The following is a 144,179-nucleotide window of genomic DNA, read 5'->3' on the forward strand; positions in this document are numbered from 1 at the left end:
CACAGCCCTTCCCTGGCAGGTTTTCCTCTGCTGGTTCATGATTCCTCCTGCCCTTTTCTCAGATGCCTTAGCCCTAAAACTCTACTGGGGTGTGCATTCATTTTGGGAACAGAAAGACCTCTGCCTGAGATCCTGGGAGCCGCTGACATTCAAAGTGGAAAATGTTCCCCAACCTGGTGCCCTCCAGATGTCCAGTTCATTCATTTTGGGATGAGTGTGAAACTGAACCAAATGGGCCCAGTTTGGCTTAATTTCTGTTTGCCCCAAAAAGAATCATGATGGGGAATAACTGGGCATTAACATAAGTCCTGTTTGGAACTCTCATTTGTGTCCAGTCATGGGTGGAAGGCCCTTCTCTTGTCACCAGCAGTAGAAGCTGTTTAAAACAACAATAACAACTATGTTCTATTGACATTGGTGACAGCAGCAGTGGGGCCTGGCTTCTAAGGCCATTCCTGATGGCCACCATTTTGCTTATCCCAGAATCCCCTGGATATTTCATTGTTACAGGGCATTCTAGGGGGAGGGGAATGGCAGCTGCCATTTTGTTTTTCCCACACTGCCCGAGAATGATGCAACATCTGGGCATTGTAGGAAGAACAAAATGGTGGCCATCAGAACTGGCTACAGAGGTCAGCTCCTCCCACTGACATCACAGCCAGTAGAAGAACATAGTAAAGGAGGGAAGGAAGGAAGGAAGGAAGGAAGGAAAGAAGGAAGGAAGGAAAGAAAGAAGGGCCAAAATGACATAAAGGGCAACAAATGTGGCTGAAATGAAAGTGATTTTGCTAAATAGAATACAAGCTGAATGAGGCTTCCAAAAGCAAAACTGATCAGTATTTCAAAATGATTTTATTTCTTCCACACCTGTTCATTCGACCTGGGATGGAGCAATATGGGGCGGGGGGATTCCACATTTTAGAAATAAGTGATCTGTGTGGGCCTGCACTAGTGTTTGTTCTACGGCACTTCTCCATTCTGAAGCAAATCCCCAGAACCGCCAACATCTCAAACATGAAAATAGGGCCATGTTTGTACCACCTCTGTTTTCATACCAAGCTGGGCCAGAAAACCCCTGCCCATCACACATTGCTGAAATTTCCTCTGCTATAGTAATTTTCTCTGCATTCGCCTGTCCTGCACTGTTCTAAAATCCAAGAAGGTGGTATTATCCCCCCCCCCCCACACACACACACACCTTTTTAAAATTTTGCTTAGAGACTGTCCTACAGTCTGTTACCTACGAATAGTTCCAAATGTTACCTACGAATAGTTCTCACCACCTGCATGTGAAAAGCACGGTACCTTAATGTTCATTGTTACACATTTGTGTGCTGAAGCCTGACAAACCCAGCAAATCCCACCAATAACATTTGAATAAGGCATCTCCCAAAGGCAAAAACAGGGACAAAAGAAGCATGGGGATTTTCAAAGGATTTAGTTGACAGCTATGAAACCCACCTCCATTTGATCATGTGTAGCGTTGCCTTGCCGCCCTGAACTCTTTCAAAGAGGTGATGCTTGGCAAATGTAGAAACGTTTCCTCTCTCAGGATCAAGATGGATGAGGCCTTCTCTGAGTTTTCTTATTCTACATTTTTGCACTGTGTGTGTGTGTGTGTGTGTGTGTGTGTAAGGCCTGCTGGGAAGTGCAACCGCTTGGGAAAGGCAACACCTTGGAATAAGGCCCTTGGCATATGCAGGTTCAATCAAGCCCCACAAAATGGCAGCAGCGATACGGCCCAGCCATCAGTTTCAGCGATCGTATCTTTTCCTCTCCACCGATGGGGGGGAAAACACCTTCCTGAGACAGAGCCAGGTCTGGGCGGACTGGGAAGGAATTTGTGCAGGCCCAGACAAGGCTTCGTCATATGCATTCCACAGCAATTAGTGCAAACCGCTCGCTTCCTTCTCCGGAGGGGCTCAGGGCTGGAGCAGAACCAGGAGCCTTCTATTTGCTTATCTCGTCATTCAGCCAGCACTCTCCTCTGCAGCTTCCCTCTCTCCTCACCGGTGCCGCGGCCACTTGCTCCATGCAGCAGGCTGCACCCAAGTCCACGCCACCTAAACCGTTCCAGAGACAGACATCCCTTGCAGCTAGTGCTCTACCGCCACGGCCAGCCCTCGCATTTCCTAAAAGGAACATTTATTCCAGCCAATAGCTCTGCAGGAGATCCCAAGCAGTTTTCTGGGCACCCTCCTGCTACTTCCAGAACATCCATTTTGTCGAGTCCCACAAAGAAGGGAAGTTCCAAAAGAATGGCATGTTAGCCCTCTTCCCAGGGAGGCATTCTCTGCTGGCCTTATGAGGCCAAGGACAGCTGGTTCCAGAGCTGCTCAGGCAAGCTTTGGGAATCCCTGGCTGACCCACCTCCATGGCAAGTCTGCCTGGTTAAGATGATCTGCAGTTTAACCCATCTTATAGCCATGGTAGGTTTTCTCCTTGCTATACTATGATCAAACCTGCCCCCTCTCTCAATCTCTCTCTCTCTCTCTTTTTGCTTTGTGTTACTTTAATAGTCTGGGTGGGTGAGGGAAAGGAGTCTCTAGTACTTAATCTACATGGCAGGAAAAGCTTCACCTTGCTTAATTCCTGTGTATCACGCCCTTGTAAAGTCAGAGGGCCCTTGCCAGAAAAAAAAAGGTTGGCAACATTATTATGCTGTGTACTTTAGTGCTGCTGCGAGGGTGGCCAAGTGTCCTACTTTACAAAGGCCAATCCTCTATTTTGGAGAGCTAGTGGAGGACAGTCCTCTGTTTGATGGGCTGTCCGCTCCAAGTCCGGCTTAAACTCAAGGAGCCATGAAGAGGGAGAGCAGCAGGCCCTAACATTGCTCACCAACAATGAACACCCAGATTGCAGACTGAGCAGGCACATGGGTCATCGGGTCAGTCTTCTCGTCTGTGGTGAGATGTTTTTCTATCTAAATTACAGTTATTATTTCTAACTATGCACCTATACGTATAAATGTGCATATACAAATGTTGTGCAAATGGGTATCCTCTTTTGGGGTGATGCAATTCCTCTCTTGTGGTGACTTGTAAGTGGCTATGCTAGCTGCTGCCGCTGCTAAATAAATGCTTGATGGAATCGTTATTAATGAATAGGCAGCAGAGTCAGTGTCTAGCTCACGGTCACATCAGACACGATATTCCCTACAATTCTGCTCTATGCCCTACAATTCTGCTCTGGTGCCTCCTCCAATGGAGGCTCGGAAGGTCACAACGAGAGGGCCTTCTCGGTGGTGGGCCCCCTCATTATGGAGGTGCCCTGATGAGGCCTCCCGGTGCCAACATTGTTATCTTCTTGGCGCCAGGTTAAGACCTTCCTCTTCTCTCAGGCATTGGGCAATATAGGATGAGTTTCATCAGGTCCTGGATTTGTCTTATGGTTGATTGTTTAAAATGGTTTTAGATTTTATGTTTTTATGTAAATAATTTATTCTTTGTATAATGTATTTAATGGTTACTAATTTTTGTAAACTGCCCAGAGAGCTTCAGCTATGGGGCAGTATAGAAATCATCATCATCATCGTCTTGGAGTCAAAGTATATCCATGGTGAGTATATCCATGGAGGACCCCCAAGTGTGGCCTTCCCTCAGGCCCAAAATGGCGCTCACGGAGCAGCCGGCTGCCTTTAGCTGTCATCCTGTGCTCATGGTAGTTCCTCTCCTCTCCTCTCTCTATCCCATCTCAGTCCCATCACACTTCACCGTGCAAACAGGGTTAAAGCTCTGGTTAGCATCCTTGCCCAGGTCAGTGTCTACCAGGGCACATGCCTGATAACCTTTGCAGATAATGGCTCCTCTCCTGTCCCGAAGCAGCAAGTGGCCCATTCTGCTCTTAAGTGACGGCTACGGCGTGGTGAGTACTGAAATGGCCCTGTTATCTTTCCTCTGGCTCCTATTGACCTCAAGGCAAGGGTCATCTCTTCTCTTGCCACTGGCTCATTGACCCGAAGACAACGGAGCCGGGAGAGAGGGGTGGCCGGCAAAGTTGAACCCTCTGCATGCAACATTTGGTTGCTTGTTGTGAGTTTAGGAAAGTTATACGTTTTCCTGGGCTTTGTTATTTTGGGCCTCGTGCATTTATCTTCCATCATGCTCTGTAAGGCATGGAGTTAGGTTCAGGTTCAAGGTACCCTACAGACCTAATCTTAGTTAAATATTGTATGAGGGGGCTGTATTCCCCCCTAAAGGATCAGGTGCGCAGTTTGGGGGTGCTCCTGGATCCATCGTTGTCACTGGAGGCACAGGGTGAGGAGTGCCTTTTATCAGCTTAGGCTAGTATCTCAGCTGCGACCCTATCTGGACAGAGATAGCCAGGCGACAGTTAGCCCTGCTCCAATAACATCTCTGTTGGATTACTGCAGTGCATGGGGCTACCTTTGAAAATGGCTTGGAAGCATCTACTAGTTCAAAACTGACTATGCTAGAGCCTTTGATTGTGTGGATCACAACAAACTGTGGCAAATTCTGAAAGAGATGGGAGTACCAGACCACCTTACCTGTCTCCCAAGAAACCTGTACAAGGGTCAAGAAGCAACAGTAAGAACCAGACATGGAACAACCGATTGGTTCAAAATTGGGAAAACAGTACAACAAGGCTGCATATTGTCACCCTGCTTATTTAACTTATATGCAGAGTGTTGTTGTTGTTGTTGTTGTTCAGTCATTCAGTCGTGTCCGACTCTTCGTGACCCCATGGACCATAGCACGCCAGGCCTTCCTGTCCTGCGCTCTCTCCCGGAGTACATCATGAGAAACGCCAGGTTGGATGAATCACAGGTCGGAATTAAGATTGCTGGGAGAATTATCAACAACCTCAGATACGCAGATGATACCACCCTAATGGCAGAAAGCGAAGAAGATCTAAAGAGCCTCTTGTTGTGGGTGAAAGTGGAGAGTGCAAAAGCTGGTTTGAAACTCAACATTAAAAAAACGAAGATCATGGCATCTGGCCCCATCACTTCCTGGCATATAGAAGGGGAAGAAATGGAAGCAGTGACAGATTTTATTTTCTTGGGCTCCAAGATCACCGCAGACGGTGACTGTAGCAAGCATCTTTTAATGAAATTAAAAGACGCTTGCTCCTTGGGAGGAAAGCTATGGCAAGCCTAGACTGCATAGTAAGAAGCAGAGACATCACCTTGCCGACAAAGGTCCGTATAATCAAAGCTATGGTTTTCCCAGTAGCAACATATGGCTGTGAGAGCTGGACTGTAAGTTAGGCTGAGTGCAGAAGAATTGATGCTTTCGAACTGTGGTGCTGGAGAAGACTCTTATGAGTCCCCTGGACTGCAAGGAGGTCAAATCAGTCAATCCTAAAGGAAATCAACCCTGACTGCTCATTGGAAGGACAGATACTGAAGCTGCAGCTGAAATATTTTGGCCACCTAATGCGAAGAGAAAACTCCCTGGAAAAGACCCTGATGCTGGGAAAGTTTGAAGGCAAAAGGAGAAAGGGATGGCTGAGGATGAGATGGCTAGATAGCATCACCGATGCAATGAATATGAACTTGAGCACACTCCGGGAGAGAGCGGAGGACAGGAAGGCCTGGCGTGCTATGGTCCATGGGGTCACCAAGAGTCGGACACGACTTAATGACTGAACAACAAGAGCTGCTAGGCTGCTAACTGGGACTGGTCGATACGTTCCTGTGACGCCAGTGTTTTGTCAGCTGCACTGGCTTCCAGCCCATTCCCAGGTCCAGTTCAAAGCATTGGTGTTGCAATCATTGTTAAATGACAGACAGGCTCAGGCCCAAATTATATCCTTGGGCAGGGGTGACCCATATCTTCCCTCGTAATGCATGGCTTTAAATACACAGACAGGTAGACACATACACACACACATTTTGTTTATTATATTTTTATCCCATCCTTCCTCCAAAAACCTCAGGCTAGTATCCATAGCTCCCCCTTTTATCCCCAAAACATCCCTATGTGGTAGATTAGGTCAAAAGACAATGACTGGTCCGAGGTCACCTGGTAATTCTGTGGCCAAGTGGGGATTTGAACCCTGGTCTCCCCTGCGTAAGTCCAACATACTAGCCACTATATCATCCTGTCTCCTATAATGTGACATCATTGTGTTACAATTTCCACGCCTCCTCTTTGTTTCATTGGCTGCCACTTGCAGGGGGCGGGGAAACACTAATGTGATGGTGCAGCGGAGGCTGGTGGCTTTGAGCCTTGGACAGCTCCTTTAGCATTCTGATGGGTTCTGACTGAAACTCACAGCAGGTTCGCTGCCCCACTGACATCGGAGCCATCAGTGTCCACTGTGATGATGTCACATTATGCTTAATTTTTTTTTAAAAAAAGCTACATATTACTGCGGAGATATAGGTGAAGCAATGGTCCAGCAACACCCATACACTTTCTAACTCTTCCAGTCTGGGCCTCAATTCCCAAAGGGGTTGAGATTCTCTGATAACAAATTTACCTCTGCCTCTAGCAAACTCCCCCCGCCACTGCCTCAGAACTCCCTTCTCTCACCAAGCATCTTAACAACCTTTTCCTCCTTGCTACGATCATTAAGATTATTACAAATAATTGATATAATGTCTTCAGTATTCAGCAGTATGGATGCAACATTACACACTTGCCAAAGCATGATTATCAGTTCAAAAATTACAATAATTTATGAATCCTCAATTATTTATTCATTAACTCTGCATAAGGCACTTCCCACACCACTCAGGATATACAGCTCCGTGTTCAGAGGAGGGGCCCACAGTCTAAAGAGAGTATTAAGCAGTAAAATCCAGGCTCAAAAGGAAAATATCTTTTTCCTGGATTGCTGATATAGATATAGATACACACACACACTTACACACATGCAGAGAGAGAGAGAGAGAGGGGGGGGGGGAGGCCACTTACACATAATTAAAAAAGGATACCAAGGGTTGTATCCAATGTTAGTCCTAGTTAGAGTAGACCCATTGAAATGAACGAGACATACATTAGTTATGACTATTCATTTCAATGGGTCTAAGTAGGACTAAGATTGGGTGTAGCCCCAATTCACATAATATTTGCATATAAAAATGTATGTATAGGTGCAAATTTACAAATAATAATAATAATTTAAATAGAAATTTAAATTCATGTCACCCTCATGGGAAAGACAGTGACCAGGTGACCTGTGTGCCTGCTGAGTTGGCTGTTCAGGTGATAACTGTTGATGGGCAACTTCAAGGCCCTTTTGCTCTCGCTTCTGATGGGGTTTTTTTAATCTTTAAACTGGACTTGGACTGGACACAGCCTATCCAATAGAGGACACCTTCAAAAAGAGGACTGCCAGTTCTCCAGAACAGAGGACTGTCCTCTGTAAAGTAGGACACCTGGCCACCCTACAAGAGAAATGATCAGGAGACAAAGCTATGAACAGTTCTATGCACCCTTCTTTGTGAGTGGGATTTACTTTCAAGTCAACGCGCATCGCACCAAGCCATAAATCTCTCTTCTGTGTTTTGTATGGCAAATGATGGCACGTGCCGCATGTGATGAAAGATTGGCGGAATTTTTTTCCTTGGGAATTACATAGTAAAATACTACAGGCATTTGGGCACTCAAGGAAAGCAGTGAAGACAAAGCACACCTCCCCTAAGGCCCCTGCTCTCTCCCAGAAAGCAGGCTCCCAAAGAAAAACAAATGGTGTTCGTTTGGATAAAAGGTTAGAGGGTGATGTAATTAGGAGCAGCCCACCTTGTTTACCTTGGAGGCTTTTAAAGGTTTTTCATAAATACTGTAAAACAACCGACTCCATGTCTGCCTGCAGGGCGTCCCAGCGATGTTGCCCCAATCCACAGCTTCAGCACAAGCAGCCCAAGGTGAAGCAGCAGGTGACTCGTGGGCAATGCAGAGAGGTGGGCGATGTTTGAAGGCAAGCAGGATTGTGCTAGAGCTGCTAAGGGGGGCACTTATGCATCACCAAAAAAAGAGGAGCAAAGACGGCACTGATCGGCATAAAAATTTCTTGTGCTAATTTATATTTATAAACGCACATTTAGAAAGAAAAGAGCCGTGCAGTACATCTCGCCAATGCGGGGAAGACCGTGACCCCTGCCAGGTGACTGTGCGCCTGTTGAGTTTACTACCCAGGTGCTAAATGCTGATGGGCGACTACAAGGCCTCTCCCAGTTCTCCCTTCTGATGGTTCTTCGCCTATAAACTGCATCTGGACTGGACGGCCCTTCAAATGAAGGATGCCTTGAAACGGAGGACTGTCCTCTCACTGTAAAGTAGGCCTGAGGGCCAGCCTAAGGGTTGCCAACATTTCAATCACCCCCGGTAGCTATGTCTTTAATGGCAGCTTGATCTGAAGCCATTTGCGGGCAAAGATCATGTGTATCCCATGCTGTGAAAAAATTAAAGGCACAGCTACGGAGGCTGGCTGAACAGTTGGCAACCTGTAATCAAGTTTATTAAGGGGAAATTTGGGAATTCATGAACCCAATTGGTACAGAGCCCTCTTAAGCTCCCCATCTCCCTCTCATTCCAGGCTAATGTAGTGGTTCCTGTTGGACTAGGACAGCTTTCCTCAGCCTGGTGCCCTCCAGATGTTTGGGATTACAGCTCCCATCATCCCTGACCACTGGTCGTGCTTGTAATCCAACACTTCTGGATTGCTGGGGGGAAGGGAGGCTTTAACTCCCTCCCCCCAGGAATGTTGAGCAGGATTGCTGGGAAGGGGGCAATGTTAACCCCTCCCCCCATCTCAGAAGTCTTGATCCAGATTGCTGGGAGGAAGGAGAAGCTTCAACCTCGCCCTCCTCCCAGCAGTCCTGCTGGGAAGGAAGGTGCATGGGGTGACTCTCCCCACAGACCTTCTATCCCAGCAGGACTGGGCTCCCAATAGCCCCCTGGTGCTGGGAAAGAAGGCACAGGAGGAGAGTCATCCCTGTGTGCCCTCTTTTGCAGCGTGATTAGGCTCTCGACTGTTAATCTGGTACTAAAAGGGTTAAAAAAACCTTCCTGACTGTTAGAGTAATACGACAAGGGAACCAATTCCCTAGGGAGGTGGTGGGCTCTCCCACACTGGAAGCATTCAAGACGAGGCTGGACAGCCATCTGTCAGGGATGCTCCGACTTGGATTCCTGCATTGAGCAGGGGGTTGGACTCGATGGTCTTATAGGCCCCCTCCAACCCTACTCTTCTATGATTCTATGAAATAATTTTGCTCTGAAGAGGCTACTTCCAATGGAAGATGGCTAATTTGATCTGGAATGGCTGAATGACCTGAACGAGGGTTTGGGAGAACCTATAAGAAGACTCCCCCAAAGACCCCAGACTCCTATTTAAGAAGACCTCATACTTTTATTCTAGACCCTTGACTCATGGGCATGAAGACTTTGAAGTTGTAACTTTCCATGTCCACGTCATGTCTGTTTAGATTAGCTTGGTTACCCACCGGGGTGTTTCAGACCCATTTGAAATGCAGGTTCTGAGGTCAAACAGGACCAAATTTACATCAACAGCCCGCGAAACAGCCAGTTGCTGGGCTATCGGGGCTGGATAGCACTAGGGAAGAGGGCAGTTGGGAGAATTATCCCTGCGCACCCTCACACCTAGCACATGGGTGGGAGGGAAGTCAGGGAGGGGCAGCAACAGTGGCACTGGGCGGCACTGGCGGCACTGGGCACCCACGACGGGCTGCACAGGCAGCCCCTGTGGGTCACAGGTGGCTTGCAGGCTATGGGTTGCCCAGCTGTCTTGAGCTCACTGGAGGGAAACTGGTCTATAAATGTAATGCATCAAATCAATTAATCGTAATGCATCAAATCAATTAATGCATCAAATCAATTAACTAGCACCTCCACTGGGTTGCCACCTGGCTGGTTTTTGATCAAGGTGATCAGTTTTCGATTGTCCAGAGCAACAGCCAGTCCTGTCATTAATAAAGCTGGTCTTGAACACTGGAGGGTGTGAGGGCAGCTCTGCAGGATGGACTGCACTGCCTCTTGCAAACTGGCAATCCTAAAACTGACATTAAAAAAAAAAACCACTCTCCCTTGTTAGACTCTTGGCACTAGTGCCCCCGTTTGAAAGGTACACACTGTTACAGTGAGGTGAGCAGCAAGTACTTTAATCCAGACCTTGGACACACATTGGTCACCAGCTCTTCTCCCAGCGATGCTGCTTACAAATACCATAGGAGTTGCCCTGCTGAATCATTCTTCCCTGTTTATCAGCCGATACTTCAGAACATTTTAAAGTGGAGGTACTGACTCTGGGCTGGAACCTGGCAACCCTACAGAAACACACACACACACACCTTTGAAAACTGGAATCATATTCCGCTCTTTTCATCTCTCTCTTTTCAAGCCTAAACACGCCCGGTCCTCTCAGCCATTCCTCCCATCTTGCTTCCTGTACCTTTTCTTACAGTTCCCTCCTGGACCCCCTTTTGTTGTTGTTGCATAACCATCCTCCTCCCCCCAGCACGCACCTTCACCTGCCCCCCCTCCTGTAATTCAATCCTCTGAGTCCCTATGGTTGCAAGGGGTGGGGGTGGGGGTTATTGCTCACAGAAGTGGCTATTGACTGATAAGAACAATTTTCAGACTTTTGTGCGACGCCTGGAGGGAATTCTATTTCACGCACAAAATCAATTTTTGCACATAACACTTGATTGCTATTGCATCTGAAAGTGTTTGCTTCGTAAATACCAGAGAAGCTGCTTGTGGTGGCAGCTCATCGTCTCATCCTCCGCCTGACTTTTGCCATTCTGAAAAGGCCTGGATTTTGCACACTTTATTGCCTCCCCCTCCCTCTTCTCCCTTTCTTCCAGAATGCATCTGAAACATAGGGCCCATCTTTATTGCCACATGTGCTGCTATGTGACTTTCTTGAAAGTAAACAGACTCCTGGTGCAGACCTCTCCCCAGTTCCTAGGTCTTGGCAGAAACAACCTCTACGTCATTCCCTTTTGGAGAGCCCATTACGAAAGGGGAGTTCCTTCTCACGGAGGCTACACAGGGTGGAAAGCCATAGTCATGCACAGAGGTCATCCAGATGGTAGGGGGTTAGAAACATAGAAACACAGAGTTGTATGGGACTGTGGAGATCATCTAACCCAACTCCCTGTTCAATGCAGGGTGCAGCCACATCATCCCTTACAGATGGCCATTTAGGCTCTGCAAAATACCTCCAGCCAAGGAGGACCCAACACCTCTTGAGGCAGACTGTCCCACTGCTGAACAGACCTCACTGTTAGGAAGTTTCTCTTAATATTTAGACAAAATTTGCTTCCCTGAAACTTCCAAGTCTTGGTTCTAGTTCTGCCCCCTGGAGCAACAAAGAACAACTCTGCTCCTTTTTTGGCATAACAGTTTTTCAGATATTTGAGGACTGCTGTCATGTTTCCCCTCCATCTTCCCTTCTCCAGGCTAAACAGGCCCAGCTCTTTCGACCATTCCTCATAGGAGCTGGTTTCTCCAGAACCTTCACCACCCTGATCACTCTTCTCTGAACAAGCTCCAGTTAGTCAATGTCTTTCTTAAAATGTGGTGCCCAGAACTGTGCACAGAACTCCAAATGTGGCCTGACTAATGCAGAATAGAGCGGAACTATTACTTCCCAAGACCTGGATGTTAATGCTTCTGTTAATGTAGTCTAAGACTGCATTAGCAATTTTAGCAGCTGCAGCAAACTGCTAGCTCATATTCAGTTTGTGATCCACCAAGACATCTAGGACCTTTTCACATGTACTACTGCCAAGCCAGGTTTTCCCCACCCTATTGGTTTTTTGTATATAAATACATGGCATTACATTTATCTCTGTTGAATGTCATTGTTGGTTTCAGCCTGGCGTTCCAGTTTGTCAAGACCGTTATGAATCTTGATCCTGTCTGCTATGGTGTTGGCTATCCCTTTCATCAGCTTGGGCCCACAGATTTTGACTCATTTCCCTGTGAGCTGGCCCAACTCAATCTGCATCGTCAGGCCAGTTTGTGGATTTTCTGATTTTAAAAAAATTGCATAAATAGATGTGCACATTTGCATAAATGTGCACAAATTTCAGCTGTAATTTGCACAAATTACAGCCATAATTTCTGCACATTACACAAATTATAGGTGAAATTTGTGCAAATTAGCAGCTGAAATGTGTCCAAATTTCTGTTCACGGACATTTTTAAAAAATGTAAACATTCCCAGAATTGGGGGATGGGGGAAACGCAGCTCAGCTCACAAATGCAAGCTGAGTCAGGGCCCCCGTGGAAATCCAGCGAGCCCCCAAAGGGCCAGATTTCCCCTAATCCCTCCTAGCTTTGAGTCATCTGCAAATTTGAAAACCAACCCCTTTAGAGCCTAACTTAGGTTATTTATACAAATGTTGTGCAGCACAGGGTCAAGGTGTACATTGTGCAGATGACACAAAATTTAGCAGGATAGCTAATACCCTGGAAGACAGACACAAAATTCAAAGTGATCTTGATAGGCTGGAGTGCTGGGCAGAAAACAACAGAATGAAATTTAATAGGGATAAATGCCAAGTTCTGCACCTAAGAAAAAGAAACCAAATGCACAGTTACAAGATGGGGGATACTTGACTCAACAATACTACAAGCGAGAAGGATCTTGGAATTGTTGTCGATCACAAGCTGAATATGAGTCAACAGTGTGATGTGGCTGCAAAAAAGGCAAATGCTATTTTGGGCTGCATTAATAGAAGTATAGCTTCCAAATCCCGTGCAGAACTAGTTCCCCTCTCCTCAGCACTGGTTAGGACTCATCTGGAGTACTGTATCCAGTTCTGGGCACCACACTTTAAGAAGGATGCAGACAAACTGGAGAGGTTTCAGAGGAGGGCACCGAAGATGATCAGGGGACTGGAAACAAAGCCCTATGAGGAGAGACTAAAAGCACTGGGCATGTTTAGCCTTGAGAAGAGAAGACTGAGGGGAGATATGATAGCGCTCTTCAAGTACTTGAAAGGTTGTCACAGAGAGGAAGGCCAGGATCTCTTCTTGATCATCCCAGATTGCGGGACATGGAATAATGGGCTCAAGTTACAGGAAGCCACATTCTGGCTGAACATCGGGAAAAACGTCCTGACTGTTAGAGCAATACGACAATGGAACCAATTCCCAAGGGAGGTAGTGGGCTCTCCCACACTGGAGGCATTCAAGACGAGGCTGGACAGCCACCTGTCAGGGATGCTTTGACTAGGATTCCTGCATTGAGTGGGGTGGGCGGGGAGTTGATGGTCTTATAGGCCCCTTCCAACCCTACTATTCTATGATTCTAAGGACAGAAGGATGCAGAGCCATTAATGAGCACTCACTGAGTATGGTTGCTCAACCACCTGCTGATCCACCTAACAGCGGTAGCATCCAACCCACATTTTCCCATCTTGTCAAGAAGGATATCATGGGAAACCTTGTCAAATGCTTTGCTGAAATCAAGATATACTATGTCTATGCCATTCCGATAATCCAGTAAACTGTAACTCTCCCCAAAAAGAAGATAGGGTTGGTCTGATTTGACTTATTCCTGACAAACCTGTGTTGCTTCTTAGTAATCAGCGTATTATTTTCTAGATGCTCACAGACTGACCACTTAATAATCTGTTCTAGAATTCTGTCTGGTATTGATGGCAGGCTGACTTGTCTCTAATTTCCTGGATCCACCTCCTTCCCTTTTTTGAAGATGGGGACAACATTTGCCTGTCAATTTTAATTTCAAAAATATCTTGGGGCGTGTGCATGAGCTACAAGCAGCAAGAATGGGACTCCCCCTCCCCACCCCCAGCAACTAGCTAAAAGAACAACATTCTGGTTGGGCCAGTTAAATTTTATTTTTCGCATCTGTAGATACACTTCCTCTCAAAAGTATTTAGGTAAGCTTCAGGATCATCCTCATGAGTCATTCTGGAGATGCATACTGGCACCCCCAAGCATCCTGGCATAGCTGCTCCCCCTATGACTTCGGCTGTTGCTGGACAAAGAGAACCCAGCATCTGCTTTAAAAGTTCCCCCTGCAACGGCTGCTGAGCTGAAAACATTTGCTGCAAGCAGTTGGGTTTGCTGAGCTGCCAACCACTGTAAAAGTTGCTGCTGCTCCTGCACCTGGACTCTTCATTGATCAGATAGCCAGTGAAGCCAAGCAGTTGGAGAAGGGGGTGGGGTGCTTGCTGTACTGCTGCCCGCATTCTCCACTAGTGTACAAGGGTGCAGGGGTGGTAAAGGAACATCAAGCTCGTCTGCCTCCGTTGGTTCCTTTGTGAATGAAATGCAAGTAGACTTATTTCAACAAAAATGACACTTTATGTCAGCTTTAAGGGGAAAAAATGATATGGTATTTCCTAGATAATTCACCAGGTAAGCTGCATTATAATATTCTCTATATCCCAAGGCAGAGAAGATCTCATCCCAGCAGGTGAGACAGGGTCTCTGCTACAAGACTGATTTCTCTCTTGAGGCAAGCAAGTATAAGTGTGCTCAGGATTAGAGCCTTCTCCAATGGTAGACAGGTTCACCTTTACAGGAACAGGGTTCAAATCCTTTTGCAATTGCTCTTCTCTTGCCCGTTCTCCCAGCGAAGCCATGTTCTGCTCTCCTGCCTCCTAATCCTCTCCCCAAGGCAGAAAGGATTGAAATGGCTCTCTAGGGTATTTGGCAGTACCTGGTTTGCCTGAAAGTAGGTGAGGATTTTTGTCCATGTTCAGGGGGGCTTTCAGGTCTCCTCCTCCCTGTGGATGAGGTTCTGAACCTGAGGATGAGGTTCTGAAGGCCTCTCTTTCCTCCAGTCTCCACCTTAACTCAAGTTGTTTGAATACCTTGCAGTGCTTGAGGTCTGTGGCTTTCCCAGTTCTCTGTAGCAGTTCTCTGAAACTGCCCTCCTTTTCCTCTAATATGTTCACTTTGCATTTTTAAAGGCAGTGTTTGAGTTCTTATCCCCACCTTCCTACCATTACCATCCAGCTGAAGCAGATTCAGCCTACTCCCAGGCTGAGCTGCATCTTCCCCACAGGTGTCTGTTATACCTGAAGAGACCCCTAGGCAATGCTGCTGCTCTATGCTTGGTCCCTCATCAATTAGAAGGTGCTGTAGGGATGAGGTCAGACCGGTAGGGGGATGACACCTGGGTTGCAGGATCCTGCTATGGATCAGATCTTGAGCAGGGTTCAGGTTAGGTTAGGTTGCTCAGTAAGCAAGACAGAGAGAGATCAGCACCACGGAAAGCTCTGAGTGGTGCTGGGGCTAGGAGTCAGATGGGGTTGTCTGTATGATGCTCTAATAAGGAGCAGAGCAAGACTGAGAATTAAACAGGAGTGCAGCTACATTTTGGCTGGTTGGCCCCACTTACATACTCACTGATGGTTGGTGAGACCTGGCCTGTTTTAGCAAACTCAGGCTGCAGCAGTGTAGGAGCTGCTGAGGTATACCATTGTCCTCATGGCCCAAGTCCTCAGAGTCTGAGGATGGTAATGTGGCCTCCTCTGGATGCAGGGGAGCTGACCCCTGGGGTATTTCTGGTGAACTGGGTCCTGCGGAGGTAGAAGCCCCATGATGCCTTTCTGTGGCCAAGTCATCTCCCTGAACTAGTGATGGTGCAGGTGCCTGTCTCGGTCTAGGAGTCCAGCAGACCGCCCATGCCCCCAAGAAGCTCCCGCCAAGCCCTGCCCCCACTTGACCACACACACACACACACACACACACACACACTGGGCCACCTGCAGTTACCTGGACCCCATCCTCCTCCATTGCAATCACCATGTTTTGAAAAACATGGCAATCACAATATTGCACACGTAGACCTATACGCAAAATGGCACCATGAATCTTGCATATATGGGTGATTCACAGTGCCATTTTGCATATAAGTCGACCTGTGCATTTTTCGCACATAGACTTATACACAAAATGGTGCTGTGAATCACCCATATATGCAAGATTCACACCACCTTTTTGTGTATAAGTCTATGTGCGCAGTTTTGCAATTGCCATGTTTTTTCAAAACATGTCGATCGTGGCAGGGATGGAGCCTGGGTAAGTGTGGGTGGTTCAGCGAGCAGGCGTGGGGCTCAAGCACAGGTTTGGGGGTGCGTGACTGGGAGCAGGGGCTGGGTAGGTGCCCGGAGAACCCAGATGGGGGGTGCCCATCCATCCCTACCCTGGACCATTAACTCTGGAGCCTCCTCAGAGGACAAGGTGTCAGGATCCTCTGAGGATGAGGCTTCAAGGTCTTGGTCCATGACATTTCCTCAACTCCTTACCCAGAATACTTGAATCTATTGGAGGCAGTCTTAAATAAGCTGCAATGTAGGGGCAGGGAGAAATCCCAAGTTCCCAGATGTGCCACACATCATGATGAACCACATGGAAAGAGTCCTTTGGTTCCCACCCTTCGGTTCATGCCACAGGCTCACACCTCTGCCACAATTCTAGCCTTCTTCTTACTGCCTGCTGGGGAGAGGGGAAACAGCATCCATCAGGGTCCTCAGGTGCAGTAAACACACTTCCCCACAGACCCCTCTCCAATTCCATTTTGAAGAGACCCAACCTGATCTGCACCTCCTGTACAAATATGCAAATTAGAATTCAGTTACCCTTTGGATTTCGCACTTCTCCAAATTTTGCAATGCAATTATCGCTTCCAAAAATGTACCAAATGTATATAAAAATGTGTGTTTTAGGATACAATGCATTTAGAAATGAATACTTTGAGAGAAAATATGTTCAGCAATGTGTATTTTGTGAGCACATACTTTCTAAATGCACATTTTTGTTCAGCTCTTTTAAAATCGCAGATTAATGCAGATACAGGACAGGACAGGACGGACTTACGAATGAATATATGCAAAACTGACATAAACCAAAAATTGCTTGATCCTCCCATCCCAACTGATGCCTCAGCTGTGCCTAGTACATCCTTTGCACAGACCCAAATGTTGTGAGCAGAGAGAGGAAGGCTTTGCAAAGGGCTCTCTGTCCCCTCCATTGTTCCAAGGACTGAGGGTAGTCAATTTCAGGACCCAGCAACCACCTGCCATGGGGTCCTCTCTGTCTCCTTTAGAAATGCATCTCTGGCCAGGTGGTTTTGAGGAGGCCTGTCGAAGCTACAGTGGGATGGAGCCCATTAGCCATGGTGTTAGCCAGAAGGCCGCACAAGATAATTGAGGAATATTTAATGTCCCCCAGCTGCAGTTATGTCAGGTGCAATGTGGAGTTCATCAATCAGGGGGAAACAGCCCTGATCTTGTCACTAATCCTCTCCCTGCTGCATTGATTCATGTGACCCTCTTCTGACAAAAGTGGAGCCCATCCAGAGAAAGTAGCCCTCCCCACCTCCAGATCCCCACCTTGCTATGGAGGATGTCCTGCCCAGAGGGAAGGCGGAGGGGGCGCTTACAGGAAATGAGGGATCTCACATGAGTGCAGAGCAATCACATCTGCAGCAAAACTGCTGGCTGGGAGCAGAGCAGAGAGATGTGTGTGTGTGTGTGTGTGTGGGAGGTGATTAATGACGCCTTTCCATACGATAGGACAAAGCAAGATGCCCCCAAATGCATTGCAATCCTCCTTTGCATAGTATCCTGCAAGCGGATTCAATAGTAATAGTGAAATAGCCTATAGCAGCCTTTCCCAACCTGGTGGTAGGGTGACCACTTGCACATGGCCACCAAAAGGCAAAATGCAGCACCAATAAAGAGGACAAAAAGGGGCACCAATTTGCATAACATTTGCATATGCAAATTTATATGTATAGGTGCAAATTTAGAAATAATAACTATAATTTAAATAAAAACACAATCCATCCCACCACAGTGGGAGGAAAGCCTGTGAACAGGTGAGCTGTGTCCCTGCTCAGTCTTCTTCTGTCCAGGTGATAACTGTTCATGGACAACTTCAAGGCCTCCTTCATTCCCTCTTCTTATGATTCTTTATCCTTAAATCAGACTTAGACTGGACAGCCTATCAAACAGAGGACAGCTTCAAATAGAGGACTGTCCTCTGCCAATTGTCCAAAATAGAGGACTGCCCTCTCTAAAGTACGACACCTGGTGTCGCGCCTCCGTTTGGGATGGAAGAGGATGCAGAGTGCCAGAGCCTGAGCGTGTTTGGGGAGGGGCCCAGCACATGGGCAGGCGGAAGGCAGCTGCAGCTCCACCCGGCTGGCCTTACTTACCAATCAGCCTCTGCATAAAAGACAAGCCTCAAACCCAGTTCAGGTGCTAGGAGCAATTGCTGATGCTCATCCATAGCAGAAAATGTCCCTGCCAGCTCCTGGACCCGGCTGTGATTATTCTCAAACCCAGAATGACTCCAACTATTCTTCAGCGCATCCCTATGTCTAGTTTTGTTTTCCTTGGCTTCGGACAGATACTCTTGGTTTCCTGACCTTGGACTATTTAATGAGTAATGCCAGCTGCTGCTTACTGCTCAACTCGAATAATTTACGACATCTGGCTACTCTACCTGGTGCCCCCCCAGATGTGCTGGAATGCAATTCCTAACATTTCCAACAAGGTTGGGCAAGGCTGATCTTCACATAGAGAGATAAATTTTATTATGATCACTGATCAGCACCTTACCTGTACACAGAATCATAGAATGGTAGTGTTGGAAGGGGCCTATAAGACCATCAAGCCCAACCCCCTGATCAGTGCAGGAATCCAAGTCAAAGCATCCCTGACAAGTGGCTGTCCAGCCTCATCTTGAATGCCTCCAGCGTGGGAGAGCCCACCACCTCCCCAGGGAATTGGTTCCATTGTCGTATTGCTCTAACAGTCAGGGAGTCCAACCCCTTGCAGGAATCCGAGTCAAAGCATCCCTGATAGATGGCTGTCCAGCTTCATCGAATCAGAATAGTAGGGCTGGAAGGGGCCTACAAGACCATCGAGTCCAACCCCCTGCTCAATGCAGGAATTAGGGATGTCAGAGAATTCCGCCACAGATCTCAGTGGGGCCGAATTAGGGATGTCAGAGAATTTCTCCACGAATCTCGGGGAGGCCGAATGCCAGCGCTTTCAGCCCCCCGAAATCGGTGGCGAAATGGTCTGCCCCCCCCCGCCCCCCCCCCGAGACGGGACTTACCTTGGGCGAATGTCCCTGGCGGCAGCGGCTCCGGTGGCGGTTCGGCAGCAGCCAGGTAGAGGCTGCGGCTGCGGCAGCCGGTCTTCCGACCGGCTGCCGCCACCGCCATTTCCAGTAAAAAAAAAAAAAAAAAAACGTGATAGGCTATGTAAAGATGTACGTAGCCTATCACGGCTAGGTTTTAAAAAAATACCATGATAGGCTACACAAATGTTTACGTAGCCTATCACGGCTGAGTAAAAACAACAACAACAACCATGTGTACGCAAATGGCGGAGCCCATGGGCGCCGCCATTTGAGTTCCTTATTTTGGCACATGTAGTCTACGTAAACATTTACGTAGACTACAGCGAAAATAAGGGGAACGCAAACAGCGTAGATGCTACGCTATTTGCGTTCCCCTTATTTTCGCCGTAGTCTACGTAAATGTTTACGTAGACTACACGTGCCAAAATAAGCAACGCAAATGGCGGCACCCATGGGCACTGCCATTTGCATACGCGCGGGGTTGTTGTTGTTTTTTTAACTCAGCCGTGATAGGCTACGTAAACATTTACGTAGCCTATCACGGCTGACTGCGGGGACGCAAACGGCGGCGGCTACGGCCGCTGCCATTTGCATTCCCAGCCGGGCGGGATTCGCGGTGGGAGGGACAGGGCGCCTCCCGTCCGGCCAGAATTTCGGGAGGGAGGGACGGGGCGCCTCCCCCCTGGCCAGAATTTCGGGGGGGAGGGACGGGGCGCCTCCCCCCCAGCCAGAATTTCGGGAGGAGGGACGGGGCGCCTCCCCCCCACCTCGAATCAGCTTTTGGGAACAGGTAAGTGACTTTCGTACATCCCTAGGCCGAATGCCAGTGCATTCGCCCCCCCGAAATCCATGGCGGAACGAAGCCCCCACCCCCCCAACCCACAAAAGGCGCACGAAACGGAGCACTTACCTGCTGCCGTCCGCACTGATTTGCGAATGGTGGCCGCCCTGCGGCCGCCATTCACTTCTTCATCATAGCCGTGATAGGCTACGTAAGTATTTACTTATCACAGCAAGCCAAAAAACCCAAAACAGCGTACGCAAATGGCAGTGGCTATGGCGGCCGCCATTTGCGTTCCCTATTTTTTAGCCGTTTTAGCCTACGTAAATATTTACGAAAGCTAAAACGGGGGGGGAGGACCGCAAATGGCGCCCACTACGCTATTTGTGTTCCCCTTTTTTTCGCCGTAATAGCCTACGTAAATATTTGCGTAGGCTAAAACGGCTAAAAATAGGGAACACAAATGGCGGCTGCCATAGCCGCCGCCACTTGCGTACCCTGTTGTTGTTTTTTTGGCTTGCCGTGATAGGCTACGTAAATACTTATGTAGCTTATCATGGCAGCTACTCAGGACGCAAATGGCAGCCAATACGGCGGCCGCCATTTGCACCCGCAGCAGCCCGTCCGCGGCCGGAATTCCGGCTACAGAAAGCCCTGGCTGGCGACTCCGCGGAGCCGGCCCAGGGAGGATTCCGGGGGGAGGGATGGAGCGCCTCCCCCCCACCGTGAATCCAAGCTGCGAAAAGGTAAGTGACTTTCGTACATCCCTAGCAGGAATCCAAGTCAAAGCATCCCTGACAAGTGGCTGCCCAGCTTCATCTTGAATGCCTCCAGTGTGGGAGACTTACATGTACTTACACACAACATATATAATTATACAGAAACCCCAAAACAAAACATATGAATCTACATTAGATTGAGTGGGGCCTTTGGTCCTTCCAGCCCAGTATTCTCCTTGCTGGTTGGCAGTGACTCCCTGGAGTCACAGACAGGGATCTTTCCCACCCTCCTGCCTGAGACCTTTTTAACTGGAGATGCCACTTACTGAGTTCAGAGCAGTCTACCATGTCCTGGTACTGAGCGGTTCCCATGTCAGTTGATTCTCAAACATGACAGAGCAAGAGCCAGTTCTCCAGTTCTGCTGTACAGCATGAGGTTGGACTAGTTGACAAACTGGATTCTGGGGTGGAACCCAGGTTCCACAGAGAAAAATTGGTGGTGGCATTGCAGGGATTTGAGACCCTGGTAACAAAAGCCAGTGCAAAGGCCTGCAGACTCTCCCAGCAGGCCTTGCGCAGCCACATTCTGCTCGGAGTCGGCCTGGCCTTGGGTCAAAAGGTGAGCCGTGCCTTGCCAGCTTTGTAGTGGGCCCAACATTTCTAATGGCTTTTAGGGGCAATAAAGTGTCCAGATGCCGCTGGGATGGGCCCCCATGGCAAACTGCTTTCTATTTGCTTTGCAGCTTTGCTGGCATCAAGGGCTTAAGCAAAGAACTAGCTACTTATCTGCGCCTTTCGCTAATCCCCCAAGTCAATGGTGAATCTCCCAATTCAGGGAAGGTAGGATTGCCACATCAGGGGAGCGGTGGGGGGCGGCGGAGGGAGAGAAGAGACAGGCCAGGCCCTGAGCATTGTTCATTTGCCTGTGTCCATCCCTTTAAATCTGTCTGGGGCCATCACCACTATGCATTTTAGCAAACAGTTGCTGACTGGGCTTCAGTTGTGCCTTGGCTTAGTCCTGGAGCTTGATTTCAGTGCAATACGAAGAATATGTGATGGGGATGCGGGGCATGTGCGGAGTGGATTTTCCTCACCACTAGGTGACCAGTGTCAGGACCAAGATGCACACATGCAAATGGGAATATAGATACATGTCAGCCAGCCACCCAGTCATGTTGACTTTGACCAGCAACAACCTTCCAGCCAGAGATCTGTGCAGAGATCTGCCCAGCCCCTCTACCCAAGATTCTTTAACTCAGGCGTGGGCAACATATGGCCCATGGGCAGCAGGTAGCCCCCACCTGTGGCTCCTGCCGCCCCCAAATTTGGGGGAGAATTATTATTATATTTATTTCTAGCCCGCTTTTCCCTCAATACTGGGACTCAGAATGGCTCCTGTAGTGGCTTCAGAACATCAAAGGGGCAAATTTTGCTTGCAAACACACTAAATTTGACCCTTATGGTGCACCGTAGCCACTACGGATGCCATTTTAAATTTTTTTATGATATTAATTTTATATTTTTCGTGCCTGCAGGGGAGGTGGGGGCACAGGGTGAAGATGGCCCCTGGACCTCCCACAGATGTCCACCCCTGCTTTAACTAGAGATACCAAGGCCTGGACTGAGAGGTCCTTTCACTCGCAGAGCCTCTCCTCTACCACTAGCTACATTGGTGTGTGACACTGAGATTTCTGAGAGATTCCAAAGATCCACAGAATGAGTAGCAGCCCTCCACAAGAAAAGGGATCATATATGACATTATGCTCACTCTGCAGCTGCCCACATCCTGGATGTATTGCCACGGCAAGCAGCCAAAAGCAGAGGTAGTCTCTCCAATGAGAGAGGTACCTTTAACCCGGGCGTATGCACACGCACTCACAGTGGGCATGAGAAATCTCGTGTGCTGCTCATACAAAACATCCCGCGCTGGTCTCATAGCCATTCTTATGCCAGCTGTGTGAACAGCCAGGGGCACAGTGAAGGCTGGCTGACGCTACCCCGTCCCCGCGCCCCCAGACAGCCTGTGCTCTGGACGCACTGCACAAACTCATGTTCTGATCTTGGAATGGAGCGCCATCATGCAGCCAAGCCCTCTGGGTTCGTGCAATGGAAGAAACCGTTTCTGTGTCTCAGGCTGTCTCCCAGAACACACAGAAGCCCTGAGAGCGAGCCTCAGAAGGGCCCCAGACAATAAGCGAACAACCAAACGAGGTGACAACGACTTCCTTCTGCGTGCGTATGCCTCTTGGGTGTGAAAAGAGGTCCTGGGTGCCAGATTCTTTCTCTTTCACCCTCTTGCTCTCTCACACTCTCTCTACACACACAGACACCATCCTGTCTCGTGACTGGGGCCTCACACTTGCTTCTGGTATTTGTAACCTTGAACCAAGACTCATCCTCCCACCAGGGCTTGGGAGAAAGCCAGTTCCCTGCAGAATAACGACTCGTCTCGTCCTGGAAGCACGCGCACAGCACCGAGGCCGGCTTCCATGCCACAGCCCACTGTCCTTTCTACTGCAAAAACGGCTGGGCTGCTCTGGGAGAGAGGCAATCCCATCGCAAGGCAAGGCAAGGCGGTCTCTGCTTGACAGTGCTGCGTGTGGCCTGGCGCAGTTGAGCGAACATGGCGGGATATCCAGGCCAATGGAATAGCAGGTGAGTGCCCACTGCCCTCCAAGGCTGTTCTAATCCCTCTTGGTGCCAATGAGGAGAAAACGACAACATTGCCCTGGAGTGATTCTGGCATCAACATTTTACAGCAAGCAGTGATTAAAATTTGAACTGGGAAATCTCCAGTTCAAATCTCACCTCAGGCATGAACTCATCTAGTCTTCTCAGGCCACACCCACTGATGTCATCCGGCCTGTGGAGAGCTGGGGGGAGGCAATTCCGCCCCCAGCCCACCCTGGTTCTGCACCCCTGCTCTAAGGCATGCTTCAAGTCTGGGATGGGGAACCTGTGGCCCTTTGGATGTTGTTGGACCACAGATCAAGTCATGCTTGACCACTGGCCATGCTGGCTGGGGCTGATGGATGTTGGAGTCCAACTATCTGCAGGACCACACATTCCCCACCTGTGATTTAAGTGCTAAGTGTTCTTATTCTCCTGATTGCGTTTCATTGCTGTATTTGGGGCTCTCCAGCCAGAGGACACAGCCCGGTGTCCCTGAACAAGGCACTGCCTGCCCTAACCCCGAGAAAGTAGGCTGTGCCTTGTCCTCATCAGAACCCCCTGCTGCACTCTGGAAGGTCCAAGAGTTGGGGAACATGACATTGACTTGCCTGGTCAGTGGTTTCCTGTGTGTCAGGACAGGTGCTGTAGTGGGAAGAAAAACAGGAAGTGGCCCAGGGAAAGGCAGGATCCACTTCCTCCTGACACTCAGCTGTAAGTGCAGGAAGCCACCCAGCTCTGCACACTAGCCAACCCACTCTGGTCTGCCCCTGTCCCCGTCAGCTGCATGAGCCAGTCAGCATGGTTTGGCGTGAGCTGATGCCCAATGTACTGCTGGGATGCCAAGACTGGGAGCACTGAAATGGGTGTTACTGAAGCTTATCTGGCCGTGCCCATATATTCTTCCTTGACTAGCTGAAGCTGAAGTTTTGGAAAATGGGCAAACAGCGCTCCAGCAGGATGGCAGGAGAATCGCAGCCCCAAGGAGATGGGTGTGGACAGTAAACCAGGGAAAAGGCTGGCTCAGTCAGGAGGACAGGTCTTCTGTGGCAGCTTCAATAGCTGTGTAGATGGAAGAGGAAATTTTGGCAAGAAGCAACTTTGCTCACCTCTGAAGGACAAGCAGCACTTGCTGGAAGTCCATGTTCTACACAGCCAAGGCTGGGGCGCCAGGTTTGAGGGGTCCCTCTGCAAACTATCACTCAGCAAGCCCCCTCCGACGTCAGTTCCTGCCACCCCTTCAGCAGAGATAATCTGGTGGTGGCAAGGCTGGGCAGCAGCTGCACCACCAGGCAGCTGGGTGTCACCCACCATTTTAACGTCCTGCTACAGCTCCAAGTGTCATTTGGCGACCTCACAGGTGCTAGCCAAGTGGCCCTGACCACAGCTGCCTTTCCTTCTTCCAGTTGCAAATTTGCAAAACCAGTTTTTCAGAAGTGGGAAAGGCGGGAAATAAATAAATAAAATTCTTTGTTTATTCCATTTCTATACTGTCCAACAGCCAAAGCTCTCTGGGCAGTTCACAAAATGAAACGTAACGCCCTAAAGATACAAAAACATGGTAAAACATAATATTAAAAACCTTAAGTTAAAAAAGAAGAAGAAAATCAAAGTAAAAACCAGGGTAAAAGCCGGCAGCAGGGCAAAGATCTAAAAATGGCCTTAGGGCGCAATCCTATGCATGTTCAGACTGGGGAATGCTGGGAGTTGTAGAAGTTTGTTCTGTCTGAACATGCATAGGATTGCACCCTAAGGCAATTTTTAAAACTGAAAGACTAAAATGTCTGGGAAAAGAAAATGGCCTTCACCTGGCATCAAAAAGACCACAACATAGGCATCAAGTATATGTGGAAGTGGGGGCGGGGCCAGTGGGGAGTGCTCTGTCAGGGTCGGGGCCTCCCCCTCTAAACATTGGATGTATGCATTCAGTGGTGATATTATGGCAGAGATCGAGAGCCCCACGCAGCAGAATGAGTGGGGGTGGGGGCAAACGCAGAAGGGCTGGCTTACCACATTTTGAGGCAGGTAAAGTAATGCACACAACCCTCAAAGGAGGCAGGGGTGTAAGACCATTAGATCAAGTCCAGTCTCAAATTACCTAAATTGTACTACTGTGTGCCTGCTAAACAGAACATAAGAACACAAGAAGAGCCCTGCTGGATCAGACCAAGGGTCCATCTAGTCCAGCATTCTGTTCACACATGGCCAACTAGCTGCCCACAGGAAACTCACAAGCATGGCATGAGTGTAACAGCACCCTCCTGCCCATGTTCCCCAGCAACTGCTTTACATAGTCATACTGCCTCTGGTACTGGAGGTAGCATATAGCCATCAGGATTTATAGCCTTCTCCTCCAGGAATTTGTCTAACCCCCCTTTAAAGCCATCCAAAGTGGTGGCCATCACTACATCTTGTGGTAGCAAATTCCACAGTTTAACTATGCACTGTGTGAAGAAATACAGCTATTTCTTACCTTTTTAGAATTCTGTTTTTAATGTGTTTGTTTTACATTGCGTTTTAATTAAGATTCTGTTTTCAATCTGGATTTGATTGTGGCTGCCTTGAGTGCCATTTTTTGGACGGAAAGGTGGGGCATCAGTTAAACAAAGAAACAAAGAAACTGGAGAGGATGTTTGAACCTGCACATGCTTATCCAGCACCCAGCATGATCTAGTAGCACAGGGCTCCCCAACCATTTTAGACCCGGGGGGAACATTTGGAAATTTGAGAAGCTGCTGTGGGCACCACCACAAAATGGCTGCCATGGAGGCTTATGTGGCTAGTCACTTGATGGCTGCCATGGGGGCCTGGCTAGTCAAAAGTGAGCTAAAGAGGTGGGGGAGGTAGAGAGAAATAATGAAGCTAGAGGCTGGGAGGGAGGGGGAAATAGCAAGGCAAAGAGATAGAGGGGAAACAAATAGCCAGGCTAGAGGCTTTGGGAAGGAGAGAAACAGCAAGGGAAAGAGACATAGCAAAGCTAGAGGCTGGCAGGGAGCGGGAAACAGCAAGGCAAAGGGGTAGAGAAAGAGCAAGGCTAGAGCCTAAGTGGGAGAAACAGTGAGCTAATGAGGTTGGGGAGAAATAGCTAGGCTGGAGGCTGGGAGGGATGGGGAAATAGCATGGCAAAGAGGTAGAGGGGAGAGAAAGAGCAAGGCTAGAGGCTGGGAGGGGAGAAACAGTGAGCTAAAGTGGTTGGGTGAAATAGCAAGGCTGGAGGCTGGGAAGGAGGGGGAAATAGCCACACAAAGGGGTAGAGCAGAGAGAAAGAGCAAGGCTGGGAAGGGAGAGAAACAGCAAAGGAAAGAGATGGCAAGAGAAACAGCAAAGCCAGAGGCTGAGAGGGAGCGGGAAACAGCAAGGCAAAGGGGTAGAGAAAGAGCAAGGCTAGAGCCTAAGTGGGAGAAACAGTGAGCTAATGAGGTTGGGGAGAAATAGCAAGGCTAGAGGGAGGGAGGGGGAAATAGCATGGCAAAGAGGTAGAGGGGAGAGAAAGAGCAAGGCTAGAGGCTAGGAGGGGGAGAAACGGTGAGCTAAACAGGAGGGAGAAAGAGCAAGGCTAGAGGCTAGAAAGGGAGAGAAAGAAAACTGCGCTAACATTTTCCAAGCTTTCTATTAAAAAATTTTTTGAAGGAGGCAGGGAGTGGAGAGCTTTGTGGGTGCCAATGGAGGTCCCTGCAGGTGCTATGGCAACCACAGGCACTGTGTTGAAGACCCCCGTAGTAGTGGGTGCCCTAGCTAGAAAATGTCCCAGAAACCTTTGAAAATGCACAGGGGTTCCCCATGGCAGACGTGGAATGGGGTCCCCCAAGGTAAGTAGTCTAAAAATGACTGCCTTGCCTCATAGCTGTGCAAGATGGAGGCTGTAACAGGCCCCGAGTGTTAAAAACGATTCTCAGGCCAATTAAGGAATATGATATTGCCATATCCACACTTCTTACCAATTCCGGGCTTCCCATGTGAGAGTGGGCTTGGCTCTACCTCTCCACCTATCTTCTGCCCTGCCCCCCCATGCCAAAAACCTTCCTCTCCCCTCCTGTAATGCTCTGCTGCGAATTACTTCTGGCCATTTTGCTTCTCCTTGCAGGAGGATTAAGTTCTCGTAGCCCTGAAAATTAACAGAGCACGTCAGTCAGTCGGCTGCTTTGGCAGGGCTGGGCTTTGGAAAGTTTTTTTTAAATGAGAGAGCGGGGGAGGGAGAGAGAGAGAGAGAGAGAGAGTCTGGGGTGGGCAAAAGAGAGCCGTGTTTAGCAGGGGGGCGGTGAGGAGTCGTGGTTAATATGACGGGGATTAAAATTCCAGTCCGATTAATACACCCTAGGTGACAGATTTTTCGCAGCGCTGGGGGTTGAGAGAGATGCAAGCAGGATCAGAGCTGGGGGTGGCGGCTGGGGCGGAGGAGGGAAGGAGGGGCAAGGAGAGGAAGAAAGAAACCCATTTACACTGCTGGGGCCAGCCAGGCAGAAAGGTCAGGGTGAGCGAGGGAGCCAAACAGCTCCATTACGGCAGATGGATCCCCCTTTCACCCCCACCCTTGGCCCAACAGCTCTGGGGAGGGGCATGCGGTAGCCTGGGGAAAACAAGGGTGTCAGAGGAGGGTTGGCGTGGTTTATGGGCGCATGGGCAAGATGGGGAGAGGAATGGATCAAAGCCTGAAGCGCTCTCGGCATTTGGGACATGGGGGAACCCATTCACCAGGCCGGTCATTTGGCTTGCTGAAGTCATGCCTGCAACATGTAAACACAGGCACGGTATCTCTGTTTGATTCAGCATGAGCCTCTCTGTGCGCTTGTGCTCACATCCGTGAGGGCTTGCACGCATGGCACACAAGACTATTTGCATGCCACTTGTGGGGGCCATCACATCTGAGTGGGTGGAAGGTGCATGCACAGCTGTGTAGGTGATACAGCTTTGTACGTGGGCTTCAGAGGCAGATTGTGTGTACACGTTAGCAGGTCTGTGTGGACATGCACAGCCTGTTGTGACCCTGCCTGCAACAGCAATGTTCCATTAAAAGTTTGCATGCAGAAGAACAGAGTCTTTGCTATCGAAAACCATGGGTCTGTCACAGGGGGACAGACAGTCAAGGTACAAACTTTACGATCAGGAAAGTGGTGATGGGTGGTGCAACCCAGCAACACCATACCTGGAACTTCCACATGCCTGAACAGCAATTGCACCAGTATGCTGTGCAGATACTGCATTTCTTCTGTGTACCCATGAAGTCGATGTTTGACCAGCCCGCTGCAAGGCGCTGAGCATAAGAGTCAGTTGAGCATCAGTGCGCAGATGGAATTTAAGCCTAGGTCTTCATTCAAAGCAGGGCTCGGCTCCAGAACATGTGCTTAAAACTAGGGCTGAGCCCCGAAACATCTGAAATAAGAAGCAAAGTGCACCCTAGTATGTGCAGAATGAACTGCCCTTCCCCCGCCACTGAACAACCACATTCCACACATCTAAGACGGGGTGGGCAACTTGTGGCCCTCTAGATTGGCTATGCCAGCTAGGGCTGATGGGAGTTGTAGGCCAAAACATCTGGGGGGGCCACAGGTTGCCCAAACCTGATCTAAGAGGAGCCAGAGATGCAGCCAGATTAGAGGATGTGATTTCCAGAAAGACTGCCCTCTTTTTAACGTATAAAAAAAACCCAGCCACACATTAAACAAGGATCCATGAGCTGTCCGTTGCATTTAAGCTACAGATGTACAACAGCAACACGTGTTCAAACAGTTTGCTGCATCAAGGGGCATCTTGAATGTGCGAAAGAGCCAAGAGCCGTCAAACTGCAGATTAAGCACCACGGATGCCTTTCCATATTGCCTCGCCCCGAATGTGGAATGAGTTCATACAGCCTGCTGCACTCATCAAAAGTTGAGTCAAGCTCCACGATGAGTAAAGTGCAAGCAGTGTACCCAGCATGTGTGAACAGGCACATCGGAGTGAGTGCATGCCTGAGAGCTGCCTGTCTGGGCTTTGCTGTGTGTCCCGTGTGTAAGCCTCCTGCCCTTTGCTCCCAGGACTGCATGTGTTGGGCTTGTTTTCTGCTCTGTTACCCCCATCTGTGCCTGACCATAATGACATGTTAATTGTGGCTGTCAGGGAGCGAGCTCCAACCCCCTGTCCTGCCCACAGCTAAGCCCCGGAGTCTGGCACCCTTGCACTCACTGGGCTTCAGAGCCCCTGGTCTTGAGGGGATGGAGAGACCTGACCGCTGTGCACCAAACCAAGTTAACTCCTCTCAAGTGAGACAGGATCTCTCTGTGATGATCAGTGGGGCCTTGTGGGAGGCTGTACTGGGAGCAGACAGTGTGTGTCGAGGGATCCGTGGTGGGGTCCTGACAAGAAAGCAGTCCAGCTCCCATTTTGTTACCCAGTTTCAGCTGCTCACAAGACTTCTGCCTTGTGTTGGAGGGATGCAGAATTACAAGAGAAGAAAGAGAGAGAGAAAGAGAGAGAAAGGAATCCTGCGGAGGAGATGCCAGTGAAGGAAAAGACACTCTGTGTGATCCTGCAGCACAAAATAGCACCGCAGGGCTACTGAGACATGTTCCCTTTTCCTGGCTTTCAAAAAGGCTGCCTCTGAGCATGTGCAAAGTGCCTTTCCCTCTCTACTGAGCATCGATAATCCTTTTTTAGGATAAAAAAAGCCAGGCTTCTAGGACAGCCAGCATGAATTCCTGAAAAGTTTGATCCCCCACCTCGTGGACACTGAACCCTGCCACTCCATCCCTCTGGCAATCCAGGAGCTTCCTGTATTATCCCCCTTGGCCTGGAACCCTGTCTCTGCGTTAATGTTTACACGGGTAACCAGGGGCCTTCTGCCTTTGCACATTGCATTTTCTGCTTGGCCACGTCCATCTGTGTCCCCGCATAATGATTTTTTATGCTACATTAATTTAACACACTGACGCAAGCTGAGAGGGCCGGGACCCCGGGCTTTTTAATTGTGTCAAAGAAAATTTTGTACACTTGCCCTTTCATTACGAGCCAGGGCTTGGGATGGTTCGCACACAGGAGGGGAGAGGGGTGAAGGAAGAAAGAGGAAGGGAGCCAGCCTTCGAGAGGGCAGAGGAAAAGAAGAGTAGAGCCGGGGTGGGGGGAGGGATTTCATAAACAGGGATCTGGGAGGTAGGGGACAGATTCATATGCCATGAATAACGAAAGATCTTGTTCTCAGTGTGAATCAATCAATCCAGGAAAAGAAGAGAGTACTCCCTGGTTTAGCATTTCCCTAAGTTCTGATAGCTGGAGGCAGTCTTTTTGCCTACATGGGCTTCCTGTCTGCTCCCAGATCCAGTGCAAGGGACATATCTTCAAAGCCCTCCACGGTCATGCCCTCCTGGGGCTGTAGCTCAGTGGTTGAGCACATCCTTTGCGTGCAGGACTTCTCCAGAAAGAATCCTGCCTGGAATTCCGGAGAGCTGCTGCCAGTCAGTGATGACAATACTGGGCTAGATGGACCAAGGGTCTGGCTCAGTAGAAGGCAGCTTCAGAAATTCTCACGTTCCCTCTATCCCTCCACACTTATATCCCGAGACATCCTTGCCTGTGATGCTCGCTTCTCCAGCTCCACCGCCCGAAGATCTCTTGCTCCCTCAAACAACTTCACCCATTCTCCCTTGCTGCCCCTTATGAATAGTACTGCCTCCCAGAACACCTCTGTGACAACGCCTCTCTGCCTTCCTTCAAATCCCATGCAGGCTGGGGATGCTGGGAGCTGTAGTCCAACATACTCAGAGGGCACCAGGTCGGGGAAGGCTGGTTTACCCTCTAAAGTGTCAATCCTATGCAAGTTTAGACAGAAAAAAGTCCTACAACTCCCAGCATTCCCCAGCCAAGATGGGGAAAAACACTTGCCTCTGTTTTGAAGGCATCCTCTATTTGAAGGCTGTCCAGTCTTCATCCAGTTTAAAGATAAAGAACCATCAGAAGAAAGAAGATGCCCGCCCAGAGTTAGCACTGGGAGAGCAGATTGAACAGGCACACAGGTCACCTGGTCACAGTCATCCCCACTAGGGTTGGGGGGAATATACTGTATTTCTGTTTAAATTATAGTAATTATATCCAAATTGGCATCTATAAATGTAAATTAGCATATGCAACCTTTATGCACATCTGAGTCCTCTTTTCTTTTTTGATGATGCATTTCCTCTTTTTCTGGCAAGGAGTAAGTGGCCAACCTAGGGTTTGTTTTTTAATTGTCTGCAAAGAAAATTAGGATGTCAAGGAGATGTATTTTAGTTTAGCTGTCACCTTGACAAGTGTGTTTTCTATAAGCAAGTCCCCCCCCCCCCATGGAAGAGTTTTCTGAATAACAGAATTTTCCGAAGGCTACCTAGGGGGTGTCTCCAACAGTGACTTACTCCGAGCTGGCTGCGTTTGGAGATCGTTATGGATACATGACGTTGTGGCCATCCAGCAGCTGCCCCAGAGCTTAGCAGGGCCGCCCCAGAGCTTATCAGGGAAAACCCGGATTTCCTGAGACTGCTTAACGTCCGATTATTTTCCTTAAGTCAGGTTCGTCACGGTATAGTTGTAGTGTAAATGCAACCCCTGCATTTACCTTGGGTATGCTAGCCCTGCCCAGCGGTGTGCTTTTCACTGTGACCCCGGTCAAGGGGGGTTTCCTGTCCCTGTGTTTCCTGGCACAAACCAATTACGGTCTACTCAGAAGTAAGTCCCATTGTGGTCAATGAGGCTTGTTGTGGAGAAACCCCCCCCCCGGTGAATTTGTGGCTAAGACGAGATTTAAACCTGGATGTAAACTTTGGCTCACAGTTTGAACTCTTATGAAGCAATACTATACACCAGGAGTGGGGAACCTCTTTCAGCCGGCAGGCTGCATTCCATTTTGGATGAGCTTTCAGGGACTGCATTCCAGCGGTGGGCAGGGTTGAAGGCAAAAATGACAGGGCCAAATGCAAAAGTGATGGGGCCAAAAAGACAAAAGCTGTAGCTTAAAGCTCATACTGCCAGTGTCTTAAGCCTTAGGAGAGTCAGTTCAACCTTTTAGAATGGGGAAAAACACTGCAGAAACCCCACAAAACCACCAAATGATCGGCGGTGGGAGGAAAGGAGGTGGGGCCTTCTGGGAATACTGGAGGGCCAGACTGGAATTCCAGAAACAGTGCCGACATCACACTTTTCTTCAAGGTCTTTAAGGGCGCGAGCCCATCTAGATAGGTGGCCACCTCCAAACTCAGAGGTGACCACCTATCCAATGCAGGGCGGGAGAAGCACAGAGGGGCTCATTCACTCCACGCTTCTCCTGCCCTGCATTTTCGGCTAGACAGCTGATTGCAGCTGTCTAGCTGTGGGAGGATGGCACAGGGGAGGAGGCTGCTGTATGACACGTTGGATGTGTTGTACAGCCATTTCCGCCCCCCCCCCCGTGCCCCCAGGCATGCCCCTTTTCAGCCGCTCCACACTCCTCTTGCAAGCACGGAGGACGGGGCTGTTTGCATGGAAGTCGGGAGAGGTCGGTTCCTGGAAAACAAGATATCCTATGGCTGTCTAGCTGCTGTCTAGCGGCCATAGGATTGCTCCCTCCAGGACTCACAGTCACAGCACAGGCCTTGTACAGGGACAATTAACATATATCACTTTAATTTCTTAATTAAAAACAATAATAATGCACATGTAATAATTTCACATGCATAACAATACACTTATCACCAAAAACAATAAAAGAGAGCACAGCCCTCCCAAAGTTCTGTCTCTTTTTCAGCTTGAGTCCACAACAAACCTATAAATAAAACTTCTCCCTGAAGCTTGATTTTTCTGCTGGCCAAAGAAAAAAACAGTCTCTACTCAGTTCACTCCAGCTGCACAGCAATCTTCTCAAAATGGGCCAGGATCCAGCAACACAGGAACAACGTAAACAGCCCTTTATACTATATAGAAGAACATAAACAACAAGGAACTCATAGTGCTTGTAAAAAAAAAATCATGACTCTTAAAAAACCACACACACAACTTTTTCAAAAGGAACCCTCCCTACTAACCTGTTGCAAGGGTTCTGGGTCTTACAGGGAAGAGAAAGCAGTCTTCTTCCACATGGCATTTTGGTAACTGCCTAAAATGGTGGCCGCTCCCTATCTCGCTCCTTTACTGAGCATGTGCAGCAATATTCCCGCTCAGAATTCTTAAAGAAAAATACGCCAGTGAGTTACACCGGCTCCAGGTTTTTGAGGGCCCTTGGGCAAGACACCCTCCGTGGGCCCCTGCCTCAGCGAGCCTACCTTCTCACCACCGCTGTCACCAGCTGCTATGGCTCTTCATACTCTTTGTCATCATTGCCTCCACCTGCTTGCTTGACAGGCAGAGAGCCAGTGAGGAAGTTGGCCATGGCATCTCCTGCTCCTCCTCCTCCTCACCACCTCCGTTGTCTGGGCCAGAGCGAGAGGCAGGTGAACCAGCCAGTTGCCATGGTGAAAAGGAGGAGCAATTCCAGGGGGCCATTGTCAGTGGGCCCCTGCTCGAGTATGGCCTCTCAGTAGCTGCCGACCATGCCTACCCTTGATGCTGGCCCTGCCCAGGAGAGCTAGATTTGGCCTCCAGGCCTGCGGTTTCCCACCTCTGGTATACACACTTACCTGGGCATAGTGATGTATCAGATTGCAATGTTAGCCACTCACCAGCTTTTTATATTCTAGGTGGCTGTTTGGGTGGTAAGAATTTTGAGCCCTGATGTGGGCATTATAGTTGTTGCATGCCATGAGCCTTGCCAACATGGTGAGCAACAGATGCTCAGCCAGTCCATCTGTCACTTCTTCTGCCCGAGAAGAAAAGAGGAAGAGAGAAGGGCAAGCTTAGCATGGGTCCCTGAAGAAGAGCTGGGTAAAATCTCTGTCAGGAGGTGTTTGCATTTTCCCTCAGGGTTTCCAAACTGGCAAATTTTCACAGAAAATACACCCAACCATCTATCTGCAAGGATTTAAAATTCTCATTTTAAAAATAATTTATATTATTCTGTTATGACTTTACAAATAATTTCTACGAGTATTAAACCTGATTTAATATTATTAAAAATAAAAAAATAGATGCCATAAAAGGCGCTGTGTGTATATATATGTGTGGGATGTGGTTATTGTTTTTCCAGAAATCGCAGGCAAATGTCAAAAACAGTTTGTACATATATGGTTTTATATCGTCCGTTTTATAGGGAAGTGTATCCCGGTGATTTATGAAAATTACAAATAAAATGGGGGGCGGGGGGAGGAAATGAATGTGATATCGGAGATATTCTGTAGGGGGGAAAACATTCTTGCTGGAGTAGAAATAAAACATTCACTTCAACTTTTCCACCAGATCCTTTTTGAGGGAACTGCAGAGGACAACAGATTAGAGGACAACAGATTCTAGCACCGGCTAGAAAATGGTGGTAAGAACTGGCAGAGACGAGGGCAGTGAAGGAACTAGCAGCATAGAAAGTAGAGATACACTAGTGTTGTGCTGAAAAATTCCACATTTTTTCCACCATTCTCATTCAATCTGATAGAAGATAAATTGCTTCTGAAAAGAAATTCAAAGGAGAAATTTCAGAGCAATTCTCATGGGCTGGGTTTGGGATTCTTGGGCATACCTTACTTAGGAGGTGGCCAAGGAGTGAGCACACGTGTCCTGCTTTTCATTGTACAATCATCTCTCTGGCTTTCTGTAGCCTCCTCAGCTCCCTTCAGTTAAAGCCCAGTTTAAGGCACCATGAGGTAATTCCTTCCATAGGTCTTTTTCAGATCAGGACGTGCAGGCAGCCTGGGAGGCTAGCTGTGATTAGGTAAGCTCAAAAACACCACAAAAATAAATTATAAAACATCTTGAATGAGGCAGAGCAATGGAAGCCTCTTTCGGGGGGGGGGGAGAAAACTTTCAGGAAATGGGATGACAGATTTTGGCAGAGCACTAAGTCTGCCTCATCCCTGGAGCTGGACACGACGCTGCCCCCACCTGCACTGCGGCGGATGCAAACTGGGGGCCAGCCTGCCAAGACAGCTGATGCTGTTGCAGTGCAATGCCCCCCCCCAACCCTTACCAAAAAGAAAGAAGCTGTGCTACAAGCCCTGCCAATGGGGAGCCCTACCTGGGAGAAACTGTTGAGAATTTCTCCTCCCCCTGGAGAAATTGGGTGAAATGGTCTCCCAAATTTCTCTGCCCACAAGTAAGGTGGAGAATTTCAAGAGGCCATTTGCGCACAGCTCGCATATATACACTGGAGAAAGCGAGTGGGTACGCTCACAGCCAGACTGTACCAACTCCCTATTTGAGGGGGCCCAGGGCAAAGTGCCTTCTGGTGGGCCCCTCCTGCATCCGTGGTGGCAGCAACAGGGCTCCAAATATTGCAGGGAAGTTGGGTCGAGCTGCCATTTTAATTCCCCACAGTGTTCCTGTCATAGCATCACTCTGCAGCATTGTGGGAACTTTAAATGGCAGCTCGACGCAGACGCCAGTGGTGTTTGGAGCATCAGGCTGGATTTTAAACAAATGTTTTACAAGGACGACCAAGGTTATCGACACTGGGGCCTTGGCAGCTGCCAGCAGAATCCAGATGCTGACATCAGCCCTGGATCCAGAGTAACAGCATAGCGTTGAATTCTGGTATGGGAAAGCCAACATAAACGATACACTTTAAAAGTCTGTTCCCATTCCCTACCCCCATACCACAAACGTGCTATATTCTCAGGATATATATTCTGGAAAAGTTTAGGAGCATGAGATGAGCGCTCATGCGCTACTTAGGGGCAGGAGAATGTATCGCCCCCATCTACTATTCTGTAGGGGTGTGTGAGGAATTTGGTTTTTGCAAATTACGTCATGAAGTGACTTCAACTGCCCCTGCTGGATTAATGTGCAGATCAGAACTGCTTTCAACGTGCACTTTTTGGGAGAAAAAGTTTAGAAATGTATATTTGGAAGAAAATATCCACCTTTTAAGAGAAAATCAATTTCAAATATATATTTAAGTATGGATTTTAATATGGATTTTCATGCAGATTTCATGGGGAGTTTTGGGGGTGGGGAGAGAATTCGTAGATTAACGCAGAAAAGGGATGGGACAGACATATGAGTAAGCACATAGAAAAGTGACGCAGAACAGAAATAGACTGATTCCCACAGCCATACTATTTTAGTATGGTTTATACAGGGTATGGAATTTATTTTTCTTTCTTTTTGGGGGGACCACCAAATATAGAATGCCTTGGTTCATAAATCTAGGGTTTTTTTTCTTTAAGCACAGAGTATACACACAGCTCTGTCCTTACCTAGACAGTCTGCAGCCTGTCTAAAATTCACAGGTGCAGCAGTGGAGGCTGGTGGCTCTGATATCAGTGGGGTGGTGAATCCGCTCCAGGTTTCAGCCAGAGCCAGTCAGAACTCTAAAGAAGCGATCCAAGGTGCGGAGCCCCACGGGCATCGGAGCCACCAGCCTCCACTGGGTGCCGGAGCTGTGTTGAGTTGGAGAGCTCAAGTATCCTGATCAGCAGCATTGTTGGGGCAAACGCCGTGACGTTTCCTCACCTCCTTACACTTGAGGTTGACCCAACATCACCCACAGGCAGCACTGGTCCCACCTGACCAGCCGTTCATGTAGGGCTGGAGTGTATCAGCATTTGGCCCAAAATAGGGCAATACGAGTTAGCAAAACATTTTGGTATTGTGACAAAACATTCTGCCCCCATTCATCACTGGAGGGAGGGTTTTTTTAAAAAAATATAGTAATAGTAATAATAATAATAATAATAATAATAATAATAATAATAATGTTTTGACTGAAGGTGGTATAGCAAAATAGGAAATTATTTGTCTGACTCACCTGGCCTTCCTCCACCTGGTGCCTTCCAGATGTTTTGGACTTCAACTCCCATCAGCCCCAGCCTGGGACTGGATATCTGGAGGGTACCAGGCTGGGGAACTTTGTCTACTCTGAGTGTCGATGGCTCCCGGGATCTCAGGCAGAGGTCCTTCTCTTCCCCTGGTTCTTTTAAACTGGAGTCGCTGGGGAGTAAACCTGGGTCCTCCTGCAACACTTGTGGGTGAACTATGGCAGAGGTGATCTGGCCTCGTTTATAGGATGAGTGTGTAGGATGAGTGTGCCAAAAATGGCTTACACATGAGCCATTTTTGCCTCTGGTCAACAGGTTTTGCAGGGGTTTGTAGTGGTTTTTAAAAAACCTGCAAAGCCTGTTTGACCAGAGATAACAATGGGATGAAAGAAATGTGTGTGGTCGCCAATGGCTATGATGCCTCTGTGATGCCAGTTTTAAAGCACTCTTTAAAAAATGACCCAACCTGCTGCCTGATCCCTAGCTGCAGTCACATGCTATTTCTGCACATTTCAGTTGGTCTTTTGTGTCCTCAAAACAACAACTGATCTTCAGTCATGAGCAGGGGTGACTACTATTCACCACAGGTGCAGAAATGATTGTGGGCAGACCTGTCCTAAGGACTAGGAGCATGATGGTGCTTGAGCAGGCAAGATGAAATATGAGAAGGAGCCATGCATCCAGACTCTTGAGTTACCATGCAGTCAGGGTTCTGGATCCCTGTGGAGGGCCCTGATCTCAGGGCTGGCTCCAGGTTTTGGAGTGCCTTTGGGTAGCGCCCCCCCCCCATGGAACCCCTCCCTCAGTGAGTCTACCTTCCCACTGGCATTGCCACCAGCTGCTATTACTCCTCGTCCTCTTTCTCATCATTGCTACCACTTCCTTGCTTGACAGGCTGAGAGCCAATGCCTGGGCCAGAGCGAGAAGCAGGTGAAAAAGCAGGTTGCCATGGTGAAGAGGAGGAGCAATTCTGGGGGCTCTTGTCAGTGGGCTCCTGCTGGGGCGTGGGCCCTCGGCAGGTGCCCAGCCATGCCTACCCTGCCTGAGACACAGCCTCAGCACCCTCAATCAGGGGCAATGGGGCCAGCCTTGGCATCAGCCCCATCAATCGTGGTGGGCTGCCTGCCACAGGAGGAGGAGGAGCGGCCGAGGGTTGCTGAGGCTTTCCTTCACCCTTCTTTTCGGGAGCTTCTTCCCATGGGCACCTTCTGGGTTTGGGAGGGCTGGGGAAAAGGAGGAGGAGGAGGAGGAAGGAGGAAGGAAGGAAGGAAGGAAAAGAGGAGGGTGAGTCGTGGGTTGTGTATGTGAGCCGGGGGTTAAGTGGTTTGTTTGTGTTAGATGAATGGCGAGCGGAGCCTAACAAGGCAGATCGAATGCAGGGTGAAGGGCTGTCCAGACGGAAACTGACAGCTCGATTTCAAGCTTGTCACGCATGGATTTGGTGGGTATTGAGGAGGGGACATTCCTTCATGGAGCACCCAGCTCCCCTGGCTGCGGGCAGACAGGCCACCATCGGAAAGGGCCCGGAACTCCTCTTGGGAACAAAGCCCCTTTCCGAAGCCTGGCCAAGAAGTGGAGCAGCACCGGAGGCCACGTCCAGGCAGCGTCCCAGATCTCGGCTCCCCTCTACACACCCTCCCCCCGGCCCCCAATCTTCCAAATCCCAGCTGTGGCACGCATGAGCTGGGCATGGCCAGCTTTGCCCCCCCCCCCTTCATTAAAGATCGTGAAAAACAAGGGAACACAGTGCAGAAAAACAAGGGAACCAAGACCTGGAAACTGGGCGCAAGGGGAGAGGTGTGTTACCCTAGCAACCACCATCACAAAAGAGTAAGGCTGACTCAGTGGGTGCAATCCAGCCCAAATGAAGGACATAGTGGATCTCATTCATTTTAATGGGAGAAACAAAAGTATGTCCTTATGTCCCTACAGAGAAAAAATGGGGCCTACCAGGGCTTAACTGGCACTGGACTGGGCCTGTAGTCTTTATTCAGCACTTTCCCAAGCTGATAGCCCTTCATGTACATTAGTTCTCTAATTGTTTCTACACCCCTGTAAGGCTGGCCAGTGCTATTAACCGGACAATGAGAGACAAAGGCATGTCTTTGAAGCTTAGGCTCCCTTTACATTAAATAAAAAACCCGCAGTCCTCCCATTGTGGAGCCTTTCTGCCTTTACAGAGGCGGCCATGTGACTGCTGAGAGGGGAAGCTTTTAATTTTCAAGGTTCCATAGAACTCAATGAAACAGCGCCATCCAGTGGCTGTTTTAATAGTGCGACTTAAAGAGAGAGCTCATTATTTCCAGATCTTTTTGAGATGGAACAACCAGGAAATACGTCTGGATGTGCCCTGAAGGTTCATGACGTCATCTGAAAACTTCCGTGAGGGAGCGATCCCAATAGCAGGATAAAAGCTCAGCGTGAAGAAGCCCTTACAGGCAGCCATTTGCCTCAAGTCTCTTTGAACAAGATGGCGCTTGTTCATCTCCCATCGTCATCATCAACCGTGATGATGGCCATGCTGGCTGAGGATGGAGGGAGTTGTAGTCCAACACATCTGGAGGGCACCAGGCTGGAGAAGGCTGGGGTAATGGCAAGAGGTCTAAAGGAGTTCTCTCTTCTATGCAATGGTCAAAGGGAGAGACCTCTCCCCCTTCACAGCTCTCTGTCACCCTAATATGCCAGCCATAACAGCCATTTATGTTAACAGTGCAGATGCCTTGGTTGTCTTAGAGTCTGAGGAAACATCCGATACAAAGGTGTGAGCTGCGCACCTTTCTGGCTCCGCAAGGTTCGAAGTAGGGATGGCAGAGAATTCCACCACGGATCTTGGTGAGGCCGAATGCCAGTGCATTCGGCCCCCCGAACTCCGTGTCGGAACGGCCTGCCCCCCCCCCGCGGATCCCCCCTGGGACGAGACTTACCTGGGGCGGATCTTCCAGGCGGCGGTGGTTCCAGCAGTGGCGGCAGCTGCGGCAGCCGGTCTTCCGACCGGCTGCCGCTGCCGCCATTTCCAGTGTTAAAAAAAAAAAAAAGACGTGATAGGCTACGTAAATCTTTACGTAGCCTATCACGTCTGACTTAAAAAAAAAAACAACACGCGCATACGCAAATGGCGGCGGCTACGGCCGCCGCCATTTGCGTTCCTTATTTTGGCCCATCTTAGTCTACGTAAATATTTATGTAGACTAAGACGGCGAAAATAAGGGGGAACACAAATAGCGTCCGCTATGCTATTTGCGTTCCCCTTATTTTCGCCGTCTTAGTCTACGTAAATATTTACGTAGACTAAGAGGGGCCAAAATAAGGAACGCAAATGGCGGCGGCCGTAGCCGCCGCCATTTGCGTACGCGTGTGTTTTTGTTTTTGTTTAAGTCAGACGTGATAGGCTACATGAAGATTTACGTAGCCTATCACGGCTGACTACAGGGACGCAAACGGCGGTGGCTACGGCCGCCGCCGTTTGCGTCCCTGCTAGCCAGCGGCCGGATGTCTGGCTGCTGGCAGAGCCGGCTGGCGGCTCCGCGGAATCCCCGTGGAGCGGAGCTGGCCGGCGAGGATTCTGGGGGGAGGGACGGAGCACCTCCCCCCCCCAGCAGAATCCAGCGGAGACAGGTAAGGGCAATTTCGTACATCCCTAGTTCGAAGAAGCATGCCTGAGGAAGAGAGGAATGAAGGTGATCAGCAGTATGGAAAACAAGTCCTATCAGGAAAGGTTGGAGGAACTGGGTATGTTTAGCCAGGGGGAGTGAGGGCTGAAGAGGGACAAGATGACTATATTGCCTCCAGTAGCAGGGGCAGCAGGCCGCTGTTTTCCAGTGGCTGAGGAACACAAATGGGAGGGTGCCGTCAACCTCATGTCCTGCTTGCACACTTCCCATTGGGGCATCTGCTTGGCCTCTGTCGGAACAGAATCTAGTTCCTGTCCGTTTGAGACCCAGAGTTGCCCCATCCGCACCCCTGAATGCGAACATGACTGCATTTTGCAGGCAAAGCTCACACACTCCCAAGCTTGTGATGCTCCTTGTTTGCAAAATGTGTACTTTAGAAGAATGCATGTTTGGGGAAAATGCTCATATTCACACACGGGGGGAAAGTACACACCCAAAAAATGCACGCTGCCCACATGCTTACTTTTCCCATTCGGAGGGTGGAGGAGAGGGAAGCTCACAATCAGGAAATGGGAATAAGGCGGACTGAGCTTCGCGACAGAAGCAGAAGTCCCATGCCAACTAGATAGGCCCTTAGTCTGATCCAGTGGGGCACTTCATACGTTCTTATGACATGATCACACTCTTCAAATCCCTGCAGGGCTGCCACATACAGAAGGGAAAAACTAGTTCTCTGCTTCTGCAGAGGACAGGACTAAATCTAATGGGGGAAAGTTACAGGAGGGTGGATGTTGGAGGTGGAACATTATGAGAAATGCCTTGACAGTAAGAGCAGATTGACAATGGAACCAATTACCCAGCAGCATGGCGGGCTTTTCAAGCAGAGGCTGCACAGCCATCTGTTGGGGATGATCTAGGAATGGGTTTCTTGCATCAGATCTGGGGTGGGGTGGGGGTGACATGGGACTACAAACCTCCCTCCAAGTCTGTGCTTCTGTGATACTCAGTGAAGGCAGGTGTCTCTGATGTCAGTGGGGTGGTGAATCTGCTCTGGGTTTCAGTCAGAACCAATCAGAACTCTAAAGAAGCTATCCAAGGTGCTCCTTTAGAGTTGTGACTGGTTCTGACTGAAACCCAGAGTGGATTTACCACCCCACTGACATCAGAGACACCAGCCTCCACTGGTGATACTCTAGGGAAGAGAGTGCAAAAAGCAAACAGGCATTTATTTAACTCTGCAGGTAAACTTAGAAACAGAGACAGTGGGGGAAAATGAAAGGCACTTGAGAAGTTCATCCTAAATAGATGGCTTTAAAAGTGTGTGTGTGTGTGTGGGGGGGGTTAATTATTGCAAGAGCCCGGCTGGGGGAAAATGTGGAATTCTCTATCTGGTGATTGAAAGGTTCTGTGACAGATTGTCAGCTCCGATTTGCAGGCACAGAGCGCCTTTGGCTTTCTGATCTTAACTATGTTTGTGTTTCTTCTCTTGATGCGTTTTGGCATCATAGATAGATTGTATGTATGTATGTATGTATGTATTACATTTCTATACCGTCCAATAGCCCAATCTTCCTGGGTGGTTCATAACAATTAAAACCATGAAATACTACATGATAAAATACAATATAAAAGTTTAAAACTATAGCATGAAAGAAAGAAGAAACAAAATAAACCCTAGCAGCAGTGCAAAGATTTCAAATACAAAACAGAACAACAGAGTCTGATAGATATCAGCATGAGGCCAAATACGGAGCAATAATTTATGCTGGCTGGGGCGGGTGGGAGTTGTAGTTCAACATCTATGGGGGCACCAGACTGGTGAAGGCTGATGTAGTCTTTCCTTTAGTCCCCCGATCAGAATCATTCGCATTGTACTTAAGAATATGGCCAGGTGGATCAGACCAAAATGCCTATCTCATGCAGAACCCTAGTTAGGGTTGGCAGGTGTCCTACTTTACTGGAGGTCAGTCCTTTGCTTTGGAGAGCCGGCAGAGGACAGTCCACTGTTCAAAGGTGTCCAGTGGAGGCTGGTGGTGCTGATGTCAGTGAGGCAATAAATCCGCTCCAGGTTTCCATCAGAACCAGTCAGAACTCGAAAGGAGCTCTCCAAGGTGTGAAGCACCTTCATTCTAACTGCTTCTGACTGAAACCCAGAGTAGATTCATCGCTGCACTGACATTGGAGCCACCAGCCTCCATTGACAGGAGCTCTTCCTTTGCCTGACGGGCTGCAGCAAGCCAGCACAAGGCAACCAGGAGGATTCTGGGCAGTGGCCATCGTTCTCCCCAGCCTAGCCCGCCCTGGGATTGGCCCGACTTCTGTGCACCCTGCGTTCTGCCCCCCCCCCCCGCCCAGTGCAGTACGTGGCCTTCAATATTTGCAAACATGGAGAAAATGGCCCTTTGAGGCAGCCGGCCCAGCTGCGGGCTTTGTGCCTGTGCGTGCTCATTTGGGGCTAATTACCATTCACAGGGTGGGATTCTTTCCTGCTCCTTTATGAATCAGTGAGAAACGCCAAGAGAGCCCTTTCTGTCTCCTAACTCATGCATGCATTCATTCTTTCCCCCTCGACGCGCCGCTAATCATCTCTCAGGGAAAAGACAAAGATCTAGCCTGGGTCACCACAGAGAGAGGGTCTGAAAGGCGGGGGGGGGGGAGGGAAGGGAGGGGGCGCTCATGCTCACGCATAGCCCAGGTCTGCAGACACTCATGTACTCATGTGTCCATGTGCTTCAATTTTCCCCCATGGCTATTGGCACGTACATGCACTCCACTGGTTGTGGGGGCTGGCGATGATGGGAATTGCAGTCCAGCACATTTGGGGGGGCTCCAGGTTCGGGAAGGCTGTTTGTGTCTCTGTCCCTGGTAAATCACTCAGCCTCTATTGTCTTGCCCTTTGGGGATGCCTTCTTTAAAGTGGTTATTCTCCAGGGTTCAGCCTCCTCCCCAGGTCTCTAGAGCAGGGGAATGTGTGTCCCTCCAGATGTTGTTGGACTACAATCCCCATCAGTCCTAACTAGCATAGCCAATGGTGGGAGTTTAGGGATGCATGAGAATGTCAGTTCTGGTCAAAAAACATGTGAACATGTCCTGTTTGCAATCCCGAACACAAGCAGGAGTGTCTTGGCGGGGTGGGGGCGGCGGGAGAGAAATGTTCTAAATTCATGAATTTGCAATCACATTTGAAAAATGTGTATTTAAAAAAAATGTGCACTTTGAAATGTGCATTTTTCAAAAGATACGCATTTTCACACATTAGTCAATGGGGGGAGTACACACTTTTGAAAAATATGCACAGAAATGCGGACTTTTTGCACTTGAAATGTGCATTTTCCCCATTTGAACGAGTAAAAAAACTGATCAAAAACAAAAACGGGAGTGAGCTGAGCTTCGAAGCAATTTTCGGAAAGTTTAGGTGAGCTCAAAAATCACGAGTTCCCCCATCCCTATGGGAATTGCAGCCCAACAGCACCTGGAGGGCCACACATCCCCCGTTCTTGCTGTAGAAGGTGCATTTCTAAGTGAGGCGGTGGCCGCAGTCCACTGGTGGACATGCAAGTAAATGCACACACAGGCATGCTACGGTGTCCTGCAGTGCACAGCACCTGTCATATGTTGCACACTGACTGCTGAAGCATATTTTGAACGCCTCATAACATATGATAGGACCGTTATGTTTGCCTAGTATTTCTTTGACCCAAAGAATGAAATTCTCTTGGATTTTAAATCAGTGGAGGAGAGGCCCAATGCCAATTAAATGGATCTAGCATGAGAGAAACAGAGGAGAGGGCTCAGAAGCTTTGGACACTGAGCCTTGGTATAGAAAAGGAAAGTTTATTAATGTGCCCCTGTTTTCACCTGTATGGAATTTCAAAGGGTATGTGCAAACAGTTCTCGTCCATCATCAGAGCATTCGGCATTAACACACAGAGACACGCACACAGAGGTAAGGTGGAATTTGACAGTACAAGGGAAATACACACACACACACACACACATACAGTAATGCTAATCCTGGGGTGGTGGGGCAGGAGAGCATTGGCAGGAGAGAAGCAGCCTGTATCTTTCTCCTGCCCAAGCGTTCCCCCCAGCAAATGTCCCACCCAGCTGATTATAATTGTTCCCCCCCGCCCCGGATAAGAAACCAGAAAAAAATGGTCTGGTGGGGTATCTGCAGGGGCACACTGATGGGTGTATGGGGGGAGGGGATTAATCACCCCTCCTTCCCAATCAATGGAGGCTGGTGGCTCCGATGTCAGTGGGGCGGTGATCCCCTCCGGTTTCACTCAGAACTAGTCAGAATTTTAAGGGATCCATGTGTAGTTCTGCCCTTGAACATGCTCATTTGCATTTCCACCAAGTCACAAGCACATCTCCTCTCTCTCTCTTATTAAACATATTCATTCATTTATAATATTTCTTCTAGCCCTCTTTTCAGGGCATAGTCCTCCTAAAGCCCTCCTAAGTTCACAAAAGTGTCCATAAAATCACAGAAGCAGTTTACCAAGCAATCCCCCTAATTAATAAGCAGCAACAAGCATAACTCAACACATAAAACAGCACATCAACCAAATGTGGACTGATTCTTTTTAAGTCTTCAAGGTCCTCTTAAAAACTGGCACAGAGCAGGCCAGGCATATCTTCCTGGAGAAGTGAATTCCCAAGGTATGGGCCCCCCGCTGAAAAGGCCCCTTTTCTAGTATATCCCAGTCCAAGAGCCAGTAATGGTGGCCAGAGAACAGAGTCTCTGAAGTCAATATTAAACCTGGACAGACTCATACAGGTGCAGGTGCTCAGTGAGATACACACATGCTCAGTCACACAGATACATTCATGCCCAGCTCAAAGCTATATGGGTTGTCTGTCTCAGGGAAATCAAGCCTTTTGGGGGCCCGACGGATCGCCACAATGGGCTTGGCTCGGCCTGCATCAGTGGGTCAAACCATGGTAAAGTTCCCCAAACTCAGGAACTTTGCTGAGATTTTTTGCACAAAATGGCGGCAGGCAGCAGTGGCGGAAGTCCCCACCACCATTTTGGGCAAAAAACCTCTGCCATCATGCACAACTGGCTCCTTCTCCCCCTCCCAGGACCCAGTTGCTCACAGCAGGGCAGCGGCGGGGGGCTGTGCACAAGTCTTTCCTCCCCCTCCCAACCTTGGGAGGAGAACAAAAGACTTGCGCACACAGCAATCCTGCCACCATAGCATCCTTCTGCTCATAGAATACTACCTGTGATAATGCAGGTAGCATATAGACATCACGTCTAATAGCCATTGATCACCTTTCCTTTTCCTCCAGGAATTTTTCTAACCTCCTCTTAAAGCTATCCAAGTTGACACCCGTAACTTTACTGCACTATACTACACAGGGAGGAGGCCTTTGGTTTAACTCATCTATTCGTCTGATTGGCTTATTTGGGTTTTATTCGTTTCCAGCACCTTGAACACCAGCTTGACATCATTCGATATCAGAATGAATGCAACTTGAACACCAGCTTGACCATCCCACTCCCAACCCAATGCCAACAAGATGGCCATGTATTATCAGTCTTGAAGACTGAGGCCTGGCCTAAACCTGCAGCAGAACAGGGTGGCAGAGTTCAGAGGTGGTAGACTGGACCAAAGCATGTCAGGGGCTGCATAACATTTGTGTGTGAACTCCTTACATTAAAAAACAAACAAACCTCCCTATAAGTAGAAAACTAGCTCAGCAGGGAGAGAGGTGGACTCGAACCTCCCTCCTATGTGCTAATTTTCTACATGCAAGGAGGCGGGGGGGTTGCAGGAGGGATGACAGAAAACCTTTCAGAAATGAGATCTTCTACCTGTAGTCCAAAGTTCTGTTGTCCATTCTACAAAGTCAGCTTTATACTACCTCATTCTGCTGTGTGTGGAAACCAGGCCTGAGATATTATTGGTGTGAAAGCAAGTGTGCTTGTTCAGGACAGCATTCTAGATTTCAAGACTGAAGGCTTGCTCGACCCCCATGGTTCTTTTTAGAGCGGGACAGGAAAGATGTAAAACATACCATCAAGTGATACCTCCCTTGAGCGCTGACAGTTCACATTAAAACTTTGACCATACGTTTGCAGTATAACTCTGCTATCAGGGCTGGCACCAGAACCCAGCATCCTGGGGCAGCTGCCGGTGCCCCATGGGAGGCACTAGTTTAATTTCCCATGACGCCCCTAAACAACACTATGTCATGGACCATAGCGGAGAACTGAAATGGTGGGCAGTTCAATCCCAGCATCCTGGTGCAAAATTGCAGCACCGATGCTGCCCACCACCACTGGGGGCAGAGGCACCAAAGACAGAGAATGCCCACCAGAGGGCAGTTTGCCAAGCACACTTTGCTCAAACCTGGAACCAGCCCTGTCAGAAGTCTGACCCCCTACATGCACCCAGCGTCCATTGTCAAGGGAGGGATGAATAATGTAAAAAGGACGTGTTATTTGCCTTGAAGATTAAGATCAAGATCTTTGAATGAAAGTTGGTGTTCATGTCCAGGACACAATCTTCCGTTTGCCCTTTAAACACCAACCTGTCATCCTTTCCCCCTGTTATATATGGGGGAAGAAGGAGAGAATGATGCAAGATACATTGGAACTTGAGAACTGAAACGAGCTCTGCGGAACACTGTGTTTGACTAGTTTATTGCTGCAAAGAGTTCTTCAAAACATACACCAAAACTTTGGAGGAGAACTCATCTGCAACGTCTTCAGTCGCCTTCATCCTATAATGCCCGTCTTTTATGGTCTTGCATAAAACATCTGGCTCATGGCGCATCCCGGCCGTGACTTTTCAGTTACCTTGCAAACATGGAGCTAATCCAGTTGGGAGTCGGTTCTGAATTTTCAGTAGATTCCAGCTCTCCCTATAATATTAAAACCATTGTTCACTCCGTCTGGTGATGGGAAATAGATTTTTCTTAATGGAGATTTGCTGGAGTCCCATATTGCCATTCTCTGGCACTCTTATCTGTTGGAAGAGGACTAAAGAGCCCTTGTATATGCTGACAGGCAGGATTTGGGCAGCGGGGGAGAGGCACTTTTTCCCCTCCTTTTTACTAGCTTCACGTCTAAGCAGGGCGGCGTGTTTTTCATTTTTATTTTACTATCAAGGGGTTTCAACCGGATGGAGTATTCATCATGCTAAGAGATGCTTATTTTCAAATCAAGTGGAAATACTTGCTTGGCGTTATGCTGATGTAGTCTGTCTTGTGCTACAAGCAAGGGTGGCCATTTCCAGTTCTGGCTGGCATCCATAGCTCTTGTATTATACATCAAAGCAGATGATGCTTCCTCAAAGCTGCTAGCAAGCCTAAGCAGGGCATAGTCTGAAGGCACATGAGGCAGCCACTGTGCTGAAGCTAAGCAGGTTTGGGTCTGGTCAGTGTTTGGAGGGGAGACCACCTGGGAACCACATGTAGCCTCCTTGAGTTCCACAATGGAAGAAAGGTGGGATATAAATATAATAAATAAATAAAAGCAGTGCTCCTGGTTCTGTCCATTGTCTCCTGTTTTTGTGAGCTCCGAGGAAAGTGACCTACACTGGTCTCCCGGCCTCCCCAAATAGTCTTTGCAGGGGTGCAAAATCACAGGTCTGGGGGCCAAATCCAGCCCGCCGGGGGGCCAAATCCAGCTTTCCCAAGGGAGCCACGCCACCTTCCCTTGGCCCCAGGCCTTCCCCCAACCTTTCCCAGCCTTTGTGCAGTTTGTTCCCCATTCTAAAAGTTTGGAAAGCTTCACTGGTAGTAAGAGCTGTAAGCTAAAATAGGCTGGGATTTGGGGCCCTATTCCTTTTGCCCCACCCACCACTAGAATGCAGCCCCTAAGAGCTTCTCTAAAATGGAATTCAGCTCTCCAGCTAAAAGGGGCTCAACATCCCTGAAACAGAGGGTGTCCTCTGTGTTGTCCCAGCCACGGGTCCTAGGGATGGCGGAGAATTCCACCACGGACTCCAATGAGGCCAGATTGTAAAGAATCGGGCCCCCCAGAGTCTGTGGTGGAATGGAGCACTACTCTCCGCCTCCCCCCGAAATCTGTCTGGGTCAGATCCGTCTCGACATCGATCCTGCGGAGCCGCCCGCCTGCTCCGCATCACTGCCGAATGTCGATATGGCTGGCAGCCATTGCCATGCTGTATCACTGTAAGTAAGTCTCCGGACGCAAATGGTGTACTGGGCGCCATTTGCCCACAAAACAGGGATGCAAATGGCGTAGTGGACACCATTTGCGGCCATAAAGCTGGTAGATTAACCTAAATGCAGCCGTAAATGGCTGCATTTAGGCTAATCTACCAGCTTTACGGCTGCAAATGGCGCCCACTACGCCATTTGCGTCCAGAGACTTACTTACAGCAATACGGCACGGCAATGGCTGCTGGCCGTATCGACATTCAGGAGCAATGTGGAGCCGGCGGCCAGCTCCACAGGATCAACACAGAGTGGAGCCGGCCTGGACAGATTCCAAGGGGAGGGAGGGATCGCCTCCCCCCACAGAGTGACAGGTAGGGAATCCGCCCATCCCTAGCGGGCACTGAACTCCTAGGTTAGAGGTGACAAGATAGTGATAAATCAGATCCATAGGTTTACTTACAAGGAGTATTTTATTGAGTAACTTACAGCAGTGTACCCAATGGTTGGATCAGACAGCTTCTCTGAACCCAGAGCCATGGGGTACAATGGGTTTTATACCATACATGTTAGCAATGAGGCAGCATAACAGCAGCAAGCGCCCCCTAGCGTTCATTTCCAGCATGGACTAATAGTGTTTGGTTCTCAGCACAGCCACCTGCAGCTCAGCATAAACAAACTTTGCTTCTCAGGCACATCTTGATAAGGCCTTCTGGCTCATTAGTGTGGAATGTATCGGCCTTTGACTCGTCTTCACATGCTCAGAGGCTTAGTAGCAAGGGAATTGCACCAGTAATGAACTTAAGCAAGGGAATTGCACCAATAATGAACTTAAGCAAGCATTATGGATCTCTAGGCCCCTCTAACACTACAGTTGACTAGATTATGCTCCTGGGGCCAATACACCCTCAAATAGAAGACTGTCCCCTGACAACACTTCAAGTGGAGGGCTGTCCTTTGTCAAGTAGGCCCCAGGGCCACCCTACCAGTACTTTGCATGGGGAAGGCCCTCTAATGAAAAGGATCAGGGAATGGGAAAGACCGCCTGCCCAAGACCCACTGCCAATCAGAATAGATAATACTGGGCTCGATGGACAAATCATTTCACCTGGCACAAGGTAGCTGTTAGCTTCCTATGTTCCTGTGGAACTAGGGATGTTGGAGGAATCCATTCGGGGGGTGAACCTCAGTGAGCTTTCATCAGCTCGGCCCCATGGACTTCATTCTACCTTCTACTGACTGGCCCAACTTGGCTTGCAGCAAGTTGGGCCAGCTAGCGGATTTTTGGTGATTTTTAATTTGCACAATTTGCAGCCATAATTTGCGCAAATCTCTATTTGCGCAAATTATGGCTGGGGGGGAAAGCCCCTATCAAAAGTCCCCGGAATGCAGGGAAAATGTGCAGCTCAGCTCGTAAAGGCCAGCCAAGTTGGCTGCACCGTGGAAGTCCAGCGAGCCCAAGAAGGGCCGGATTTCCCAGTGATGGACATCCCTATGTAATGGAAGGCTTACGGGGGCAGTGAGACTCACTTTGCATTTTACTGTGTTAGAGATTGCTGACCTAATATTGTACTGCCTCTAGTTCAACCTGTGTACCTGCTTCTGCGCCCCTATAGCCCGTCTCCGATCACTACATCTGCAAATGAAGAACGCCACACATCTTTAATACTCGTTCAGCACAGCTTTTGGAGAGAAACGTCTCCACTGTGGGGTGGGGAGGGAATGGAGGGCAAAACAATACAGACCTTTCGTTTCAAGTGAGTGTTTGTTATTTTAAACCAAGCAGCCCTTTGAACATGGATTTCAAGTTTACCGCTGGAGGCCTGGCTCACCGAGATCTGAGCAACATCTCGGTTTGTGTTCTCAGCTCACTGGGCACCAGCCTGTCAGAGACTGGAGCTCCCACTTTGCGCTCCTATCCCTTGCTCTGCAGGCCAGCTCCTTTTTCCGTGCCGGGGTCACGGAAGCTCCACACTGCAATTTGCCGATTGCTCCGGCTCACAACAAAGGGGAAAAATCATCTTCCCGCAGCTGTTGCCCTTTGGCTCCTTTTTTCCCTCTGTATCAGCCTAATTGTTCGTGAGCAATTCACACCGATTACTGTGTTTGCCATCTATTCTGAAGCTCTGTGTCCTCCTGATCACTTGGAGAAGCAGCTCCTTCAAATTAGCCGAAGCCCCCACAATGAAGCCCTCCCTGTGAGCCGCAACTTAGCACCCCAAATATGGATTCCGTCACCTGTGCTAATGCAACACAGCAGTCCGGCCCAGCCTTGCCACCTGGAATACTCAGGCAGCTGCTAGGGTCCTCACGCCCCAGAAGGGGCTGAAGAGCCCACTGGTGCTGACACTTAACTTGCCTTCAGCAACTGCTGCCATCACCCCTGCCTGCGACATGCTTACCCGGCCTCTCAGATATCCCAAAATGCCATGCTCCATGTCGAGCATACCATTTTGTGGAATCTAAGATGGCAGCCGCACATCAGAGCTGGTTCGGGTCCCATCCAGGAGTGTCACTGCTTCCAGGTAGGCACATCTATGGGGAGGGGTGGAGTCACTGGCAGCAGCAGCTGTGCTAGGCAGAGGGCCCAAGGGCAGTGGGGGCAGTGGCGATGCTGTGCAGAAGCTGAGTTGGCCAGGGGGCCCTTTTGAGGGCACCATGCCGAGGGCCCACTAAAGCCTGGTACTGTCACTGACAGTTGTCCAGTGGGTAAAATGGGAAGCTCTGGATTCAAAGCTCTCCTCCACTATGAAGTCAACAGATGGCTTTAGGAATGCCGCTGTTTCTTCAACCCCCCATTTGTGCCATGTTAATTTTTATTTTTATAGCGACCACCTATACTATTTTCATTAATATCTGTCTTTATGATTAATGGTTATTTTTACACTACTTTGCAATCAAAGAGCTCCCAAAGCAGCATACGAAGAAAAGATTTAATACGTAATAAAAAGCAGAATGGACAATGAATGAATATGAACTTGAGCACGCTCCGGGAGAGAGCGGAGGACAGGAAGGCCTGGCGTGCTATGGTCCATAGGGTCACGAAGAGTAGGACACGACTTAACGACTGAACAACAAAAAAGTAGAAATTTCAAATAGTGCCCTTTAAAAAAATCACAATGAAATTGAACAGGTAACCGTTGAACAGGGCAGGGCTGTAGCACAGTGGACAGTGGTAGAGTGCCTGTTTTGTATGCAGAAGGTTGCAGGTTCAACCTCCGGCATCTCCACTCTCTCAAAATTCCATATGTGCCCATCAACCCCAAAAGGTTGGGTACCTCTGTCCTGTGCACTAATACTGAACTGCTTACAACATAAGAACGTAAGAAGAGCCCTGCTGGATCAGACCAAGGGTCCATCTAGTCCAGCATTCTGTTCACACTGTGGCCAACCAGCTGTCGACCAGGAACCCACTTCTCCAGTTCAGAGCCAAAATGACACCACCCACACACAAGAAGGAGGTTTCAGCAGTCTTGGGAGAACCCCACGGTTTGCAGAAGTACAAAAAAAAAACAACCCGTAGAAAAAAAAACCCTTGGCGAGTGGAACCCCAAAATTGCCCGAGAATTATGGAGCATTCTCAGTGGACACAGAACGCTGACTGACTACAATGGCATTTCCTAGAAGATGGTCTGGCTGGCTGGAAGCCTGAACACGCATACTCTGCACAGTGTTCTTTTGTTGTGGGGCAGAGTAGGTCTCACTTGCTTCTATTCAAACAGGAATGACGTGGCTCACGAAATCCCCATGTAGACACACTACTGACACCAGGGGAGGACGGTGGCTCTGATGTCAGCGGGGTGGTGAATCCACTCTTGCTTTCAGTCAGAATTCTAAAGCAGCTCTCCCAGGTGTTCTGCAGAAGATTCCAGGTTCTGACTGAAACCTGGAGTGGATTCACCACCCCACTGACATCGAAGCTACCAGCTTCCACTACCTGACATGGTGCCTACGCCCTGTCCAACTCTAACCGTAGTGCAGACAAAGGTGGAACGGGTGCACAGAGCAGCACAGATCTTACAGATCAGAGATGCTTTTATCCCACAGGATGCTGCCCATGCCTGACCATCCACTGTGTGGCATCAGTTTTGAATGGCCATCCTCTCACCTCCAAAATGGAGCGCTTTTGAGTTGGTGGACTTTTCTCCGTCACCTTTGCTTGGTTCAATGAACATGCAAGTGTTACACATTCATTGTGGGATGAGGAAGGATGTCTTTTTAAAAGGCATTCCAGGGATTCCCCCCCCCCCCCCGCTTCAGCTGCAACATTTGGTTGCTGGGGAAAATGCAAGTCCTCCCCTAGTAAGATCCTGTTCATAATTTGTAGTGATTGTTCATAATTCAGAGGCTCTGTCTGTAAAAATGAGGAAACTTCTGGTGGATGCCGCTTGCAGGGTTTTCTTGTGAATTATTTCCCAGAGGAAATGAAAGAGGATGGAAGCATTTGGTGAAAGCAGAATTGTCGGTCTGAATATTGAGTGAGTCCTGCCTTCAGCTTCAAAGGTGAAAACAGAGTGTTTGGAGAAACGGGCTTCCAGAGGCAGCCAAGTGCAATGGCCAGCGTGCTTTGAAGAAAAGAAAAACAACTAATAAGGCAAAGTTGCGTTATCGCAACCTTCCCCACCATAGCTCCCACCATTCCTACTCAGCATAGCCATTGGGTATGCTGAGTGAGGATAATGGGAGTAGTGGTCCAAGACAGTTGGAGGCTGTCGCCAGGTTTTACTGACAACACACATCCTGTTACTTATTTGCTTACATCTCATTCCCACTCCCCAAACTGGACATGCTGCATAGGGTCATGCCAGCCATGACCATTAAGCCTTCACTACCTCTGCTTCCATTCCGTATTTAAGCAATTGGGACAATGTGACTAGATAACCATCTTTATACTGTAATCCCCAAAATATGCCCTGCCAACATCTCGTACTTAAAACAGGGGGAGTCTTGGATCTCCCCTTATATTTTCACCCCTGCATTCTCACTCAGCCTGAAGCCACAGCTGTACATTACAGAAGGCCCTGCATGATTTTTAAAGCAAAGGATGTTGAGACATACAGGGGGCGGTGGGGGAGACAGTTGTCCTCTAATCCAGCGGTCCCCAACCTTTTGGGGCCCAGGGACCGGTCCCGTGGAAAACAATTTTTCTACGGAACGGGGGGGGGGGATGGGACCGGGCCGCAGCAGAGGTGTGGGAAGCCCCCTTACCTTGGTTCCCCCAGGGGGGAGGAGGTGGTCTGCAGGGGGGGAGGCGATCCGCCCCCCCCACCAAATCGGCCATTGGTGGTGGCAGGTGGTTCCTGGTTCTCCAGCTCTTCCTCCTCCGAGGAGTCTTCCAGCAGGGGTATGACAGGTGCCGTAAAGGGTGAGACTGTCCATACATTGCCAGTTTAGAAGATGGGAAGTGTAGCTGGGGAGTGAGCCAGTTATAGGGCGCTCAGGCATTAGTCTCCAGCCTGAGGAACAGGAGGCATAGAAACAGGAAGTCGTCCCCGTCCCCCCAGCTCTGCAGACAAGATTCCAGTCCAGGGGATTCAGTCCCAATACAACTTGATTAGTTCTTTCGGTACCCACAGCCATTTAGGTGAGGGCCACCCATGACTGGCTGGGGCATGCTGGGAGCTGAAGTCCTTTTTTCTGCCTAATCATGTGTAGGATTGAACGCTTAGTCTAGGAACGTCTCTCCATTCCTCTCACTGCTGAATTTTGGAACTCGCTGCTACAGGATATGGCTATGGCCAACAGCATGGGTTAGGCACTCGGGTTGGTGCAGGGAAACAAGGCTGAACAGCATGCACAATGGGAGGAAAGCCCAGGCTCTGAGGAGCTGCTGGAAGGAGGCACAGAGATGCTGAGAAGCAGCTTCCTTCTCTAGCAGCTGAATCCCATCTTTGTTTGAGCCCTAATCCCCCGTCTGTTGTTGCAAGGGTCGGCGGAGGGGTGGGGGGTATGTGGGGGGTATGTGGGGGGGTGGGGGGAACCTTGTTCGTTTAGGGCCAGGAGAGCGTGGGGTTGCTCTTTTCCTAGCACCTTTTCTGCTGAGTAAATCCCCTCTCAGGGGCCCTGGGGGTGACCTTCCCCTCAGCGTGGCCACTAAGCCTTTTGTAATGGGATTTCATGGCAGAACTGGCAAATTAGGGGAGAAATGAATGTACTAAGCCCCTGATTTCCTTTCTGGCTGGGTCCCTCTCTCAGGCCTGAGGAGGGCCAGGCGAGAGCTGTGCCGAACAAAGGAGGAACTCTCCTGCCTTTTCATCTCCGGGATGGGTGTTGGGAAACCCACAGCAGTAGCAGCAAGGACGACCTGTTAAGTGCTGGGAGAGGGGAGGGAAAAGGGAGACCTGGAACAGAGAAGGGGAAATGGCATGAGGCAAGGAGGACTCTGTGTTTCCACACAATTCAGCCGAGAAGAGCAATAATCATTAGGATTTTCAATGCTTGTCCTAAGGAGTGGGAGGCAGAGGTAGGGATGCTGGAGAAATTCGAGACGGATTAAAATGAGCTCCGATTTCTAAGAACCTGACCTGCGGAATCTACTGTGGCGCGACCCCCTCAGGCTGCGCAAAGTCCGTGGACTTTCGAATGATTTTTTTACCTTCCCGAAATTTATGCATATAAATCCGTGGAAAAATGTATAAGTTTCTGCTGAGGGAACGTTGAATGGAATGCGGGACAATACACTAAATATTACATTCTGAGGTAAATTATGTAAATACTTACGTAAATACTTACACAATTATTTCCATATTTTTCCTCATGATGAAAAAAAATATTCGCATCCGACTGTGTGGGGGGATGATGGAACAAAAGGCGCCTGACAATCCACGGAACACAGGCGGAGTGGATTGTATACAGTCCGTACCTCTCTAGACAGACGTGGTGTAGAAGCTTATGGTTGCTAACTCCATGGAAAAAGGAAACAAATCCAAAGGGTCAGAAATGGCAAAGAATCTTAATGCATCTTAGGGCGCAGTCCTATGCATGTTTGGACAGGAAAAAAAAGTCCTACAACTCCCAGCATGGATAATTTCAATGCTGGGCATTGTAGGACTTTTTTCTGTCTAAACATGCATAACCCTTAAAGATGAATCAATGTATTGTGGCAGGAGACTTCAGAGGTGAGAGTGCCTAGTACATCAGAAAAAAGAGTGAAGATGTACATACACATGGATCTCGGGGCAGGGAACTCCTTTGCAATATGATGTGAAAAATGCGCAAAAATAGCTGAATTATACATGAGTCGACCAATGGAAGCAAATTGGTAAGGCCTAGTTGCTTTAGGAAACATAAGCTTTCCAACCTGCTGCTCTTCAAATGTTTTGGACTACAATGCCCAGCATTCTTGACCATTGGCCATGCTAGCTGGGGCTAATGGGAGTTGAAGACAAAGTAGGGTGGCCACTTATGTGTTGCCAAGAAAGCAGAAATGCATCACCAAAAACGGGGACAAAAAGGACATCAGTTTGCATAACATTTGCATGTACACATTTATTTCTACAGGTCAAATTTAGAAATAATAACTGTTACTTTAATAGAAATACAAGACATCTCACCATACTGGAGAAGACTGAGGAGGTGACCTGTGTGCCTGCTCAGTCTGCTGTCCAGGTGCTATTGATAGGCAACTTTTCCAAGGACCTTATTTTCTCCTTCTTCTGATGGTTCTTTGAGCAAGGCAACACTGCTGTTTGCACTTGTGCTGAGGTGACTGGGATTACTGCATCCATGACAGGCGTGAGCTGATCAGATCTTAGGAACTGATATTTCTTCTAACTTAACCAATCAGTAATCCATTTGTTGGCAGAAGCTCATTCAAGGCCTAGAATGAATGAGCTTCTGCCACTCTTCGGGGCAGAGGTCTAGAGCCCTTCTCAGCAAAATGAGCCAGAGGGCCCCCACTGCAGCAGGCCTGGCTTACCACATTTTGAAATAAATTAACAGTGGAGGCTGGTGGCTCTGATGTCAATGGGGTGCAATAGCTCCTTTAGAGTTCCAGCTGGTTCCAACTGAAACCTGGAGCGGATTCACGACCTCACTGACATTGGAGCCACCAGCCCCCGCTGTAAATGAAGTAATACACATTACCATCTAGAGATGGTTGTGTATCCCCCACCCTGGTGAGAACACTGAATCCAGAGCCCCCCTCACCCTCTGACATAAAAACCATTACGTCAGAGTCCAAAATTCCTTAAGTGTATCACTGTTTGCCTGTGTGTTTGTAACACAATAACTCTGTTGAACATTGAGATATCAGAATGAAATTTGGTACTTATATTCAGGGCATAAATCTATGTTTCAGTACCAGCCCAGCCTCTGCACCCCTCTCACTGGGGAAGGGAAATGAGAAATACAATGTAATGCAATCTCTCCCTTGAAGATTGAAATATAAGGATGAAAGCCATCTAGCAAGTTCAAGGGAACCATCCTGTGTTACAGGTCCAAAGACCGACCAACTCAGCGGTTACCCGAAGGTCACAGGAAAGATGTAAACTAGGTTATCATGCAGCATCTGAAGCAAAGCTTCCCTCCTTACAATAAAAACCATAAATGCTTTGGGGCTTTTTAGTATAAGAAAATGATCACTAAAAGGGGATGACATAGAGCACAGGTGGGCAACTGGAGGCCCTCCAAATTTGGGGGCCTACAACTCCTGTCATCCCTCACCATTGGCTATGCTGGCTAACACTGATGGGAGTTGCAGGCCAAAATGTCTGGAGGGCTACAAGTTGCCCAGCTCTGACACAGAGCTTTAGGAAGTGGTACATGGTGTGGACAAAGTGTGTGTGTGGGAGAGAGAGAGGCGGTTCTCCCTCCATCATCAAACTAGAATTTGGTGGGTCATCCAATGAAATTGATGGCCAGTAGAGTCAGGGAGATCCCTTCATGGATCACTGCCTTGTTGTGGCGAAGGGGCTTGCGTAACTCAGTGAAGCCATAAGCTATGCCGTGCAGGTCCACCCAAGACGGACAGGTCATGGCAGAGAGTTCTGACAAAATGTGGTCCACTGGAGAAGGAAATGGCAACCCACTCCAGTATTCTTGCCAAGAAAACCCCATGGAACGTATCACAAGGCAAAAAGAGATGACGCCGGAAGATGAGCCCCTCAGGTCGGAAGGTGTCCAATATGCTACTGGGGAAGAGCAGAGGGTATTTCCAAGTAGCGCCAGAAAGAGTGAAGCGGCTGGGCCAAACCCGAAAGGACACTCAGCTGTGGATGTGTCTGGTGGTGAAAAGAAAATCCGATGCTGTAAAGAACAATATTGTTTAGGAACCTGGAATGTCAGATCAATGAATCAAGGTACGCTGGAGGTGGTCAAACATGAGATGGCAAGATTGAACATCGACATCTTGGGAATCAGCGAACTAAAATGGACAGGCATGGGCGAATTTAATTCAGGTGACCACCATATCTACTATTGTGGGCAAGAATCCCTTAGAAGAAATGGAGTAGCACTCATAGTCAACAAAAGGGTGGGAAAAGCAGTACTGGGGTACAATCTTAAAAATGATAGAATGATCTCAGTACGAATCCAAGGCAAACCATTCAACATCACAGTAATTCAAGTCTATGCCCCAACCACTGAGGCCGAAGAAGCTGAGGTTGATCGGTTCTATGAAGACCTACAACACCTTCTAGAACTAACACCAAAAAAAGATGTCCTCTTCAGCATAGGGGATTGGAATGCTAAAGGAGGAAGTCAAGAAATCACCGGGATAACAGGCAGGCATGGCCTTGGTGTACAAAATGAAGCAGGACAAAAGCTAATCGAGTTTTGCCAAGAGAACATGCTGATCATAGCAAACACTCTTTTCCAACAGCACAAGAGGCGACTCTACACATGGACGTCACCAGATGGTCAATATCGAAATCAGATTGATTATGTCCTTTGCAGCCAAAGATGGAGAAGCTCCATACAGTCAGTAAAAACAAGACCTGGAGCTGACTGTGGCTCAGATCATGAGCTGCTTCTTGCAAAATTTCGGCTTAAATTGAAGAACGTCGGGAAAACCACTAAACCGTTCAGGTATGACCTAAATCATATCCCTGATGAATATACAGTGGAGGTGAGGAATAGATTTCAGGGATTAGACCTGATAGAGTGCCTGAGGAACTATGGACGGAGGTCCGTAACATTGTTCAGGAGGCAGCAACGAAATCCATCCCAAAGAAAAAGAAATGCAAGAAGGCAAAGTGGCTGTCTGATGAGGCTTTACAAGTAGCTCACGAAAGAAGGAAAGCGAAAAGCAAGAGAGAAAGGGGAAGATATACCCAAATGAATGCAGAGTTCCAGAGAATAGCAAGGAGAGACAAGAAGGCCTTCTTAAATGAACAATGCAAAGAAATCGAGGAAAACAACAGAATGGGAAAGACTAGAGATCTCTTCAAGAAAATTGGAGATCTCAAGGGAACGTTTTGTGCAAAGACGGGCATGATAAAGGACAAAGAAGGCAGGGACCTAACAGAAGCAGATGAGATTAAGAAGAGGTGGCAAGAATACACAGAAGAACTATACAGGAAAGATCTGAATGTCCCTGATAGCCATGATAGTGCGGTCACTGAACTTGAGCCGGACATCCTCGAGAGTGAAGTCAAGTGGGCCTTAGGAAGCATTAGTAACAACAAAGCTAGCGGAGATGACAGTATTCCAGCCGAGCTATTTAAAATCCTAAAAGATGATGCTGTTAAAGTGCTGCATTCAATATGCCAACAAATCTGGAACACTCAACAGTGGCCACAAGACTGGAAAAGGTCAGTTTACATTCCAATTCCAAAGAAGGGCAACGCCAAAGAGTGTTCAAACTACCGCACAATTGCGCTCATTTCACATGCCAGCAAGGTGATGCTCAAAATCCTACAAGCTAGGCTTCAGCAGTATGCGAACCGAGAACTACCGGAAATACAAGCTGGGTTTCGAAGAGGCAGAGGAACTAGAGATCAAATCACCAACATTCGCTGCATCATGGAGAAAGCAAGAGAATTCCAGAAAAACGTCTATTTCTGCTTCATTGACTACGCTAAAGCCTTTGATTGTGTGGATCACAACAAACTGTGGCAAATTCTGAAAGTGATGGGAGTACCAGACCACCTTACCTGTCTCCTGAGAAACCTGTACGAGGGTCAAGAAGCAACAGTAAGAACCAGACATGGAACAACCGATTGGTTCAAAATTGGGAAAGGAGTACGACAAGGCTGCATATTGTCACCCTGCTTATTTAACTTATATGCAGAGTACATCATGAGAAATGCCGGGTTGGATGAATCAGAGGTCAGAATTAAGATTGCTGGGAGAATTATCAACAACCTCCGATATGCAGACGATACCACCCTAATGGCAGAAAGCGAAGAGGATCTAAAAAGCCTCTTGTTGAGGGTGAAAGAGGAGAGTGCAAAAGCTGGTTTGAAACTCAACATTAAAAAAACTAAGATCATGGCATCTGGCCCCATCACTTCCTGGCATATAGAAGGGGAAGAAATGGAAGCAGTGACAGATTTTACTTTCTTGGGCTCCAAGATCACCGCAGACGGTGACTGTAGCCATGAAATTAAAAGACGCTTGCTCCTTGGAAGGAAAGCTATGGCCAACCTAGACAGCATAGTAAGAAGCAGAGACATCACCTTGCCGACAAAGGTCCGTCTAATCAAAGCTATGGTTTTCCCAGTAGTAATGTATGGCTGTGAGAGCTGGACTATAAGGAAGACTGAGCACCGAAGAATTGATGCTTTCGAACTGTGGTGCTGGAGAAGACTCTTACGAGTCCCCTGGACTGCAAGGAGGTCCAATCAGTCCATCCTAAAGGAAATCAACCCTGAGTGCTCATTGGAAGGACAGATAATGAAGCTGAAGCTCCAATATTTTGGCCACCTAATGCGAAGAGAAAACTCCCTGGAAAAGACCCTGATGCTGGGAAAGACTGAAGGCAAAAGGAGAAGAGGATGGCAGAGGATGAGATGGCTAGATAGCATCACGGATGCAATGAATATGAACTTGAGCATGCTCCGGGAGAGAGCGCAGGACAGGAAGGCCTGGCGTGCTATGGTCCATGGGGTCACGAAGAGTCGGACACGACTGAACGACTGAACAACAACAACAACAACAAGAGTCAGGGAGCACAAAACAAAGTACTTCTTTGCACAAATTTGCACACTTATGGCAACCTTTCTCACCCTGGTGCCCTCCAGATGTGTTGAACGACAACTCCAAGCTTGCTCTTGCTCCAGCATGGCTAGCTGGGGCATGCTGGGAGTTGTAGTCCAAGACATCTGGAGGACACCAGGTTGGGGAGGGCTGATTTATGGCATTCACTGCAACAAGATGTGATGACGGCCACCAGCTTAGATGGCTTTAAAAGGGGATTCAGTCTGTGCTTTAGGGATTCGTCTATCAACAGCTCTCAGTCATGACAGTGAGCAGATCCATTTTGGGATGCTGGAAGATTTCGTTCAGTCCACATTTCAAAGTGAACCAACCAGCTCCCCACCTCCTGTACAAATGTGGGGATCTGTCAGATTTCACACTGAATGATATGTTGCTGTTTGCAGCTCAGAGCCCATACGAAAATGCCTATAAAATGCATATTTTAGGATAAAATACATTTACAAATGCATATCTTGAGAGAAAGTGTTTGAAAATAAGTATTTCCATACATATTTTAAAATGACTTTTCATGTAGCTTTGTTGTTGCTTTTAAATTGCAAATTAATTCATTCATTTCATTCTTTTATTAAGTTTCTGTGCCACCAAATAGCCAAAGCTTTCTGGGCGGTTTACAAAAACTAAAACTTAAAAATTCAATAGGATAGCGTAATATAAAACCATTTGCATATAAAAATATAAAACAATTTTTTGCACAATCAACAATAATAATTGCAGGACCCATTATCTTATCATATGCTGTCAAATGCCTGGGTATAGAAGAAAGCCTTAACCTGGAAAGATGACAACATCAGCGCCAGGCAGACCGCCTTGGGGAGAGCATTCCATAATAAGCCATAAAGATTCATGTGGAAACAGGAGGGGATAGAAATGGGCACGGAGCAGAAACAGGCTGATCCATTCATCTGCAGGGCCAACCAAAGATGTTTTGCTGCCCAGAGCAAAGCCCAAATGGTGCTCCCTGCCCCCCGCCATGGCCAACACTTTAAAATGTCTCATGGCACCCTTCAGACACCGATTCCTGTCTGCAGCTTAAGGCTGTGCGCAGCCCCCCCCCCCCCACTTAGGAGGCTGATTCCGAGGTCCCAAATCGGCCCTCACCCACCTTGGCCCGATTCAGAGCCAGGCCAACCTGCTTCAGGTTCCATATCCAAAGTTCCAGAGGCCTGAAGCTGGACCGCCCTGATGCCCCCCATTGACCCATGCCCCCCTGCCATGCCATGTGAGCCCCCCCCCACTGCTGCACAGCACGAGCTCCCTGACTCCTTACCTGGACTTGTCAGGAGCACCTGCAGTTGTCAGCCTCTACAAGGGAGTCGCCTTAAAAAAAGAAATAAAAGGTGATTCCTCTTACCGAAAGCAGAGTTGCCATTTTGAAAGAAAATGGCAACTCCCTCCAAGATGGTGATGACTATAGGCACTCCCCAGGAGTACAGGTGAGGAGCGGGGGGCTTGTGTGGCTGGATGGGGCAGCTGTCCGGGTTGGGCCAAAGTACAGAGCAATCTGACCTGCTTTGGAGTGCTTCAGCCCAACCTGACCCACTCGGGAACTGCACTGCTTTGGTCCAAAGCGCCCCGATCTACTTCGGGATTCAGGGTTCAGACACAAGCAGTGCACGGTACCACTTCAGCTACCACACTTCATGGCACCCCCAAGCAGTGGCTTCAGCTAACTGCATGGCAGATCCAGACCTGATCTCTATATAGAACTTTGATGTTTGGGCACGATATGCCACTGAACCCCACAGCTGGAGGGGAACAGCATGAACAGGCTCCTGCCTTCACACCAGGTATGTGGGCTTCTCAGAAGCATTTGCCCAGCCACTGTGGAAGCCAGGATCAGGGGTGTTGAACCTCAAGTCCACAGGTGAAATACGGCCCACCTTGTGTCTCAGTTTGGTGCTGGAGGGTTTCCCAGATGCCCCTTCCCTTGGTCCTACGCTTTTTCCCTGACCACTAATCCTGGTTTCCTGGCTTTTGTACAGTTGTTTCCCCATTCCAAAAGGTTGAGATGCCTCTCCTGGCCATATAAAAGCTTTAAAGCACAATGCAACTTAGACAGAAAAACATCCTATGACTCCCAGCATTCCCCAGCTGGGAATGCTGGGAGTTGTAGGACATTTTTTCTGTCTAAACATGCATAGGATGGTTCCCCTAAGCTAAAATATGCTTGCATTTCTGGCATTTTTGTCCTCTCCAACCACTGGAACGAGGCCCCCGAGAACCCCTCTAAAATGGATTTTGGCTTTCGAGCCAAAAGAGGCCCCTGGCCTCAATGGATCTTTGGTCTGGTCCTTCAGGGTTCTTCTCATGTGCTTTCATTAAGGGTGCAATCCTATGCATGTTTAGACAGAGAAAAGGCCTACAACGCCCAGCATGCCCCGCCCTGGGAGTTGTAGGCCTTTTCTCTGTCTAAACTTGCATAGGATTGCACCCTAAATGGAGTTCTCAGGGAGAAGTCATTCCCAGCCGGATCATCTGAAATCCTCTAATTGGCAAGATGAGGGACTGAGGCGGCCCATGTGCGGTCGCTGAATCTGTGCCCTGCCATTAAGCCGGAGTGTGCCCGAGCATGTCTAAGGAGGACAGTGGTGTTATCCCCTGGAAACATCAGGCCCTGATTAACGATGTTTGCACATATTCTCCCCTGCTTTGCCCCCGGAACGCACACAGCCCCCAGGAGCTCCCCCCACAGTGGTGATCACCAGGCCTTGCCCGACAAAGTGCGAGGATGAACAGCAGTGGCAGAAGCGGTGAGTCTCCTCGGCGCTGCCATGGAAACGTGAGGAGTGCTGGCCCAGTAGCGGAGAGCAAACACTTCTACCGAGGTGCGGCGAGGGGCCCAGCTCCTGGCAGTCATGTTTCTCCAGCGCAAGGACTTCATTAGCGCAAGCAAATAAAAGCCATAAATACTCATTAATTTGCTGGCTAATTGATGTCCTGCAAAACCCTGTTTACTCGGCAGCCCCATCGCTCCTGTTTAGGGCATGAATTGCCTCATTTCCTTTTATGACTCAGTTAATTAATCGACCATCATCCGCGGTTTGTGCATCGTATCTAGGTGACAGCAGGGCTCAATCTCCCCGGAGCTCGGAGGGAGGTTGGTTTGGGCGTGCCAAATCGAAGCCTACTGGACCGTTTCCCTCAGCTTCTCCCCACCCCAGCAATTCACCTCTGTCTCCTGCCAGAGAGAGGCAGGCTGAACCAGGACAGAGGTGCCTCGTCCATCCTTTGTGAGGCCCACTTCTTGAGATGGGCCAAAGTGGGCTGTTTGTGGCTTCCAGGTTCCACGCCAAGATTCCTCCTCCCAGCTTGGTGGAACCTTTCACTTCAGAGCATCAGCCAGCACTTACTCCCAGGGTGGCCATGACTCCTACTTTGCAGACAACAGACCCCTATTTGAAGGCAATGCACCCTCTCCTAGAAGGGGTATCCGTTCTAAGTCCCAGTTAAAGAGGAAGAATAACTCTTACAAGGGAAAGCAGCAGCCTTGACGTTGCCCACTTGATACCTGGACAACAAACTTAGCAGGCACAATCCAAGCCTTTCCCACTAGCATGATAAGTGCTGTGTTTCTATTTAAATTATAGTAACTAATGTCAGTGGAGGCTGGTGGCTCTGATGTCACTGGGGCAGTGAATCCACTCCGGGTTTCAGTCAGAACCAGCTCTAAAGGAGCTCTCCAAGGTGCAAAAAACCCCAGTCCTCATTTGGTTGATGTGCTGTTTTATGTGTTGAGTTATGCTTGTTGCTGCTTATCAATTAGGGGGATTGCTTGGTAAACTCCTTCTGTGGTTTTATGGACACTTTTGTGAACTGTCTTAGGAGGGCTATGCCCTGAAAAGAGGGCTAGAAGAAATATTAGAAATGAATGGATACGTTTAATAAGAGAGAAAGAGGAGATGTGCTTGTGATTTAGTGGAAATGCAAATGAGCATGTTCAAGGGCAGAACTATACACAATCTCTGCAGATGTGTTTCCAAATCTGTGTTTGCCAAGATAAGATGAATGCAGGTCAGAGGAATATTAGCCGTTGGGAGCAGTGGAGGCTGGTGGCTCTGATGTCAGCGGGGCGGTGAATCCGTTCCAAGTTTCAGTCAGAACCTGCCAGAACTATAAGGGAGTGATCCAAGGTGCAAAGCTCCTTTAGAGTTCTGACTGGTTCTGACTGAATCCCAGAGTGGATTTACCGCCCCACTGACATTAGAGCCCCCAGCCTTCTCTGATTAATGTCTAAATTGGCATCTCTACATATACATTAGTACAGGGGTGGTGAACCTCAGGCCTAGAAGGCCACACCCCATTCCCCTGGCCACACCCCATTCCCCTGGCCCCACCCTTTCCCCCAAACCACCAATTGTTTGGTGATTTTCTAGCTTTTGTGCAGTACCCTGTTCCAAAAGGTCAAAAAGCCTCTCCTTTGTTACTGGCAGTAACGGCTTTCAGCTACATCATGCTGATATATTTTTGTTTGGTTTTTTGGTCCCACCCCTCTCACTTTGGCCCTGCCCCCTTTGTCTTTGGCCCTGTCTGCCCCTGGAATGCAGCCCCTGAAAGCTTCTCCAAATTCTCCATGCTGGCTGGGGCATGCTGGGAGTTGTAGTCTAACACATCTGGAGGACACCAGGCTGGGGAAGGCTGCAGGATGAGATGCCCAGTTTCTACACAGGGTGTATCATCAGAGTGACCGAGTCCCTAACCCTCCATCCCCAATATGTCTCAATGCTCCTGCTACCTAAGCTACAGGCTTATCCATATTCAGTGGAGCAGTAATCATTTCTCCAAAAGTAGTTTCCCCATTCTGTAAAGGGCCTATGCACTGCAGCCGCAAACCCCTTGCGAACCCCTAAGAACGATTTTCACTAGTCTTTTGCCCCCTGAACTAATTATTTTAGCACCTCCCCTGCATGCAATTTATCTCTCTTATTTGAAAACGAGGCAGTTTAATTAAGATAAAAGCCTGGCCTTTTCCACTCTGGGAATTCACCTCCACTCTTCCAGGGCACATATCTGATGAATGGATATAACATCCAGCTGACCCAGACTGAGAGACGCTGGGCAAGCAGCATCAGATCCAGTCCAAAGCAGAGAAAATTTAGGGAAACAGGCTCTGTGGGTCTCCTGGCCCAAAAGCTGCTCTTGGGCAGATAAGCCAGTGGTGGCCCACCACAACTTTTCATTTGAAACTTTTAAAGAAACAGCTTATTTGAGGAGCGGGCTGGGACAGCCCTTATTGATACCCCACTACAGACCCAGGATGGTGATTTTCCAACCAGGGTCTGCTGTCAATTTCTGGGAGGAGCTGGAGCAGGGAACCTGAGCCAGAGGCCGAAGACCTTGCTGTGTAATGACCAGGCAAATGAAGAGGGTCAGACTTCCAGTATTTCGCTTATGCCTGGCACTGCAGTCCAGAAACCTGGCTGCAGAGAAGTGGTACTGTGGTGGAGACGGGGAAGCGCTGGTGGTAAGAGAGGCTCGGCACCTTCCCCCCCTTCCTACCATCTATGATGGACTTTAAATTGAGGCCCACATCTCCCCCCTTTGGAACGGAATTGATACAACCCTCATTGTAATACATGGAACGCCACTGCAATGTCTAGCTTAGCCCACCCCACCCCCCAACCCCCGCCTGCCCCTGCATTGCCCCATCCTGAATTCCATCTTGGTCAAAAATGTTGTAAGCATTTTATTTTATTTTATTTTATTTTATTTTATTGGAGAAGAGATTTATTTAAGACCAACATAATGCTGGATATTGGCATTTAGATATATATATATATATATATATATATATATATATAGAGAGAGAGAGAGAGAGAGAGAGAACACCCATCAATGCACATGGTGCTTACATGGTAACCTAAGTGAAAAGGCAGGTCTCTGCCCTGAGGAGTTTGCAATCTAAAATGTGACAGTGAGGAACGATGCAGACAAACTGGAGAGGGTTCAGAGGAGGGCAACAAAGATGATCAGTGGACTGGAAACAAAGCCCTATGAGGAGAGACTGAAAGAACTGGGCATGTTTAGCCTTGAGAAAAGAAGACTGAGGGGAGATAGGATAGCGCTCTTCAAGTCCTTGAAAGGTTGTCACAGAGAGGAAGGCCAGGATCTCTTCTCGATCATCCCAGAGTGCGGGACATGGAATAATGGGCTCAAGTTACAGGAAGCCAGATTCCAGCTGAACATCAGGAAAAACCTCCTGACTGTTAGAGCAATACGACAATGGAACCAATTACCTGGTGAGGTGGTGGGCTCTCCCACACTGGAGGCATTCAAGCTGAAGCTGGACAGCCACTTGCCAGGGATGCTTTGACTCCGATTCCTGCATTGAGCAGGGGGTTGGACTCGATGGTCTTATAGGCCCCTTCCAACCTTACTATTCTATGATTCTAAGAGAACGAAGTGGGAGTAGGGAGAGGAACACATTGTGACAGAGTGGAGGGACTTAAAAAGGGTTTTCCAAACTATGATGTACTTTATGGACAGACCCTTTGGCCCTTTCCTCCTGCTTTGCCTAGGCTCCTCTTCCCAGCAGAACCCTCCCAGGTGTATATTGCCAGCATCACACTGTGATGGTCCTCTTTTGGTTCATGCACACGTATTCAATGGGCATTAGCTCATCCCAGCCCTCCTTGCTCTGCTTCCACAAGTAACGTTATTTGAAGGCTCCATCAAATCGCACATTATCTGCAACATAGGGATAATAACACTGACTTACCTTGCAGTGTTGTTGTAACATTTCCAAGTCCATATTTGTGAAGTGCTTTGAATACTCCAAAGCATCCTTCCTGAAACTGGTACCCTCCAGATGTGTTAGATTGGCCATCCTGGCTGAGGATGATGGAAGTGCCAGCCTAACACATCTCAAGGGTACCAGTTTCAGGAAGGATGCTCTAAAACAGGTGGGCAACTTATAGCCTACAACTCCCATGATCCCTTACCATTGGCTGTGCTGGCTAGGGCTGATGGGAGTTGTAGGCCAAAACAGCTGGAAGACCACCCCAAGTTGTCCACCCCAGCTCTAAAGTAATATAATAATTGGAAAGTATAAATTGTAGTTGTCTTAAAGAGTGTGCCTACTTTCATCTGGTAAGTGCTGGACTGGGACACTTCTCTATGTCCACTTCCATGGTTACTGAAAGAAAGGTGGAGCATCTTCTGGCTGGTTATTTGAACATGCAGTTGATCTCTGGCAGAGGTGAGGCGAAACTTGAATCCAGAGTCCCAATCCTAGGCCAACTATCTCTGTGCACTTTAACTGTAGCCATTCACTCAACCTACCTACCTACCTACACCACACCACCACACCCTGCTCACACAAACACACACCCTAGATCCAGCAACAGAAAGGGGGTGAAGCTATAGCAATTATGAGAATAGGATCACACATTAAGCACAGGCATTGAGCACATTTATGCACAATGAGCTTGTTTTCTCAAAATTATTACCAAATTTCTGCTGCAGGTCAGAGCAGAGGTTTGCGTGGGGCTAGGTTAGAAGAATCGGGAGCAAGAAGCTCTCTTCATCTCCCCACACCACTTTGTCTAAAGTGTGCTATGCACCAAGTTGACATTACATAACATCTACATTTGGGGGCATTTCTGAGTGGCAAAAATGGTGCATTCCCTCCCTCCCTCCGTTGAGCACCTGAGTTAGATATTGAGTGTGGAAGGATGAGGAGGTGTGAGGGCTGCAACGGAGAGCAGGTCACACCTTCTCTCTGCTGACCCACAAAAGGTGAAGCTGCCTGTGAATCGATCCTTCTGGCTCCTCCAGGCAGGTGCACGCCCCACAGGTGTGATTCAGCCCCCAGAAGCCCAGCATAGCTGCATCTCGGAGCCTTCCTGGGAGCATCTGGCACGCTCTTTGCAGCTTTCTCCGACTGAGCAAGGAACTTCCCTTCAGGAAAGTGACCTATATGACTTGCTCATCTTCTCTCCTCCCAGCCCTGTTTGATTGCTTCTGTGCCTCCTTCCCCAACAACTACATTTGTCAGGATTCCTTGCCGGGGGTGGTGGGGGGAGGGAGAGTTAAGCTAGAGTTAATGTATTGTGCAGATGTAAATGTAGACTGGGTGCCAATGAAGCGGGCACAGTGTACGAGGCGTGCCCCAGCCTCCAGGGCAATGCTGCTGAGGACTCTTGGGATGCACATGCGTCCCAAGAGTAGAGTACACATGTCCATGTACACCGCAAGCGTCCATGTACACCGCAAGCCCTATGCTGCAGAATCCTCTGTGTCGTAGAATCACAGAATAGTAGGGTTGGAAGGGCCAATCGAGTCCAAGCCCCTGCTCAGAGCATCCCCGACAGATGGCTGTCCAGCCTCATCTTGAAGGCCTCCAGTGTGGGAGAGCCCACCACCTCCCTAGGGAATTGGTTGCATTGTCGTATTGCCCTGACAGGACATTTTTCCTGATGTTCAGCCGGAATCTGGCTTCCTGTCACTTGAGCCCATGATTCTGTGTCCTGCGCTCTGGGATGATCGAGAATTCAAAGGATTCTGGGGTGCATCTGCATTGCAAAGGATTCTGGGGTGCATCTGCATTGCAAAGGATTCTGGGGTGCATCTGTCAGGTTGCCTGGTGCAGCCATTTGAGGCTGGCAAAATGTTCCGGGTCAGTCCTAGTTGTCTTGGGTCAGTCCTTGGCAAGACCCCCTCCACGGGCCCCCTCCCTCAGTGAGCCTATCCACTCACCTCCAATGTTGCTCTTCTGCTCTTGCTCGTCCGCCTCTTTCTCATCATCGCTACCACTTGCTTGCTTGACGAGTAGAGGGCCAGGGAGTAAGTAGGCAGCGACATTCCTTCTCATTGGTGGTGGTGGTGAACATTCAGAGAAAATTCTTCAAAGTGGCCTTTTTTTTTCTTCCTTTTCTTTTTTACATCCTTCTCAGAAATCTCTGAGATTTTCTCAGGAAAGAAGTCTTTGGAGAACTTTCAGCTCAGCTCTGCCAGAGTCCAGCATCTCCAGCTGAACCACCATAGCAGAGCCGGGCATAGCCTCCGACTCCAGTAGAGGCTGGTGGCTCCAATGTCAGTGGGGCAGTGCATCCGCTCTGGGTTTGTATCTGAACCAATCAGAACCAATCAGAACTCTAAAGGAGCTATCTAAGGTTCCTTTAGAGTTGGACAGCTCCTTTAGAGTTCTGACTGGTTTGGATGGAAACCCGGAGTGGATTCACCGCCCTACTGACATTGGAGCCACCACCCTCCACTGATTGACTCTGGATTGTCTCTGCAAGTCAAGGGATACAACAATACTGGGGTAGATAGACCAATGCTCTAGCCTCATTTTATCCTCATAGCAACCCTGTGAGGCAAGTTAAGCTGAGAGAGAGAGAGAGAGAGAGAGAGATTTGCACAAGGCCACCTGGTATGCCTCAGGTGGGGATTTGAACTCAGCACTCTGCTCTACCATTCAAGTGGTCCACTGCATGACATCTCACTGGGTCCTCGACACCAAAAACAGAATTATTTCTCTTCCATACAGGTAAGGCAGCAATGGTGATGTTCTCGAAACCTAGCTGGGAATGCCAACCCCTGATCCTTCCAGCTCTGGATGAAGCTTGTGGGCTAACAGGCAACCCTCTGCATTGCCAGGGCTTCCGCCAAAGCCCGATCGATTGCTTTCTTCCAAACGGCAGCATCACGCAGCCGGCTCAGAGTCAGAGGCACAGCTGCTGGAGCAGATCAGCGCCTGATTAATGTTGCACAACTTGTTATATTGTCAGATAATTATCCCCAAACTGTATGACTTTTCTGCTAAGTGGCAGCACTTAATTGCGTTTTTAATTACACTGTAATAATTCCAGCCCAGACTGAGTGAGAGGACTGAGCGCGCGCGATGGCGGTAAGGCCTGCCAACCTGTCTGAGGAGAGGGGAAGGAGCATATGACGGCCACGGTGCAAACTAACCACCATTTTGCTTAGTGTAAAGGCCACGTGTTTCCCAAATGACCCCCAGGGACCCAGTCCTGGAAGAAGAACTCAGCAATGGAAGGCACAAAGTGGAGGCAACATGGGGCTAAACCTGGGGTGGGGAACATGCTGCTCTCAGCCTAATTTCATGTGAGGTGGCACAGAGAAAGGGAGAGATGGGGTGAGGGAGAAAGAGAGAGAGAGAGAGAGAGAGAGAGAGAGATGCAAGCCTGCCCACCTTTGGCTCTACGCCACCCACTGAGATCTGGCTCTGCCCACCATCAGCTGCAGCCCCAGTTGACTTTTCCCACGGGTCAACTCCCTTCATAGGAAAAAGGTTCTTCACCCCTGGAGTAAATGATGGTAGGGGATGCTGTCTCCAACCTGTGGGAGGTCACACTCCTTGAGGGCTAGCTGCACTCTCTGTCACTTTGCAGGCTCTGGCAGGATGCTTCCCAAGGGGTCATCATATCCAATTTAAGAACATAAGGACAGCCATGGTGGATCAGACCAGGGGGTTGTCTTCATGAGCAATTTAGTGCAAAGTTGGAGCAGTTTGAGTTCCTTCGCGACAGATGACATTGTCACCAATCTGCTGCCAACCAGCTGCTTCCCTCTTGAAAAGCTGTATTTTCTGAAACTCCTTTTACTCTGACTTTTTAACTGAAAGTGACTCCCTGGTGGTTTTACCACAGTGTGCCATGTCCCCGCCCCCCCTGCATTAAATCCTTCCTGGGTGTGCCTCTGTGACCTGGCAGTGATGTGGTCAAGGGGGTGGGACTCCCCATTCCCTCTTGTTTCCCCAATGGAGGTAGTTTTTCCCATTGAGAAAATCCCCAGGAGCGCAGCAGTGACACCTCACATTGCCACACTAGTGGGGACACTCATTCCCCTTAACTAGCCTGCTTTTAATCTTTAACATATCCCCCCTTCTGTGCATGTTTACTCAGAAGCAAGAAATAAATCTCGATCCCCTGAAGTGAAGGGTGAAAGGCTAATGTTAGTAACTCGCCCTGAAGCGCTCTTTCACTTCTCCGTTGGTCTCTTAAATCGCTATTGCGATGCTGTGCTTCTTTGATGTCCTGTAGTTTCTCTGATGTAAAGTCATTTCTCTCTTATTATGTAAAGTCCCTTCTCCATTTTATTGCAGTAATTATCTTTTGGGTTTATGGGAGCTTCTCATTGAGAGCAGGGAGAAGGAGAAAGGGGGGGCAGGGTTGGAAGCAATAACTCCAGGGCAGAGTGCTGGAATGGGGCAAAATTGAGAAGCTGAGCTGCTCTCGGAGGGGGGGGGGGCATTCAGATGCTGCAGTCGAGAATTGGGGGCTTTGGCTTCTCAAAGCAAAAGTGCACATATGGGGAAAAATGGGGTGAGAGTAATAACTCCATAGCAAATTGCTGGAATGGGGCAAAATTGGGGTGGAGGGAAGCTCTCAGGGGGAGCCTTCAGATTTTGGCTTCTTTGGGGAAATCTGCACACATGGGGAAAATTGGTTGCTCTCCATTCATAATAATGTAGTAGCAGGGGAAGCCTGGACAGGGGCGGGAAACAAGCTTCTCTCATTGGTCGAGCAGCCCCTGCCAGTTTGATGATGTTCAGTTCTACTCCGCTCACTGCACCTGGACGTATGTTCCTTTCGAATGCTGTGTGACCCCTGAAAACTGGATTTTAAAGGTATGCTACACTTGTCTTCAAACCTAGATGGCATAGTAAGAAGCAGAGACATCACCTTGCCGACAAAGGTCCATCAAATCAAAGCTATGGTTTTCCCAGTTGTAATGTATGGCTGTGAGAGCTGGACTATAAGGAAGGCTGAGCACCGAAGAATTAATGCTTTCGAACTGTGGTGCTGGAGAAGACTCTTACGAGTCCCCTGGACTGCAAGGAGGTCAAATCAGTCAATCCTAAAGGAAATCAATCCTGAGTGCTCATTGGAAGGACAGATACTGAAGCTGAAGCTCAAATATTTTGGCCACCTAATGCGAAGAGAAAACTCTCTGGAAAAGACCCTGATGCTAGGAAAGACTGAAGGCAAAAGGAGAAGGGGACGGCAGAGGATGAGATGGCTAGATAGCATCACCGATGCAATGAATATGGACTTGAGCATGCTCCGGGAGAGAGCGCAGGACAGGAAGGCCTGGTGTGCTATGGTCCATGGGGTCACGAAGAGTCGGACACGACTGAACGACTGAACAACAACAACACTTGCCTTATCTAGCTTCGTGTGTCCCTGATGGACCAAAGCCGATTTCATGAAAGTAATACTCCAACTCACTTCTCATTCTCTTGTCATGAAGATCCCCCTGCCAAGGGTCCATCTAGTCCAGTATTGTGTTCACACAGCAGCCAACCAGGAACCCACAAGCAGGGCATGAGCGCAACAGCACCCTCCCACCCATGTTCCCCAGCAACTGGTGTACATAGGCTCACTGCCTCTGGTACTGGAGGTAGCACATAGTCATCAAGACTAGTAGCCATTGATAGCCTTTTCCTCCAGGAATTTGTCCAACCCCCTTTTAAAGCCATCCAAATTGGTGGCCATCACTACATCCTGTGGTAGCAAATTCCATAGTTCAGCTATGGACTGTGTGAAGAAGGACATCCTTCTGTCTGCCCTGAATCTCCCACGAATCAGCTTCATGGGATGATCCCGGGTTCTAGTATTTTGAGAGAGGGAGAAAAGTGTCTCCCTATCCACAGAATTTTGTAGTTCCTTTTTTGGGTCTGTGTGTGTGTGTGTGCGCACGTGCACACATAATAATGTAGGCATACTGCTTCTGGTACTGGAGGTAGCACATAGCCATCAGGATCTGTAGCCTTCTCTTCCATGAATTTTGCCCTTTAAAAGCCATCCCAAAGTGGTGGCCATCACTACATCAATCTCAGTTACGGTGGAATACACGATTCAGAAATGTCCAAAGGGCAGCAAAAAGAGAGGGAGCCAGACAGACAGACAACAGCATACTTTAAAGACACTGATTGTCATTCTGACTTTTCTCTGGGGTTTTGTTGCTGTCGTTTTATACCCAAACACAACAAAATGTGTATTTTCCCTGTTTCAATAACATTGTGAAGGACTATCGGAATGTAATCAAACCAGGGATGCAAGCTCCCTCCCCCTTTTTTTTTCTTTTGAAAGCAAAGGGATTTGCGCCTTTGGCATGCACAACCAGCACACAGGCCCATGTCACTGTTGATAACTATAGTCATTCACTGTGTAGAAACGGCCAGCTGGCCCAAGATATAGGTGGTGTGAAGGAATAATCATTTAGGGTCTGAAGCAACAGGCTGGGATGGAGGAACACGTTTCTACACACCTAAATGGCAGCACATGGTGCTTTACAAAGAATAAGAGCAGAGGTCTCTGCCCCAAGGAGCTTACAATCTAGGAATCAACACAGGGGAGATGACAGAGGAAAGAGGGAAATGGAGAGAGGGGTAAGCAGGGGAAGAATGCATAATCATTTCAGTGGCACTTACTCAGGCTCAGTTACAGTAGGATACAGGAATTAAGGGTTTGTGTCATGGTGTTGAGGAGGGATTTCAAGAAAGGAAGGGACATTTTCCAAGGGTTGCCAGCTTTTGCAATCAAAATTTATAGTAGGTGGGTAAGTCTGGGGGTAGTGCCCAGTTTGCCACTGTATTTGGGGGTGGCAAAATGGGGAGGATAATTTGGCTACTTTTAGCAGGGGTCAGCAAAACCTTTCAGGGGTGTCCATACCTTGCCTTTTTAATTTTTAATGTGCTCTCTCTCTCTCTCTCTCTCTCTCTGCAGATGGAGAGTGCATGTGTGTGCACACGCCTGGGCATTAAAGAGCAAAAGGCAAGGTATGTGGCACAGTGTTTCACCAATCCATTTTAGCTCCTGCATTCTGCACCAATGGGCTGTTTCTGAGCTGTCTTGCAGGGCAGCCCCAGACAGAGCATATTACAGCAATCCAGCCTGGATCTGCAGGCATCTAATCTCCTGACGCCGCATCTTGTGAAGAAGCAAATCCTGTAAGTTATGTTAACGATGCACTGTGTGAAGCACTCCCGCAAGGCTCTCCCTGTGCTCAGAGGCCTTGGGAACTTTTTAGAAACGCTCGGAGCCAGAATACCTATGAGCAAAAAGCTGAGAAACCAGCTGGTATTTTCCCTCACAGCAGCCTCCTGAGCCCTGACGGGCCCCTTCCTCCCCTGCTTTTTCCGCGAGTGTGAGCTCTGACAGACTCCTGGCCTAGCAACCCTGACAGCAGCCTGCCTGGGTAACAAGCAGGTTTGGTGCTCACAGTCCCAGAACGCGCTTTGGTTCCAGCCGAGTGAGAGCCTCAATTCGTCCGTCAATCCTGGCTCTGGGCACTGGGGGCGTGCGTCAACTGGCTGGGGCCGGGGGCGAGGCTGGGCGAAGGGGGCAGGCACTCCAGCCAGACTCGGGGAAAGCACATCTCCCGGCACTAATAAGAAGGGAAAACTCAGCGTCTAATCGATAGAGCGGCTGAGTGTAACATCTCCAGCTGCCGGCTCCGAAGGAAGGGAGAGGCTTTGTAATTGGAAAGGCAAGAGCTTGCTGTGGCCTCCCTGACAGATGCCTCCTGCCCCAGTCAAGGCTGGCCGGCTGCTCCCTCCTGGAGTCCATCTCCCCACGTCTGGCTGCACAGGGCAGCGGAGGCTGGTGGCTCCGATGTCAGTGGGGTGGTGCATATGCTTCGAGGTTCAGTCAGAACAAGTCAGAACTCTAAAGGAGCTATCCGGGCTGCTTTACATCCTCGGTTCTGACTGGAACCCGGAGCGGATCCACCACCCCACTGACATTGGAGCCACCAGCCGCCACTGGCACAGGGGATTGTGCAACGACATGGTGGAAAAGGTACGTGAACAGCACCAGGTCCAAAGGCTTCCCCAGGTCCTCAGAGTGAAAGGCACAAACCCCATGTTCCATGCTGATGTGTGTATCGAAAGTGGAATGGCTGCTTTTCCTAAGGGGAAGCAACTTTGGGAGGGAGATCTGGAGCAGAGAAGGGGCAGGCAGAGAAAGACTTCAACGCCCCCCCCCCCCCGGCCATTTCTCTGCTTCACAACAAACTCTTTCACCCACTACCTGAGCGGCTTTTGTCTTGCTTTTTTTTTTTAAGCAAAAGCAGGAGTTTTGCCTGGTGTGTTCGCATTTACCCTGTGTAGTTAGACCCTCATACAGTCAACAACTCTGAAAGCCAGAGTGTCTCATGCAGCGACTGTACCAGCAGCAGGGAACCTCTTCCAGCCTGAGGGTCAAATTCAGCTTCTGAAAAGTCCTTGGGGGCCACATTCCAGTGGTGGGCGGAGCCAAAGGCAAAAGGGGCAGGGCCAAAACACCAGCACATTGTAGCTTAAAGCTTTGCTGAGGGAACTGCACTGGCTGCCTATTTGCTACTAAGTCAGGTTTAAGGTTTTAGTACTGGTGTACAAAACCCTAAACAACGCGGGACCAGGATACCTGAGAGAGCGCCTTCTCCCTTACAAACCTGCCCACTCACTGAGGTCATCAGAGGGCTCTCTCCTGGTGGTTCCACATGGACCTATGGCCCGACTGGGGTCCACCAGGAGAAGAGCCTTCAGTGTGGCAGCCCCCTTTCTTTGGAACTCGCTGCCCCTGGAGGTCAGGCAGGCACCCACACTGCATTGTTTCCAGGGCTTCCTGAAAACAGCACTGTTCCAGGAGGCATTCCTTCATTGACCAGTCATGGTTTTTATTGGCATTGTGTTTTAAAACAAGTGTAATTTTCATGTGGAGTTTTAATCTTTTTATGCTCCTACTGTTTTATCTTTTGTGTTCACCACTTCAAAATCTGTTCTAGATATGGAGCGGTATATAAATGTTGTAAACAAACAAACAAACAAACAAATCTCCTACTGCCGGTGACTCAGCCTCAGGAGAGGCGTTTCGACTTTTAAGACGGGGAAAAAACTTGCACAAAAGCAGGGAACCACCCAACTAGTGGGGAAAGGGAGTGAGGCCAAGGGAAGGTGAAGGGCCATCTGAGGAACCCCAGAGAGCTGGACAGGGACCCCAGGAAAGCCAACTTTGCCCCCTGGGCCTGAGATTCCTCACCACTGGAGTGAACCCGCCTCCCTTCTTCCGCTCATCCACATCCTGGCCTCCAGCTCAGCCACAGAAGTGCCTTTATTTTTATTACAACATGTCTAAACTGCTCTGCATCACATAGATATTGGCGCGTTTTGCACAATGAGACCAAAAGTGGACATTTAAACATAAAATGCAATAATTAAAACAAAACAGAAGCACTAATCAACCAGCTCTTAAAAGACAGGAAAATACAATAGAACCAACTGCAATGCCGGGGCAATTAACACTGTTTTTACCTGGCGCTGAAAGGACAGTAAGGTGGGTACCAGTTGCACCTCTGTGGGGAGGATGTCCCACAAACGGAGCACTGTAACTAGGGTGGTCTCTTGCGCAATGCCAAAAGAGAGGACAAAAGAGGACACCAATTTGCAGAACATCTACATGGGCACATTTATACAAATGGATGCTGATTTAGAAATAATAAATACAATTATTATTGTCCAGTGATACTAACTGTAACTCTAGTCCTCCAAACTAGAGGACTTTCCTCTGTAAAGTAGGGCACCTGGCCACTCTAGGCTTTCTCCTTCCTTGATAACACATACCATGTAAAGCAGCCTTCCCCAGCTGGTGCCCTCCAGATGTGTGGGACTACAACTCCCATAATCCCCAGCACAGCTGGAGTTGTGGGCCAGCACATCTGGAGGGCAAAAGCTTGGGGAAGTCTGATGTAAATGGTACTTCAAGGAGGTCCTGCTTTTTCAGCAGGCATGGAAGCAGAGGCAGCCACCTCCCCACGCAAGCCCCAAACACCAAGACACTTTGCTGCTTAAGGCCAAAGATAAGAACCCCCCCCCCCGCTACATGCACCCCTTTTACCTCCAGCTGGGAACTGGGCTGGCGGTTGAATTTTACTTCAAGAAAGGGGAGACGTGACAGAAGTGCACGGAGTTATGCATGGTGTGGAGAAAGTGTATAGGGAGACAATTTTTCTCCCTCTCTCATATTACTAGAGCTCAAAGGGGTCATCCCATGAAGCTGAATGATGGGAGATTCAGGACAGATAAAAGGAAGGACTTCTTCACACCGCGCATAGTCAGACTATGGAACTCACTACCACAGGACATAGTGATGGCCACCAATTTGGATGGCTTTAAAAGGGGATTGGACAAATTCATGGAAGATAAGGTTATCGATGGCTACTGGTCCTGATGGCTATGTGCTACCTCCAGTACCAGAGGCAGTATGCCTATGTGCACCAGCTGCTGGGGAACATGGGTGGGACGGAGCTGTTGTGCTCATGCCCTGCTTGTAGGTTTCCCATGGGGAGCTGGTTGGCCACTGTGTGAACAGAATGCTGGACGAGAGGGGCCCTTGGCCTGATTCAGCATGGCTCTTCTCGTGTTCTTACTTGCGACAGGACAGGTCCCTTTACCCTTCTTGAGGACAGCAAGATACTCTGGGAGGATGCAGGACAGACGGTGCAACACACACAGCTCAGTCCTCCAAGGGTAGCACATGGCTGGATTTCCGGAGGATGGCTTGAGGGCCTGCTGCCACCATCACACACACACATCTGCAGCCTAAGGCAGCTGCCTCACTCTGCCTAATGCAGGACGGCAACTCGCATCGGCCCCAGCCAATGGTGAAGCATGGTGGGAGTTGCAGTCCAACAACATCTGGAGGGCCACATGTTCCCCATCCTTGGCCTAACGGTAGGGCCGGGTCTGCCAAACACCCACTTAGACTGGGCTGGCTGCATGCCCAGTGACCCAGCCAGGGCCTATTTCCCTCTCCCTCCGTCTCCTTTGCTGAAATATTGTGCCTTTATTTCCACCGCCACCTCCCCTTCCTCAAAGCACACACACACACTCAGCCTTCATGGGGAGAGGGAGGGGGCCGTGCCTCCCTTAGCCAGACAAGGGAGGGTCAAAGGTCACTGCATTTAACATTCTTACTGGCTCTTAACTGCACAGAAAACCAGTAGAGACAGCATGGATGAATAGGAAACAGCAGGGAGTCTTCAGTTCAAAGCACTAAAACGGTGTGGCTGGGGCAATTCTCCACCTCCCCCAAAGCACCCCCGCAGGCAGCACCTAATAGGAGGCTGGGAGCGTCCAGGGCTGATCTTCGGGCAGCTGCCGAAAATCCATCGGTGGGGGGCGGCGGGCGCGGGTTGGGGAATGTTTGAGAGAAAGCTGTTTCTGTTTGGACCGTGTGGCTTAGCCAGGAGATTAGGGAGCCTGCGAGGAAAATGCTTTTATTAACCCAGCCTCGGGTGTGTTGTGGGTGGGGTTCACCAAGGGTCAGGCCTGGGGGCAACAGAAAGGGCGGTAGGTAGATTAAAATATGCCATTCACTGCTGATGGGTGCAGAAGTCAGTGCGGGGGGCTTTGATGGGGGTGGGGGGTGCTTGCACGGGAGCCCTTGCTCACCGGAGAACAGTGTGTGTGAACTGTAGAGCTGGGATTTTTCAGAAAAGGAAGACATCTTCCCGGGGAAAGGATCATGTCAGAAAACACAACGTTTGAATCAGCTCTGCTGGCCGCGCTGTAGATGTTTACATGAATAAGGCCATTCATTCGGGTTTCATAATGTAGTCTAGAATGCTGGCAGGGAACAATGGGAGTTGTAGTCCGACATATCTCGAGGGCACCAGGTTGGGGAAGGCTGAATTCTCATCAGTGTGGAGAAGAATCGGACTGAAATGCATTTGGCCTGCTGCAATTCTCCCCTTCAAATACGGACAGTGGTTCTATTGTTCAAAGATCCTCTGGGAATGTGCCTCATTTGAGGAGCTTTTTCTGTCCAATATCATGATTTTTCTGTAGCAGTCAACATTTGGGCAATAAGTATAACATCCAGTCCTGGGGACCTAGTTGCAGGTTCTGTGGGCTGCCGGGCTGCCACCAACAACATGCTCTCCCCCGCAACCCATCTCCCTGGTAACCACTCTGGGAATATAATTCAAGGGCGTTCTGAAAATACTTGCAATAAGCAAGCAAGCAAGTAAATAAATATAAATAAATAACTTGGTCAAAGACAGGTGCGATGCAGCACATGTCTTTGCATCTGATGTTTCCCTGCTTCAGCTCCCTGGTTGCTGCTTGCATGGAGCGGGGAAATACAGCACATCACCTCACATGTTTCTTTCACCAGACCTTTCCAGGAGACACGTGTAGCATGCATGTGTGGCTGTGCAGGTCTGTGCATCCCTGGAATGTGGCATCTGACCCTTTCCATTTATATAGCACTGCGGGTTCTTCAGAGCACATCACACCTAGTAGCTCTGTCATCCCTTCAGCAATGCAGTAAAGTAAGATTCTTATCCCCATATTACAGATGGGGAAACTGAGGTTGACATTGGGGCCAAACTAGAAGTGACGTTAATTCCACCATTACAAGTAATGTGTCTATTTTTAAAAAATTTAAGTAGCAGCTGCGGGGGCAGGGGGACTGATCAGGATTGGGACTGTAGTACATGGGGAGGGCGGTTAAGCCTTTCCTCTTGTGCAGAAGTCCGGATGACCTCACCCCCTCTGAAGCTGCTATTTGCTGCAGGAGGGGGAGTGCCACTGCTGCCAATTCCTGTTTCCCTCCTGGGGCAAAAAGCAGCCTTAGGGGAGGATTTTTACTGAGACCATAAAGTAGGGGGGGGGTTAACCTTTCTCACTGTGCGCCACAGGCCTGACCCTGATCAGGAGTGTGGAGGGGTCCCGGTTCTGCTTTTTAAACTTTAAAATCCAGACATGTTAATTGCAATCACACAATTAACATTGCATCTAGTTTGGCAGAGTTGGATCTGGGTCTTCTTGTTTATAGCGTAGCCTCGAAGGCAGCAACCCTGTATACACCTACTTGGGAGTAAGCCTCACTGCGCTCAACAGGACATACTTTTAAACAGACATGCATCAGATTGCACTGTTAGCCATCACACTGCACAAGCTCTCTAGCATATCAATTCCGTAGCATATGACAGATACGAATCACCATTTGGCAGTATCTCACAGCTGACTTTCAATAGCCTTTCAATAGAGATTTGTTCAGTTCATTTTTGATCAGGATTTACACATTTCGCGCCTTCCGGACTGGGCATGGACTCAGACACAGTCTGTGGTCAAAGTGTGCACGTTTCTGAGCTTGCAGTGTGATTCATGGACAAAAAAAAGTGTCGGACAGAATGCATGCATTTGAATAATGCGCATGAACAATGCGTACGGTTGGAAAATGCACACAAATACACTGTAATCAAAGGCAGACAAACAAATGTACATGTGTCAATATGTGGAAAGTGGGATCCAGTTTTTTATATCAAAATACAAACAGTAAAATCTGATGGTTCTTCAAGTTATGATATTTTTTAAAAATAACAAATCTAGTCCAGAGTATTTTTATTTCATTAGGAACCTTTCCAAATGATCCTTAAAAAGGAAAAGAAAAAAAAGAATCACTGCTCCCCCATGTTAGCTGTCTTACCACCTTTTAAAAACAAAAACCTTAAAATCTAATGGGTCCTATGAAAATGGTTGAATGGATTAAATTCAATCTGGGCTTTTGCTGTTTCCCATTAACTTATGTTAGCCTGTAGATTTCGGTCCCCTTACCAGAATCTTTCTGGCTAACAACCATGTGGATAACCCCTACAGACTTCCATTTCAGGAGATGGGGCATAGGGTGCTGCCTGCCCCCTGGTAACCTGTCCTGTGACCTCAGGATGGCTGCCTGGGAAGGGAGGACGGTTGGTTGGATAGCTAGCCTCACGCCCTCACCCATCTGTTTACCTTATTTATTTGTCCGGAGCCCTCTGTCAGTGCTGGGAGGGATGTTCACAATAGGCAGGAAGCCCCAGGGCCTCAGGTGCAGAGAGTCACCTGTGGGTCATGGTGGACAAGAGACTCATCTCTAAGCCTTGAAAGAGACAAACAGCCATTGTTCTCACAGACAAAAACGTTCAGGGTGCCAATCAGCAACTCTCCTTGGTGCTGGGAGGGGGCAGAACGGATCGGTCTCCAGTTTTAGGAATGTCCTCCAGCCCCAAATGTGTGTGGGAGAAGGCAAGGCGGGGGAGGAAAGGAGGCATTCAGTTCTAGAGCATTTTTTTGTTTAATTATCATTATTCTCCTCCTATATCTCACTGTTAGCATGCTTTACAACACAGCCCTGCTGTCTCATTCACCCCCATGGCAGCCTTGTAAGATGGCCTTCCACTTTCCCATTTCACAGAAGGGGAACTAAGGCTGGGAGACAGTGGCCTGCTGCATACGTTTACCCAGTGAAATCCTGGCTGAACAGGGTGAGATCCTGGCTGAATTTGAATAGCACCATGAGCTCTCTCCAGTATGATACACCGACTGCCATCCTCTGCACTTAGCTGCCAGTATCCGGTAAACAAGGGATATACCGCCTCTGCACATGGAGGCTTGGGACCTTGTACAATGCATTGATATCCCACTGCCTTTTGTCCAAGAGCTCAGAGCAGCATAACAACAGCCTGGGAGGTAGATCAGCCTGATCCAAATGTGGCCAAGGTGGCTGAGTCTGACATCAATGTTTTATCATCACAGCCCATACCTGACCTGGAAGCAGATGGGCCAGCACTACCACTGCCTGTTTTGCCACCTCTCTGGAGCAGCCAAACAGCAGCCTCCTAAAATCTTGGGTCTGTGGTTCTTGGCTTGGGATGCCAGATGAACCCATCACACCGAAGCTGATTGGCTGTAGGTTCAGGACTGATAAAAGGGCAAGGTGCACTTAACTTAGGGAATTCGTCGCCACAAGATGAAGCAACTGACACTTGCTTAAGACAACATTAGGGGAAGGATCGGACAAAGCCACAGAGCAGCCTGGCCCACCGTGGCGCTCTCCAGATGTGTTGGAATGCAACTCCCATAATCTGGCTAGGGGGATATGGAAGTTGTAGTCCAACACACCTGGAGGGCACCAGGTTTGGGGAGGCTGCCATAGAGAATATTGACTGACTGATTGATTGCACTCTTAAACTGCCCCATAACCCAAGTTCTCTGGGCACTGAAGAGTACACTAAAAACAAAAAAATGAAAACAATGAAGCAATGAATAGAAACAGCACATAATAAAACCAGCAGCAAAGAGTAAAAAATAAACACCCCGGCACATAAAACCAACGTAAAACAAGCAGCAAAATAAAAGAGTGCTAAGATCTAAAAGCACTCAAAACTGTTCTTAAAAATGCCTGGGAGAATAGAAAGGTCTTCAGCTGGTACCCAAAATACCATAATATAGGCACCAGGTGAGCCTCTCTGTGGAGCGCATGGCACAGACAGGGCACCACCACTGAAAAGTCCTCTCTCTTGTGTTACGCAAGTTCCCTTTTGGGGGGTTCAGCTGTTGGGGATAAAGGGCCCATTATTGGACCAGAATAGGAGTAAAACTTTGGTTCACAAGCAGGCCTGTCTTTCCCGGAGGGTAGAAAATTCTTGCTGCCTGGAGTCTGAGATGCAGACAGTTATGCTGACAAAGCTGTGGTCAACCCGTGGAACATTAGACCAGTATGAGAAGAAGTTACAGCGTTTGTTACTCCGCACAGCTAGCAGCTTCATGAGTCCGGAGTGTTCCTTGTAGGCAGCTTGATTAAGCTTAGGGTTACATCAACTCCTAAACCAATGGAAAATTGTCCCTGTATGCTTCTGCCCCCCCCCTCCCCTTGACACTCCCCAGTTCAGAAATGAATTTTCCAGTTGGCAACCAGGGAAAAGAGCCAATCAGAAAGCAGAGAAATTGAAGGGTGTCGGTGGATCAAAAAGAAATTGCACTCCATTACAGGAACTTTTACTTTCTCTTTTCCTTGATTGGTTTTCACTGTTTGCTCAAGTCTGGGTTTTGTTAGCACATTTTGCTCTGTTGGCCTTTGGGGCCTCAGCTTGGTTTTTGCCTTCTTTTGAGAGAAGAAGCATTTTCCCTTTTTCTGAACATGTCTTTTCCCTGGCTGTGAAACTGTTTGGGGCCACCCCCACCCCAACCCAAGCCACTATTGTGAGCCGGATGCCTGGCTCCTGAGCACCTTGATTCCATTTCCCCCGATCATTTTATTTTAGTCACTGTTGAGGCTCAGCCTTCACACCACCTTTTTCCTTTCAAAGCATTTCCTTCACTTCCCACCTGTCATAATTTTGCTATCTGGACTTTGCAGAGTCCTACACCTTGGACTCTGGGAGAGGTCTCCTCCAATCTACATCTGGGTCCACAAAAGCCTGTCCTTCAGACCTCTACTTGAGATAGGTAGCTATGTTTTTAATTTCCCCCTTCCTTTTCCCTAAAGGTTGAGATTACACTGTTGTGTAGTTGGAAGATTTAAGGACTGCATTTAAGTGGTTTGGACTAGAGGGTTGGAGGGAGCAATCCTATGGACACTAGTCAGCGGCTAGATGGCCATAGGATAGCTGGTTTTATGGGAACCAACCTTCCCACCCCCCCTGCGCTGCCTCGCAGGCAACACGGAACAGCCCCATGCTCACAAGAGGAGTATGGAGCGGCCAAAATGGGGCATGCCAGGGGGCGTTCCGGGGCAGGGCGGGTGGAAATGCCAATACGACACATCCATCCTATGTGTCATCCGGCAGCCTTCTCCCCCACTCTGCCCTCCTGTGACTAGACAGCCAATTTCAGCTGTCTAGCTGAAAATGCAGGGCAGGAGAAGCGCAGAGGGAATGACCCCTTCTGTACTTCTCCTGCCCTGCATTGGATAGGCGGTGGCCTCTGGGTTCAGGGGCGGACGCCTATCTGCATAGGATTGCAGCCTAAGTGGGGTTAAATAACAATTCCAACTGCTGCTAGTTTGACGTATTGTAACTTCTGCATGGCATGGCTATTTTATTTGATTCTGTAATATAGTTTTCCAAATATAGTTTTCTAATAGGCCTCAGCAAGAGTTAAATGGGAGTTTACTTTGCATGGTGCAGTCTTTGCTTGTAACACTCACACTGCTTTGTGGATCATGGTTACAGCTGTATTTTCTCTGCAATCATTACATGTTTCACATTTGACGTGTGCTTGTAATGTTCTTTTGCATTTACTTTTCTCTATAAATCATTCATATCTTAATATTTTCACTGTGGCCTATTTTCATTTTTCACAAGCTAAAGGGCATTCACTGTTTTCTTGCTTGAGTTTTCAAATATATTGAACTTCTAAATGGCCTTGGGTCAGCTGTTGTTACACTCTCTTGCCTATTGGGGCAAAGTCAGAGCCGCATTTTCATTTTGTAGCAACCTGCCTTGCCTCATTTGGTAGGGGCACCTGAAGGAGGGCCTCAGGCAATGTAGGGATATATGAACCCCCCACAGTCTGGTCTGGGGGGGTGGGGCCCTCTGGGGGGCAATTCAGGCAGCTTGGGGCCCTGCAGAGTGCTCCGGAGCCCTGCCGTGTCTGCTGGAGTTGGAGGAGCAGCTCTCCGGCTTTCTAAAAATGCGATAGGCTAATGGCAACTGACTGCCATTAGCGTATCACAGGACATTTACATCCATAAATGGCGTATTGTGTGTGCCATTTGCGGCCGTAAAGCACTTACTTTTACCTAAATGCAGCTGTTTACAGCTGCATTTAGGTAAAAGAAAGTGCTTTACGGCCGCAAATAGCGCACACAATACGCCATTTATGGATGTAACTTTCCTGCGATAAGCTAATGGCAGCTGCCATTAGCATACTGCATTTTTTAGGAAGCTGGAGAGCTGCCTCGTGAGAACTCCTCTGGAGCCGGAGGTAAGTGCAGCCTGTCTGCCGCGGACTCCAGAGGTCAGATTCTTTGGAATTCAGCCTCATTTGAGTCTGCAGCGGATTTCTCCAGCATCCCTAAGACAATGACCTTCGCATCTGTGGAGGTAGATATGGGAAGAAATGCCGCTTCAGGTAACCTGGTCCCAAGCCATTGAGGTCTTTAAAGTCGTGCTGAGCCAAATCCTGCCCCCTATTTTTAGGAACTTTTTCTCACCCAGCAAAAGAATAGGGATGTACGAAAGTCACTTACCTTTCTGCGGATTATGTTGATGGGGGGGGGAGGCGTTCCATCCTTCCCCCCAGAATCCTCGACGGTGGGGGAGGCGCTCCGTTCCTCCCCCCTGGAATCCTCCGTGGCTGGCTGTGCTCCGCGGCAGCTCCGCGGAGCAGCCGGCCAGGCCCAGCCAGGCCAGAGCCATCTGCAGCCAGATTTCCGGCAGCGGAGGGCTCTGGGGGAAAAAAACAACAACAACCGCTTACGCAAATGGCGGCGGCTATGGCCGCCGTCATTTGTGTTCCTTATTTTTGGCCGTCTTAATCTACGTAAATATTTACGTAGACTATGACGGCAAAAATAAAGGGGAACGCAAATAGCGTAGCGGGTGCTAGTTGCGTCCCTTTTTGATTCACCGTTTTAGCCTATGTAATTTTTTTTTTTTAAACCCAGCCATGATAGGCTAAGTAAATCTTTACGTAGCCTATCGTGTCATGTTTGTTTTTTGTTTTTTTACAAGACTGCAAATGGCGGCGGCGGCAGCTGGTCGGAAGACCAGCCGCCGCCGCAGCCGCCGCCGCAGCCGCCGCCACCAGGAAAATCCGCCCTAGGTAAGTCTTGTCCTGGGGGGGATCCACGGGGTGGCGGGGGGGTGGAGGTCTTCTTTCTTGAGGAGGTCTTCTTTCTATTTTCTCTTTAAAAAAAAAAACAACACCCCCTGCATTTGCAGGAGCCCAGGATTCTTCTCTAGCTGGGCGTTCTTCCTGAATGCATATTGGAGAGGGAGCGGTCACATGGTCTCCTGGAACCGGGCATGTTTCGCCCGCAGAAGAGTCTGATGAAGGGACACAATAGCAGAATGCTTCAAATCCCTGAAGGGCTGACATACAGAAGAGGGCAAAGACTTCCTGCAGTGAGCAGGGGGTTGGACTCGATGGCCTTGTAGGCCCCTTTCAACCCTACTATTCTATGATTCTATGATTCATTCTCTGATGCTCTAGAGGACAGGACTAGATCTAAAAGCTTTAAGTTACAGAAGGGTAGATTTCGGTTGAACGTTTGAAGAAATGTCTTGATGGGAAGAGCAGTTTGATAGTGGAGCCAGTTTCCTAGAGGGGTGGGGGGCTCTCACTTGCTGGACACCTTCACACAGAGGATGGACAGCCACTGTCGGGGATGCCTTAGCCAGTGGAAGGTAGTGGCTCCAATGTGAGTGGGGGGTGAATCCACTCCAGGTTTTGGTCAGAACCAGTCAGAACTCTGACAAAGCTCTCCAAGGTGCACCTTGGACAGCTCCTTCAGCGTTCTGACTGGTTCTGACCAAAACCTGGAGCGGATGTACCGCCCACTGACATTGAAGCCACCAGACTCCACTGGTTTTTTAGCTCTGGATTTCCTTGATGGGCAGGGCATGTTGAAGGACCTCTAAGGTCCAATTCCACTTTCACCTGGATTCTCCAAACTCCACTTCAAAGCTCGGTTCGTTTGCCTCACCCTCTTTTTTGTTTGCAACTGTTTTTCGTTTGCTTTCTTCATTCAAACAAACAAAGTGCACATTTTGGTGGGCATTTTTTAAAAGCACACACTTTCCTCCCATTGACTAAAACATGAAAATGCATATCTTTTGAAAAATGTGCATTTTAAAGTGCACACATTTTTTTTTAATGTGCATTTAAAGTGCACACATTTTTATTTTTATTTTTTTAAAATTTGAACTCAATTGCAAGCCCAGGAATTTGCATGTGCCCCCCTCCCCCAAATGTACTCCTGCTAACTTAGTGTTCAAGGTTGCAAACGGGGCAAGTTCTGATGATCTGCAAACTGAAATGAAATTCTCATATGTCCCTATCTAGGCATGTGTGTGTGCATGTGCGTGCGTGTGCGTCTGTTCTATAGCATGACCCATGCTATACAAGCTGTGTCAGGCACCTGGGGACCTGTACTGCAGGAGACGCGCATGCACTGAATGCACGTCCATCTTCAGTGTGCCTTGGCTGTGTAGATGCCACATGCCCTTTGAAATCAGCAGTGACTGAGGCAGAGGACACCAATGGCGGTGATGGCATCAGCCCCAAAGGAGAAGGCAATGGCCATTAAGTCCTTTCTTTAGTTAGGGGCCCAGAGGAAACGGTCCTCAGACTCCCTAACCCCAAAGCCCTGCGGCTGCGCCAGCCCTCTGCCTCACCATGTCACTGTGGGTGGCCATGTTTCCTGTCTCTGCTGCCCTCCCACCCTCTCTCCCCTTTCACACACTGACCCTTCACCCAAAATTTATGGCTCCTTCCTGGCTGTAATGAAATCCCCTCCCGTGCATACTCCGTACCCCATCCCCTGGCTTTCCCATGCTGGATTGCCCTATGCGCATACGCACATCCAAGCGCAGAGCAGACCATCCAGCCTCCCCCCCCCCATCTTTATGGAGCTGCTTCTAGTGGGTTCACACAGTTTTATGGGTTGCATTAAATATTTCATTTATTCCAAGTTGCACATTACTGCCCGGTTTATGGCTGCTCGGAGAGGCAGGCTCTCCAGCCTCTTGTTCAGGAGATCTGGTGTCGAGCAGCCGGAGAAGGGAGATGATGAAGGATCTCCGAGCCTGTGGCAAGAGACAGAGAAAGAGATGACTGTGCAGGGGTCAGTGTAATAGCCACAGCTAAGCCAGAGATGCTTTTGCGGAGGCCCCTTAGCAATCTCAAGTACCTCTCCAAGAAATGAAAACAGCATACAGATATTGCTTGGGAGCAAAAATATGGGATCTGTAAGGATGATTCTCAAGGCCATGTGCATGCACTTCTTCACACAATACATAATTCATCTATGGCATTCACTGGTTGGCCACAGCTACTGTGGGAAGCAGGAAGCTAGACTAATGGACCTTTGGTCTGATCCAGCAGGGCTACTTTTATGGTCTTGCGCTGCATGCTTCCACAGGCATGCCGAAAACCCACTTGAGCACAGGTTTTATCTTTATTAAAATCTCAGACTTGATTTTAAAAAGGAGGCAGTTTTCTAGCTCATGTGACTGTGAAGATATGCTTTAAAAGAAGGGTGGGGAGGGCAACACCTGGTGCAATCTTAGAAGCCAGAGCAATTGCTGGAAATTATTTCAAGTAGTCAGAGAGTGAGACTTCAGTGCCCTCTAAGGTTCTATGACTAGTCACATGAGTAGTGAAAGATGAAGAAATTATGCAAAATAGAAAATAAATGATGCAGATTGAGAAAATCATGCCCGTTTCCTTAACAGGATGTTTTCTACAGGTTTAGAACTTAAGAACTGCTGGATCAGATTCAAGGTCCATCACGTCTAGCATCCAGCTGCCCACAGTGAAGCCCACAAGCCTTTGGCATTCAGAGGTAGACTGTGTCTGAACAGAGAGGTTCCTTTAAGCTGTCATGGCTAATTGCAACTGATAAGAGTTCACCTCCTTGGTGAACTTGTCTAGTGTGTTTTTTAAGCCATCTAAGCCAATACTTGTCACCACCTCTTGAGGGAGAACATCCCATAAGTTACCGATGCAGATTTGTCTGTAGATGTCCTTTTTCTCAGCTGTTATCCCAAATCTACTGCCAATCAATCAATTTCACAGGATTTGCAGAATTCAGCTTTTGTTGTCACAGAACACAATTCCCCCCGTCTCAGCAAAGAGTTGCAAAAGCCCTGATTATTCTGTTATTTCAAAACACATTGTCACTTCTTTCTCAATGCTGTTCACTGTACAGTTAAGGTTTTGACATTAGTTTTGACAAGGAAAGGGGGCCCTTGACACAGCCCAGTTCCCTTTGCCAACAGCATCCACTGCTTCCCAGCAACAGTTTCCCAGTACACACACCAAACACTCAACATTGGCATGGCAACTGGCACATTTTTATTATTACAATGAATTTACCTAGATAGGGCCAAGAGCATTATGTGGAGCTTTACAAGATTGTGTTTACATTCAGCTCCAGCCCCCACCTGGGATGAACACATAGCAAACAGGCAAACGTGTCAACAGTGAACAGATCAACTCATATTCCATGCTTTAAATTGGGCTTCCCTCCATTTCTTTAACCCAAGAGCCAGCTGGAATTGCCTGTCTGTGGCTGAGAGAGAGCCCTGTTGGTCTTTTCGATTGGCCTTCTCCATTTATTAGGGTGTAATCCTTGGGCCTTGCCTATTTAAGGGAGTGCCTTCTCTGACTTGCTCAAACCTCCCCAGCTGCTGAGAACTTCTGAAGAAGCCCTGCAGTACACACCAATTCCATCTGAAGCTAGTTTGCTAACCATGGGAGGCAGGGCTTTCTCTTTTGTGGCCCCATAGCCATGAACCTCTCATCCTTGGTGGTGGTGGTGATGATGGAAGGTCCATTTGACTCAATCCTTGGGCACTTTTCTGGGGAGCATAAAGTTGTTCCTCTCTTGGAAAACCTGTGAAGAAGCAAGGTAAAGTTAGTTTGCTGATGCTGCTATGGTATGTGGTTTTATGGGATGCATCCTGATGCAGGCACAGCTGCCTCCACGTGCATGGCTAGATCTACAGAGGGCTCAATAGAGCTTTGTTCCTTTCATGAGCTTGAGAAGATTCCATCTGGGCAAAGGTGAGGGTTACGTGAGGATGCGGAGAGTTTTCATGGGCCTCCCATTCCTGGTGGTTGCCCAAAGCACTGGAGGGTACCCATGTCAATGGAGGGAGGTGTCAACAGGGAGCCCACTCATAAGAACCTAATAACATAAGAAGAGCCATGCTGGATCAGATCAGAGGCTTATCTAGTCCAGCATTCTGTTCACACAGTAGCCAACCAGCTGCCCACGAGAAACCCACAAGTAGGACATAAGTGTTACTAGGGATGTCGGAGAAATTCGCAATGGAATTAAATGAGTTCAGTTTTTTAATTAATCTGACCCATGGATTCTGAAGCGGACCAGCTGGTCCCCTGTCAGGAGGATTCCATGGACTTGCGGACCATTTTTCTAACCTTCGGGAATTTTGCACAAATTTCATGATGCAAAAATACGCATTTAAAAAAAAAAAACAGCCAAAAATGTGCATTTCCCCAATAGGCTAAAGTGTGAAAATGCATATTTGGGGAAGGGTGCACATTTTGGGGGAATTTGTGCATTTTTGCCCTTGCAAATTTGCACAATTTGCATTTGCACAAATGTGAATTTGCGCACATCTGGAAACAAAAAAAAATCCAATTCCATCAGTGGGCAGACGATGGAATGCAAGGTGCGTGACAACCCACCAAACACAGACAGAATGAATTTTACACAATCTGTGCATCCCTAAGTGCAACAGCACCCTCTCATCTATGTTCCCCAGCACTCCTCTGCCTGTAGGTGGCTGCGCTTGTGTGAGGAAGGATCTTGCCTTAGTGTTTTGTCTTAATGTACTTGTTCTACTGAATTTGTACCTGGAGGTGGATCAGTCTGTTTCTGGTCTGTGTCAACTTTACATGTGTTCATTCTTAAATACATTCCAAACCATTTCCTCATTAATGTTTTGTTTTGTTTTTTAGTTAACACCCCCACACACACATTCAAATGTGCATATGAATATGTATTTAAACATGTATTCTTGGACATCTGTTCTCACAAAATACAGATTTCTTAATGTATTTTATCTGAACGTAAATGCATTTATCCTAAAATGCACATTTCGGTTTATTTTTTTCAGCCTAGAACTGTATCGCAACATTCACAGAAGTGCTAAATCTGAAGATTCATTTATTTTCTGATCTGCACATTAAGCCAAGAGGTCCATTCACATCCGAAGTCACCAAATTCCTCAAGCAGATCTACTTGCAACCTGCTTTGGTAGAGGGAAATGCAGGCTAGAAATGGAAGGAGGGAAATATACTGGCTGCCATATACATTTGACTACTCATTCTGCACAAGTTGCACAAACAGCAGGAGAGAGCTTCAAGGGTGCTTTTAGGGCCCAACTACGCATTAAGTTAAATGTGTAGTTTGGTGTTGCACATATGGGTGCGGGTGTTTTTTAACATAGCAGCTACACAGGCCCAATCAAGATTGGGGCGGCAGTGCACAGGGAATAGATTTTTTTTAAAAAAAAATCTTTTCCCCCAAGGCTGCAATCCCATTGAAAATCACCCCTCCTCAAAGCTGCAATTTGGGCTGGGAGGGAAGCTGCTCCCTTCATGGTGGATAAAACTACATTTCTGTCCATCAAGAAGCTTTCAAAGGTACAGGAGCCTTGGAAGAAAGAGGCAGCCTGGGATTTCTTATTGTTGATTGTTAAAATTGGTGTGTGTGTGTGCACGCGCGCGTGTGCTTCTATATGTGTGTGTTTATATGTTTGGTTTTTACATTATGTTACAATGTTGTATTTTTAAGGTTTGTAAAGGTTTGTAAACCACCCAGAGAGTTTTGGCTATTAGGCAGTATAGAAATGTAATAATAAATGAAATGAAACCAACCTCACACAGGAACAGCTGATTTCCCACTAGTCACTGATGCTGCCATCGGCCCAGCCTGTGCTCTGCACGGCACTGGGTGGGGAACACATCTTAGCCTCTGTCCACACTAGATGGCTGCCTGGTTGCCCATGGAGGGACAAGGGACACATGGCAATTGTGATGCACCATGGCAAATAGGTGCAAGAGATGATACCTGTGATTGGGTGCTCATTTGAATGGAAGCCATTGAGAAAAGGGAGCCATCATGTAAGCACTTTTCTATTCCGCATTCCTCAGCCAGCCTCCTCATTCTCACAGGAAGAGTGCGCTCACCCCATAGTCCACTTGGTGTCTATGTTTGGGGAGTCACCTATTGGGGGAGACGTTGTCATTGTGACAATGCTCATTTACCCTCTGTAGGGAGTCCCACTGGAACTCTGCCACCAGCTATTGTTTCTTCTGTTGCCACGTGCCCTGGCTCTGATCCTGCAAGGAAGAATAGGGCACTAGAACTATCAGTAGAAGAAGTGGTGGAGCATTTGATGGTCCCATTTGAAGGCACATGAGGTGGCCACCATGCTGAAGCTAAGCAGGTCTGGGTCTGGTCAGTGCTTGGAGGGGAGACCACCTGGGAACCACATGTAGCCACCTGGAGTTCCATGATGGAAGAAAGGTCATATATAAATGTAATAAATAAATTTTAAAAATGTTCATCAGTGAACATGGCCGGGTTCCCCATTGTCCTTCCCCATGCATGACAGGAGCTCACTTGAGTTTTGTGACCAACAAGAGTTCCCTTTGTGCAAGCTGCATACTTGCCACGTGTCCACTTTGTAGAAGGCATTTCCACCTGCTGAGTGAGGGAAGCAAGTACACGGTTGTCCCAAGTGGTATGGAGAGGAGGAGACCTTCTCTGGTCACAAGTGTCTGAGTAGTCTGTAGAACATGGGAAGTACAAGTGGGAGGGACAGCAGAGATGCAGGTGTTCTGGCTTTAACTCTGGTGTCCCCTTCCATGGAAACCCTTCCCTCCGTTGTTTATCTGTGTCTTATGTTATGTCATTACAGTCCCAGTTGCAGCACTGCAACTGGGTTTCTTGGCAGGGGTTGGGCCTGGAGTCCTGAGGCAGGGTACTCTGTAAAGCAGAGGTGGGGAACCTTCCCCCCACCCCCACCACGTGCCTCATTGCCTCAGGGGAAATATATTAGAGGACACACAGCAGCAGTGGCTGTGACCAGAGTCATGCCACACTTTCTCACACACACACACACACACACACACACACACACACTGTCATGCATTCATTCCATTCCCTCTCCTTTTTTTCCTCTCCTCTCTCTCTCCCACTTCCTAATTTTCTCATCTGTCTGTGTATCATCTATATCTATCTCTGTATGTCTGTCATCTCTCTCTCTTTTCTTTCTCCCCCCCCCCTTTGTTCCCCATCTACTTAATTGCCATGTGTATCTGTGTGTGTGAGGGGGGGAGATTTTTTGGGGGGTTGCAGTATGGGGGGAGGGGAGGGTTAACTCTTTTCATCCCAGCTATGAACTCCCTCCAGATCATCCGCCCAACAGAACAATTAGGCTTTTAACAATGCTTCCAATTGAAAGTGTGTGTGTGTGTGTGTGTGTGTGTGTTTAAAAAGCTTGTTGCAAGGTGGGGACAGGGTGGGACAGGAGAGCAGAGTCCATGGGCTACCAACCCTCCGCCCCCCAGTGGAACCAGTGTTATCCATCTGCCCTCCTCCTTTGTTGTTGGCCTTGGCTGTTGCTTGCTTGGGTCAAGTGTTCCTTTTGTGGTTAATACCATCTCTCTGGGGGCTGAGCCAAGAAAGAAAGAAAGAAAAAAAGAAAAAGAAAGAAAGAAAGAAAGAAAGAAAGAAAGAAAGAAAGAAACTGTACCAGTCTGACATGGATCCTTCAGCCAACCCCATCCCCTTTCAAGACCACAACGACTAACGTCTGGATCAACTCAAGTTTCCAGACAGTCTTCAATGGCAGCCCTGCATAGTGTACAATGCAGTAATCCAACCCAGAAATTACCAAGGCATGAGTGACAGTGGCTAAGTGATGATGTCAATCCCATGATGGTGGCTGGCAGCATGCCTGTTGTACACCCCCCCACACACACACAAACACTGGTCTGCTTTGCTGCATATTATCTGGAAGTTTATCTGGCGGGCACTTACCCTAATAGCTGTTTGCCTGGATAAGGTTTGCTCTTCCCACATTGAATGTGGGATTTTTCCTGCCCAGCACCCTGCCAGCGTTTTCCCATGTGGTATGATCGACGCTTCTGGGTTTTTCCTGGTATGGACAGTAGAAACGGTACCTTTGCAGGAGTCAGGCATTAAAGAGAGTGGCTGATGGACAGAAGCCAAACACCTGACTTCAAATACAAGAAACTCACAGCTGGAGCCCTGGGCAAGCCCCTTGTCCCCAGTGGGAAACCAAAGCCACAGGGGAAAGGACACTTTGATCTTTAGCTGCCCACAGAGGAGAGCCTTAAGTGGCTAATCTGTGGGCGTCCGTTCACCATGGAGGCTTCCATCTGTTTTGCAGTTCCTGCTGTCTGTAAAGTAACTGAAAAACCCATGCTGTATCCAGTGGAGGCTGGTGGCTCTGATGTCAGTGGGGCGGTGAATCCACCCCAGGTTTCAGTCAGAACTCTAAAGGAGCTCTCCAAGGTGCTTCGGGTCCATTAGCGTTCTGACTGGTTCTGACCAAAACCCGGAGCAGATTCGCCATCCCAGTGTCATCGAAGCCGCCAGCCTCCACTGTTTGAATCCCTGGGCTTCAATCCCTGGGCATTCAACCATGCTAGCGGCTTAGCGCTGAAGCAGGGTTGCCTCCTCTTTTTTCTAACAGCCTCCTCATCTTAACTCTTACGCAGTAGGAAGGTACACCATGGCCCTCTCCATGCTGGGAACCTATTGAATTTGGCCGGTGCACATGGGTGGGAATTGAGTTTCAATTGTTTGTTAGAAGAATTTACCAAAATTCTCGAAGTTCTTCATATTCAGGAAAGAAAGAACTTGGGATTTTAAAAATGTGAATGCAGGAGAATGAAAAACTGACAGATTCTCCCATCCCTAATACTGAGCCAGACCATTGGTCCATCTAGTCCAGTATTGTCCACACTGACTGGCACCGGCTCTTTAGGCTTTCAGGCAGGACATTCCCCCACCCTACCTGGAGATGCTGGGGATTGAACCTGGGACCCTCTGCACACAAAGCAGGCGCTCTGCCACTGAGCTACAGCCCCTCCCTATGCTACACCAGGGATGGGAAACCTGCAGTCCTAGAGCTGTTTGGGCCATTTTGCAAACTCTGCCAACTTTTGTCACACCCACTGTTGGAATGCAGACCCTGGTGGGCTTCCACTGAGGGTCTTCTCCTGTGTTGTCCTCAAACCATGGAACACGCTCTGTCAGAACTATGATTGGTCCCCACTCTCTTGGCCTTTTGAAAAGGTCTGAAGATGCATCTTTTCAATGGAAGCCTTTTAAAATGTGTAATTCTAATGCTTTAATGTTTTTATTGTTTTTAATGTTCTTGTTTTTATATGTTTTAAGGTTTTATTGTTTTGCATTGTTGTTCTCCAGCTGGATGGCTTTTTAGCAGTTAGGGTGGTATATAAATGTTAATAAATAAATAAATAAAATAATGAGGTAACGCAGATCTTGCCAAGAAAAGGTTTCCCTACTCTTCTGTAACACACCCATCCCACTTCCTTCTCTGGCAAAATGGCTTGGTAGGTTTTCATCTCATTGATTTCAAAAACCTTTTTGACCAATGATACGGGAGAGAGCGGAGGACAGGAAGGCCTGGCGTGCTATGGTCCATGGGGTCACGAAGAGTCGGATGCGACTTAATGACTGAACAACAACAACCAATGGGACAAATGGGTAGAGACACAAGTTACCTTTTATGAATAGTGAAGCCAGTTTGAAAGCACCTTCACTGCATTCAGTACAAACATACCTTTTCTGTCTGGGGGAAAGCTCTGGGAAACTGATTCTGAAACTCTTCAGTGTTATTATTCAGTACAAAGCATGGGAAAACTGGCTTTGCAAGGCACTATTTGGTTAGCACCTATAACATCACCAACTCCAGTCCTCAGAGCAATTTTGCAACTATTTTTGTTTTGGGGTTTTGCCATTTTTAAATAAAGTAGAGGTTGAACGTATATACACCGTCTGAGGAAACATGCATAAGATTGTACTGCACATGATGGACAAAGGCATCTTTAAAAAGTTATTTTAAAAAGACAAGAAAAAGGAGGACAGCTCCTGAAGCATGGGCAAGGGGAAATCAAATCCACCATGCGACTTGCTGATGTATGTGTATGAAAAACGTGCAACATTGAGGTCATTGAGGTCATTAACGTGCAACATTGAGGTCATTAATGTGCAACATTGAGGTCATGTGTATGAAAAACATGCAACATTGAGGTCAACATTGTAACACCATTTTTTTGCTCTATGTACACTAGGGGAATCAAAGGCTCTTTTATAGTGTAGTCCTATGCACCTATGCACCTTCCTATCTACTGGGAAGTCAGTCCCATGGAATTCAGTGGGACATACTCCAGGGTAAGTGGGTATAGGTCAGACTGCAGCCTTTAGGTTGCTTTCAGACAAGCTATAATTTGTCTTCAGGCTTAACATCACCGGAGCCAAATAATGCCAGAGCCAGTGCTTAAAATAAATGGTGCAAATCCATACAGCTTTCCCTTCCCCCCCACCCCCAAACCCCTTCTCTGTTTCCTTGCTTTATTCTGAACCTGATATTTGAGTTTGTGCAGAACTTGGAATCATTTCACAAGGGGCTGTGTGGGAAGAGGAAGCAAAGCATTCACTTCTTATATATTTTTAAGATGAGGTCGAGACACCATCTCCGCCTCCTCTTCCGGGCTGCAAGGCTATCCCCGAGCAAAAAGGCTGGGGTGCCTCCACTCATTACCTGTTGATGATGGGGACAGGTGTCCAATCCAAAACAGCAGTCACTAAGTTGCCAGAGGTGACTGGCAAAAAAGCCTCCAGTCTATTCTGCTGCAGGAGTAACATCTTTTCAAAAAGCTGTCAGTAATACAGGGAGGCAGAAAGAGCGGTAGGGATGGGGGAGAAATTCTTACCGTTTGCATTTTAATGTGATTTAAATCTAATTTGCACTTCCAGAACCAAAAGGTGGTTATATTCATGCTTTTCCAAATTTTGAGATGTTCCCAATTTTTTCTCCAATCAACAAATGCATACAAAAATGTACATATTAGGGGAAAGTGCACACAAAAATGTTTATATGTTCACGAAAGCGAAGTACAAAAACCACATTATATTATGGAAAATTGCTTGCCAAAAATGTGTGTATTGGGCAAAAAAAAGGCAGATATTAGGAGATTTTATGCAGATAAAAATGTGTACATGTGGGCTTTAAAAAAAAATCCACAAACTGATGCAGAAACGGGATGAATCAAACTTAAGATTGGAAAAATGAGACACTGACTGAAACAGAAATGGACAGATTCATCCACCCCTAAGAAAGAACCTCTTTCAGAATGGTGCCAGACTGCATCTTTTGCTGGGAAGAAGCATCAGTGTCATCATGGGTTGGAGGGGAAGGATTAGCACACACACACACACACACACCCTTCTCATTTCCCTCACCACGCAAGTGGTAAAAAGGAACAGACACTTGCTTTTGCTGGGGGATGCTGGGAGTGGTAGTCCGCTCATCTGGTGGGAAGCAAGGTGGGAAAGGCTGTACTCGACCAACATCGCTGAGTCCCTGAATATGGCCACTGACCAGCACAGCATATGCGAGAGATCATAACTCAATGGCAGAACACCTGCTTTGCATACAGGAAGGCTCAAGTTCAATGCTTGGGCATCTAGACTTGCTTCCAATCGCAGCAGCCAACACTAAGACTATATGGGCTGATGGTCCAACACAGGATAAAACAGGTTCATATGTGAATAGGCAACTTCTGGTGGCACCACTGGACAAACCCTTTTGCCTGGAGATACCAGGATTGAACTTGGGGGATGGTGAAGCTTTCTGCATGCAAAACAGCTGCTCTGCCCACCGAGCTATTGTGACCCTTTTCCTATGCTGCGTTAGTCAGCGGAGCATAGGAAGGGAGGCCTATAGCACGGTCCAAAAATAAAATACAATTCGGTGCTGTAGGAGAGGGTTCCCTAAGCAGGTGTTTATTTAGGGAGAGGGTTCCCTAAGCACCCTAAGAGCCTCGTGTGGCGCAGAGTGTAGGCAGCAGTATTGCAACCAAAACTCTCCCCACAACCTGATTTCGATCCCAGGATTCCCAGCGGAAGCTGGGTCTCGGGTAGCCGGCTCAGGTCGACTCAGCCTTCCATCCTTCTGAGGTCGGTAAAATGAGTACCCAGCTTGCTGGGGGAAAGGTAGTCACGACTGGGGAAGGCAATGGCAAACCACCCCGCTAGTCTGCCATGAAAACGCCAGTGTAAGCGGCATCCCTCTAGGGGTCCGTAATGACCTGGTGCTTGCACAGGAGGAACCTTTCCTTTCTTTTCCCTAAGCAGGTATTTATTTAGGGAGAGGGTTCCCTAAGCAGGTATTCATTTAGCTCTGCCAAGGCCAACAGGATGACTGTACCTCTCTGAGGAGCATCCATATTGGCAGTGGAAAGCACCACTGCACTCACCAGAGGGAAATAGCCTGCCATGCCTGGTCAAATCACAGAGGATGTCAGCAATAGTAATGGAGGAGCACAGAAGATGAGGAAGGCAAGACTTCCTCAATGAATTCCCAAGCAACTATCTATCTATCATCTATCTATCTATCTATCTATCTATCTATCTATCTATCTATCTAACAGATGTATACACCACTGAATATTTTGTGGGAAATAGAGGGAGCCCAGGTAATGTTCTGCACAGAACAGGCTTCCTCCTCCCAAGCCTGTGTGGTGAGCGCTACATCTCTCTATGGCAGCCTTCCCCAGTCTGAAATCCTCCAGATGTTTTGGACTACAACTCCCATCAGCACCATAATTCATGCCCAAATGGCAGGGGTGATAGGAGTTGTAGTCGAAAGCATCTGGAGGGCGCCCGGTTTGGGAATCTTGCTCTATGGAACCTTGTGCATATAAAATTAGGGATGTATGAGAAATTCATTTCAGTTCGCTTTTGATCAGGATTTACCCAGTTCGTACCTTCCAGACCAAGCACGGATTCGGACGCAATCCACAGTCGAAGTCCATACATTTCCGAGCTTGCAATGTGATTCACAGACCAAAAAAAATGAGCATTCAACAGCATGTGTACATTTGAAAAATTTGCATGAAAAAAATCTATACTTTTGAAAAATGAGCACAAATACACTTTAATCAATGGCAGAAGAATGAGTACATTTCACAGATACGTGCAAATGATACATACATTTGGAAAAAATATGCACAAAAATACGCACAGATTTTCATGTGAAAAGAAAAAAAAAGATTGCAAACTGATATGGAAGCTTCAAGAAGGAATTCAGAGAACTTTAGCAAGCTCATGTTTTGCTGATTTGTACATCTTTTAAATACCCACACAATAGTGACTGGCCATTTGCGGGAGCATTGCTTGTCTATAGGATTCAAATGTTAGGGATGGTTAGGGAATTCAGTCTTCGCCGATTCTGATGTGAACTGACCTGATGGACAGATGTAAACTTAGGGTTCAATCCTATGGGGATAGGCAGACGCCTCTGAACTCGGAGGCAACTGCCTATTCAATGCAGGGTAGGAGCAGCATGGAGGGGATCGTCCCCTCCACGCTTCAGCCGCTCTGCATTCGCAGCTAGACAGCTGATTTCGGCTGTCTAGCTGCTAGGGATGGGGGAGAAATCCGCCACGGACTACCCCCCCGCCACCCCCCGAAATACCCCTGGGATGGACCCTACCCGGCGGCGGCTGGTCCGGGTCATCGTCTTCGTTCCACAACCATCTGCTGCCAGGCTGCGGAACAAAATGACATCTGGCGTAGCGGACGCCATTTGTGTCCCTGCCCTTGGCCGTGATTGGCTATGTAAATATTTACATACCCTATCACGGCAAAGAGCAAGGACGCAAATGGCGTAGTGGACAAAAACAGCAGGGACGCAAATAGCATCCACTATGCCATTTACATCCCTGCTCTTTGCTGTGATAGGCTACATAAATATTTATGTAGCCAATCACGGCTACATAATATTTATGTAGCCAATCACGGCCAAGGGCAGGGACGCAAATGACGTCCCCTATGCCGGATGCCATTTGCGGGCGCAGCCCGGCAGCGGATGGAAGTCCGGCTGTGGGTGACCCCGTCCGGCAGCTCTGCGGACTCACCGCGGAGTGGAGCTGGCCAGGCAGGATTCCGGGGGGAGGGACAGTTTACCTTCCCCCCCCCCCGCAGACGCCCGGACCCGAACGGGGTCAGTATTCCATACACGCCTAGTAGCTGCAGGAAGTCGGAGCAGGGGGGGCAGAGGCCGGACGACGCATAGGAAGCATTGGAACGGCACTTCTGCCCTCCCCGCCCCAGCCTGCCCCCAGGAATGCCCTGTTTTCACCGCTCTGCGCTCCTCTTATGAATGCAGAGCATGGGGCCAATCTGCGCTGCCTACGAGGCAGCACGGGAGGGGGTGGACATCGGTTCTCAGGGAACCGACCTCGGAGCATGGGCCACTGACTAGCGGCCATAGGATTGCACCCTTAGTAATCCACTAGAGTTTGCACTTCTCTGAATGTTCCTAAGCAGTTCTTGGCTAAAAAAAATTGTATCAAAAATGTTTTAAAATGCATATTTTGAGAGAAGATATGCTAGACATCCATTTGGAGAGAATATATATATATATATATATATATATATATATATATATATACACATACACACACACACATACATACACACACATATACGTTTGTGTATGTGTGTTGTTGTTGTTTATTCGGTCAGTCGCTTCCGACTCTTCGTGACTTCATGGACCAGCCCACACCAGAGCTTCCTGTCGGCCGTCGCCACCCCCAGCTCCCCCAAGGACGAGTCCGTCATCTCCAGAATATCATCCCTCCATCTTGCCCTTGGTCGGCCTCTCTTTCTTTTGCCTTCCACTTTCCCTAGTATCAGCATCTTCTCCAGGGTATCCTGTCTTCTCATGATGTGGCCAAAGTACTTTAGTTTAGCCTTTAATATCCTTCCCTCAAGTGAGCAGTCTGGCAGGCTTGATTTCCTGGAGGATGGACTGGTTTGATCTTCTTGCAGTCCAAGGCACTCTCAGAATTTTCCTCCAGCACCACAGTTCAAAAGCATCTATCTTCCTTCGCTCAGCCTTCCGTGTGTGTGTGTGTGTGTATATATATATATATATGTATGTAAATGTGTATTAAAATTCAAATTTTCATGCAGATTTGAGCGGGGGTATTAGTTTAATGTAGAAATGGGATGGGATGGAATTATGGTGAATTTAACTCTAGAAAATACAATCTTAAAATAGGTGGCCATGTGTCTAACTTGACAGAGGACAATCCTCTATTTGAAAGTGTCCTTTATTTGAAGGGCTTTCCAGACCAAGTCTGGTTTAAAGAACCATGTGCAGGGAGAGCAGCAGGGGCCTTGAAGTTGCCCATGCATGGTTAGTATCTGGACAGCGGAATGAGCAGGTACACAGCTGACCTGGCCACAATCTTCCCCAGTGTGGGGGTGATGAACTACATTTCTGTTTAAATTTAATTTATTTGTTTGTTTGTTTATTTATTACATTTCTAATCCATCCAATAAGTAGCATTCTATGGGCAGATTGCAAACAGTTAAAAATATAAAATACAATACAAATATTTAAAAGAATAAAATACAATAAAATGCGAGACAATAAGGAGCACAGGAAATGATAAAATCCCTGGGAGAAAAGGAAGGTCTTTGCCTGGTGCTGGAAAGATAACAACGTAGGTGCCTGACGAACCTTTTTGAGGTGTTTATTGCATAAGTGGGATGCCACCACTGAGAAGACCCTCTCTCTTGTAGCCACCTGCCTAGCTTCCTTTGGTGGGGGCACTTGGACGTGGGCCTCCAAAGATGACCTAAGGATCTGCGCAGGTACATGTGTGAGGAGACATGCCTTTAGATACATGATGATGATGATGATAATGATAAAATCAAGATTAACAACTAAGGGCAGATAACACCATGCACGACAACACCCAATAAAGTCCTGACTCAGTTATAAGCCCTGCTGCTCTCCCTCCTTATGGTTCTTTAACTTTAAATATCTCTTCAAATAGAGGACACCCCCAAATAGAGGACTGCCCTCTGCCTGCTCTCCAAAACAGTCCTCTGTAAAGAAGGGCACCTGGCCACCCAATGTGCCCTCAAGGCCCAGGCTGCTGGAATCACTGCCCATTTCTTTCCCACAGAGAAAGAGAACGGGTGAGGCTCTGGGCCCAGCGGCCGGCTTCTTCAAGGAGCGGAATGGCCTTTCCACTTGACCTGTGGCCTGTGCAGTTATTAGTGCTGCTTCTTTCCTGGCTGGGTTGTCTCCCTTGTTATTCAATTACAGGACAGGAGAGCTGAGAAACAGAACAGACTCCGTGGAATGCGGAGAGATGAAGGGCTGGGCCTCACCACTGGGTTTGCCCTTTCCTGTCCGCTTCCATTCCTGTACTTCTCCCTCTTCTCTGTCTTTCGCTCTTTCACAGAATGAAGCAGGCTTCAGAGTGGGTTTAGAGGCAGCAGAAGCCAGCGGAGCACAACAGAGAAGTCAGCATTAAGCTTCCAAGAAAACCCAATGCCAAGATGAGACTAAGGGCTAAACCACGCATTCTGCTAATTGCATAGGTGTCGCTGAGCCAGAAATTTTTCTTTATAGCAGTGTAACTGTGATGGGTCCCAACTCCAACCAGGACATGTTTCTTTCAGGTGCGGGAGATTTATTTTATTATATTTTATTTATTTTATTGCATTTCTATACTGCCCCATAGCCGAAGCTCTCTGGGCAGTTTACAAAAGTTAAAATATTAAATACAATATGAATAGTCTAAAAGTCATTTACAAAAGAGCACATAAAAGCACACAAATATAGACAAATAACATATAACTAAAACCAACACTGAACTATCAGACATAACTAAAGACACAACCAGGATCGATTAAAACTCATCATGTGCTGCCAAATGCCTGGGAAAAGAGAGGTCTTAACTTGGCGCCGAAAAGATAATAATGTCGGCGCCAGGCGGACCTCATCAGGGAGCTTATTCCACAGATGGAACCACAGATTTAACCTGTCCTTCCTGGAGCGCGCTGGTCCTGACCCAAAACTGGACTGCATGTGGTTAGACTGGACTAAAGAAAATATCAGGCTCAGCTATACCTGCAGGATTAGCAGAATGTATCGTTTGGCCCTCAGAGGTTATTCATAGAATCAGGGAATAATAGGGTTGGAAGGGGACTGTAAGACCACTGAGTCCAACCCCCTCCTCAGTGCAGGAATCCAAGTCAGAGCATCCCCAACAGATGGCTGTCCAGCCTCATCTTGAAGGCCTCCAGTGCGGAAGAGCCCACCACCTCCCCAGGTAATTGGTTCCATTGTCGTATTGCTCTAACAGTCAGGAAGTTTTTCCTGATGTTCAGCATGAATCTGGCTTCCTGTAACTTGAGCCCATTATTCCGTGTCCTGCACTCTGGGATGATCGAGAAGAGATCCTGTCCTTCCTCTCTGTGACAACCTTTCAAGTACTTGAAGAGCGCTATCCTATCTCCCCTCAGCCTTCTCTTCTCAAGGCCCAGTTCTTTCAGTCTCTCTTCATAGGGCTTTGTTTCCAGTCCCCTGATCATCTTTGTTGTCCCCCTCTGAATCCTCTCCAGCTTCTCTGCATCCTTCTTAAAGTGCAGTGCCCAGAACTGGACACAGTACTCCAGATGAGGCCAAACCAGTGATGACTAGAGCGGAACTAGTACTTCCCGGGATTTGGAAGCTATGCTTCTACTGTTGTTGTTCAGTCGTTCAGTCGTGTCCGACTCTTTGTGACCCCATGGACCATAGCACGCCAGGCCTTCCCGTCCTGCGCTCTCTCCCGGAGTGTGCATATTCCATATTCAATATGGATACGGAGTATGCATATTCAAGTCCATATTCATTGCATCGGTGATGCTATCTAGCCATCTCATCCTCTGCCGTCCCCTTCTCCTTTGGCCTTCAATCTTTCCCAGCATCAGGGTCTTTTCCAGAGAGTTTTCTCTTCGCATTAGGTGGCCAAAATATTTCAGCTTCAGCTTCAGTATCTGTCCTTCCAATGAGCACTCAGGGTTGATTTCCTTTAGGATGGACTGATTTGACCTCCTTGCAGTCCAGGGGACTCGTAAGAGTCTTCTCCAGCACCACAGTTCGAAAGCATCGATTCTTCGACACTCAGCCTTCCTTATAGTCCAGCTCTCATAGCCATACGTTGCTATTGGGAAAACCATAGCTTTGATTATACGAACCTTTGTCGGCAAGGTGATATCTCTGCTTCTTACTATGCTGTCTAGGTTTGCCATAGCTTTCCTCCCAAGGAGCAAGCGTCTTTTAATTTCATGGCTACAGTCACCGCCTGCGGTGATCTTGGAGCCCAAGAAAATAAAATATGTCACTGCTTCCATTTCTTCCCCTTCTATATGCCAGGAAGTGATGGGGCCAGATGCCATGATCTTAGTTTTTTTAATGTTGAGTTTCAAACCAGCTTTTGCACTCTCCACTTTCACTCTCAACAAGAGGCTCTTTAGATCCTCTTCACTTTCTGCGATTTGGGTGGTATCGTCTGCGTATCTGAGTTGGTTGATAATTCTCCCGGCAATCTCAATTCCGACCTGTGATTCATCCAACCTGGCGTTTCTCATGATGTACTCTGCATATAAATTAAATAAGCAGGGCGACAATATACAGCCTTGTCGTACTCCTTTCCCAATTTTGAACCAATCGGTTGTTCCATGTCCACTTCTTACTGTTGCTTCTTGACCCTCGTACAGGTTTCTCAGGTGACAGGTAAGGTGGTCTGGTACTCCCATCTCTTTAAGAATTTGCCACAGTTTGTTGTGATCCACACAATCAAAGGTTTTAGCATAGTCAATGAAGCAGAAATAGACGTTTTTCTGGAATTCTCTTGCTTTCTCCATGATCCAGCGAATGTTGGCAATTTGATCTCTAGTTCCTCTGCCTCTTCGAAACCCAGCTTGTACTTCCGGTAGTTCTCGGTTCGCATGCTGCTGAAGCCTAGCTTGTAGGATTTTGAGCATACTTGCTGGCATGTGAAATGAGCGCAATCGTACGGCAGTTTGAACACTCTTTGGCATTGCCCTTCTTTGGAATTGGAATATAAACTGACCTTTTCCAGTCTTGTGGCCATTGTTGAGTGTTCCAAATTTGTTGGCATATTGAGTACAGCACTTTAACAGCATCATCTTTTAGGATCTTAAATAGCTCAGCTGGAATACTGTCATCTCCTCTAGCTTAGTTGTTAGTAATGCTTCCTAAGGCCCACTTGACTTCACTCTCTAGGATGTCCGGCTCAAGTTCAGTGACTGCACTATCATGGCTATCAGGGACATTAAGATCTTTCCTGTATAGTTTTTCTGTGTATTCTTTCCACCTCTTCTTAATCTCATCTGCTTCTGTTAGGTCCCTGCATTCTTTGTCCTTTATCATGCCCGTCTTTGCACAAAACATTCCCTTGAGATCTCCAATTTTCTTGAAGAGATCTCTAGTCTTTCCCATTCTATTGTTTCCCATTCTACTGTTTTCTTCGATTTCTTTGCATTGTTAATTTAAGAAGGCCTTCTTGTCTCTCCTTGCTATTCTCTGGAAATCTGCATTCAGTTGGGTATATCTTCCCCTCTCTCCCTTGCTTTTCGCTTCCCTTCTTTCCTCAGCTACTTGTTGTAAAGCCTCATCAGACAGCCACTTTGCTTTCTTGCATTTCTCATTGGCCTTTTTTGCAGCCACATCACATTGTTGGCTCATATTCAGCTTGTGATTGACAACAATTCCAAGATCCTTCTCTCTTGTAGTATTGTTGAGCCACGTATCCCCCATCTTGTAACTGTGCATTTGGTTTCCTTTCACTAGGTGCAGAACTTGGCATTTATCCCTATTAAATTTCATTCTGTTTTTTTCTGCCCAGAGCTCCAGTCTATCAAGATCACTTTGAAGTTTGTTTCTGTCTTCCAAGATATTAGCTATCCTGCCCAACTTTGTGTCATCTGCAGATTTGATCAGCATTCCCGGCACCACCTCCTCCAAGCCATTAATAAAAATGTTGAAGAGCACTGGGCCCAGGACTGAGCCCTGCGGTACCCCACTCGTTACCTCTCCCCAGCTTGAGAAGGTCCCATTGAGAAGCACTCTTGGAGTCCGATTCTGTAGCCAGCTGTGGATCCACCGGATCGTTGTTTCATCTAGCCCACCTTGAGCTAGTTTGCTCACTATCAGGATATCATGGGGCACTTTGTCGAAAGCTTTGCTGAAGTCAAGGTATATGATGTCCACAGCATTCCCACAGCCCACAAGGGAGGTTACTTGATCAAAACATGAGATCAGATTAGTCTGGCAGGATTTGTTCTTGACAAATCCATGTTGGCTTCAAGTAATCACGGCATTGTTGTCAAGGTGCTTCCAGATGGATTGCTTTATGATCTGCTCCAGAGTTTTCCCAGGGATTGATGTCAGACTGCCTGGTCTGTAGTTCCCAGGTTCCTCCTTTTTACCCTTTTTGAAGACAGGGACAACATTAGCCCTCCTCCAGTCATCTGGTACTCACCCGTCCTTCATGATTGCTCAAAGAGAATAGACAGCGGTTCTGAGAGTTCTTCTGCCAGTTCCTTTATTACTCTCGGGTGCAGTTCATCTGGCCCTGGGGATATGAACTCATTCATAGTAATTAGGTGTTCCTTGACCATATGCCTATCGATCTCAAGCTGCAATCCTGCCCCTTCAGCTTGTACTTCACCTTTGCCAGGGGGGTCATAGACCTTCTTTTGGGAGAAGACTGAGCCAAAGTAGGAATTGAGCACTTCTGCCTTTTCTTTGTCATCTGTTATCATTTTCCCATCCTTATTTAATAGCTGAACCACCATTTCTTTCCTCTGCCTTTTACTATGCACGTAGCTGAAGAAAGCCTTTTTGTTGCTTTTAGCATCTCTCACTAACCTCAGCTCGTTCTCAGCTTTAGCCTTCCTGACGCCATCCCTGCAATTCTGTGCTACCTGTCTGTACTTTTCCTTTGTTGGAAAAAAGACTTTTCCTTCAGTCTTGTCCTTCCATTGCCTCTTTTCCCTTTTTGTGACTAGCTTTCTGGTTGTTCTAGAGTTGCCTGTGCCTGACCCTCTACTCACTGCAGGTTAAAAACAGAGTCCCACTGGTATGGAAGTGTGTGTAACAAGACAAATGAAAACAAGAAAAAGAAAAAAATGTTAAAAAAATAAAAATAAAATAAAATATTCACACATTAATCTCTGGCTGTGGACAGAAAGATCCCTTGGTTTTGCACCATGTGTTGCTGTCACAAACTGAAATTATCTCACCCTTTCCAGGCCCATCAGCAAATTTGGCCCGAAGGCTTTTATAGGGCCACAGGAAGTATGTCCTGCTCAGGCCTGTTAGTATAAGGGAGAGCAGAGGAGCCTTGATGTTCCCATCAACACCTTGGAAGCAGACACAGCAGGCAGACAGGTCACCTGGGCTGGGTCCGTGCTCATACCTTTTATCAGTATTGAAGTGCAGTGATAACTGCTGGGGCACATCACGTATTCTGTATACCGCTCTTCTAGTGTTATTTCCCAATTTTTATTCCGTATTATCCAAAATACTGCAGCAGGTGTCATTGTGTGTGCTACACGATATAAACGCACAAGAGGGCTATAGCCCCACCATGATGGGATCGTATAGGTGTAACACGAGTTGTAGATCTGGCCCTGGTCACAGCCTTCCCTACTAGGGTGAGATGCGTTGTACTTCTATCTTATTATCTCTAAATTCGCATGTATACATATAAATTTACATATGTAAATTTATATAAAAGATCAGCGAGAGCTTAAGGAGGAAGTGCCCTCGCTCACCTCGGGGGCGATTTGCTCAGACTGGGGAGCAGGCTTTGAGGCAAGGGCTTTATAGGGCCTGACAGACAGGGATTGGGCCTTTGGGGTCAGCTGACTAAGTACTCAGCCTAGACTGGTGTCCTAGAAGGTGCCCACGAACCACGGAGCTCAGTTCTGGCAGTTCTTGCTTCTGAAACAGAGCGCTGGTGGTACAGGAAGTTAAGTGCTGGAGCCTGGTTGCTGGGAGTCCCGGCTCAAGACCCCTTCCTCCCCCAGGGGCCTTGACTTTCTTGGTGATACGACGCAGAGGGGAAAGCCACCTGGAAGCAGCAGAGCCAGTCACGGGGAGACGGTCTGTGCTGCCTCCTCGTGCAACTGTCTGCAGCAGTTGGCATGAAAAAGTGCCGCATTTGCTGGCCACACCTTGGGGCGATGGGAAGCAGGGGGAGGAAACAGCCAGCCCAAATGGTGCCATGGTTCTTTCAAAGGTGCCTCCATATCTGCATCCCTGTAATAATCAAGACTCTGGGACTGACACAACCATGGCTTGCCCGCCAGCGCTCGCTTTCAAAGCCTGCCAGGCAGGCAAGCCTTTGAAGTGGCGGAGGGTCTCGAGTGCGACAAAGAGATAAAACCACGCCAGGCCGCCAGTCAGCAAGGGAGGGGGAAGAATGATGCTGGGTGGGCAGGGGGACCGCCAGCTCCCTTGGACGGGGGAGAGGCAGGCAGAGGGAGGAGCCAGGAGATACAGGTTCTTCCCAAGCAGGTATGAAAGAAGGGTGTGTAGAGTTGTCATTGCCCGATTTCAAACGACAGCGGCACCAATTCTTCGTATGAGTAATTGTTGATTCATTGATTAATCAATCCATTAAATCGACTTCTTTGCATTTGAGAAAAACATACTTTTTCCTTTTAGATTTTTGTGTGCATCTGTTACAGCAGGTACCATCTTAGAAAGGCATCCTTCGCTCCTTCCTCATATAAGAAGGGATGCCTCTTTGAGCGCACTTGGCCTCTGCACTTTTTTCGTAAGCACGTTTTTCATGAGTAAAATCAAGATCTATTTAGAATAAATGTAATAGAAAGAACACTGAAGGGAAGTACTAAAAAAGAGGATTTTTAATCCTTCTAATACTATAGTAATTTGTCTAATAAATGTTACTGGGGTTTAGCCTTGTTGGCCTTTTACAGAATGCTTTAGAGGAGTTTGCAAATTTTTAAAAACTACACTTCCTCTTTTTCTTCTTTCTTTCTTTCTTTCTTTCTTCTTCTTCTCTCTCTCTCTCTTTCTTTCTTTCAAACAAAAAATGGTCTTTATAATGTGGATTAGCCATACCTTTAAGCTGAGAAGAAGGTGCGGACAAGGCACCCAACAGCCCTGCAAGAAGGCCACTTCTATCTGCAGCCTTAGCATATTTTCGTCATTAGCATATTTTCATCCAGAGTAGCTGGATTCCTTGTGCTGGGGATGCTTGGGCCTCCTTCCTCTCCTGACGAGTTTCAGATAGCATTAGCTGTTGATCCTTGTCTTCTACTAACCATCTTTCCTTACTTCCAGAAAGAGAGAGTTTTCTTTGCTCTCTCAAAAACAAAACACCTTGAATGCCTACAACTCTCCACTCTCCTTTTTTCAATGCAAAAGAGGGATGGAGGGTTGACTTAGACAAGTCCCATTGGAATCCCACCTCTTCCACCAATTTTGCAGAACGTACTCAGCTGCCTTTCTACTGCTTGGTGAGGAAAGCAAAATAGAAGAGGCCATTAACTCCCTTGATCAAGCCAACCTGTGCCTCCCATCTAGCTGTGGCTCAGACCCAGGCAGCCCCTCCCACCTCTGTGCTAATGATGTCTCTTCCTCTTCAACTTCTGCAGGGTGTCTGGGTGAGGAAGGCCCCAGCAAGAACCTACTGATGACAGAGGCAACTATTTCAGCAGACTCAGCTCTCAAAAAGCAGGACACTACCCCCCCTATGCACACACACTCCCCATGCCCCCCCCCCCAAGGAATAGCAGTATCATCTGTCTCCTGACAGATTTGCAAAAGTGTCCAAGATTATTCAGACGAAGAGCAAAAACAGCAGCAGCTGTCAGAGAGCTGACAGCACCGGCCAGCCCATGGAGACTCCAGGTCCACGGGTCAGTAGCAGCTTCTGAGCACTGAGACAAGGGCTCATAGTCCTGGGCACATTTAGCGGAGATGGAAGGACGCAGACCTCAAGCGGAGCAGAGTCCAATATATTTCTCATATGGCAAAGCCAGGAGGGCCCTTGGACCTGGGACTGTCACCCCTGACCGGGGACCCATGCTGTGGCTGATCCAGTCAGGGATAAGAGAATCAGCAAAACCCGAGCTCGTCAAGTCTCTCCGATTTCCACCTCAAAGCTTGCTCCAGCTCAGGTGCGTAACAGATTGGGAGCTTTTTTTCTCTCCCACACAAATATCTGTATGTATTTCTATGTTCCTTTTTCCAACCATTTGCATTCTTCATTTTTTCTCCCATAATGGAAAGCGTGTTTGTGTGCAATTTTGAAACATACACTTTTTTGTGCATTTTTTCAAACATGTGCATCTAACAAGCACTTTCAGTTCACAAGCTTGCAAAAGTGCAGATTGCTGGTCACAAGTTGCATTCACATCAGCATTCAGTTCAGAGAGGGGCGAATTGGATAAGATCATATAAATGTATGAACCCCACAAATTTCTTCTACATCCCTGCATCCACCCTAGAGGTGCATTCAGACATATCCACATCTTGGAAGTGGCATGATTCTCTGCATATAAGGCACAGCCCATACATGTTTTCAACCTGTTGTCATTCAGTGGCTGACTTCTTGGGTTTCCCCTATTCTTATAGCACTAGAAAGTGTATCCTTGGGACTTCCCTGACCCTTCCTGGGCTGTATGTAGAGCCCTTTCTTCTCTGCCTAATTCCCCTGGAAATTTCACTTAAAAAACCACACAAAATGCCTTTGCAAGACAGTATAAGACATTGTGGTGTGTGACACACACACAAATCTAAATCATGCCCCTTGGTACATGGTGATGAGGAGGGAGAGAGAGAGAGAGGTTTGTATCCCTTTCACCTGAAATGGTCACACGCTGACTGTGAAATACTGAGGCTGCAACTGGGTACAACAGGGATGGGGAACCATGGAAGGCCATGGAACAGCAAAAGCAGTGCCTCTATGAGCTCTGCTCCATACAGGCCTTCCTCAGCCATGGAAAGTCTGGCGGATCAGCTCTTCCTGAGCTCCCCAGGGAGGGGCTATGACTCAGTGGTAGAGCATAAAAGCTTTGCATTAGAGCAAAGCTGAGAACTGGAATATTTTGACTTGGAAGTACATAAGAAGAGCCCTGCTGGATTATATCAAAGGTAAGGAGTGGAGGAGGAGGCCCAACCCACTTGAAAAAACCCCAAGCAGTCACTTTTTTCCTCCATTGCTGCTGCTGCTGCTGCTGCTGCTGCTGCTGCTGCTTCATATTTTCCTTTCCTTCATTCCTTCCTCAAGTGATCCCAATCGATCAGGGATCTCATACAGGATGTGATAACATCACAAAACTATGTAGCCAATCAGATTCAACAATCTGCTGGCATCATTCAAAGGGAAATAAAGGCCATTTAAGGTGAGACTGCTGTTTCTTACACAGGTCGCATATGTCATCCAAGCCAATCAAAATGAACCCTTTCATAACAATCCATGCCCCAAATCTCCAAAACAAGGGACAGGGCCCTTTTGATTCTGATGATGCTTTTGCAACCCCCCCCCCCCCACACACACACTTTCAGCTTGGCCCTACTTTACATGAAGAATCTTATCAGTCTTGGCTTCTCCAGTTAAAGGATAACAGGCCTGGGAAGGATAGGGTTGTGGGAGAAACCCATTTGGGAGGTGGAGTTTGATGAGTTTTCCTAGATTCTCTCTACCCCTTGCTGTATATTGTTCTGGTTCCCGCTGTAGCACCCAACTCGGCCTGCAGTCAGTTGGGCCAGTTCACAGATTTTCTGGGCATTTTGCAGATATTTTCCATAGGTCTGCAATTTTTGTGCAAATTTCTGAGCAATTTGAACAACTTTCTGAGCAATTTGAGCAAATTTCTGAGCAAATTACACCTGAACTTGTACAAATTGCAAAAAAGTTCCCGGAGTTCTGGGGAAAGCCTGCAGCTTGGCTCCCAAACACAGAACCATATTGAGCAAAACAAAGAACTAGATTTCCCAGCAATGAATATCCCTAGGGAAAGACAACCCTGACTGATGCCTGAAGAGCTTCTGCCAATCAGAATGGACCATACTGAGTTAAATGGATTCGATTTGGTGTAGGGCATCTTCAAGCATCCCTTTCTGATTCTCCTAGGGAACTCCAGGCGGGCCCCTCTTTGTACTGCTTTCAGCAGCAACTTAAGGCGTTTTTATTTTCAAAAGCTTTTGCAGGTTACTGCTGATTACTTTCTGTGGGTTTTTTTTTCTTTATTAGAGTTTTGTGCTAACAACTGTCATTTTAATTTGCTATTCTGCAGTTCTGAATGCTTTATTGTTTTTAATGATTTTTATTTTTTTTTTTGGTTATGTAAAGTTTTCATATGCCTGCCACTTTGAGCACATATATAGGTTGGAAAAGTGACTAAAATGTTGTGGGTAAATACATAAATATATGGAATACTAAGTGTTTGCCTCTCCCATTTCTTCTCTCTCTCTCTCTCTCCCTCCCCCTTCTCTCTCTCTCTCTCTCTCTCTCTGCCGCTACTGAAATACAGTTTGTTTGTTTGTTTGTTTATATTCTTCATCACCCATCTGGCCGGTCACCTGGCCACTCTGGGCGATGTACAGCAATACAAACAATTTTAAAACAATAAAATTCTACATTAAAACATAATATTTCTAAAAATATCCTAACCTACCCCAAATGCCTGCCTGAACAAACCACGTCTTTAATGTGTGGTGGAAGCTCATTAAAGTGGGAGCATGGTGGAGTTCCCTAGGGAGGGAGTTCCACAGAGTGGGAAGTCTGCCATCTCTCCCACTAGCTGTAAGTGAGGCACATAAGAAGAGCCCTGCTGGATCAGACCAGAGGCCTTTCCCATTCAGCAGTCTGTTCCCACAGTGGCCAACCACATGCCCGCATGAGAAGCCCACAACTAGGGCATGAGCACAACACTCTTCCATTGCTCCTCCCCAGCAACTGGCATTCAGCAGCCTGCTTCTTCTTATCAATGACAGTTCTTCACCCTCTGTCGTTTTGTCCTCACAACAACCCTGTGAGGTCAGATGGGCTGAAGGACAGTGACTAGAAGGGCAACAAAGATGATCAGGGAGCCAGAAACTAAGTCCTACAAGGAATGATTGAAGGAACTGGGCATGTTTAGCCTTGAGAAGACTGAGGGGGGATAGGATGGTGCTTTTCAAGTACCTAATGGGTTGTCACACAGAAGAGGGCTGCAACCTGTTCTCTGTCATCCAAGACTGTAGAACAGGCTTAAGTTACAGGAAGGCAGGCTTTGGTTGAACATCAGGAAGAACTTCAGAGAGAGCAGTCAGACAATGGGGCCAACTGCCTAGGGAGGTGGTGGGCTCTCTGCTGCTGGAGGTATTCAAGCAGAGACTAGACAGCTGTATGTCAGGGATGCTTTCAGCTAGATTCCTGCACTGAGCAGGTGGTTGGACTCAATGGCCTAAATGGCCCCTTCCAACTCTATGACTGTATTATTCTTTGGAGCTTCGCAGCTAAGTGTTGATTGGACCCTGGCCTTTCTTGGTCCTAGTTCAACAGTCTAACTGCTACACCACATCAGCTAGCTACAGTAGATTGTAAGCTCTTTGTTATTGCATGTTACTCTGTAAAATGCCATTATGCACTGATGGTGCTATATCAGTTATAGACTAAGAATTACAATTAGTGCATTTCTTTGTTTCTTTATCGATCTTGTTATGTATGTTCTTCTTTTTGTTGCCTTTATTTGTTAACTTTATTTCAAAGTAAAAAAAATAATGAGGAAAAAATAAGAAAGAGTTTATGACAATGATCCTATGAAATCCTGGAGCAACTGCTGGGAAGTGGTGCGCCTTTCCTGCAGCTTTCTCATTCTTCTGCTTACACAGCAACCAACGTTCCCCCCCCCCATCGTTCAGGTTCCTTTTTACAGACACCCTAGACGATGCTGAATGTGGTAAGCAGAAATGGCTATGACTCTCTATGAGTGCTGATTGGATTATACATGTGGCATAGAATGCTGAATTAATTGAATATGATTAATAAGTGAAAGAAAGCCGATATAACAGATGGTGAGGGTAAAAAAGAGGGTAAAAAAGCGTGGCTGACATACTGGACTCTGATGAGCTAATAACTGCATACAGCAGAGATGGGCAGCCACCTCCAGTTCTGGCTTTCTCTCAGTAAGATCAGCCCAACAGTGCCTTATTTATTATAGGTGGATAGGTGGGTTGTTGTTCAGTCGTTCAGTTGTGTCCGACTCTTCGTGACCCCATGGATCATAGCACGCCAGGCCTTCCTGTCCTGCGCTCTCTCCTGGAGCGTGCTCAAGTCCATATTAATTGCATCAGTGATGCTATCTAGCCATCTCATCCTCTGCCGTCTCCTTCTCCTTTTGCCTTCAGTCTTTCCCAGCATCAGGGTCTTTTCCAGAGAGTTTTCTGTTCGCATTAGGTGGCCAAAATATTTGAGCTTCAGCTTCAGTATCTGTCCTTCCAATGAGCGCTCAGGGTTGATTTCCTTTAGGATTGACTGATTTGATCTCCTTGCAGTCCAGGGGACTCGTAAGAGTCTTCTCCAGCACCACAGTTCGAAAGCATCAATTCTTCGGCGCTCATCCTTCCTTATAGCCCAGCTCTCACAGCCATACATTACAACTGGGAAAACCATAGCTTTGATTAGACGGACCTTTGTCAGCAAGGTGATGTCTCTGCTTCTTAGGTGGGTAATCTTATTTATATGTTTCTTTTCCTGAGCACTCAAAGCCCTGAACTGACAATATCTCAGAAATCCATACAAACATCCCTGTTAGGTTGGCCAATAGTTCCCCTGGCGTTTCCTTTAGCTTAACCCTTAGTCTTCATCTCTCATTCAAGCCAAGCCTACATAAGAACATAAGAAGGTAAGAAGAGCCCTGCTGGATCAGACCAAGGGTCCATCTAGTCCAGCATTCTGTTCGCACAGTGGCCAACCAGCTGTCGACCAGAAACCTGCGAGCAGGACAAAAGTGCAACAGCACCCTCCTGCCCATGTACTTCAGCAACTGGTGTACATAGGCATACTGCCTCTGATACTGGAGGTAGCAGAGAGCCATCAGGACTAGTAGCCATTGATCACCTGTCCTCCAGGAATTTGTCCAACCCCCTTACCTCCTTCAAAAAGCTCCCAATACTCCTCCAGGAAGTTGTACGTACATGCAACTGTATTTGTTTTCATTCACCTTTTTTTTCTTTTTCTTTTTTTACTTTTGCCCACTCGCTTCTTTTTTTTTTAAACTCTTGCCTCTCCAATCAGGGATCATGCAGTGAGCATGATTATGTCATCGTGTTAAGCAGCCAACTAGGTTTGGCTACATGCTGACATCACTAAGGGCACTTAATTGAAAGTGAGAGCAATACTTCCTGCACACATGGATGATCCCAACCAATCAGCTCACCAATCGTTCACACTCTAAAGCAGCTTATGGGTAAACAATTTCACCTGTCTTTTGCTGAGACGCCCCCCTCCCCCATGCACAATTGCTGAAAGGAGAGCACTTTTTGCAGCTACTGTATATCACATGAAACACCCACCTTTATAGGCTCAGGTCAGACCCACTATTAATGGCACTATATAAATAATCATATTTCCATTTATTTATTTATGTATATACCTGAAGTCCCCTTCATGGATCACTGCCTTGTTGTGGCGAAGGGGCTTGCGTAACTCAATGAAGCCATAAGCTATGCCGTGCAGGGCCACCCAAGACGGACAGGTCATGGCAGAGAGTTCTGACAAAATGTGGTCCACTGGAGAAGGAAATGGCAACCCACTCCAGTATTCTTGCCAAGAAAACCCCATGGAACGTATCACAAGGCTAAAAGAGATGACGCCGGAAGATGAGCCCCTCAGGTCGGAAGGTGTCCAATATGCTACTGGGGAAGAGCAGAGGGTATTTCCAAGTAGCGCCAGAAAGAGTGAAGCGGCTGGGCCAAAGCCGAAAGGACACTCAGCTGTGGATGTGTCTGGTGGTGAAAAGAAAATCCGATGCTGTAAAGAACAATATTGTTTAGGAACCTGGAATGTCAGATCAATGAATCAAGGTAAGCTGGAGGTGGTCAAACATGAGATGGCAAGATTGAACATCGACATCTTGGGAATCGGCGAACTAAAATGGACAGGCATGGGCGAATTTAATTCAGGTGACCATCATATCTACTATTGTGGGCAAGAATCCCTTAGAAGAAATGGAGTAGCACTCATAGTCAACAAAAGGGTGGGAAAAGCAGTACTGGGGTACAATCTTAAAAATGATAGAATGATCTCAGTACGAATCCAAGGCAAACCATTCAACATCACAGTAATTCAAGTCTATGCCCCAACCACTGAGGCCGAAGAAGCTGAGGTTGATCGGTTCTATGAAGACCTACAACACCTTCTAGAACTAACACCAAAAAAAGATGTCCTCTTCATCATAGGGGATTGGAATGCTAAAGTAGGAAGTCAAGAAATCACCGGGATAACAGGCAGGCATGGCCTTGGTGTACAAAATGAAGCAGGACAAAAGCTAATAGAGTTTTGCCAAGAGAACATGCTGATCATAGCAAACACTCTTTTGCAACAGCACAAGAGGCGACTCTACACATGGACGTCACCAGATGGTCAATATCGAAATCAGATTGATTATGTCCTTTGCAGCCAAAGATGGAGAAGCTCCATACAGTCAGTAAAAACAAGACCTGGAGCTGACTGTGGCTCAGATCATGATCTGCTTCTTGCAAAATTTCGGCTTAAATTGAAGAACATCGGGAAAACCACTAAACCATTCAGGTATGACCTAAATCATATCCCTGATGAATATACAGTGGAGGTGAGGAATAGATTTCAGGGATTAGACCTGATAGACAGAGTGCCTGAGGAACTATGGACGGAGGTCCGTAACATTGTTCAGGAGGCAGCAACGAAATCCATCCCAAAGAAAAAGAAATGCAAGAAAGCAAAGTGGCTGTCTGATGAGGCTTTACAAGTAGCTGAGGAAAGAAGGGAAGTGAAAAGCAAGGGAGAAAGGGGAAGATATACCCAACTGAATGCAGAGTTCCAGAGAATAGCAAGGAGAGACAAGAAGGCCTTCTTAAATGAACAATGCAAAGAAATCGAGGAAAACAACAGAATGGGAAAGACTAGAGATCTCTTCAAGAAAATTGGAGATCTCAAGGGAACGTTTTGTGCAAAGACGGGCATGATCAAGGACAAAGAAGGCAGGGACCTAACAGAAGCAGATGAGATTAAGAAGAGGTGGCAAGAATACACAGAAGAACTATACAGGAAAGATCTGAATGTCCCTGATAGCCATGATAGTGTGGTCACTGAACTTGAGCCGGACATCCTAGAGAGTGAAGTCAAGTGGGCCTTAGGAAGCATTAGTAACAACAAAGCTAGCGGAGATGACAGTCTTCCAGCCGAGCTATTTAAAATCCTAAAAGATGATGCTGTTAAAGTGCTGCATTCAATATGCCAACAAATCTGGAACACTCAACAGTGGCCACAAGACTGGAAAAGGTCAGTTTACATTCCAATTTCAAAGAAGGGCAACGCCAAAGAGTGTTCAAACTACCGCACAATTGCGCTCATTTCACATGCCAGCAAGGTGACGCTCAAAATCCTACAAGCTAGGCTTCAGCAGTATGCGAACCGAGAACTACCGGAAGTACAAGCTGGGTTTCGAAGAGGCAGAGGAACTAGAGATCAAATCGCCAACATTCTCTGGATCATGGAGAAAGCAAGAGAATTCCAGAAAAACGTCTATTTCTGCTTCATTGACTACGCTAAAGCCTTCATTGACTACGCTAAATCACAAATTTGTTGTGATTTGGATCACAACAAACTGTGGCAAATTCTGAAAGTGATGGGAGTACCAGACCACCTTACCTGTCTCCTGAGAAACCTGTATGAGGGTCAAGAAGCAACAGTAAGAACCAGACATGGAACAACCGAATGGTTCAAAATTGGGAAAGGAGTACGACAAGGCTGCATATTGTCACCCTGCTTATTTAACTGATATGCAGAGTACATCATGAGAAATGCCGGGTTGGATGAATCAGAGGTCGGAATTAAGATTGCTGGGAGAATTATCAACAACCTCCGATATGCAGACGATACCACCCTAATGGCAGAAAACGAAGAGGATCTCAAGAGCCTCTTGTTGAGGGTGAAAGTGGAGAGTGCAAAAGCTGGTTTGAAACTCAACATTAAAAAAACGAAGATCATGGCATCTGGCCCCATCACTTCCTGGCATATAGAAGGGGAAGAAATGGAAGCAGTGACAGATTTTACTTTCTTGGGCTCCAAGATCACCGCAGACGGTGACTGTAGCCATGAAATTAAAAGACGCTTGCTCCTTGGGAGGAAAGCTATGGCCAACCTAGTCAGCATAGTAAGAAGCAGAGACATCACCTTGCCGACAAATGTCCGTCTAATCAAAGCTATGGTTTTCCCAGTAGTAATGTATGGCTGTGAGAGCTGGACTATAAGGAAGGCTGAGCGCCGAAGAATTGATGCTTTCGAACTGTGGTGCTGGAGAAGACTCTTACGAGTCCCCTGGACTGCAAGGAGGTCAAATCAGTCCATCCTAAAGGAAATCAACCCTGAGTGCTCATTGGAAGGACAGATAATGAAGCTGAAGCTCCAATATTTTGGCCACCTAATGCAAAGAGAAAACTCCCTGGAAAAGACCCTGATGCTGGGAAAGACTGAAGGCCAAAGGAGAAGGGGACGGCAGAGGATGAGATGGCTAGATAGCATCACCGATGCAATGAATATGAACTTGAGCACGCTCCGGGAGAGAGCGCAGGACAGGAAGGCCTGGCGTGCTATGGTCCATGGGGTCACGAAGAGGCGGACACGACTGAACGACTGAACAACAACAAATACCTGAAGTATTTTTGTGCTGCTCCTCAGCCAAAAAGCATCCCAGAGTGGCTTACATCAGAGCTGGTGGCGTGGCCCAGACCTCCCTCTCATCTTCCTCAACAACTCATAGTGCAGATGTGGTGGTGGTGCTGAGGCTGAGCTAACCAAAAGCTGAGGCAAGACTGACTGCAGACTTTCTGGATAAGAGCGCATTCGTTAATGACTATGCCACAAGATTCTGGAGCGACGCAAGATAATGTCAGGTGCCAATTCCACATTTAATGGTTGCAGACAATGCATCCCAAGGGCGACACACCTCTGGACTAGGAAGAAAAACAACAATTGGCATAAATATTGTTTCACAATCCTGCTTCCCTGAACATATAGGAAGTTCAGGGGGGCTTCCTTCGGAGGAGAGAGCACTAGAGACAGAAGATGTCTCCATGTTACAGAAGATGTAACAGGGATGGATGAAACCCACTGGGGAAATTTTGCGCATTCTTCTGCCTTCTTAAATTCAGGAGCAAGATTTCCAGACTGTCTGGCTTTCCAAGCAATATCTGTAGGGAGGCCATGTGTCCTACTTTACAAAGGACTGTGTTTTATCTGAAAGTATCCTGCATCATTTCAAGCTCTGTCCAGCCCAAGTCTGGTTTCAGTATAAGGAACTCTAAGGAGTCAGGACAAGCAGGGGCCCTGGAGTTGTCCATCCACCAGTGGGGTAGTGGAGCCAGGGCTCCCAGGGATGCAGCACTGGCACATTTTTAGTAGCAGGGACGCTGATGTCATCGGCCGTAGTCCTCAGAATTCCTTGTTCCCTCTGAGCTTAGCTGCAATCGTCACCGTAGTGGGGTGGGGGACACGTTATTCTTTCCAGCAATAATATATAGTTATAAGCTACCCCTGTTGTAATGCAGAGCATGTGGGGACGGCCCGGCCTTGAATGGGCAGTGAAGACTAAATAGCTCTATAAAAGACCTGCTCCTGGGGAAGATGAGAACCACTAGAACAGGTTTCTTGATATGGATCACTGCAGCTGCCTGCATTTTTCGCCTCTCCTTGGGGTCTCCTCCCCACCCCACAAAAAAACCTATAGCTTTCCAGCTCTCCTCAAGCACACTTTCTCAACCAGGCCAGCACGACATGCGATCCACTCGCTCCCCTTCTCCAAGCGAAATACAGCCTGTCAGCCCAGTCCTGTGTCTGACCACCTCCCTGTTTTTTAAGTACTAGAAAGGCAGTGAAAAAACAGGTGACCATCTTGGTGGACTTCATTCAGCTTGTTCAATCAGCAGTTGGGGAAGGGCTGTGGCTCAGTGTTAGAGTGCATGATTCGCATGCAGAGGGTCCCAGCTTCGATCCCCGGCATCTCCAGTTAGGGCTAGGAAAGAATCCTAGCTGAAACCCTGGAGAAAAGCTGCTGCCAACCAGTGTCGGCAATACTGGGCTAGATGGACCCAGGGTCTGATTCACTATAAAGCAGCTTCCTACGTCTCAGTTGTTCTAGGCTCAGACCAAATTAGTGATGGGTGACTAGATTGGGAATGGTCCCTACTACTATGGCAAATGGGTGACTTAAGGGCTGATCGTGTGACCAGAGCCTGCCACTTTGAGAGTGAAGGGGACCCCCCGGAAAGTACTCTCTGGTGGCGGACGTTGGTGAGCTCTCGATGGCCTTACCTAGCAGTGGCAGAGCTCTCATGAGTCTGCAGGAGCGGCCATTTTATTTCCCACAATGCTCCCAACATAGTGTCGCCTCAGGGCATTGTGGGATATTAAAATGGCATCTCCCCGGATCCAGCTGCCCAGCACTTATTGGAACACAGGGGTGAGAGAGAGGTGAGGCCTCGGTGGAGGGTCTTGTTGGCAATTGCCGTTCCCAAGTGTTCTGTGCACGGAGGTTGGTCCTACCTGAGGCCAGTGGCAGCTGGTGACTCCTATGTCAGTGGTGGTGAATCTGCTCTGGGTTTCAGTCAGAACTCTAAAGAAGCTATCCAAGGTGCAAAGCCCCCTGGGGTTTTAGAGCTCCTTTAGAGTTCTGACTGAAACCCGGAATGGATTCACCCACCCACCCCCACTGACATCAGAGCCACCCGCCTCCACTGCCTGAGACTCCTGTCAGTGCTAGATGGAGCGATGCATTTATTTGTTATTCCAACAGAACTGAATGCTATGCTGACGCCTTTGACTATTTTTAAATCAGAACCAGGAGAGGAAACATTTAGAAAAGAACCGTGTATTCATTGACCTTCGTGGGGGCGGAAAAATAGACACAGACAATTAGGCAAAGTGCAGAGAATGTGCATCAAAATCCATGGAAGTCGTTTGCCAAAATGGTGTAAACTCTCACCATTTATTTTAGGGTTTTTTTCACATATCCTTGGATAGATTGCAAAATGCCACAAAGTCTCTTTTCTCCCGGAGTCAGGCACCGTTTCAGAGCTTCGTCGTTGTGTATCGTGATTTTCACACCTCCCTTTAGCCCGGATTTCAAGGAGGTGGACGTGTTTTCAGACACACTTCACTAAGTGGGTGTGAGTGGGAGGCTGAATGCTGCTGAAGGGCAGAAATACAGAGCTGTCAGAGGGTGTAAGACAGAAGTCTGTGTTAATTGGGGGGTGGGGGCAGGGATGAGCCATTTCCACACATCTATGCACCATTCCCTCGGCTGTGTGCACATACATTTCCTTCATCACATTTCCCTCTACCCTGTACTTCAGAATGTCCTTTCCCTGACATATACAATATCCTAGGAACATTGGAAGTACCCTCATAGTGAGTCAGACCTTTGGTCCATGTAGCCCAGTATTGTCGACATTGACTGGCAGCAGATCTCCAGGGTTTCAGGCAGGATTCTTTCCTAGCCCTACCTGGAGATATCGGGGATCAAACCTGGGACCTTTTGCATGCAAAAGCAGGCACTCTGCCACTGAGCTATGGCCCCTCCCTCTAAGGTTAATCTCCACATTAAGGTTATCAGGACAAAGTGTTTTGCACGCTTAAAATGTACCATAAGTTTAAAAAATCCCAGGCATTTTAGTCTTTTAGCTCTGTTGTTTCAAATCTGTCGGTGTATTTTAAATCTCTGCATTGCTGCTAGGTGTTATTTTGGTTTGTACTTTTATATTGTAGTTTTCAGCTTTTACATTTTTATATTATATTTTATGATGGCTTTTGTGGTTTTAATTGTTGTGAGCTGCCCAGAGAGCTTTGGCTATTGGGCTGCATGGAAATGTAAGTATGTAAGTAAGTAAGTAAGTAAATAAATAAATATCAGTGCAACCTTTGCTACAGGTCAGCCACTAAGCACACCTGCACTTCTGGACTTGAAGCAGGTCGTCCAAGGTGAGCAGCACTCATGTGGAGGTGTGTGTGTGTGTGCACGTGCACATGAGTGCATGAGAGAGAAGGGCAGACACATTCCATGCTGACACACATAAAAGTACCCTGACACCTTTTCTTCAAAGAACACCACTTCGAGAGGGGGCAAATTCAGAGTGGAGAGGAGGCAGGATGCTCAACCCTTTCCTTGCCTGCCATGTCCGCATTCCAAATCACTTCCTCCTCTCCCTGCAGGATTTCAAATGAGTGTTTGCCCCAGAGAGAAAAAGACAGGGAGAGAGATGTGTAGGGCAAAGAAGGCAGCATGCACTGTGATGTCTTATCAGCCTCCCCATGCTCTGAGGTCACTTATACAGTGGTGCAGCCAGGGGCCAAAGTCCGGGACTCGGCAGCTTCACCCCCACCCCCAACGTAATAGATACTTTTAAAATATATTATCCTTTTGTACAACAAAGCAGTGCTTATTCCCAAGAAATGTGATTAGCATCAGAACAGCAGACACAAACTCCATTTTATTCCTGTAGTCATGATAGCAAATTAATGTGAGTTTCAAATCTGAAACTGCACACGCTCAGAATTGTGTGTGTGTGTGTGTGTATGTTTCAATCAGGATTGGCAAACAGTTTGTTTGTTGACTTTGCATTTTGGTCCAACATCAAGATCATAGAAGCAGTTAACGGTGTGATTTGTAAGTGAATTCATGGCATAGGCATCTAAAGGCCCCCCACCCTCCGTCCCAACCTTCAAGTCCAGGGTCTAGCTGTACCTACGAAGGCTCTCCTCCAAATAGCCATCTGAAGATGAAGTGGGTGGCAACAGGAGAGGGAGACCCTTCTTGGCTGAGGTCCCTTGCCTTTGAACCTCCCTCCCCAGGAAGGCCCCCCAGGCACCTTCATTGTCATCCTTTTGGTAGCGGACAAAGACCTTTTAACAAAAAAATTCCTAGGCATTTAAACCCTTGGTATCAGTCACATGCTGCTTTAATTAACTGTTTTACCCTTGTTTTCAATTGATTGCTTGATGATATTGCAGCTACCTTGAAACTGGCAAAATGAGTGTGCTGCTTCCTTGTTTCTTCCTGAGAAATTTCCCACATCTTCAAAATAATCCCATTCACCCTTCCTCCTATCAAGATGTCCCTACTTCAAGGAAAATATCCTTCCATCCATGAATGCTGTGTGAGCCTGCCTCTGTCTCTCCAGCCTCTTACCAATAATATCTAGCCACCCTTTAAATTTCCCACAATGCCTTGACCTAGTATCACCCGTTCTAGGGGCCGTGGACCCTGCTGGCTGCCTGCGCCCACTCACCGTGCTGCGTGAGCTTCTGGATCGCCCAGTGAGCACCTGGTGAGGTCTGCATGGCCTCCCAGTCCCCTAGCGAGCTGCCATTTTGCTTAAAAATAGTGGCTTGTTATTCTGCATAAAAGGTCTTTTATGCAAATGGCGGCCGTAAAGCAGTGCATCTGGATTGTGAGACTCCAGCTTAATGTCATTTAACAAGCCAGGAAATGTAATGTTTGGATGTAGTGAGTGAGTGCCCAAGGGATGGAGCATTCAGCCCCAAAGCTTATTCCTGGCTTCATACACCATGGCTTATGAAACTGAGAATGACTATCTGAACCAACCCTACATCTTAAACTAGGCACCTCATGGCCCCTAAGTCAGAACTTAGTGGGTAAGTTACTTGGTCTGGCCTCAGAGGGAAGTCAGACCTTCTGCTCTCTCCTAGTCAGCAGTGCAATACCTCTTGCCTTCAGGCTGCAGTCCCCAGGTCCAGCAGCATTCATGACAGGTCTTGAGCTCTGTTCATCTTATCATTTAAAAATGGGGGGGGGGACAGACTGGGGCTTCTTCATGGACTATCAATCAATCAGGATCACTGTGAAATAACACCACAATGATTAGAGGTGTGAATGAACACGGACAGAGGTGAGTCTGTCCATCCCTATCCCCCCATTGACAAAATCAGGGTTTTTTGCTTCCAAATTTGCCAAATTTGCAAATGCACAAATGCCTAAATTGCCCCCAAATGCACAAATTCTCACCCAAATGCAGATTTTCACACTGTAGCCTGTGGGAGAAATGCGCATTTTTGGCTGTTGTTTTTTCCTTTCTTTCGAAGAGTATTTTTCTACAGCAAAATTCACGTAAAATTCCAGAGAGTTAAAAAAAAAAGGGGGGGGTCTGCAAGTCCATGTGACGGGGAAAAGCCAGACCCACTGCAGAACACGCAGGCCAGATTCATAAAAATCCAAACTCATTTGGTTCCATTGCGGATTTCTCCAACATCCCTCCCCTCCCCTCCCCTCAGAGCCGAGAGCAGCTGAATGTGAGGCAGAGGGTGGCGTGAATGGCTTAAGTTGGGAGGGTGGAGTTTGGGCACACTATGGCCTGGCCCTCCACCATGAGCAGGCTTCACTCCCACAAAGTGGCACAGCACACTACCACAGAGATGGATTCTCCTGGATACCTCCCAGCCCCCACTTTACTGCATGGCTTCTGCCAGACTAGCCACTTATCTCCCATTTCCTACTTGGACATTTATTTCTCCTTTGCTACCCTTGATGCTGCTTGTTTGCCCTTGACAAATGTTACTTTATGGCTGCTAGCTCAGCTCTCCAGCCGACAGAGGGATGCACTGACGGCATCTCTATGCTTTCCAAGCAAATCTCTCTGACTCAGTAGCACCCTTGTGGGGCAGGCCTCCTGTTGGGCTGGGCACCCCCTGGCACCAGCAATGATGACAGTGGTAGGGACCCAAGGAATTCTCTTTTATATGCACTAAAACTCTACAGAGGAAGGGCCAAGCCACTAGGGATGGGCAAACCCATCTCAGCTGGCCTCACGCACTGCTTGCCAGACCCTCACCAGCTGCCCGACCCTGCTCACCATGTGTGGTGAGCCGCTGGGCAGTTTGTGGGCATGCAGACAGCAGCGAGCAGCGTCTCGCTCCTCCAGTGAGCCACCATTCTGCACAAAATGGTAGCTCGGCCTTTTCCATAAAGGCCAATTTTATGTAAATGGCAGCCATAAATAGGGCCATTTATGTAACATTACAGGTATAAAGACCCTTTACACCTGTAATGTTACATAAATGGGCCTCTTTACAGCCACCACTTACATAAAATCCGCCTTTATGGAAAAGGCCAAGCCACCATTTTGTGCAGAATGGCGGCTCGCTGGAGCAGTAGGCAAGCAGAGAAGGCCTCAGAGTGGGATCCAGGGGGCCAAGCTGTCAAGAAATCACCGAACCTTGAGCTCCAGCTGGACGCACATGACATCTCTACAAGCCACCCCATCGGTTTCCGTAGTGCTTCAAAAACCTGCAAAAACTGTTTGAGCAAGGACAACCAAAGAACAAAAGGAGTGCATAAACCCAGGGATGGACAAATCTGTTTCACTTTCTATATTGTTCACATTTTTTTGAGCACAAGTTCATTCCATCCCATTTCCACATCTGTTTGCAAGAAAATGAAAATTAAACTCCACATGAAAATTCCTACACTTTTTTGTGTGCTATTTTCCCAAACATACCTGTTTTGCAATTTTGCATTTCCCCCCTAATACATCACTTTTTGCATGCAATTTCCTCAATGGTACACATGTCTGTATGTAATTTTCCCTAAAGTATGCATATTTTGATTGGAGAACTGCATCACAACATTTGGAGTAGTGGAAAAGATGAAGGATAATTGCATTCCAGTTTGTATGTTTGTTCAGGAAGTGCAAGTTAGGTCAGCTGACTTCATATTAAAATGTAAATCAAACGAATTTCGCCCCCCTCCCTACATACACCGCTAGAAACAATGCCTTCATCATAAGCTTTCAACTCTCTTAAGGGCTGTTGTCTGTCTCTAGCTGCAACTAGTCACCACAAAATGTCTGTACCTGACTGTAAAACTCCCTCCCTATACCCTGTCCTGGTGGGGACAGGATTCTGGGATGAACACCGACGCCTTGCTGACTCACAGGAGCCGTTGACATACATCCAGAGAACTTTGTGCTTCCTCGCAATGACACCAGCCGTTTCCCGCAAGCTGAGTGGGGCCTATGATTTACTGCCCAGGAGATTTGTTTCATCTCTTCCTGGCCAGCTTGGACTCCATCAAGGCCACATTCTGATTGTCCATAAAAACAGGCTTTGGGAAGGAGGGATTTTCGACCATCACCTTTGTGAGATGTTTACAAGTGCTTCTTGTTGATTCAGGGTTGCTTTTTTTTTTTTTTTAAAGAAAAAGTCTGAATTTGCCCAGGGGGCAAGAACAGATAATTAGTTCAGAACAAAGCAGCAGGGGTGAAGCCAGTGGCCAGAGATTTAAGACCTGTCCCCATTTCCAGGCCCTGAAGTGAAGGCCAGAAGGGCTGTAAAATATAGCACTGCTTCAAACATGGATCTTCCACAACGCATGGAGAATCATAATGACAACTGCTGCTGGAAAACTTTGAGATAGGGCAGGATACAAAAGCCACACATTATTCCAGAAGGGGCAGATCAGTTTGGCTCATACTGGAATATGCCGAGATCAAATTCCACAAGACTCCCTAGTGAGGATGAAGAAACAGCTACCTTTCGGGGGATAAATCAGTACAATTGTGTATCACCTCTTTTTCTTTAAAAATAGTAATAGTGGTACTACTAGTAGTATTTATTTATCGCAGAAAATTTCTATACAGCTTTCCTTTAAAAAAAAAATCAAAAGCAGTTCACAAGATAAAAATCCTGATAAAGTACCAGCAAACCAATCAATAAAACAATAAAAGAGTAATAAAACAATAAAGTATCTCATTAAAGTAAATGGGTAGCTGGCAATGCTAACCGTCAGGGAAATGACCAGGCAAACAAATGTGTCTTAAGATAGCGGTGGAAATGCTCCATACTAGAGGCCCACCTGATGTCAATGGAGAAATCGTTCCCGGTGGAGAAGCCTCTGCTCCGCACCATGACCAAGAGAACATCAGCAGGCCATGGCAAGGTCCCCTTCAGAATGAAAAGATTGGGGTGGCCTGTAATGGCAGGAGGCGGTCTCTTAGCTAACGTGGTCCTGAGCTGTTTAGGGCCTTTTAAACCAGCAATAAAAACTTGAACAAGGGATGTCGGAGGAATCTGGTTTGGGGGTCAAGCTTGGCGAGTTTTTGTCAGCTCAGCCCCCTGGATGCCAGCTTGTGGATCCCTGAGCTTGCCCAAGTCAGTGTGCCCTGAGTTGAGCAAGCTCGTGGTTTCCCGCTTGTCCGCAAGCCACCATTTTGCACAAAATTGCAGGTGAGCTAATAACAGAAATCGCCATTTTATGCAAAACGGCGATTTACGTAAATAATGCAATTTACGCAAAATTGCAAGTGTAAGTGGTTTCACTGGGCCCCTGCAGACTACCCAGTGGCTTGTCCTGCACACCTGCCAGGGTCAGGGAAGTGGTGCGAGTACACAGAGTGGCATACAAGGCGGGTACGGGGGAGTTTGCACACCCCTACCTGGAACATGGTTCAGTAGCTAATTGGCAGCCAGTCCAGAGCTCTCAGCACAGGAGTCTTCTGTGCGTAGTAAGAAGCTCCAGTGAGCAATGTAGCTGTCACATTCTGCACCGGCTGCAACTTCCGACCAATCTCAAGGGCAGCCTCACATACAGCGCATTTAAGAACATAAGAATAGCCATGCTAGATGAGACCAAAAGTCTCTCTAGTCCAGCGTTCTGTTCACACAGTGGCCAACCAACTATCGACCAGGAAACCGCATGAAGGACATGAGTGCAACAGCACCCTCCCATCCATGTTCCCCAGCAACTAGTGTACATAGGCATAATGCCTCTGGTACTGGAGGTACCACATAGCCATCAGGACTAGTAGCCATTGATAGCCTTTTCCTCCAGGAATTTGTTTAACCCCCTTACAAAGCCATCCAAACTGGCAGCTATCACTACATCTTGTGGTAGCAAGTTCCATAGCTTAACTATGTGCTGTGTGAAAAAGTTCTTCTTTGTATCTGTCCTGAATCTCCCACCAATCAGCTTCATGGGACGACCCCTTTGGGTTCTAGTATTATAAGAGAGGAGAAAAAAGTCTCCCTATCCACATTCTCCACCCCATGCGTAATTCTGTACATCTCTTTCATGTCTTCGCTTACTAGGGATGGGCAGGCACCCCTACTGAGCCGCTGCCCCCACTCATGTGTCCCCGGACCTGTGCTTGACCTCCCCCTGTCCACTTGCCAAGCCACCTGCACTCACCTGGGACCCATCTGCGAGCACTGCGAGTGAGCACCATTTTGCGGAAGGAAATGGTGACAGTGAATATGCACGCATCTAGTCCTAGGCAAAATGGCGCTGTGAATCGCCCACGTACACAAGATTACAGGCATAAATGGCTCATTTACGCCTGTAATTTTGCGTATATAGGCTACTCACGGTGCCATTTTGCAGAAGACTAGATGTGCGCATATTCGCGATTGCCATTTTCTTCTGCAAAATGGCACTTGCGGTGCTCGCAGATGGGTCCTGGGTGAGTGCAGGAAGCTCAGTGAGCATGGGGGGGAGTCGAGTGGGGGCGGGAGCTCAGCGGGTATGGCTTGGGGGCACAGGCAGGGTGGGATCTGATGTACTCCTGGACCCAATCAGGCAACCGCACCATCCCTACCCCTTACCCTCCTTTTTTCCAAGCTAAACAATCCCAGCTGTTTTAACCTTCCCTCATAGGGGAGATGCTCTAGTCCCTTGATCATTTTAGTTGCCCTTTTCTGCACTTTTTCGAGCTCTATGAGATCCTTTTTTAGGTGCAGTGACTAGAACTGTACACAGTATTCTAAGTGTGGTCGCACCATAGATTTGTATAGGGGCAGTATGATCTTGGCAGTTTTATTTTCAATTCCTTTCCTAATTATGCCTAATATGGAATCTGCCTTTTTCACAGCGACCGTACACTGGGTTGACGTTTTCATCGAGCTGTCCACCACAACCCCAAGATCTCTTTCTTGGTCGGTCACCGCTAGCTCAGATCCCATCAGGTTATACTTGAAGTTGGGATTTTTTGCCCTAATGTGCATCACTTGACACTTGCTTACACTGAACAGCATTCACCATTTGGATGCACATTCTCCACATTTGGAGGAATCCTTTTGGAGCTCCACAGAATCCCTTTTTGTTTTAACCACCCTAAATAATTTGGTGTCATTGGCAAACTTCACTGCTCGCTCCTAATTCCAGATCATTTATGAACAGGTTGAAAAGCTTTGGCCCCAGTACAGAGCCCTGTGGGACCCCACTGTTTACATCCCTCCATTGGGAGAAGTTGCCATTTATTCCTACTCTCTGCTTTCTGTTCTTTAACCAATCACTGATCCGTAAAAGGACCTGTCCTCTTATTTCATGACTGCTAAGTTTGCTCAGGACTGTATGGTGAGTGAAATCCTTTTGGAAGTCCAAGTAAACAATGTCTACCGGATCACCCCTGTCCACATGTCTATTGACACTATTTCAACCGTCCCATTTTGAGGTTACCAGTGCATGGATCACTGTGGCCAGGCTACCCCTGCCCAGGAACAGTCGTAGCTGCCATACCAGCCGAAGCTGGTAATAGATGCTCTTTGCCACCAACTTGCTCCTTCCTTCCTTCCTTCCTTCCTTCCTTCCTTCCTTCCTTCTGTCCGTCTGTCCTTCCTTTTTTGAAATATGAAAGCTGAGGTTGTCGGGGTGCTGAATTGTGCTTTCAGTGTCCAATTCCATGCATGGGAGATGTGATCAGGGACCTATGGAATCCATACAGCCTTGAATATAAGGATTGTGTACTGCTGAAACTATAGGGAAGCCCGAGACGGTCTGTCCTTTTACTTTTTGTGATGCCCTAGTGATGCCACCCTATGCTACTCTGTTTAGAAGGCTAAACTGGAGTCAGGAGTTGGAGCCTGTGGATTTCACGAGCTTGTGGATTTCATGAGTATGTGTGTGCGGGGAGGGGGTCTGATTTGGCTAAAACTGGAGTCAGGAGTTGGAGGGAGCTTGTGGATTTCGTGATATGCCCTCCTAAACATCTCCCCCAAATTCAAGCACTGGGATTGTGACGTCGGACTTGCCTGCTCCTCCGGGCACTGTGTGAATGAAACTCTCCTCATTAGCCAAGGCCCCAGCACTCACCAGCTGAATGATACAGCTGTAAATCACTCCTTGTGCACACACCTGTGTGCCAACAAACACAGATGACACAATTCTTCACGTGAGCACAAAAGCCCAGACACCGCTGCAGAGAAAACACTCATTTCCTGCTCTTCGGCCTGCTTGGCCTGAGCCAGCAGCACAGAAACCACTTCCTGCTTTGGGGCCAGAGATGCTGGGAACTCCTGCTAACCACTAGTGGAACTCCACTAGCTAACCTGCACAAACAAGCTCCCAGGTAAGGCAAAAAGCCTGATGAGGATGCTAGTCCCTTTTGTGCATCAGCCTCCACCTCAAAGCCTCTGCTCCTCTCTCTCAGACCGGTCAACGGGAGGCAGACTGACCTCTCCAAAAGCTGCTTCTGCACCTTGGATAGCTCCTTTAGAGTTCTGACTGGTTCGGACTGAAACCCGGAGCGGCTTCACTGCCCCACTGACATCGGACTCACCAGCCTCCACTGCCTTTGAGTGTCCTTTAATAGGGACATTCTTGAGTGGTTCTGTATATGTTTTGCAGCAGAAAGCGAAAGCCAACAGGGATATCTTGCCCTGAGGTATTACAGTGCCTGTCTAGATTGGATGCAACACGAACCAGGAGCAGCGCTGGCGCCAGGTTTGTTGGTGCCCTTGGGCCACACCACCTCAAGGGCCCCCCCTCAGCGAGTCTACCTCCTCACGGCCCCTGTCACCAGCTGCTCTTCCTCCTTGGCCTCTTTGTTGTCACTGCTGCCGCTTGCTTGCCTGAGAGGCGGAGAGCCAACGAGCAAGTCGCCAGTGGCTTCTGCTGCTGCTGCTCCTTCTCACGATCACCGTTGTCTGGGCCATAGCGAGAGGCAGGTGAATGAACAGGTGGCAAGTGTGAAGCGGAGGAGCAAGTCCAGGGGGCCCTTCTCAGTGAGCCCCTGTTGGGCTCTGGGCCCTTGGCAGGTGCCCAGCCATGCTTAGCCTTGGCGCTGGGTTTGGCTTGAGGCCAGGACCGTGATATCCGATGGGTTTGTAGGAGGGAGGGAGGAGATATTATCTAGCTTGTTTTTTAATCTGAGCCAGAAATGAACTCAAGGGGCATAATACTCACCGTCGTAATGGAGGTGAACGTTGTGTGCTGTCAGAATTCGTAATCTGAGGCTCGAACTGATGAACTTCAGTGGCCTCTCTAGTTGGTAGCCATGGAAATCAACTGTGAAATGGAACAGCAAAAAAAAGAAAAAAAGAATTCCTCCGGCGGCTTTCATACATACCCACTGACAGCTGCTTCCGTATCGTTCCTTCTCAACCTGAAAATAAATTTCTGAAGAAGACACCTTAAGTCTCCTGCACCCTCTCCTTCAAAGGAGACTGAAAAGGTTGCCCTGAACATCATGCCAATCCATGATGAGAAATGAGAAAATGAATACTTAGCACAATGAAAAATCCAGCGATAGGCCATACGTATATAAAGATGCTTGGAATGTACTGACTCTCTCTGTCGCAGTGGTATCAAAAGAGTTTTGGTGCTTCCATACCACCTAAGAAGTTGGTGTTTGGTAGGGCTGAGCCAAAAGTTCAAGTATTTGAATCTTCAGTTCTGTACTGTAGTTTCAGAAAGGCATTCTGGGGGGAGTACAATGGCCGTTGACCGCCAGCTGCCCTGATGAGGTCTTTCTCTTGTTGCCAATGAGGGAGAAAGGTTTTTGAAACATTTAAGGCAAGAAAGAAAATACTGAAAAGCAAGGCCCAAGCCCAAAGGTAGGGCAACTTTACTGGCTCCCAGAGATCCAGAGCCCCCTGGCCTAGGCTAATTTAAGGACAGACTCTTTCCCATCCATGTCTGTTTCGCATATGTTCATTCATAAATCCATTGTGTTTCATTTCTGCATCGATCTGTGATGCAAAAATAGTAACAAATTCACATTCGAACATATTTGTGCACAAAATACAACTTTTTGCATGCATGTTACCCGAAAATACAATGTTTTGCACACATTTTAATCCCCAAAAGTATACATTTTTGTATTCATTTTTATATGCGTTTTGGTACGCTTTTGAACCAAGAACTGTATCGCAAAATTCAAATAAGTGCAAAACCCAAAGAAAACTGTGTTCTAATCCTTGTGTTAGCTTAGAAAGCGTGAACCCAGTTGGTTTGTTTAAAAATGCAGACTGAATGAAATTCTCCAACATCCCCAGGCTAAGTGATATGTCATGCTTGAGGATACTTTTGAAAACTTATTTCCTTGTATCTATGTTCCTATTGTCCAGATCTTGTGAGATTTGCTGGAGCCAATTAGAAGCAGCGTTAGAGCAGAACATGCAGCATTCTGTACAGTGAATTGCTGGTCCAGTCCCTTAACATAGAACTGCCTGTGCAGTTAAATTAGCAGTTGTAGTTTGTTAGGCAGACAGATTTGTGTTTCCCTATGTGACATGCTCTCTCAAGAACTACCAATCCCAGAGTTCCTTGTACATAGGCAGGAGGGTGGGGCATTTCATAGGAGGGACAAAACACCATAATAATCAGGGACATTGGGAGACAGTGTTGCCCATAGGGTTGACAGGGCCAAACTATACATGAGTTAATGTTCAGTGCTATCCTACAGATCTTTCTGAACATTTTCCTTGTGAAATTTTGCATCGGGGGGGGGGGGAGTGTACTTTTGGAAAAGAGTATGAGCTCCCCCTACATCTTATTAAATGAGATTTAAAAAACAACTGCAACTAATTTTCAGTGAAATAAACGTCCATAATCCTATGGATTTTTTCCACAGTGCCACTGACTGTAGCAGAATCTGAAAAGCCATTTCAGAAAGCTAGCACTCATCAATTACTGTAGGCATCCTACTATGGGGCAAGAATATATATGCTACCTAGCTATTTGATCTATCAAATGTGAGCTTGCAAGACAAATTCAGTTTGGGGGGATAATTCATGATTTTGCAATGTAAAAGGCCAGAGAAAACAGCTTTAAAGTGAATTGGTCTGTCTATAAACTGTTTGCATCTGTGCTGATCCACTGGAATGAATGAATATGTGTGTGTGTGTGTGTGTGTGTGCGCGCACGCATGCGTAATTTATTACAAAATAGTCCACAATGTTGTCAGACTCTTCTTCAGGCTGGATGTTCCGTTAAACAAAAAGAGCAGAAAGGGGAGGTGTTTGGAGGCATGGTAGAAAAGCCCGAGTGTGGGTAATCTCAGAAGTGTTGAGAATGTAATGTTAAAATGAAAATAGAAACTTCTGTTTCATGACTCATGAGACTGTACAGATACGACAAGATCATGGCAGGCGTGTGGGAGGGGGCCTCTGTTACAAGTTTGGACCCTGCTGAAAAGTCCTACACCCATGAAATAGTTTGTTTACCTTCTGGAGGCTGAAATGACAATATATATAAGTAAACTCCCACCCCCATGAAAGTGTGTGCATGTAATATCTAGATAATATCCTTCTGCATAAATGTTTTATCTCTTTGCTGCTGGTCAAAAGCAGCAGGGAAAAGGAGGCCTGGAAATCACAGAGGTCAAAACTAGGATGGGTGGGAATAGTTTTCAGCTAGGAAATTCCTTGTTGGTGTGAAAAATAAATATCCGTGGAAGTGAAATGGCTTTGGCAGACATCAGCGGAAACACCGCCCCGCTCTGGGCAGGAGCTTCAGATTCTTGTCTGTCCTCAGCCTCTGGCCTCTCAAATTTCCTGGCATCCAAAAAGGATTGTAATAATGCTGTCATGGACTCTGATGATGACAGGGGTCCCTGAGCTCAGCCAGGCCTGGAACTGCTGCTTCCAACCCCCAGCCTGGGAACAGGCTGCCAAGACCATGGGTGTGGAAGGAGACTCAGCTGATACTGATGCGCTGAGGTTGCCTGGCCATCCTGTAAAATCGAGGGCGTTCTGTAGATTCAGGGAAATCTCTCTGTTCCACTTGGGCTGGATGTGAAGAGCACGTCTGCATGATAAGCCATTTCCTCACCAATTAACTTCAAGAATGCTCCGTCATTTGAAAGGCCACTGAAGCTCATCCTCTTTCTATTGAACTTATTGGTGCATGGTTAGGCCTCATCTTGAGTACTGTGTCCAATTCTGGGCGTCACACTTTAAGAAGGATGCAGACAAACTGGAGAGGGTTCAGAGGAAGGCAACGAAGATGATCAGGGGACTGGAAACAAAGCCCTGTGAGGAGAGACTGAAGGAACTGGGCATGTTTAGCCTTGAGAAGACGGAGGGGAGACAGGATAGCGCTCTTCAAGTACTTGAAAGGGTGTCACAGAGAGGAAGGCCAGAATCTCTTCTCGATCATCCCAGAGTGCAGGACACGGAATCATGGGCTCAAGTTACAGGGAGCCAGATTCCGGCTGAACATCAGGAAAAATGTCCTGACTGTTGGAGCAATATGACAATGGAACCAATTACCTGAGGAGGTGGTGGGCTCTCCCACACTGGAGGCCTTCAAGATGAGGCTGGACAGCCACCTGTCAGGGATGCTTTGACTTAGATTCCTGCATTGAGCAGGGGGTTGGACTCAATGGTATTATAGGCCCCTTCCAACCCTACTGTTCTATGATTCTATGGGAAAATGAGGCATATTATCATATGGACATATGACCCTGCATTCTATGGAGTGAGACCATTAGTCCATCCAGCCCTGCACTGTCTGTGCCAACTGATTTTCCATATGCTCATCTATTTCATAATCGCTCACAAAGGTGGCTTTTCAAGATGTGTGTGTGTATCCATAGATTTTGCACAACCCTGCTAATTTAGCGATATATAAAATGGATACATGCATAATATCGGGCTGTGAAGAGGAGGTGAGCTCTTAGAAAGAGCACGGTAGAAGGAGACAACTGACTTTTTCCTAAGAACTCTCTAGTGCTTCTCTCCCCCTGCCCTTCTCCAGATTGGAACAAGATTTCCTCTTTTTTCCTTCTCCCTTGACTCTCCAAGGCCACAGTAATCCATGCGTAGGAACTAGAGGGCAAAGGTGCCACTCAGTCATTCTGAACACGCTGGGACGGCAGCCTTGGTGCTTCTGTGAGCCATGCAGGAAAAAAAGCGGTGAGAGTCTGAACGAGGGAATTGCCTGGGAGGAACCACCGCCACACGCTTGCTGCTCCAGCTGGCTGTGGAATGGGATCTGACGGACCAGGGGAGCGGCGCCATGTGCGTTACCAAGGCCTGGGCCCTGACTGCTGATGCAGAAAGCCGGGGGGAAAAAATGCCTGGCTGCCATCCTAAGGAACCCCCAAGCCAGTTCATGCAACCACTGGGCAGCACGTACCAACCGCATGAGTGCTGCTTGCCAATCTTGGTGCACACTCGTTCCAAGCCTGCGGCCGGTGGGACTGCGGCCTCTTTGTTGCTGCTGTTTTACTGGCCCTGCTCCTAGGACTTTAGGGTAGGCTGGCTCAGAAACGGTTAGCAAAAGAAGCTTTTCCCACCCCTGATCTACATTCCAGGAAAAGTGTCCTTTGCTCAGTTTTTATGTCAGCCTGCTCTTAAAAGCAGAGCAAGGCCAGGTGTGTGTGGGTGTGTTTTAAAGAAGTAGCAACCATGGTATCCAGTAAAGGGCTTTAGAATAAGCGACTGCAGCATGACAAAGTGATGGTACGATACGAAGCCTCAGGGGACCAGGATGGGTTTATAATGCATTTTGTGAAAGCCGGTGAGCGACCCCATCTATTCCCTTTCCCAGTGCTTTTTTTCTGGAGAAAAAGGTACCGGAACTCTTGGATTAGGCTTCCTCGGGAGTAGATGGCGATGAAATTGTAATGAAGAGCGTTAAAATAGTGGACAAACACCAGAGAGATAGAAATAGAGATATACACACACACACGTGTGTGTGTGTAGGTGCCAGAACTCGGTTCCTGTGAATTCCACCAGAAAAAAACACTGCCCTTTCCTCTCATATATGAGGAACAAGGGGGCATTTGTTGGATGCCAAGTGAAGGAAGCCTTGCTTCCTGCTGGTTGCCCTTGGCCCGGGGCACTTGCTCTCACAAGGGCACCCAAATTCACAAGGGGCAGCCTTGACTTTCCGAAATGCATGCGGGGCACTTCCTCTGTATTTCAGCTCCTGTCATGATGCAGCCTTGCAGGGGGAGCAGAAAGAGCTGGGTGATGACCTCTGGGACCATCAGGCCTGAAATACTGTGGTGCAGTGAAGGGCATCAAAGTTGGGCCTCTCATAAGTCAACGCAAAGCAGCCAAAAACAAAATCCAAGCATTCTAACGGCTTTACTAGTTATTAAACGTATAAAAATAATTGTAATCACATAAAATTATATGTCTATAATTTTGATGGGATAGATAGAGATAGAGATCAAACAAACAAACAAACAAATAACACAATTTATGTGTGTATGTTATTTATTTATTGTCTGTCTGTCTGTCTGTCTGTCTGTCTGTCTATCTATCTATCTATCTATCTATCTATCCATCCCACCTTTCCACCAGCTTAACAATAATACAAACAAGATATTACACACACACATACACACACACACACACACACACAAATCTCTCTCTCTCTGTCTCTCTCTCTCTCTCTCTCACACACACACACACACATACACACACACACACACACCAGGTATCACTCTCCAAATGTTGTTGGACTGTAACTCCCATCATCCTTCACCATTTACGATGCTGTCTAGGCCTGATGGAAGTTGCAGTCCAGCAACCCGCACACACTGCCAAAACTGAGGAAACACATCATTAAGACGAGCTCAGATTATCATAAAATATATATAAATTTCCAGACGGATAACTGAGTTTGTCTGTTGGACTACAAACAACAAAGAGTCTTGTGGCACCTTAAAGACTCACAAATGTTTCATGGCGTAAGGTTTCGTGGACTGAAGTGGACTGTACTCCACAAAAGCTTATGCCACAATAAATGTGTTAGTCTTTAAGGTGCCACAGTACTCTTTGGTGCTGTATATCTAGATGCACATTTAGACATATTTACTGTAGCTCAAATAGAAATACAGTACAGTTCACCTGGGAGGGAAGACTGTGACCAGGTGACCTGTGGGTCTGCTCAGCCTGCCGTTCAGATGCTAACTGTGGATGGGCACCTTCCAGGCCCCTCTGCTCTCCCTACTTATGTTTCTTTATCTTTCAACTTGGCTTGGACTGGACAGCCTGCAAATAGGGGGCCCTTTTTAAGAGAGAGCTGGCCTGTGACAGCCCTTCAAATGGCCACCTTATTCCTGACATGCTAGTTTTCTACGTACAGAGATTTATTTCTTCTCTGAAGCAGCATCCACTCATGTGAGCCCCCACTTGCAGTGCAAAGTGGAACAATTGGCACAGATTTGCTACCTCAGTTGCTCTTTGGCCATTATGGTATGTTGCCACTTGTTCAATGTTCACCTACATTTTCAGTATGCAGCAGGAATGGGCAGTCGGGCACCGGTGTTGTTATGGGCACTAGCCAATAGATGCCCGTGTGTCTGTCATGCAAAAACATTACATTTTGAGATGAAATGAGTGGCTGTAGTGGCAGGGGTAGGTGCTGAATTTCCCCCGCAACCAAATTAATATAATCATGTAGAAAGGCCCTGGAAGTCAGTGGCTTTTCACATACCATGGAATAGATTCATGACACAGGTGGAACTCGAAGAGTGTTCCAAGATGGACAGCTCCCAGTGCTCCCAATCTAAAGGCACTGTGCAGCTATTCCATCTTTCCCCTCTTAACTGATTTTTTTGTGATGAGAAAAAAGGGTGGAAGAAATGGTGAGAAATTCCAGGAGGGTTACAAATAGAAGATGTCATTATCTGGAGTCCCTTGCAAAATTCTGTGAATGAGCCAAAACGATTGCACCATAAAAGCCTCGTCTGGAAGCACCCTGAGACACCCAAGTCCTGGATTACACCAGCTCCTTTTGGGAGCAATGAGAAGAGGACCACTTTCTGTTAAGATTCAATCCAAATCTCCCCCACTCCCCCAAAATTCTCAGCCCTGTCCATGGGAGGTGAATGTGGAACTCCCTCTGAGCTTTTCAGGTGATAAAATCTCATGATTTGGGGAGCTGGAGTATGGTGTTGGGCATCTTCCTCTTTCTTTGCTGATGCCATATGCAGCAGCAACACTAAAGGTCTTCATTCCGTTGTCCAGCCGCCATTTTGTTTCCCCCATGGATGTAGCATGGTTCAAGGGCATTGTGTGTTTGTGTGTGTGCGGGAGGGGTGGAATTTGTGGTTGCCACACAAAAATGGTGACTCCCACAACGTATTGGGTGGCCATGTATCCTCTTTTACAGAGGACAGTCCTCTATTTGAAAGCATCCTCTGTTTGAAGAGTTTCCTGTCTAACTCTGGTTTAAAGATGAAGAACCAAAAGAACATCAACTGTTAGCACCTGAACCACAGGGTGTACAGGCAGGCACGCAGGTCACCTGGTTGCAGTCTTCCACATTATGGTGAGATGTCTTGTGTTTCTATTTAAATTATAATCATTATTTCTAAATTGGCATCTACTGTATACATATAAATTCGCATTTTATGCAAACCACCATCCTCATTTGTCCTCTTTCTTGATGACGTGTGTCCTCTCTTTTGGCAGATCATAAGTGGCCGCCCTAACAAAGCCACGTAAAAATATTATGCCGGGAGAATTATCGGGAGCAGCACAATGATGGCGGAGCCACCAAAAAAAGAGCTCCGGTGTTGCTTTGGCTGGTAAAAGAATGAGAGAGAGGAAGAGAGAGGAAGACACCTGCTGCCACAGCTGTCATGCTTCCAAGACATGGTCTGAAGGCACATGAGGCAGCCACCTCGCAGGTCTGGGTCTGGTCAGTGTTTGGAGGGGAGACCACCTGGGAAGGGAACCACATGCAACCACCTTGAGTTCCACAATGGAAGAAAGGTGGGATGTAGGTGTAATACATAAATAAATAAGTAAAATATTAGTGAGGTGTCTCCTGATCCTGAAAGTGAATTTCACCCCTCCCTATGAAAAGCTCAGAGAAATGGCCCCTCATTGGGGGGTGGGGTAAATTTCACCACCCCATCCCAAATTCAGTTCAAAGTGCCCATAGAAGGACTTTTGACCCAGCCTCACTTTCTGCGGGTAATGAGTATGTGTTTCGTGCCTGCAAGAACCCACTTTGCTATTCAGTGTAAACTGGAAAGAATTAAATAGGTGACGAGAGCCGATCTCCGCATGGAAGCTGCAGCCATACATCACCCAGGCAAACAGCCCAGGCCTTTGGGTCTGGCTTCCAACTGCAGTACAGTTCATTGGATAACCAGTACCAGGCCTTGCACTTCACGGTGCTCGTTGCCCATGTTTGCTGAGCCAGCGGCTGCTGCAGTGCTGCGTTCCTGTCCTGCCCGCCAATAGGGGCGCAAATGATGTCTTACAAAACGTGTGTGCACAAAGAGGGGCCTAAATTATTCAGCCGTTTGTCAGCACAATTAAATTAACTCTTCATTGAGAGCCATGAATATTTCACTAGAGAGGCGCAAAAGAGCTCTCTAGGCAGCTCTGCTGGCCGGGGTCCTGTTACAAGGTGGTGGAGAGGCTGAGCAAGCGTCTGCATTGGGCAGCCCCATTTTAATGTGGGAATGAAAAGCCAGTGCAGACCTGGACCCGGCCTGTTTCGACCACTTCGAAGGGGAGGTTTGTTGCTTCAAAGCTGGGGAAGTAATGTAAGCATTGCCCGCCACTTCGGAGTCTAAAACCCAGGATGAGCTGAATCTCTGTGGGTTTCAATTTTTCGAGGAAGGGAAGCCATTTGCCACCCTAAAGCTCTGTCACAGAGATAGTTTTTTTCCAGTGGTGCTGCCCCTGAGTGAACCCTAAAGGCACTCCAGCCCAACCCTCCCCAATCTGGTCTCCTGCAGTTGTGCTGGAATGCAACCCCCATCATTCCAGGGTGAGCAAGCACCATACTGTAAATGACTGCCGTCAATAATGTGATTGTCACTCTCAGTACTTCCTGCATTTAATTTCCTTCTGACATCACTGTTTGCAATTCTTCCCCCCATCACCACCATGACCATCACCATGTCCGTCAACATGACCATGGCCATGACCATCACCGTGGCCATGACTATCACCATCTGTACTGTATGTAAACCATACATCTGATGAAGCAGGCTATAATCCACAAAAGCTTATGCCCAGTGGAGGCTGGTGGCTTCGATATCAGAGGGGTGGTGAATCCGCTGCACTGACACCCTCCATGGCTTATGCTAGAATAAATGTGCTCATTTTTAAGGCACTGAAAGATTCTTTGTTGTTATTTCAGTGTACAGAAGGACCGGGTCCATCCCGATATCCACCCAGGCAGCGCAGTTAGAAGGCCTAATAACATCAGCCACCCCACCTGGGGCTCATTCACCTGCTCGTAAGGTGTCAGTGTAACCCACTGGTATATTTCCCTTCAAGAATTCTGGAGGGGGGATATTCCTGCACATGTTTAGTAAAGGAGCGAGATAGGGAGTGGCCACCATTATGGGCAGTTACCTCAATGCAGTTTGGAAGAAGCTCGCTTTCTCCTCTCTATAAAGCCCCGAAGCCTTGAGACAGGGCTGCCTGTAAAGTTTGTTCCTGTGTTACTGGACTCTGATCCACTTTGAGAAGACCGCTGTGGAGCTGAGGTGAAATGAGAAGAGACTGTCTTCCCTCTATGGCCAGCAGAAAAATCAAGCTTCGGAAAAGGGGTTTTTTGTTTGTTGTTGTGGACCCAGTCTGGAAGACAGAACTTTGGGAGGGCTGTGCTCTGTCTTAGTGTCTGGTGATATGTGAATTGCTATGTATGTCAAATTCTTATATGCATTATTCTTGTTGATAATAAATTAAAATAATATATGTTAATTGTCCCTGTATAAGGCCTTTGCTGTGAGTCCCTTTAGAGACCCTGTAGAAAGTATTACCTCATCACCTGCCCACAATGGCTTTCTGAGTTCTCCACAGGGCAAACGGGTCACTCAATAATAATAGGCACAAATCGGGCATCAGAAAGGCAACATTTGGAAACCAGCGGGAGAACATTTCAGTCTCCCAAGGCACAGGGAGGATGATTGTGCTATTATCACCAATTACCGCTATTGTGAATAGTCACTGTGCTTACCTTGTATACATTCCATAGGTATACCTTGTATACTTTACATAGAACAAAACATTGCCATGTGCCCCGAACACCTGAGGTAACGTTCAGGGTTCTATCCAGCCTGGAACAGGAACACTGTAGTCCTGTTCAGGCCTGCCAGGAGTGGGGACAGAACCGAAAGGTGGCCTTTTTTCTTTCACACACCCCGAGGGCTAAATAGTTCTAGAGGGCTTATGTGTGGGCTCCCAGCTATTCCTGAATCTGAGCATTTTATAGCTATCAAGAGTGGCCAGGGCTCAGGAGAGTGGGAGAGGGAAAAGGTGCTCATTCTCCTTCCCTACCTCTTAGAACATCCCCACAGAGTGCAGATAGGGGAGCTTTTTAACGTCATGGCATGCATCCTCCAACTCTAATACTGCCTTCCCCAAATCAGAGATACCTAATATAAATTTTTATGGGCCAACTGAGAAGACCAATTCCTTCCTCCTCCCCACTCAACTCCAGTTTCCCTTCCACTCCTCCAATTGTCACCTCAACGTTCCACACTTCCTGGAGGCTCACAGGTCCTAGCTGGATTATTGGAGGGAGGAGGGTTATTATTTTTCAATTAAAAAGTTCTGTAAATTTAGTGAGACACCTGAATATGTAGAACTACTATTATACTATTAGACCAGCCCAATGTTGCTTCCAAACTGACAGAGCCACCTGAGTTCACTGTTAGAGGGAATAAGAACATAAGAAGCAGGGCTGTGCACGGACCCCCCCAATCCACTTTGGATGCTGCTTTGGATCATCCGAAGTGACCCCGATCTGCCTTGGTCCAATTTGGACCCCCTCTGATCCGACTCAGATCTGAATCCGAAGTGAGATTTGGATATCCGAATCGCCTGTTTTAGGTGTTTTCCCATTGACTTGCGTGGGAGAACACAAATGGTCATAACTTTTTTAGGTTTAATGATACAGGCATGATATTTGGGGACCTCACCATCCCCCTGGAGAGGAGGCCACCTGCAACATTTCAGACAGTTTGGCCCAGTGGTTTTTGTGCTAGGCAGAGTTGACATCTGATGTTTTCCACAGAAAATCTCAAAGGAAAGAGCTGTAACGTCTCCCTGTTTACACACACACACACACACACACACACACACACACACGTGACACCTTGGCCTCTCCCAACCCCCCTCAAGGGCATCATACGCACCAAAGTCCTGGCACTTTGGCCCACTGGCTTGTGTGCAAGGTGCTGGTGAAATTTGGTTTTCCCAGGAAAACTCCCAAAGCCAAGAGCTGTAACTTCTCCCTGTTTCCATGGATGTGTGTGAAACCTGGGCTTCTCCCAGCCCTCCTCTGGGGCATTGCACCCCCCAAAGCCCAGGCACTTTGGCCCACCAGCTTGTGCGCTAAGTGCCGGTGAAATTTTAGTTTTTCCAGGAAAACTCTCAAAGCCAAGAGTTGTAAGTTCTCCCTGTTTCCACACATGCACGTGACACCGGGGCCCCTCCCAGCCCCCCCAAGGGCATCCCACCCCCCAAATTCCAGGCACTTTGACCCACTGGCTTTTGTGCAAGGTGCTGGTGAAATCTGAGGTTTTCCAAAGAAACTCAGAAAGCAAAGAGCCGTAACTTCTCCCTGTTTCCATGCACGCATGTGAAACCTTGGCCCCTCCCAGCCCCCCTCGAGAGCATCCCACCTACCACATTCCAGGCACTTTGGCCCACTGGCTTGTGTGCAAGGCACAGCTGAAATTTGATTTTTTCCAGGAAAACTCCCAAAGCAAAGAGCTGCAACTTCTCCCCACCTCTGCTCCTGCCAACACCCCGAAGATGCCTGATATTGCGCTGAATTACTTTGCCACACAGTGGACTGTTATTGGAATAAGAAGGTAATTAATATAAATACTATGTGTCTCATGCTTTTTCAACACTGCCTTGAAATCTGGATGTATAGTGTTGGTGTAACTACAACCTAGCATGCACACATACACGGACACAGACACACAAGAGCTAAAGAAAAGCGGAACTACCTAAGCAAATGACGGGTGTCTTTAATTTATTGTTTTATATTTCATGTTCTTTTATAGAAGGCAGGATAACTTCAAGAAATACAGGGTGATAGCGCAGGTGATTAGATAACAGCCAAATCAAACCCTAATTTTAAAAAGCCCTTCTTCAATTTCTGTTTTGGGAGGATCAGCACAGAGAAGACACAGAC

The 144,179-nt window shown here is 47.8% G+C and overlaps 1 long non-coding RNA gene across 1 annotated transcript; it reads left to right on the top strand.

Moving 5' to 3' along the window:
- The first annotated feature begins 23,007 nt into the window (after positions 1–23,007).
- Positions 23,008–92,317, top strand: LOC146351610 (uncharacterized). Its single transcript, XR_014788911.1, has 3 exons — positions 23,008–23,231; positions 74,661–74,713; positions 91,552–92,317. It is a non-coding gene; the product is annotated as an uncharacterized LOC146351610 (long non-coding RNA).
- The last annotated feature ends 51,862 nt before the right edge of the window (positions 92,318–144,179 follow it).

Source organism: Heloderma suspectum, chromosome 3 (assembly GCF_057233095.1).
Source record: "Heloderma suspectum isolate Gila_16-S chromosome 3, 16-S_ref, whole genome shotgun sequence".
NCBI classification, from domain to species: Eukaryota; Metazoa; Chordata; class Lepidosauria; order Squamata; family Helodermatidae; genus Heloderma; species Heloderma suspectum.